General features: G+C 36.7%; 3 protein-coding genes across 5 annotated transcripts; all 3 read right to left on the minus strand.

Annotated features, from left to right (window-relative positions):
• Positions 1-3,480: 3,480 nt before the first annotated feature.
• igsf11 (immunoglobulin superfamily member 11) lies at positions 3,481-83,677 on the minus strand. Of its 2 annotated transcripts, none has more exons than XM_026943329.3 (7): positions 83,136-83,677; positions 21,037-21,200; positions 14,068-14,275; positions 10,074-10,229; positions 8,622-8,744; positions 7,528-7,675; positions 3,481-6,469 (listed from the first exon to the last, which is right to left on the minus strand). In XM_026943329.3, the coding sequence occupies exons 1-7, from the start codon at positions 83,188-83,190 to the stop codon at positions 5,998-6,000; spliced, it is 1,326 nt and encodes a 441-aa protein (XP_026799130.2). In that variant the 5' UTR covers positions 83,191-83,677; the 3' UTR covers positions 3,481-5,997. The 2 variants fall into 2 exon arrangements, with proteins under 2 accessions (XP_026799130.2, XP_053095772.1); XM_053239797.1 differs by lacking the exon at positions 83,136-83,677 and adding an exon at positions 38,749-44,491.
• A 3,618-nt stretch (positions 83,678-87,295) lies between these two features.
• On the minus strand, positions 87,296-92,567 carry LOC113544484 (splicing regulatory glutamine/lysine-rich protein 1). 2 transcript variants are annotated; one of them, XM_026943316.3, is made up of 4 exons: positions 92,395-92,567; positions 91,466-91,548; positions 89,581-89,748; positions 87,296-87,443 (listed from the first exon to the last, which is right to left on the minus strand). In XM_026943316.3, the coding sequence occupies exons 1-3, from the start codon at positions 92,414-92,416 to the stop codon at positions 89,581-89,583; spliced, it is 273 nt and encodes a 90-aa protein (XP_026799117.1). In that variant the 5' UTR covers positions 92,417-92,567; the 3' UTR covers positions 87,296-87,443. The 2 variants fall into 2 exon arrangements, with proteins under 2 accessions (XP_026799117.1, XP_026799118.1); XM_026943317.3 differs by having other exon boundaries at positions 91,466-91,551; positions 92,413-92,563.
• A 996-nt stretch (positions 92,568-93,563) lies between these two features.
• Positions 93,564-112,021, minus strand: LOC113544520 (cylicin-2-like). The gene is made up of 19 exons (XM_053239821.1): positions 111,931-112,021; positions 108,512-108,627; positions 107,394-107,501; positions 106,888-106,947; positions 106,054-106,129; positions 103,478-103,563; positions 101,746-101,832; positions 101,545-101,655; positions 101,366-101,473; positions 101,192-101,263; positions 100,354-100,404; positions 98,635-98,692; positions 97,573-97,691; positions 97,076-97,201; positions 96,895-96,999; positions 96,278-96,379; positions 96,053-96,160; positions 95,550-95,609; positions 93,564-94,981 (listed from the first exon to the last, which is right to left on the minus strand). Exons 1-19 carry the CDS (start codon positions 111,950-111,952, stop codon positions 94,736-94,738), a joined length of 1,821 nt encoding a protein of 606 aa, XP_053095796.1. The 5' UTR covers positions 111,953-112,021; the 3' UTR covers positions 93,564-94,735.
• Positions 112,022-144,179: the final 32,158 nt, after the last annotated feature.

A 144,179-nucleotide genomic window follows, 5' to 3' on the forward strand; every position in this document is an offset into this window, starting at 1 on the left:
TGTTACATATCTCAGCAAAAAATGTGATTAGGTATTATTTTAGCCCGTTTTAATAACGTCCCAGAAGAGCGGACTGGAGAGGTAAAGTTGTTATTAAACATGATACAGAGGGCTAAACGGCTAAAACTTCGCTAATACTCCTGCCCACAATTATTCATTTACAGAGCAAACATCACTAACAAGAAAATCCTAGCAAGCCAAAAGAACAAACAGAATCTTCATGGGAACAATGATGAGGAGTGATTGGTTGTTGGGAACAGTGGTGATTAGTGGTGATCAGTGATTGGTCATTGAGAACAGTGGTGATCAGTGTTTGGTTGTTCAGAACAATGATGATCAGAGGTTATTGGGAACAGTGTTGATCAGTGATTGGTCATTAGTAACTTGTTGAGAAGAGTGGTGATCAGTGATTGGTTGTTGGGAACAGAGGTGATCAGCGATTGGTCATTGAGAACAGTGGTGATCAGTGCATGGCCCTTGGGAACAGTAGTGATCAGTGATTGGTTGTTAGCAACAGTGGTGGTCAGTGGTTGTTGGGAACAGTGGTAATCAGTGATTTTCCATTGAGAACAGTGTTGATCAGTGATTGGCCGTTGGTAACAGTGGTGATCAGTGATTGGTTGTTGGGAACAGTAGTGATCAGTGATTAGTCGTCAGGAACAGTGGTGATCAGTGATCGGTTGTTGGGAACAGTGGTGAACAGTGATTGGTCATTGAGAACAATGGTGATCAGTGTTTGGTTGTTCAGAACAATGATGATCAGTGATTGGCCGTTGGTAACAGTGGTGATCAGTGATTGGCTGTTCAGTAAAATGATGAACAGTGATTGGTTGTTGAGAACAGTGGTGATCAGTGGTTGTTGGGAACAGTGGTGATCAGTGATTGGTTGTTGAGAACAGTGGCGATCAGTGATTGGTTGTTGAGAACAGTGGAGATCAGTGGTTGCTTGTTGAGAACAGTGGTTATCAGTGATTGACTGTTGGGAACAGTGGTGATCAGTGATTGGTTGTTGAGAACAGTGGTGATCAGAGATTGGTTGTTGGGAACAATGGTGATCAGTGATTGGTTGTGGTGATCAGTGATTGGTTGTTGAGAACTGTGGAGATCAGTGATTGGTTGTTGAGAACAGTGGTTATCAGTGATTGGTTGTTGGGAACAGTGGTGATCAGTGGTTGTTGGGAATAGTGGTGATCAGTGGTTGTTGGGAACTGTGGAGATTAGTGATTGGTTGTTGAGAACAGTGGTTATCAGTGATTGGTTGTTGGGAACAGTCGTGATCAGCGATTGGTTGTTAGGAACAGTGTTGATCAGCGATTGGTTGTTGGGAACAATGGTGATCAGTGATTGGGTGTTGAGGACAGTGAGCAGTGATTGGTCCTGCATAGTATTCATGTGGCTCCCCTATCACCATAGCAACAGGACATAATTCATAAGTCCTATGGCTAAATACTATAAATACTGGTGCTCTGCATTTAATGTTCTTTTGCTTTTTTTGTTAAATGTGTAACAATACTCAATTATTTTCAGTATCTGGTTCAATTTCTCTTGTGAATACAACAAAAAATACTTCCTGCAATATTTATATTTAGATTATGCAGAAATCTGGAAGGTGGGAGGGGCTTTAAAGGATGCTTTAATAAGGTCATGAGGGGTTAATTATAAAGGGTCTGTGCATCACTGCTACACGTCCAGCAGCTAAGCATGGAATCGTGGAAGTGTTTCCTGCTTTCTCTCGTTGTTCCTCTCACAATCACCAGAGTTTCACTGCAGGATGCTAATCTGATGCACAGTGGGACTGAATGAGTGCTATTTTGTCATTTCCACCCACTCTGGTTGGTGCCAGTCGGGAAGGGGAGGGGGGCAGACGGATTTTGGTGAGTATCCCGTTTATTTCCTGGAGAGTGGGCGTCTGCCTGCCTTCTGTTTGCTTTGCTTGTTTTATGTTGTGGTTTGATAAGTGGAATAAATGCATCCTGACATACGGTTGGTTACAGTATTATTATAATAATTAGTAATGTGTAAGTACATTGTTATATTAATTAGTGACCAAAAACAGATAGGTCATATTGTTAGCATGTTGACTAGCTTGTTTGATGCTAGTTAGCTAGCTAATATATTATTGTTCTTAAAGTGCTCCTGAAATCAAAATGTCTCACTGTTATGGATACCAATATGCGATAAAAAATACAAAAAAATAGTTTTTGAGATACTGACCTTGTAAGTTTATAGTTTATCACTTCCAGAAAATTGATTAAAATGTTTTTGGCAACTCTTCGCGGACTAGTCTCGACATAGCTAATATTTTATGCTAATATTAGTGTCTTGTCCTTACTATCTCTTAACAAAATGATTGATTTAATGGTTTTAGAACAGCAGTACGATGACATGGGAAAGAGATTTTCATTTAATCTACAGACACGCTACACACCGTGAACCTGAGCACTCCAGCTGTATAGCGATTTCAGAAGTAAGCGAGTCAGTAAGAGACCTTTTAAAGATCAATTTAGCATCAAATTACGGCAGTTAGTGCTAAAAGCATGTTGAACCATGACCCTTAAATTGGATTGTACATTTTGTTCCCTGAACATCGTATTTAATTCAGAAACCTGACTCTGTGGAGCCTTTCAGGAAACCTGCACGAGTGAAACAGACGAGAATCGAGAATCAAATTAGACCCTGAACGAGGAAATCTTTTTTAATATCTAGAAAACTATATAAAATGTAAAAATAAATAAATAATATTCTTTTAAAATCATTTTATATAAGCAGTCAAATATTCAAATATATTTATATAATTCTATTTTATACTTCGTAATATTTTTGTATAAAAAAATCTTTATAAAATGTAAAACTATAAAATATAAAAAAAAAATTATGTATATTATAAAAAAAAAAATTATGTACAGGATATACTAATACTTAAATTATTATTTGTATAAAATGTGTAAAATAAAAAAACTTTTAAAATTATTATTATTATTGTTATTATTATTAGGAATAACAAATAATTTAATATGTAAAAATAAAAATAATTTAAGTAAATAATAGAAATAATAAAAATAAAGTTAAAAACATTGCTTTGTTCTGGTTTGTTTCTCAGACTTTCACTTGTACATGTTCACAAGACCAGAATCACACACACACACACACACACACACACACTTGAGTACATGTATTAGGCAAAAGTGTTTTAATTTCTATTCCATACTACAAGTACTTACAATATTTACAGTAAAAAAAAAAGAAAACAAAGAAAGCAACCAAACAATAAACAATCAATCAAAAAAATCATCAATAAAGATTAACTTTTTAAAAATTTCTTACAGTAGAATCAGTGTACAGTCTCATACGCCTCAATGTAGCACCTAACACTGCACTGGGTTTTGATTTGATTTACACTCTCATTAGTTCATTGTTATTGATGCTTTCTCATATTTTCAGATTCTGTCATGTCACAAAGAAAAAAAGTGATTATTAAAACGATCTAAGCATACGCTATTTTATTTCAAGTTATTTTAGAGGTAGGCTATGGCTAGGCTTATCAGTAGTGTTGAATTAGAGACTCGGCACTCAATAAGACTCAAATTAAAAAAGGATTAAGACGGATCAAGAAAGTGAGGAAAATAATACTGCAGTGCAAAGACAGATTTTTATTATTTTTTTTTTTATAGATGTGGTTACTGAGGAGGCATCTTAAACTGTCATTTTAGTGTTCATATTTTTCTTCAACTTAACCCTTAATCTTCTGTATGGGTTCAAAACAGTAGAATAATACAAAAAATATATATATAAAATCAAAAATTTTAAATAAAAACAAAAAATCCAACAAGAAAATTGCTGAATTTCTTATTTTAAAAATGAATCATTTTTTTTTTTTTTAAATCATATTACCATATTTTTTGGACTATAAGAAGTGACCAATACATTATAAATTGTCTTTTTATTTATTTATTTTTTGTTGAAAAATTGTCCTATTCTCTTGAAAATAATATAAACAGAGTTAAGATGCTAAGGTTGTAACTTCTAACCAATTCACAACAATTTCCTTATTTTTTTCGCTTATCATTATTCTAGCATGCCTGTTTTTCAGTGTTTTTATGATAGCTATGCTACACCATGAATTCTCGGAACATCATGGAATGGAAAAAAATCCAGTAATTTTATTAGCGTCAAATTAATGATCTGACAAATAAAAGCTATGTGTCTATAGCTTTATCGATAAACTGCATGGTGCCCTAACGTAACATTTTTTGCAGTCATACGTCACTTACACGAAGAGGAAAAAAATCATAGTAGTTGACATTCGTAGTTTGCGATATCATCCTTCTACAAATCAGCTGTGTAAGGTAGAAACAGTGTGTCTATATACGGTGTTTTACGGTAACCACAGTAACTGTAAAGCTGCTGCTTGTCTGTTTTAGTTCAAATGTAAATGCTAGCTCTTTCAGTTGGAACCTTTTTTTTTTCGGGCTAAATATTTTCGCAGAATTAATTATATTTAACTGACATTAGCTATATACCTGTATAATGTTAGCTAAGTGGAACACACACTGCTAGATTTTCTTTCATATTAACAAGCTCAAAACATTCTCCATTTGCCGTGACAGAAAGCGAGAACGCCTCGCAAATCCTACTGAAAGCATGTGAGGTGAATGAGAAGAGGGCGGGGCTTCTGGGGCTTAGTTAATATTGACAGTTCAAAACCCTTACGCAGCTGTCAATCATTCCAGATTAATATGGTAATTGATTTATTTGCTATTTTTATTCATTTTTATGATTTTTATTAGAAAAAGGTTACGTTACTTTATATTTGCGGAGTTCGTACGTAAAATGCGTGAAGGTTGTCAGGTCTTGGACGTGGCCTTAAATCCAACTTAAGTAATTTTTTGTGATTTTTGGCTTCACTTGGACTCACTAAATTCATCTTATGATTTTAAACTCGACTTCGTGAAAATCTATGCTACAATTTTAAGTAGCTAAAGTTTGTAAAAAAGGACGTATACTACGCCGATCTGTGTGTCTGGGTTACAGTTTTAAGGGTAGTCAAAAAACATTATTTGAAATAAAGCTCCCTGGTTACAACAATGCCACTTACACAATGAAGCTATCATTTCCAACTTGCAAATTCAGGCATATTTTAACAAGTGAGAGTGAAACGGTTGAGTTTCGTTAAATTTACGAATTTATGATGTTGTGAAATATACGAATGCTAGCCATGCATCCAATGCTAACATCAACCTTGTAATCTTTACACTTAAACTAATGCTAATTATTATAAATCTTTTAACTAGACAAAATTTGGCTGGATGCTTTTTGTATTTTGTCACAACTTATTGTCCAAAAAAACCCTAAAAAGGAAGAAACAAACAAAAAAAACGGAAGAAATGACTGAAAAAATAAACAATTGCAAAATAAATGTATTCAAACTGTTTGTAAATCAAAAGCAACTAAAATCAAACGTTTATTTCATTTACGTCCCATTTTTTCCCATCTCTTATTTACACTCCCAGCTGTACATATGGATTTTTGGAACTCCACTGTGTTTATATTGCTAATAAATTAGATCATTTTAGGTGTTTTACGGTAAAATTTTCTAACTATTGCTTCGATCTGAAAAGATGGCCCGAGTCAACAGCAAAACATAGTGTTGCTAAGCTTAAATGTTCTAAAAATGGCGGCTGAAAATTGACATTATTGTGCAGTCGAGATGCACATGCATGTTGCAGATCGCTTAATTAAGGAAACATTCCAAATGTTCTCCAAAACGTTCCCAAAACCACGTACGCCGTCCTCCTGATTCCCAGATGGCCATTATTATTATTATTATTATTATTATTATTATTATTATTATTATTATTATTATTGTTATTGCAAATTCGCTAATGTAGAAAAAAAACCTCACGCAGTAAAATCAGTAGTTCATTAGTGGAAAAAAAAGAGATGGCATCATTTGTATAAAGATTCGTAAAAATTCAGTTTGTCCATCTCGTGTTGGCGTTAGACGAGAGAACCCGCCCGGCTCTGAGCGGGAACCATGACGGGCACGGCACCCATGCGCTCCAGCGCCGCCTGGCTAACGGCGTACGAGTGTGTGCGGCTCGGCGCGTGTGTGTGGGCGGAGCCAGAAGTAGGTGGGGGCGTGGCTGGTGGAGCTCGCTGACTCAGTGTACCGTTGCTGCGCGTCACAATGGGCGCAGAATTGGCGGTGACCACCAGAGTTTTGGGAGCTGGGAGAGTGTGCCCACCATTTGCGTAGGCCCCACCCCCTCCAGCACCAGTCCCGCCCCCAGTTGTGAAGCTTTGCCCGTCGTAGCGAGTGTAGGAGTTGGCGTCATAGCTGGCTTTGGCGTTGTGCCAGTAGCGGCTGTTGTAGGTGTTGGTGGAGGTGAGTGTGTCGTTCTCCGAGGACGAGGCATCCGCCTGGAACGCCTTCACCGATGATGACCTCTTTGGCGGAAGATCGTCCTCTCTGAAATTTTGTTTTGTAAAAATGTCACTTCTGTGATTTATTTACAATAAATGAAATTGGTTTAAGTTGCTTCATGCATCAACAAATCAATAAGTGGGTATGTGTAATTCTTTTTTTCTTCAACTCGCCTCCGATTCTCATAAAAAGAAAAAAAAACAGATAAATTTTTTAAATCTATCTACATTTTATTGCTCTGTCTATCAACAGTACTGAATGAAGGAGAAGTCAGCGCGCAGTGAGACTTGCTATAGCTCAAATTAAAAAAGGATTAAAATCGAATGCTGCAGTGGAAACAACGAAGCTGTGTTCACAAAGCGAATTCAAAATACAAGGCAGCATTAGTGTCAGCTTTAATATGAGGGGTTTCATTGTTCAGGTAAATCCTGATGGAACAAAAACCCTTTGCATTTAAAAAAAATTGGGCCTCATTTTTAAATAATTTTAAATGTGCGTAAATGTTTTTGTGGCTAAACCGAATGGAAAATATGTACCAGAATTCGTTAAATTTCTTCGTACTCACATGTGTATGTTGAGTGGTTAGTTACCAAGCATGTTTACAGCACAGCTGATTTACATCTAGCCACGCCCACAAAACCTCAGAAAAAGAGCTGAAAACAACAAAAATGCGACTAAATGTTGAAAGAGCACCTCCTAAGCACGACATGCGCTAAATCGTCCAGCAATGCAGCTTCACCACTGCAGTGTGTCAGCTACCATAGACACACACTAACTCTTCCTACTTTCATAGGGCGCCATTACTTTTGTCCTAATTTCTCTCTATGAACTAACCAGATTTTCATGAACACATTTACGCATTTCTTGCGTAAACACTCCTGTGAATGATTTCAAAATAAATTTGTTCGAATCGAGTGTAATGAATGAACTCAAGGCTAATAAGTAGCTAACAGTTGAGGGAAGGTTATAGCTACCAGTTTAGCGTTGTGCAAACTGGACACGCAATCACAATCAAACAAACAAACAAACAATGGAGTTAAATTGTATTTAAAAAATTGTACAGAAAACATTAAGAAGAAGAAGAACCAGTCGTCGGCTCTCACCTGATTTCGTTGGGGATGTCGTCGTCTTCGTAGCGGTTTTTGTTCCTCCAGTAGAAAAGCGTAACAATCACCAGCAGGGCGAAAATCACCACCGCAAGGACGCCAGAGACGATGGTTCCAGCGATGAGACCGACGCTCTGGGGCTGAGCTGCACATCACGGAGACACGAAGATTAACGTGTGGAAGAAGTACAGCGTAATATTTATGATGTAATTACGTAATATTAACGAGAAAACGATAGTGAAATCATATACTATGCCCCTTGTCCTGGAGTTTTCATGTTAGTATTGCGTAATTATTTCGTACGCTATACTTGAACAAGTTTCATTACAAAGCTATGTTATAAAAACTGAATAATAAGCTGTGTGTTACATCACCGCTACATCGCCAATAACGTATAACCTCCAGTGATCACTAATTTATCAGTAGGTTATATTCCTTTTAAAACTTCATTTTAAAGCTTTTAAAGCTGAAATTCCTAATTTCAGTTATTAGCGACAAAAAAATAATAGTTAGCGATAAAAGAAAAAAATTCTTTTGTGTTTTTATTTATTATGCTGTAGAATTTCACACACGTTTGATACCCAGGATCAGAAAAAAGTAGATCGGATATCAGAGGAAAAAAAGAATGAATTCAATCCTGGAACAAATGCGAAAGATTGGGATTGGATTTAAAATATATAATTTTTACATAAAAAGGAAGATACTTGTATTTTTTTTTTTATTTTTATGATATTTATATCATATATACTTTATACATTATTATACTTATTAAATTTGCCAATTTCACTGAATTAAAAAAAAGCAGCCATTTTTTCGTGATGTGTTTTTTAGCTATCCACTTTTTCAGATTTTGTTTTTAAGTGAAGTGATTCTGAAGATTTTTTTAAAATAATTTTAAAGCGTAACAGGTTTGAAAGGAAAACAGTATCAGATGGATATCGATGTCAGTTTCAGTATTGTTATCGGATAATGAAAAAGTGATATCGTGCCATCTCTGCTGTTAATTAATAATCAGGATGTTATATCGTTTTGGTGAAATTAAAAAATTCAGACGTGGTGTTTAAGTGCTAAACAGACGAGACGTGACTCACGTGTCACCACCTGCAGGTTGAGCTGACACGTGCTGGTGCCGATGGCGTTGGAGGCGGTGCACTGATACACACCAGATGTCCCCACGCTGATGTTCTTCAGACTCACCGTGCCCTGCATCTGATCTGAGGATGACATCATCAAACACACACACACACACACACACAATTACACTGAAGAGAAGGAACCATAACCGCTGTAGCAGAGCTATATTTTCTAAAGAAAATTAACACAAAGAAAGTCAAACTCTAAATGCTGATTTAAACATGCAAGTTAAAAGAAAATAAAAGCAAAACAAAACAGGTAAAACAAAACCTAAACAAAAAAATTTTGAAGTCATACAAAATTTTGTTTGTTTGTTTGTTTGCAATAAGGGGTTTTTTTGTTTTGTCTTGTCAGTGTTTTTTATATTGTGTTTATTTACAAAAAATATGTTTGACCAAAGACTTAAACAGACGCAATAAAAACAAACAAACAAACACACAAACAAACAAAAACATAGTCATACATACAGTATATAAAATTATTGGTGCTTTTTTTTCCTTAAACACAAAAAAGCCAAAATTTATGAGAAATGTGAGTAGATTATGTAGTGGCTCAGCACAAGATATAATTTATTTCTGCCAAAATAAATAAATAAATAAATAAATAAATAAATAAATAAATAAATAAATAAATAAATAAGGGAAAATTGGATTAAGCAGGACTGAAATGGATCTAATAGGCATTAATTTAAAATTAAAATGAATTGAATCACAGAAAAGTACTGAGCTTATTTGAATTTTAATAGCATAAGGAAACATGAAAACATGAAAAGGAAATGATTAAAAAAATGATGTAAGAATGAATTTAATGTGGAAGTAGGAGATATTGTCTTTTTTTTGTAAACTAGGTAACAGAAGTTTGAAACAGCAAACATTCATGCATTCACATGAGTTCGCAAATGCCAACCTTTAAAATAATAATAATAATAATAATAATTGTAACAAAGGTCTTTGCATTATTTACTAAGAGCTGTCATTATTTATATATTTATAATAATTAGTAGTAAAAAAAAAAAGTAACAAGAAATGAAGATTTTTATTTTAAACAATGTGAGATGTGTAACAGAAAAGAAGAAGAAAGAATAGAAAGGTCATGAAGGTGAGAAAATGATGAGCTGAGTTTAACTGTGATTCTAACTCTGGCCACTAGATGGTGCTACAGCATTAGTCATGAAAATCCCACCATCCCAATGAAATAAGCTTCAAAGAAAAATAATTACCACAAAATCACTGCAATGTAAAAAAAATTATATAATGTGTATATATATATATATATATATATATATATATATATATATATATATATATATATATATATATATATATAATTTTTTTTACATTTATGACTTCACTTTTTATTTAATATCTGTATCACACAAACACACACACACACACACACACACACAGTACCTAGCATGGCACCGAGAGGGAGTTTGGGAATCGAGTCCAGTTTCTCCCATGAGTACGTTGGTGTCGGAATTCCCTCTTCAGAACCACAGAGCAGTGTGACATCACTGCCGACATCGAGAGAACCCTGAATACGACACACGGGCAAAGATGGAGGGACTAGAGAGAGAGAGAGAGAGAGAGAGAGAGAGAGAGAAAGACAGAAAATAGAAAGACAGACAGACAGACAGACAAAGTTAGACAGAGACAGACAAGTGAAACATTGATTGCAACCTATCACATTCTAAAAACAATTGAAAAATAGTTTCTGAAGCAGGAAAGAAGGGACAAGTATCTTTTACCACTGGATCCAGGTGTGTCCTGTATCTGTTTGTAACTATTATCCCATGTATTATCCACCACTGAACATGGCCAGATCTCTTATCAGTGGGGAATTTATACAGGGTCCTCCAGCTACCTTTCGGGGATGGGTCTAACCCTGCTGGGTCTTGCCACTTAGACTCAGGAACATCCTCCAATGGCTGAAGGTTTCTAACTTTTATACATGTTCCAGCATCTCAAAAAAAATTTCAGCAATCATCCTTCATCCTCTTCCCATTTAGGCACTGCTGCTCTCACCTCCAGTCTTGGAAAGTTGACTGTCTTGCTATTACAGTTTTGTTCTGATAGCTCTTTCTGCAGAAAAGTTGATGGTAAAACAGCTAAAATCTTAGTCCTTAGTCTTTCTGTTGACCTGTGTCACTGGAGGACTAGTGGTTAGTCCTCGGTGCTCTCACCGCCGTGGCCCGGGTTCGATTCCTGGACAGGGAACCGTCCCCAGCCACTGGGGTTGCGTGCAACAGTACACTCTCATTGCTGGTCCCAAGCCTGGATAAAATTGGGGAGGGTTGTGTCAGGAAGGGCATCTGGCGTAAAAACTGTGCCAAATCAAATACGTGGACCAAAGATCTGCTGTGGTGACCCCTAACAGGAACAGCCAAAAGAGGAACAACAGCAGTCTTTCTGTTGCCTGTACTGAGGTAACATCAAGCTTAGCTGTAATTTCCTCGGGAGTCACCGATCCATCCTCCCAGAGATGGGAAACTTTTATAAATCCTGCCTCTACCATAGCAAACCTGCACAGACTCAAGGTCCAAGCTTTTCACAGGGAACACAGGACTATTGAGTAAAGGTTCCTCCTTGACCAGAGATCCACTTTCAAGTCCTTGTTCACGAGAAAACGGTAAATGCCTCCACACTTTAAGGACTGTCTTGTAAAAGGGCATTAGTCCAATGGCGTTAAATCCACTCCATTCAGATCCATTAGATACAGATGAAAATCAAGTCCCAGCTGTCCACCTCTCCTCAAAAGGCCACAGGCCACGTCAGTCCAGCTGATGTCTTCTCCATACAGGAGCCTCTGAGCAGGCTGTAGCTTAAAAGCAGCAATCCTGCATCCTCTGTCTATTAATCCTTGGCCGTCTTCATGGACTGGCGAATACAGCTGAGCCAGTGCTGTCCTGACCGAAAAATCAACCAGATGCTTCAGAATGTCCTTAAAGACACCAGTAGGAGGATCCAGTATGGCCATTTTATACCACTACGCTGAAGCAATAAGATTGTCAGCTGTCAAGGCCCTATCAAGGATAGCTGAGGAAGCAACCATTTCCAGTTAGACAACCGGATACACACCTTCTCCATTAACCCCTCCCACTTTTTTCCTTATATAACTCTTATCCTAAAAATTTAAAACCAGCTCTACTCCACTTAACATTACTAGGCAACAGGTATTTTTATCTTTTCATCTCCCCTTAGACAGAGACAGAGAGAGAGAGAGAGAGAGAGAGATTGAGAGAGAAACAGAGACAGAAAGAAAGACAAAGGAAGAGAGAGAGAGAGCAAGAAAAACAGAAAGAGAGACAGAGAGAGAGAGAGCAAGAGAAACAGCAAGACATCGAGAGATAAAGAAAGACAAAGGAAGAGAGAGAGAGAAAGAGAGAGGGACAGAGGGACAGAAAAAAAGAAAGACAAAGGGAGACAGATGGGGAGACAGAGAGATACAGAAATAGAAAGAGAGACAAAGTTCAACAGAGACAGGCAGAGAGGTAGAGAGAGAGAGAGAGAAAGAGAGAGAGTGAGACAGAAAGACAGAAAGAGAAAAAGACAGTGTATGAAAGGGATAGAGAGAAAGGGTTTGAGAGAGAGATACAGAGACAGAAAGAGAAATGGAGAAAGACAGAGTATGAGAGAGAGATACAGAGACAGAAAGAGAGAAAGACAGTATGAGAGGGATAGAGAGAGAGAGAGAGAGAGAGAGAGTTATTAAGATTGCCAGTAGATGGCAGTATGTTACCACTTATCCCCCTCTTTTACAGTAGTACACTTGAGGAGGTGCTTTAATAGGAAACTAATCACCCTGGGGTGGTAACAGTAACTCATTACTTTCATCACACCACTCAATCGCTGATTATTTTCCTGTTGCAGCACAACATGGAGTGTTTGCTTACGTGTTTCTCAGTCATGAACTTGCGTCAGGAGACAATCACAACCTAGCGCTGTTCTTTTATCCTCTCATCCGAATGCGTTGTTTAATCTCTCTTTTTTTTTTTTTGATGTTATGAAGTAATCCTTGTTTTCTGCAGACACATGACCTCCATTTTGTGCGTTATTTCCCGAGAGCGACTCGCACACAGGGTTTGAGTGATGCTGATTACGCTGAAGTGTACTTAAACTCATTCTATTTATTTATTTATTTAGAAATGCAGGAAATTGTTTAAAACATTGCTGTCGCTGAGCACGGTGACACCAATGACACCAAACTGAAGGACACTTGAGTGTGTAAAAGTGGTCAATTTAGTGTTTCGCATTTTTCTTTGCATGACAGCAGGTTCAAAAATAAACTTGAGAAACTGTAGGTTGATTTTTGGTCATAATAATAATAATAATAATAATAATAATAGTTTTTCATTCCTCAAGACTTTTTGTCTACCAAGAAATAAATTACTTTGCAATCCATTAAGTGGCGTAGCCAGGAAGGAAGTGACGGAGACGCAATAAGTGTTTTCAACAGGAAATAACGCAAGTGCGCACATTAAAAATTGAATTACAATTGCGCAATTTATTTTTCTGTCATTACCGAATATGATGACACAAATGACACAAATGACACAAATGACGCTGAAGTTGCAGGTTTGTTATTTATCTGTGGAACTTTTGAGTCCCTGTTTGAGTATCAGATTGCTCATGTTAGTGTGTCACATTGTTCCTTGCACTACAACTTTTAAGAACTTTGAGAAATTGGATTAAAATTGTCGATTTTTTATTTTATTTTATTTTTTTGTTCTGTCATTCCAGCTGCCAAGTATGGTGGCACAAATGACACCAAAGTTGCAGGTCTGTTATGTATATCTATAAAACTCTGTCTGTATTTGTGTATAAACATGCTCACGTTAGTGTTTACCCCTGACATTGTTCTTTGCATTACAACTTTTTGGACTAAAATTGTAGATTTTTTTTTTATGCCACTTTCCATGAACGATGACACAGATGACACTGAAGATACTGAAGTTGTGGTTTTGTTATTTATCTCTACATCATTTCCATGCTTATTTGTGTATAAATGCGCTCACTGTAGTCTTTCACATTGTTCGTTGTTGTTCACTACAGTGGTTTTAAATAGCTTGAAAAATTGGTGTATAATGGCAGAATTTTTTCCCTGTCATTCCAGTTACCGAGTGATAACACAAATGACACTGAAATTGCGGTTTTGTTATATAAGTCTTCAATGCTTATTTGTGCATAAACATACTCAGGTTAGAGTTTAACATTGTTCTTTGCACTACAGCAGTCCAGTAAATAAAAAAAAAATGAACTTTGTCATGTCATTCCAGTTAAGGATGATGACACAAATGACATAGAGGATGATGACACAAATGACACTTTTTACGCCAATCAAACGGATTTCTCTTGAACTTTTTTGGAGCCTGAAAGTTGTCTTATGTACTTGGGAATTGCGTACCGAGCACGGTGAGGCCGATGACGCCGATGTTTCGCCCCCCGCGGTCGGGCAGGTTGTTCACGAGGCACTGGTATGTCCCCGTGTCCGCCAGCTGTGTGTTGTTGATGAAGATGGAGGCGCTGGTGCTGGGCATCGTGGCCACAAAACCCACACGATTGTTCATACGGTTAGCGAGGCTGAAGACCTGACCACTCTGATAGATAATCACCTACAGAGATAGAGAGAGAGAGAGAGAGAGAGAGAGGGAGAGACAGAGAGAGAGAGAGAGAGAGAGAGAGGGAGGGATATTATTACATATTACAGGGTGGAAATCTTTCGGGATCACATGATTTGATTTCATTTCATTTGATTTGATACTGATCCACTGAGCTACAATGTGATTATAAATATACGCTGATAGTTTAAATTATTTTTATAGCCTACGGGATGATTTTTCTTCTGCTGTGCCTACATTTAAAAATATATTGTAATCATTTTTTACAATATATAATAATATTTGTCGCTTTGGACTGTCAGAATGAATATCTAATGATATTTATGGATTCAAAGACGAAAATTCACAATTCTTTCTTTTTTTTTTTTGTTAAGATAGATCTACGCCTGTTGAAACATGCACTTTATTTTCATATATATTGTATAAAAAGAATTAATACCTTTTTAGAAAGCAAAATAAAACCCCCTCCCCAATAACTAAGCAAACAAACAAACAAACAAACAAATAAATAAGGCAACATTTAATTGGTCAATTCTAAACACTGATCTTAAACGAAAATACACATGGCGAAGGCTGAATCCAAAATGGCTTCCTATTCACTACATATGCTCACTACATAGGGTATAATTGTGTTATAGACCCTACATAGTGCACTACAAACAACCTGTTAGAAATTAACTGCTTACATCTCCATTTTTAGAACACAGCGCTGCTGAATTCTGGATTCTGATTGGTCAGAAGGTGTTGATGAATTTCCTGTAACAGCAGCTCTGGCAGTAGCGCAGGTTTATATGAACGCACTCGCTTTAATACGTGATCGTTTCTATAGTAACAGCTCATTCACAGGTTTGAAAATATTCAAGTTCAGGGTGGTAACAGTACCTCCGCTTCATCACACCACACCATCGTTGATTATTTTCCTGTAACCGCACAACACACACACTGTTTTATTCTTTACATATGTAATTAGAAAGATTTACACATCATTTTGAAAGTGTGAAAATACTCTCTAATGGGTCAGAAAGAGGCAGACTTGTTTTATCTGATTTATTTCAAACTGTCTCTCTCTCTCTCACACACACACACACACACACACACACACCATCATGTATAACATTACATTCTGATTGTTGCAGCTGCATTGAAAAGGCTTTTTGGAAAACACATCAAAGTGTGTGAACCTTCAATGCACTGTGTGTGAGTGTGGGCTTGATCACAGGACGGACACACACACACACACACACACACACACACACAGACAGGCACATACAGGGACCATTAGAGAGGAGGTTGGGTTAAAAAGAAAAAGATGAATATTGAGGAGGTTCTTCAAAGAGGAACACACACACACACACACACATACATACACACACACACACACATGCATACACACACACACACACACAAACAGAGTACAGTTTAGTGCTGCTTTTCAACTACATGCAAATTGCTATGCCATGAAGTGCCTCCTCTCTCTCTCTCTCTCTCTCTCTATTTCATACACACACACACACACACGCGCACACACACACATACATACACACTGTGTCGCTGCTTTTTAAATGTATGCAAATTTGTGCTATTACACACACACACACACACACACACACACTGTGATGTTTAAGGGCTTGCACATTGTGGTGTCATGGTTTCCACAAACAGTGCATGCAAAATTCCAGTGCCACACACACACACACACACACACACACACTGTTAAACCATGTGTGAGTTGTGGTGCATTTTGTTTTTTGTTTGTTTTTTTTTTTCAGAGCACTGGGCTTTTGTCCTCTTATGCACAGATGAATAAGCAGCACTTCAACTGTGATGTGTGTGTGTGTGTGTGTAAGAGGGATGGAGAAAAAGAGAGGAAAGAAAGAAAGAAAGAGTCAGTGCATGAACAAGATGAACAAGAAGCGTACAGGAGGGCCTCCTGTACTCTCTCTCTCTCTCTCACACACACACACACACACACACACACACACACACACACACACACACTGCAGTTCCTCTCAGTAATAAAATTTCTCCAGTGGGATTTTTCACTTGTATCTCCGCACTGATACTGCATTTAAGCGCATTATGTACCACCTCCACTGTGTGTGTGTGTGTGTGTGTGTGTTGTCTGTCTCATGAAGCTGCTTTAAGCCCCGTATTCAGCCCACAGCCCCATTAAGACCACAAACCAGTGATAATCACATCCATCTGAATTTGACAAATTTCTATTTTTATCTAATTATATTTCTATCTAAATATTTCAGTTAAATTCTGTTAAATTCTCTGCTTATTTAAAGGGTTAAACACTTAACATTGATTAAAGTGTTACATTTACAAAGAGTCAGTGTTCACCTGAACGCATGGTAAAAGGGTTAAAACAAAATCATTACAAATAAATAAATAAATGAATGAATGAATAAATAAATGAACAAATGGAAGTATCTCATAAAAAAATAAAATTTTTCACTTAAAAAAAGTAATTTTCACTAATTTCAAGCAACTTAACATACTTTTAATATACTTTTTAACTTTTAACATACTTTATTAAAAGAATTAAAAAAAAAATTCCTACTGCAGATTAAGTTTGGCATAGTGCAGTCTGAATTTGAACAAACAAACAAACAAACAAAAATGAATAAACAAATAAATGCATATTTTTGTCAGGAAATTTTTAGCAAATATTAGGAAAAATTGTTTATTGAAATAAATCAACCACAAAATTTTATACATTTATCTACAGACTTTTAACCACAAATACGCTAAAGTTATTTTTTTGTATTTTAAAAAAAACTGAACATGATTTATACGTAATATACATTTAAAAAAAAAAAAAACATCAACATTTTATCTAGCGTAAGCTGTCTAGTGTTCTTTAAATGTCAACATTTTAATATGTAGTACACAAATAAAAGTTGCTGTTATTAATATTAGAGTAAAACACCATCAGAGAGGTCAAAAGGTCAAGGTCAGAGGTGCGGTACTCAAAAGCTAGCTCGCTGATACGTGCATCTCCTCCTGAGCTAATCCTGAGCTGTTAGAGAAGAGTTTAGCGACGTGCCAGAGGAACCGAACTCCACTCGCACTAATTAGCTTCGCTTCATTGTTAAGAAGGAGCGCTCGTTAGTGACAGCGAGCGAGCCGAAGGCCCGCGGACGTCTCTGTCTATGCCGAGTCGAGTCGAGCCCCCCCTCGGGGACGGTAATGAAGATATTTAGGTAATTATAGAGCTGTTTGGGCAGGGTAATAAGGAGCTTCGACAAGCTCAGCCATTAAAGTTCTGCAATTAGGTTCAGCAGGGTTTTACTGCGCAGCCGAGGAGATTCACACTTTGGGCTAATCTGATAAAAAAAAATTCTAAGCTTTCAAACACGTCCATCTTTCATACTGAGAATTTTATTTACAGAAGATGACAGGAAATACGTTTTGTGTACCAGCGAACGTATGACTGTTTTAAAAAAATGATTCAGCACTTTCAAGCTAGCAACCAAATCTGTTATCAGTTAGCTTAAGCAAAAAAAAAAAAAAAAAAAAATGAATCAATGTTCACCTGAACATTCATTGAAATCAGCACAGGATATTTTTATTTATTTATTTATTTATTTATTTAATTTAAAAATTTTTTAGATTTTAAAAAGATTTTATTTTGTAGATTTTAAAGCTAACTTAGAAAACAGTCATAATTAATTATTATCCTAATTTAAATGTTCCCCTAGACGTTTGGCCTGATGGCAACACCGCTTTTGGTCCAACAATTTGGGATTTTGAAAAAAATTCACATGATTAATGATTCAATTTAAAGAAATACTTTAAAAAAAGGTGAAAGGTGTAACATCAGCTAGCTTAAAAATTGTTTTTAATTAAAATCAATATTTACATGAAAATTCGGCGATATTCAAAGTACTGCTAATAACAAAATGGTAATAAATAATTTGATGATTTATAATTGAATAATAATTAAATATTTCAATAATTACATATTTGAGTGATTACCGCTAACACCTCAAAAGAAAAACAAACAATGTGCTAGCTAGCTTAGAGATGTGAATAAATGCTTTGAAACATATCCGTTTTTCATATTCAGACTTTTATTTACAGAAAATTAGAACACAACTAGAATAGAATTGTTGTACAGGAAATAACTTTTGTGTAGCATGCATGAACTTGTAGTGCTCAAGCTCAGAGTTGAGTTTCGCATGTGTAGTGAGGATTTAATACCGAAATTGCGCTAATCAGTATTCAGAAATCAGACTAAACGTAAACACAAACACTATTTAGAAGTTATGTGAGCATTACGCACATTGGGGGCGGAGTTTGTCTGAAACTTTGTGGGCATACATGCAAAAACACTATGGAATGTCATTTGAGGAAACGTTAAATACATAAATATAACACTATTAATTCATTAATAATATCGTTCCTTTAAAGGACATGAAAAGGAGATTAAAATAGATAAAATGAGGGATGAAGTTAAAGTTTCTTTGTTAGCGTAGCAGAGGAGTGCTTGGTCCGCTTATCCTTCACACCATGAGTATGTTTTCTTTACATCGAATTACACTGACACTATTTATTAATTCAATGAATCATAATAGTGAACTAAAAATGTCACAAAATCACCTTTTATGATTTCAATGATTTATTATCTCGTGACTTCATTAAGTCGTGTGCACGAGTAACTGCCGTAACACAATATACATTTTTTTTAAAAAAATGTAAAATAACAGGCTGTGCTGGATCAAGTGCTATTCTATACATTCGCTGCTGAATAATGTGTGGAAGCCATTTTGTTCAATTAAATCAGTGATTAATGTGATAATTACAACTAGGACTATTCATGTATTAGTATATTGGTGTAACTAATCAGTTTTTATCAGTTTAAAGGCTAGCATTTGTGGTGTAGACAATGTTGTAAGACTCCGTCTCGGATGTTTTTACTCAAGAAAAATCTGGCAACATCGGAGGCGTGAACTACACACAGGTGATTTTAATAATCTGAACATGGAGCCCAGAAAATAAGCTTAAGTGCGTGCGTAACCCGGCTCTGAATACGAGGAACTTTCCCTGCGTAAATATTGACAAAACATTTGGTCACGGAAACTAAAACAAAATAGAACTGAGATGCTGCTTTGAGAGTTTAGCACTTTCAAATTCAATTTGGATCAGAAGTGTTGTATTAAAATTCTAATTCTCAGTGTGTGTGTGTGTGTGTGTGTGTGTGTGTTTGTGTGTGTACAAAGCCTGAAGGCCACAAGGATGTCAGTGAGATTAAACAATGAGCAACCTGGCACAGCCTCGGAGAATAAACACGTCATTAGAGCAGACTGTTCGAATCACACTCGGGAGAAAAGAAATCCGTCTCGTCGTTGCGTCAAATTCATGACGAGATGTTTTGTGGACGTTGGACTGGTGAGATGATTAGATTTTTTTTTTGTCTCATTATATTCCGGTGCTTTTTCATGAATGCCAACATCTCTTAAATCTGATTGTTCACATGCATAAGTGTGTGTGTGTGTGTGTGTGTGTGTGTGTGAGAGAGGAAGTGTGTACGTTGTGTGTGTATTCAGAGGAACAGCTGCGTTAATTAGTGCAGAAGATCGCTATGTTATGTGCTCAAAGTTAAATAGAGACAGAGGGAGGTGTGTGTGTGTGTGTGTGTGTGTAGCCATGTATAAAAGCAAATCAAACAGCAATGGCGGAAAAAATGCAATTTCTCTTCGGCATTTTAAAGCAGCCAGCTGGCAGGACATGGACTCACACCTCAGTAGTGCAGCTGCAAATCACAGGTTTATATTAATGCACCCGTTCGAATACGTTATCGTTTCTATAGCAACAGCTCATTCATGAGGAATTGTACAGAGGATGCTGCATATAATAATAAACTGATTTAAAAAATAGTGTGTAATCGTTGATATAGTGAAGTTTTCGCCAGGGTAAGGAGATGTTTATTTAACATTTATGGAAGGAGTCTCCAGTGTCAGCGCTTTGTTTGAACATTTTGCGGTTTCTCGGTATCATGACAAGCTACATTCTTTTTTTTTTTTGTCTTATTCACTTCAAGAGAGAGAAAAAAGACAGGCTGGTGAGGGAACGACTGTTTATAGCTGCTCTAATGTAAGTGAGAACAGGAACAAACTATTTCGCGGAACAATAAATGTAACTATAAATGGATAAAAAGTATAATGTTGTTCTTTAATATATTTCAGTTTGTAATCATTGACAAATTGTTTTGGTGTAAGAGGAATAAAACACTCGGGAAAATGCTGTTACAGGGAAATAATCAACTTCGGCGTGGTAACTGAGATTTAGTCCAATTAGCAATATCTAATTAACTTCCAGTGGTATCGCAAATTTAATCTAATCATATCATTATATTTTATGTATTTTATACAGTATATCGTCTCATTTGTTCAGATTTCATCTCTGTCCTCTGTGATAAATACAGTTGGTGCAAAAGTATGTGCGCCCCTGTTGAATTTTAATTGAAATCCATAAAATGTACTTTTATTTTATATTTGCTCTACAAAGAAAAATAATTCCAATATGTAAAAAAATGGAATGTGGGCGTGTCCAGGAACAGGACGACAATCGTAAACCATAAATCAACCTCGACAGAAAAAAGTTTGAAAAGAGCAAAAAGTGATCTCAGTGAAAGAAGCCAACACATTAAATGAAAGTTGAAATGTTGTGAATGTTTTGTTTCTTTTGATTATGTATAATATAATATGTTTTAGAATCATACCAGCATATGATGTGTAGTTTGTTACCTGCTCAGGTTGGTTGGCGTTGGACAGCGGCGTAACCATCCAGATGATGTACAGATTGTTGAGGGCGGCGCTGGTGGTGAAGGTGCAGGGCAAGATGGCCGCTTGGCCTCTGGCTACCTGCACACTGCTCTGGCTGACCGTCACCTCCAGCGAGCGCACACACACTGCGGGAGAACACACACACACACAGAGTTAACCACATTAACGGAGGAATCTGGCTAGCGTTACACACGGTCTGTCCTCATCCATCCATCCATTTGCTCAATCTTTCATCCATCACTTGGCTTTGGTTTAATTCCATCTGCGGATTTATTCATCTCATCTTTCTAAGCTTTCTCTAATCGAGGTGTCAAACCACAAAAGATCATCATACACTCTTTTAAAGAACATTTAGAACCCTTAAGTGTTATTTGGTTGAACTCTGTGTAGAACTCTACAACATCATATTTACCAAGTAAAAAGAGTTTTTGGGGGAGGAGTTAAGAACCCTTAAAGAACCCTTAAAGAACCCTTTTCTTCTTAATATCTAGACCCTGTCAGGAGTATAACAGTTAGCTATCTTGGTACTTAGTAAAGAACTAGAGTTCTTTAATGGTTCATGAAGGGTTCTTAGCTATATCATTAAGGGTTCTTCAGTTCTCTGAGAATCTAAGAGAATCCATTTAAGGTTCTAAGCAAAACCCTACAACAGAAACGGTTCCAAGTAGACAAGAACACTCAATTATCCAGAGAACCCTTAAAAAGTACCAAGAGAGCGATATTTTAAATATCTATCAGGTTCCTGTAAGAAGTAGAACCCTTTCTTGGAACCATTATTTATCTGAGGAACTGTTTAAAGAACCCCTTTTTTCTAAGAGTGTGTGTATTATTTGGGTAAGCGCACAGTACAAACTCCAAATTATTGCTAATTGTTTTCGTCTGAATATCTAGAACCTTTCAGGTGTTTAACATTTAGCTTCTTGGTGCACTCTTAGGGTTCTTTAAGTGTTCATGGGTTCTTCTAGAAAAATTTTATATATAAAACTCTTTCTGACAAATACTGGGAAATACTTTGGTGTAGGGTTTAAATGTTTAAGAGTTCCCCCAGAGGAACAACCGAGGAACCATTAAGATTTCTAAATTTAGCTAAATTGTCTTGATACTCTTGGGGTTCCATAAAGGCTCTAAATTTAGATACAGGTTAAAAGTTTAAAACTATTTTTCATGTAGTCCAAGTACTCAATTTTCAGTCTCTTTTAGCAATCCAGCCTTGTTTTTTTTTTCTTTTTTTATGCTTTCGAGAAACCTGGAAGAAAATGTGCACTTTTATAGCTTTTTTTTTTTTTTGGAAAAGAAAAAAAAACATAGCTGATGTTTGGAGAAAGAAGGGTTAGTTGTGATGTTTGTGAGTGTGATGAGTTCAGGTACATCTCATAGAGCAGAAGAGTGAGTAATCATCAGCATGACAAGCACACGTTAGTTATAATGGCGTGATCAGGAACAACGTAATCAACACAGAAAACAAAACGTAAACACAGCCTGTTTCCGTACCGGCTAAACGCATTAGCCTTTAAATCAGGTTACCTGCTCGGACAAGACGCATGTTTGTCAGGGGAAGTAATTATATCTGGATGTGTATTTAAGTCGAACTGATCGTAACTCTTCCCTGCACTAACCACAACATCATCAGCCATTCGGCTCGTTAGCAGGTAGCTGGATTGAATTAACGACAATCACATGATAAGCATCCGCCCAATCATGGAGCAGGAAGCAGATCTCAAGGACCAGATTGCTTGTGATTCAGTCCAGGTTCTGCTTTTGTTGATGCTTTCTTTTTCTTTTTTTCCCCTTTCTTTTTTTTTCCCTTTGAAAACATCACTCAAGCTGTGTGTGCCAAATTCATTATTTCCACAAATTGGCAAAGCGGCCGAAAATATGAGCAACTGTCCTTGAGAAAGCCCTTAGTTGGGGATATGGGAGCATTACTAAACACTTGTGGGGTTTTTTTTTTTTTTGTTTTTTTTTTAAATAATGGTGTGTAAGTGTAGCTTGGACTCAAACCTGTTTATTAATGAGGGAAAATTAGCAATTTTGAAATTCAGTTTCTTCTAACCGTACTGATGGGATATGAGGTTTAACCTTGACTTCATCCTTCACCATGTGTTTTATTGTTAGAGATCTAAACTACTGTAGCATTGGGACACTGGGGACAAAAAAACCACACACATTTAATAATTACACAAAGAGCTTTTTTCCTACATTCAAAAGTCACACACACACACACACACACACAGCCTATTTGTGATGGAAACTGTGATGCTTTTGGTGGAAAATATTTAAAAAGAAATCCCTCCCCCCATCCCCCCACCCACTTATATACCACACACACACACACACACACACACACAAACTGCATCTGAGCTCTTTTACTGACAAAGTGTCTGAGGAATAACTGTGCGCGTGTGTGTGTGTGTGTGTGTGTGTGTGTGTGTGTGGTATATAAGTCTGGTGGAGAAAATTCATCAACACAGACATTTCTTCAGCTCTGATATTAAATGCACCAAGAAATGGAGAAAGTCTATGTGTACCCTATGTGTGTGTGTGTGTGTGTGTGTGTGTGTGTGTGTGTGCGTGAGTGGAATGTTTTTGGATTCTTTTACAGGTATGGTGAAAGATGGCAGGAAAAAAGAAGAAAGCACATTTACAGCCACCTGAATTTGGAACAGAGAGAGTGAGAGTGTGAGAGTGTGTGTGTGAGAGAGAGAGAGAGAGAGAGAGAGAAAGAGAGAGAGAGAGAGTGTGTGTGAGAGTGAGAGAGAGAGTCAAAGGTCGCTGTACCGCAGGCTGTGTCCCATATCACAGCTCCGGTTTTGCTAGTGAGAGAACAACAGAGAGAGAGAGGGAGAGAGAGAGAGAGAGAGAGAATTTGGATCTGCCCCTGTGAGCATTTCAACCCACTGAAACGTACGAGAAAAGACAGAAATAAAGCGAGACAGCGTGTGATCTATACACCAGGGTGCAAAACTCCGAGCCAAATACCAACCACTATTTTTATTTTCTCACTTTTCAGGTCCTGATGCGCCATTTTTTTCCTGAGGTGAGACCATGACGTGCTTTAATCACACGCACATTTTTAAAAATGAGCGTGACACGATATAATTCTCCTAAAACATACTGTAGTATTCTGGAAATCACTTTACACCCCTGTGCATAAGTTTGTATCCCCTAAGTGTAAACCTGTGATTTAGCACATGCTACGCTTAGGAGGCGCTCTTTCACCGTTTAGTCGTCATTTTGTTGTTTTCTGCTCTCTGTGAGCTTTTTTGCCTTCAATGGAGTTTTGTGGGCGTGGCTAAATGTAAATGTCTCACAAAGATGCTTTTTTTTTTCAAAATACGCACGTAAGGGTTAAGAAATCTTTAGTCCATGAAAAAAACATTTCCTAAAAGATTGATAAATGAGGTTCAATATTATTAAAAGAAGATAAAAAAAAAAGATATTATGAAAATGTTACTGTTAAGGTTCCATGCAAGCGAAATGTTCAGGACATGATCACGATTTCGTTTGTAAAGGCTACGATGTAATAAGTTGAGATTTGCAGTAACGAGCTCTCAAATGAAATAAACTGCGCCCGCGTTTTGCTACGTTTCTGCTCTCGTCTAAAGAAAACGCCCCCCTTGCCCCCCCCTCCCCCTATGTGTGAATTCACAAACTGACCAATCAGGTTACAGCTCTGTTAAAGCAGTTTGTGGGTTTTTTCTCCCTCGGGCTCTGTACTTATTCTGTATTAAAGACCTGCCATCCTTTTTTATGCTATTAAGCTATTTATGGGAGATCTTTGGAAATGTGATGCTAGGTTTGTTTGATGCGCCTGAGCGTGTTCTCTCAAATGCTTGCTCTTGGCAGTCTCGCCTCGTTCTCCAGGTGGATTTGGCGTCTAACCATGCCTCGCTTGGCTGAGCAAGCGGATCATCAGGGTAAAAAATAAGCTCGTGCCCAGGGCATCTCCGCCACCCCCCCTCCCCCATCGATACGGAGCCTCCCTCACAGCTTGGTGGATTTTTAGCCAAGACACGGCGTGATGCTAGACTTTCTGGATCTCCCAATACAGGAAGCATCATCATCATCATCATCAAAAAATACTTATAAGGAGATCATTATTAACCAAATGCCACTTTCTTTGTTTTACTGCGCCAACTAAGTGCCAATGCTGGACCACTGATCTTTTGCCACTTGTGTTCTAACGCAGCAACCCAGCAATAAAACTCCCGACGTCCTAGTTCTGTTCAACCGTAATGTGTGTTTAGCATCTCCTCCGGACTCTCGTAAACATCGGCAGTAAACAGGAAGTTGGTCTCTTACTGCCTCATTGCTAGGGAACGTTGTATCTCTACTTGGATACAATGCCTAAGAAAACATCGGAATATTTTATTTTTATAATCCACATCACGGAAAGCATCACAGCTGAGCTAGAATAATGCTAATCACGTCACCTCATGTTGTTTACGGCTAATTACGTAAAGTCTGGCACGCTTAGTCGTGTGCATGGATCATGTTGATAAAATCTATAAATCACTATACATCAAGGCTGTCAATGCGGCGGCCATCTTGGCGGCTTTCCTGGAAAATTATTCCCCATGATACAGAAGGAGGAAAGTGTGTGAATGACATGCGCATGTGACGCACTCGGAGGAAATGCCACAGAACATACCAGAGAAGCCTCCTGACACTTTCAGGGAGCAAAGGTCAAAGGGCGCCGACTTGCACCTAAGCGAGTGAAGGGTTTGATTAATGAGGTTACGAGCCTCCTCTGTCTCACAGCTATTTTAGTCTTTGACCAGCAGACGAGGGAGATGAACAGTTACTGGAGTATGAAGATGAAAGCAAGGTGACATAAACACTCAAATGTAGAAAATTCTAATTTAAATTTTATTTGTCACACGCATAACCGTACACAGTACGACTTGCAGTGAAATGCTTTGTACAACTGTTCCGACATAAAATAAGAAAATATAGAAAAATATTAAATATAAAGAAAAATAATACATATAAAAAAAAAACATATACATAAAAAATATAGGAAGGCCAAAAAAACTATGTTTAAGATCCTATAGATGACTGAACCTTTACTACTTTTTATTTATTACTAATTTTTTTATAGTTCTTCTGTAAATTTTTATAGAAGAAGCTGCTCCTTCTATAAAGACAACAACAACAAAAAAACTCACACACAAGCAGCTAAAACGTTGTATTTTTTTTGTTTTATTTTAATATTTTCTTTGCAACAGTACGTTGTTTATGACAGTTAAATGATTATTATTTGTTATTAGTCAGCAGACTCTACAGTGTACATGTACACAAACAGTCTGTTAGCTCTAAAGCACTGATGATGATGATGATGATGATGAAGATGATACAGTCCGTTATCTCTATAGTGCGGATGATGATGATGATGGTGATGATGATGAAGATGATACCGTATGATATCTCTATCTCTCTGATGATGACGATGATACAGTCTGTTATCTCTATAGAGCTGATGTTGAAGATGATGATAATGATGAAGATGATAGTCGGTTATCTCTATAGAGCTGATGTTGATGATGATGTTGATGATGATGATGATGATACACTCCGTTATCTCTATAGAGCTGATGTTGATGATGATGTTGATGATGATGATGATGATGATACACTCCGTTATCTCTATAGAGCTGATGTTGATGATGATGTTGATGATGATGATGATGATGATGATACACTCAGTTATCTCTATAGAGCTGATGTTGATGATGATGTTGATGATGATGATGATGATACACTCCGTTATCTCTATAGAGCTGATGTTGATGATGATGTTGATGATGATGATGATGATACACTCCGTTATCTCTATAGAGCTGATGTTGATGATGATGTTGATGATGATGATGATGATACACTCCGTTATCTCTATAGAGCTGATGTTGATGATGATGTTGATGATGATGTTGATGATGATGATACACTCTGTTATCTCTATAGAGCTGATGTTGATGATGATGTTGATGATGATGATGATGATACACTCCGTTATCTCTATAGAGCTGCTGCTGCTGATGATGATGATACAGTGTTATTTCTATCTCTCTGATGATGATGATGATGATGATGCAGTCTGTTATCTCTATAGAGCTGATGATGATGATGACGATGATGATACAGTATGTTATCTCTATGTCTCTGATGATGATGATGATGATGATGATGACGATGATGATACAGTATGTTATCTCTATGTCTCTGATGATGATGATGATGATGATGATGACGATGATGATACAGTATGTTATCTCTATGTCTCTGATGATGATGATGATGACGATGATGATACAGTATGTTATCTCTATGTCTCTGATGATGATGATGATGATGATGATGACGATGATGATACAGTATGTTATCTCTATGTCTCTGATGATGATGATGATGATGATGATGATGACGATGATGATACAGTATGTTATCTCTATGTCTCTGATGATGATGATGATGATGATGATGATACAGTATGTTATCTCTATGTCTCTGATGATGATGATGATGATGATGACGATGATGATACAGTATGTTATCTCTATGTCTCTGATGATGATGATGATGATGATGACGATGATGATGCAGTATGTTATCTCTATGTCTCTGATGATGATGACGATGATGATACAGTATGTTATCTCTATAGAGCTGATGTTGATGATGATGATGATGATGATACAGTATGTTATCTCTATAGAGCTGATGTTGATGATGATGATGATGATGATACAGTATGTTATCTCTATAGAGCTGATGATGATGATGATGATGACGATGATACAGTATGTTATCTCTATGTCTCTGATGATGATGATGATGATGATGATGATACAGTATGTTATCTCTATGTCTCTGATGATGATGATGATGATGATGACGATGATGATACAGTATGTTATCTCTATGTCTCTGATGATGATGATGATGATGATGACGATGATGATACAGTATGTTATCTCTATGTCTCTGATGATGATGACGATGATGATACAGTATGTTATCTCTATAGAGCTGATGTTGATGATGATGATGATGATGATACAGTATGTTATCTCTATAGAGCTGATGATGATGATGATGATGATACAGTATGTTATCTCTATAGAGCTGATGATGATGATGATGATACAGTATGTTATCTCTATAGAGCTGATGATGATGATGATGATGACGATGATGATACAATATGTTATCTCTATGTCTCTGTTGATGATGATGATGATGCAGTCTGTTATTTCTATCTCTCTGATGATGATGATGATGATGATACAGTCCATTATATCTATCATGATGATGATGATGATGATGATATAGTCTGTTACCTCTACCTCTCTGATGATGATGATGATGACGATGATACAGTCCGTTATCTCTACCTCTCTGATGATGATGATGATGACGATGATACAGTCTGTTATCTCTACCTCTCTGATGATGATGATGATGATACAGTCTGTTACCTCTACCTCTCTGATGATGATGATGATGATGATACAGTCTGTTATCTCTACCTCTCTGATGATGAACAGCATTAATCTGAGTCTCGTGCTATAGAACTGCACGCTGAGTCGTTCAGGTTCTAACAGTTTACAGAAGCGTCCTCTGTCCGCTCCTGAGTTCCACTGAGCTCAGCACAGGAGACTTTATTTATTAGCTAATGTGTGTTTTATTAAGAAGATCCATCACTACATGAGCTACATGAGCTGTTTAATAAATGTTTATAGATGTGTTGTGGGATTACGGGACGGTTATCTGGCAGATTATTTTATTTACTTTCAAGAAATAATGCAAACAACGTAAGAATAATTGGCTATAGTCACAATGTAGTAAGAAGAAGATGAAGATGAAGAAGAAGATGAAGATTAATAACATTAATAACATCTCATAATTATGAATATTAAATAAATTTGTCTACATATTTTTTGGCACTTAATTTTTTTCTTCAAAGAAATATTGTACAATAAAAAAAAACAAATGTATAACATTTATATACATCAATTTACGTATACATAATATCATAATAATATCAGAATAAATAAATATAATTAAAATTAGATGAATAAAGTTTCATGAATTATTACATAAATGTATTTCAAATAATTTATAAAGAAAAAATATAAACAAGGTTTAATAAATAACTAAATATAAACTATTCTCTTTTTTTGTGTGTGTGTATATATATATATATATATAGACCGATCAGCCATAACATTAAAACCACTGACAGGTGAAGTGAATAACATTGATTACCTCATTACAATGGCACCTGTCAAGGGGTGGGATATATTAGGCAGCAAGTGAACAGTCAGTTCTTGAAGTTGATGTGTTGGAAGCAGGAAAAATGGGCGTCAGGATCTGAGTGACTTTGACTAGGGCCAAATTGTGCTGTCTAGACGACTGGGTCAGAGGATCTCCAAAACAGCAGGTCTTGTTCCCGGTATGCAGTAGTTAATATCTACCAAAAGTGGTCCAAGGAAGGACAACCGGTGAATCGGCAACAGGGTCATGGGCGCCCAAGGCTCAGTGATGCGCATGGGGAGCAATGGTTAGCCTGTCTGGTTCTATCCCACAGAAGAGCTACTGTAGCACAAATTGCTGAAGAAGTTCATGCTGGCTATGATAGAAAGGTGTCAGAACACACAGTGCATCACAGCTTGCTGCGTATGGAGCTGCGGAGCTGCAGACCGGTCAGAGAGCCCATGCTGACCCCTGCCCACCACCTAAAGCACCTACAATGGGCACATGAGCATTAGAACTGGACCATGGAGCAATGGAAGATGGTGGCCTTGGAAGATGATTCTTTTACATCATGTGGACGGCCGGCTGCGTGTGCATCACGTATCTGGGGTAGAGATGGCACCAGGATGCACTATGGGAAGAACGCAAGCCAGCAGAGGCAGTGTGATGCTCTGGGCAATGTTCTGCTGGGAAACCTTTGGGTCCTGGCATTCATGTGGATGTTAATTTGACACATACCACCTCCCTAAACATTGTCACAGACCAAGTACACCACTTCATGGCATCAGTATTCCCTAATGGCAGTGGCCTCTTTCAGCAGGATAATGTGCCCTGCCTCACTACAAAAATTGTTCAGGAATGGTTTGAGGAACATGACAAAGAGTTCAAGGTGTTGACTTGGCCTCCAAATTCCCCAGATCTCAATCTGATCGAGCGTCTGTGGGATGTGCTGGACAAACAAATCCGATCCATGGAGGCCTCAACTCGCAACTTACAGGACTTAAAGGATCTGCTGCTAACGTCTCGTTGCCAGATACCACAGCACACCTTCAGAGGTCTTGTGGAGTCCACGCCTCGACGGGTCAGAGCTGTTTGGCAGCACAAGGGGGACCTACACAATATTAGGCAGGTGGTTTTAATGTTATTGCAGATCGGTGTGTGTGAGTGTATATATATATATATATATATAAGACTTTTCTAGGTTCTTTGTATGGTTAAAGGTTCTTATCATGCTAGAAAAACATTGTTGTAGAGTTCTAAACAGACCCTTTATGGCTTCCCCCCAAGAGACAACCAAAGAACCCTTGTTCTACAACCAACCTTGCCAACCAAAGAACTGTTTCTAAGAGCATACCGTAGCAGAGACAAAAAGAACAAGACAGACAAGACAGTTGCGTAGAGACCTGATGCTAACCCGAACACCAGAGGCAGTCCTGCGCTTCTCTGCAGCAAGCAGATCGATGTCAGCTGATGAGCGACGACACGGCGGATAAAAGAGCGATTGATCGAGGAGAGACAATCCCGGAGGACTTGAAGAGGAGGACGAGCAAGACACGGATACTCAGCAGCGTTAACTGCGCAGCTCGGATTCACTTCCATCACGACTGCAATCGTTTATTTCAACACTCCACACACACACACACACACACACACCAGAAAATACAGCAGCTGTAGATCCTCTTCACACAGCAGTGTGTCATTCACAGAGAAAGTGTTGATTAATTTCCTGTAACAGCAGCACTGACAGTAGTGTAGCTGCACATCACGGGATTACATTAATACGTTATCGTTTCTATAGTAACAGTGCATTCACAGGGACTTGTACGGCAGACGGTCTACGTACAAATATTTTAAAAAAAGTTTTCTGTAAGGAAACTGCATGGAAGGAGTCTCCAGTGTCAACCTTTGCGCCATCTTCAGGACAGAGGAAAGAGAAAAAAGAGACGCTGGTGAAGGAACGACTGTTTATAGGTGCCATAACATATCCAAGTGAGAACTCGTTTCACGGACAAACATTAAAAGCAACTATAAATGGATAAAAAAAAGTATGACACATTGTTCTCGGATAAATAAATGAAAAATAATTGTTGAAAAAAATTGCTGTGAGAAGAATAAACCACTCTGAGGTGTGCTTTTATAGAAAAATAATCAACTTTGCGGTGGTAAAAGTAACAAAAGTGTCATGTCAGTCCACCTCATCCTTGATTATTTTCCTTTAACAGCACAGTCTGTTGTGTGTTATTCCATATATAGTAATATTTAGCTATTATTAACTTTTTTTTCTATTATTCAGAAATCTTCTTAAATATGTTCTCCAAGATTAATTAATTAATATTATATTTATATTAAAGACAACAAGTAATGAGTTAGCATTTCAGCCGTATTAAACAGCGATGATGAAACAGTTTGGAAATGGCTAGAGACCTCATTTGCATAATATTATGACATCACTTTGCGCTATATCAGTTACATAAAGGCTAAAATCATGATGAGGCAAAGCTGCTGGTTTTCACGTACCAGCATGTAACATTCCTTCGAGATCTTGATTTATGTTCTTAATACAGAGATTCACATCTGTATATAAAATGAAGAAATTTTCCTCGGTGAAAATTAATTTTCACTCTTCGCCTCGTCCTTCGCCACAATCGTGACCCTCGTAATAAAGAGTAATTGTGATCAATTCAGCACTTTCTCCCCTCCTGAGATGTTCCTCGTCACAGAGCTGACTTTAATATCCTACCGTTATGGTTATGCCTCATACATATTTATGATCTCGACTTGGATATGAAGTGTGTTTTGGACGTTTGTTCTGAATGAATTATGCTAATTTTCAGTATTCGGTATTGCGTTCTTTGATATATTCTGTCTGAAGGCTGAGGGAGGGTTATTACGACATGTTTTTCTGACATGGACAGATAACGGAGGCGAAGAAAAAAGACAGAATATGATTTTATTGCTGTGTTCACTTTGACACTGTACCTGAGACAAACATTGGAGTGTTTTTTTTTAAAACCATGTTAAATCTTTAAAATAAATACATTTTATTTTTATTTATTTATGCTTTTATCCACCTTGCAGTTGCAAAAATGTTTAAATTTTTTTTTTTTTAAATGACCACAAGTTACTGGCAGGTAAATTATTATTTACAGCATTATTACTGTAATGTGTGTGTGAATATATATATATATATATATACATATATATATATATATATATATATATATATATTGTAAGATAGATAGATTGATAGATAGATTTTTTTTCTCTGAATTATATATCTTAGATAAATGTAAAAATGTCAAAAGAGAAATTAGAGGCCAGAACTTGAGATGATAATGCATGGACTCTGAGATGAACCACTTCATGTCATGTTGTTAGAGGAAAATAATCAACAACTGTGTGGTGTGATGAACCGGAGTTACAGGTACCACCTCAACGTTTATTATTTTCCTCTAAAAGCATATCCTGAAGTGTTTTATTCGTCTTATACCACAGAAGTTTGCCAACGATTACAATTTTTTATTTATTAAAGAACAATATGTCATATTTATTATCCATTTATAGTTACGTTTAATGTTGTGGAACATCCACGAAACAAGTTCTCACTTACCTTACAGCAGCTATAAAGAGTCGTTCTGTCACCAAAAACAATCATGTTACTAAGAAACCTCCTCGGTCCTGAACATGTTGGAAAATTTAAAGTCACAGCTTTACCTCTGACACTGGAGACTCCTTATATAAACCTGCAGTTACCCTGAAAAAACCTTCACCATATCAACGGCCAATCAGAATCCAGGACTGCACTATAACAATAGTGTCTGTATAACAATTTAATATATTCATGAATAATATCAGCTCAGTGAAGTGGGAAATTACTTTGTCCTTCGTTCATCATGTCCAATTAAACTACAGAGACGTGCATTACAGAAATCCGACGTGTGACTCTACTTCTCTCACAGATTCAGGAAAAAAAAAAAACAGAACTCGATATGAACTTGTGTGAACATTTCTGCTTTGCTTCCTGCACCAAATCGGTGACTGAACACTCAAAATTGACATTTCTACGTGCGTCAAAAAACAACGAAACAGCGTCGCGTTGCCGCTTTTATTTTTAGACCCATTCCTTATGGTTCTGAATCACAAAAAAAAAAAAATAAATAAATATTTTAAAAAAACACCCTTTCGATCTGAACTTGTAGCTGAGGAGAAACGTCAAGCGATCCTTTGAGCTTCAGGGATGGAAATAGAATAGCGCATGGAGAACATGAGTCGGGTAATTACGGCATGAATATAGCCATTTTGTGTAGAGTCGTGGCTTGGGGCGAGAGATCAGGATGAAAAGCTGAAAGAGAGAGAGAGAGAGAGCGAGAGAGAGAGAGAGAGAGAGAGTTGGTGGAATGAATAGCTTGTCTGGTTAGGGAGGGCAGGATGGAAGGGTCTGGGAGATGAATAAAAGACAAGAGCTCCCATGTGTAGCATGGAGGGAATTAAGAGATGTCAGATGATGTAAAATATAAACCGTGAATCCGTTTTACATCAGAAGTGTAAAACGTGGAGGTAAAGACGTGAGCGTCAATGCGTTCCTGGACATCACACACAATAGTCGCTGTTAATTCTTTGTTTTTCATAACACCAAAGATCATGTGATGGATGTGATTTGGATGCGATATATTAATGCGCTCGTTCAAATACGTTATCGTTTCTATAGTAACAGCTCATGGAAGGAGTCTCCGGTATCAGAAGTTAAGCTGTAACTTTACGTTTTCCGATGAGTTTACGTTATCGTGGTTTCTTCGCTTCTGCGTCTTTTTTGCCTTTAAGATAGCTTGCTGTATGAGTCAGAAGATTGCTCTCTGTGTTTTACTGGATACATTTTACTCCGATTGTACTTTTTATCTTTCAAGAATATTGAACATCGTAATCTGAAAAAATCGGCAAAAATCCACGGAAACGGTGCAATATAAATATAGTTACTTTATTATATAGTTACTATTAATATAGTTACTATTAATATTGCATTTGCATATTAATATTGCACATATATGACATATTAATATCACAACTAGCAATATTACAACACCTTTACATACACTTTTTTATCTTTGATCAGTATTTAGCCGTGAATGGACCTCTGAATACTATATCGAATAGTATACCGAGTATTATTATGGATTATTAACTACACTAATCTATTAACTAATAAACTGGTGTACAAAACAATACACAGTGCAAAACTAAGGATTAAGGAGTAAATCCAGCATGTGTATTATTTTTAAGCCGGATCATTCCACCTGATCCACAACGCTGTTTTAGACGTGAACAGATTGAGTCTGAATCTCTTCTAATGGAAATCCGGCTAACTATGAGTCTGACATCGATTAGCAAAACTGAGCTGAGCTACGCAAAACAGGCTCGTAACGATAAAACTTTAAAAAATGACGTAGGGATGAGATGGTGGTACGACAGTCTTTCACTATAGCTCATCTCTTGTCTGAAAAAAATATGCCCGTTCTGCTCCCAGATTGCCCGTAGACATTTCAGGAACCATTTCTGGAACCATGCGACTATGCCTTTTGTTTTAAACATCTTGATTATTATTATTATTATTATTATTATCGATGCTCCTTGTTGTATCACGTCTCGTCCGTGAGCAGATATGGGCGTGTGTGTGAGGGAGGAAGTGGACTCGTTAGCATGACTCTCCTCAACGTAGCTGCATGATTAATGTGATTCTAAGCTGCTTAGACTTCTCCCATCTGGCTTTAGTGTTTATGGAATCATGGGCAGAGGTCTGTTGACCACACACACACACACACATATATATATATATATATATATATATATATATATATATATATATACAGACACACAGACACACACAGACACACACACGCATACAATCAGGGGGCGGAGCATGAGCGAGAGAGGGGCAGGGCCACCAACAACGATAATCCTCTGTAATCTGGTTTTATGGACTATTAAGGCCCTATTATGTAATCTCAGAAGCTTTATGGTGGTGAGACAACTTGAAAGAAAAAGAGAGAGAGAGAGAGAGAGAGAGAGAGGCAGCAGGTTATTAAACATTATGAATGCAATCAGATTTTAGTTTGAAATGATAAAGAACCATAGGAGAACTGAATGAGAGCATCTGGTATGTAGAACCTGGAACATTCAGAGCATCTAAGATTCAAAACCACAGGGAATCAGGATTTGCTAGACTCCAGAACCAGAAAAAAAACTAAAACAGAACTGTACACAGCTCAGCTGTGTGAAATTCAGAACCTCCAAAGAACCTGCAAGACTCACCGTCTTCGAAACTTAGAACCTGCATGAATCAGAACCTCAGCAAGAACCTAGAAGGCATCTAAAAGAGAACTGCATGATTCAGAGACTCTGAGATTCAGAAATTCTATAGTTCAGAATATCCGAGTTTCACCACCTGGAAGACTCAGAACTTCTAAAATTCAGAACCTCAGAGATTCAGAACTTTAACAACTCAGAACTTTTAAACTTCAGAATCTCAGAGATTCTGACCATGTTCAATTCAGAAACTCTGAGATTCAGAACTTTAACAACTCAGAACCTCCAAGATTCAGAATCTCAGAGACTCAGAACATCTGAAACTCATAACGTAAGAGATTCAGAGCATCTGAGATTCAGAACCTTCAAGGCAGAAAATATTTAGAACCTGCAAATCTCAGAACATTTGAGACTCAGAATATCTGAGATTCATAAACTTAGTGATTCAGAAGTTCTCAGATTTAGGGCGTGCAAGACTCAGGACCTCTGACGTTCAGAAACTCAGAGCCTCAGAACATGCAAAACCCAGAACTTCCCAGGTTCAGAACTTGAGAGACTTAGAACATCTGAGATTCAGAACCTGCAAGACTTAGGACTTGCAAAACATGGGCAGAACCTAGAAGACATGTAAAAGAGAACTGCTAAAAGACTCTTTGTATTTAAGTGGGCAGCAGTTCCACCTCATGGTCCATCCAGACTTTTGGCCATGTTGGTGTTTTCCCACATTTTGTCGTTCAATACGCAGCTCATAATGTTATTGTTGAGACCTTTTGATGTAACAGATTACGCCATTGTCGACACCTACTGGGCTGGAGTCTTCATGTCAGGGTTCTTGTATCGTTTTTGCATGTTTGTGTGGATTCAGAAATATCTGTAAACATGTGGACGGAGCCCGAGTCCTCCGTAGATTAAAGACACCCATCATCCATCTGTCTGGACCATTGATTTCACCTGATTTCACCTGACCAACCAAACGACTCCCACTTCGGAAGGAAAAGAACATTTGTTCTGGCTCACTACTCCCAAGCAGTGCTCATTTTTCTATGAATTTAGTCAAGTGTTCCTGGAAGCCAGAAGTAAAAAAAAAAAAAAAAAAAACCCTTTTAAATGAGCTGGAACATTTCACTGCAGAGACTTTCAGAGGCGAGCGGGGGCTTTTTGAGATGAACGCTGCAATGAGGGCCAGATGACGGAATACGAAGCATACAATTATCTCCTATTCACTTCTCCTGCTATTACACCAAGTCAAAGGGCCTGCACTTGATCTGAATATAACTTCTTACTAATGCATTCCGTCAGGAGGGGGGGCGGGTTATTCACGGCGCAACGCAAAAAAAAAAAAAAAAAAAAAAGCGACTGAGCCCATCTGGGTGAGCGTCATCCTTTCATACCAGATTTTTTGGTCATGTGACAGTTTCTAACACTAGTATAGTTTTCCAGAAAAACCTGATGAAGGATGCTAACAGGAATATCAGACTAGCAGAAAACACACAGCTTTGCCTCTGACTGTTACAAAGCGCTAACACTGGAGACTCCTTCCATGAATGCTGAAAAGAAAACTTCACCTTATCAATGATTTATATCCAGAATTCAGCAGAAGATCCTACTGTATATGTTCAAGAGGAATAAATATTCCTGTGAAGGTGGAACTATTCTCATGTATTTCTCATACTGAAACCAAAATTAGATCACAGGTTCATGTACTATATTTATATCTACCAAAAGTTTTTGCCCCGCTGAATTCTGTTTCTCGAGCCCAAGGTCGGTCCACTGGGAGAACAGCCCCAGCATTTTTCCGTCCTTTGAGGACACGTAAAAATGCTTCTGGTCTAAAAACGGGATTGCTCCTGCAGTTTCCATGCAAGGACATATGGGAAGGAAAGCGAAGGTGTGTGTGTGTGTATGTGTGTGTTAGTTAAATCCATGCACCACTGCAGTATCAGCCGAACTTACTATTTATATCCAGAACCTAATATTATTGAGATGCCGTTCAGAGTAAAATGTCAACATAGCAGTTTCACGCTCAAATTTACGCAGAATGATTCTGGCCTCGTTTGGGGGCGGGGCTTATAATCACCGAATTCCTTCCGAACTTTGCAATTCTGTACGTCACTTTTGTGATCTTTTCTCTTATAGGTTCATCCGTATATTGATGTTTTTCCTTTAGTCCCACCACTCAAGCGACAAAGATTAGCACACAACGAGCCACACTCGTGTAAGATTTTTAGCTAACAGTGCGTTTTTTGGTTTTTTTGCGATGTTACAGCGCTAGACTGTAGCTCGAAGTTGGAAAATGAGGATTCGATGTAACAAAAAACAATAAGAAAGTTGTGATTGTGTGTGTGTGTGTGAGAGAGTTAATGCTTGATAATATTAACTAAGCAGAGCGAAGATTTACGAAGTCTCACCAGCAGTTCATTATGCTAGCTCCCTAATAACCCTTTTCCCTGATTTGAAACAGGACCAATCATCTTACTTCTGCTTCCACACCTGATAAGAAGGCCAGGGATCAGCTCAGTTTTCACACTTCACCGAACTCTCCCAGAAAAAAAAAAAAAAAAAAAAACGCAAATGTGAAAACGACTTAAGTGCGCACCGTGCTCGTTCGTGCTAGCGGTTATTGTCCAGGGTCTCAGTGGATGAGTATAACGGACTGATTGTTCAGTGAGCTGGATGAAAGAAAAGAGGAATAAATGGCTGTTGGACACCGAGGTCACTAATACACTGTGCTTGTCACAAAGAATATAAAGTCACAACAATGGAGACTGTGACTGCAAAAGAAAACACTTTCTTTTTTCCGGAATCTTCCCTAGTGCTTTCAGCTTTACTTCTCTCTAGAACATTTCCGTTTTTTTTTCCTCTCAGTAAAAAATGTATGTATACATACATATATATAAGATATATAAGATTTCAGATGTCTGAAATTTGGTGAGTAAATTAAGTAAGGAATGAAACGCTTAAGTACCACTAAGCCAAGTGTTTTATTCCTCTTATACCAAGCAATTCGCCAACAATTACAATTACAACTCGTTAAAGAATTATACATCGTATTTTTATCTGTTTATAGGCACATGTTGTGGAATGCAGTGAAACAAGTTAGTTCCTGTTCTCACTTACGTTATAGTTTATCCTTCTGCGAGGCACTGACACTGGAGACTCCTTCCATAAATGTTAAATAAACATCTCCTGTTGCTATAGAAACGATAATCTGTGGAACAATTACAAATTGCTAGATGAATCAGATAAAATTGCATAATTAAATGATTGATACTGAAATAATTGATATGCTGTGTATTGTATTGTGTACTTTAAAAAAAAAATAATATAAATTAAATTAATATCAGTGGTACTCTAGTACTCAGTTGATAAAATACTTACAAGCTACTTGATTAAAAAAGTTAAAAAAAAAAAAAAGAAAACGCTACCACAGTGCTACTAAAAAATATTTATTTATACTAGCTAGTAGCTTTGCTAGTTGACAGACCTTTTGACCAATCAGAGTCCAGTATTCAATATATATAATATGATTACAATTTTATGGCAAAAATGGTGTTTAAGTGCTCCAAAAGTGCTGTAGATGCAAACATATGTTTAGACAATTTAATAAACAAGCAAAATTAAAATGAGATGATAGTTAAATTATTTAGTAATTCATTTAAAAATGAGGAGCGATGTAACTTTTCTGCAGCACATTCTAATATAAGTCTGAACGAGGAAAAAAAAGTTATGTAAAGACGCATTACAGTCTTTGTTCCGTCCCTGAAAATTGTGCTTAGCTCGACAAGAAAGAAAGTTCTGTTGCGGTTCTGGGATTTAATAATGCCAGGCTCGCCCGTGGCATGATGGAGGAACTTGTGAATATCAATGGCCATAATCTGATTCTCCTACAGTCTCATTTTCAACTAGGAACTTTTGTGCATATATAGATAAAACTATTCTGAAGGGGGAAAAAAAAAATAAACGAATCTGCAATAATTTAGAGATCAGATTGATAATGTTACTCCTACAGATACAAATTACGTTGCCTACATTAACGTATATTGATGTTTTGAATTATGGCGTGGTGTGAAATATCAGCCTGTTAGAAGAAATATTCTGTTGTGCCAAGATCCAAGAGGCTCACTTAACAGCCTTGATGAAATTAGACTCATCAAAATGCGGAATGAGCTCAAAATAAACTTCATCAACTGATGGAACTGATGATCCTGCTGAGGAGAAACTGTGAATCGTTTTCACATGACTCGCCTCGTGTATGTGTGTGTGTGTGTGTGTGTGTGTGTATGTATGAGAGAGAAACAAAGTCAAAGTTACTGGGTGTTTTGTCCTCCTTTTTTTGTACAAGTGGTTATGATTCATATGATTCACATGAAAATAATGATGTGTTGTTCACAAATGAGTCGACTCTTTGATTCGACTCTTGTAGGTGAATATTTTTTCCTTTATGAGCCTTTTTTCCTTTTTTTTTCTAGAAATTTTTGTTATTCTTGAAGGGCAATTAAATCAAAATGCTTCCCTGGGAATGTCTTTTCAACATCTTTCAACATCTGAGCCATTTGTTAGTGTGAATCGTGAGTCGTATATTTGACTCTCAGCTGTGCGTATGAGGAAAGTGTATTATAAAAGGCCACCAGTCATAAAATATATAATTTTATATATATATATCTATATATAATATAGCGAAAATCAATCTTCCAAATGAAGCACAGACACAACAACGTCAATGCAGTGATGCTTACTTTTTGTATTTGTTGATGCACGTGCGTATTTTACAATTATTTACACAGATTTTAAAAAGTCAGGTTGTTTTGGTGATTAGAAGTAATGTAAGATTTCATGAAACAATGTCAGCCATAATTAGGCCAAGAAGAAGAAGCACAGGTCAAAATATCTCAAACTTTATTTAATTTTAGGAAAAAATATGGCAATGAGTCATTTAGGAGTTGAAAGTGTCGACTCTTATTGGTCAGTGAGTCAAATGATCTAACACTCTGTTCAGAATGAGTTCAGAATTCTTATCACTAGAGCGTAGCATCTGTGTGTGTGTCTGTGTGTGTGGGGTCCATGCTAACAAATGGACAAAAGCTAAGAAACAGCCGGGAGATACACAAATCACCACATGTAGGTCGTAACCTTCAACAAATGCAGCAACAGAATATTAATAAAACCAGAATGAAGTTTCACACACACACACACACATACACGCAATTTTTTTTTTCATTGTGATTAAAAACCACACCAAACTTAACCTCTTTTGTAACTAAATTTACCTCATGATGGAAAGTTAGCATGCCCAAACCAAGTTAGCAGCTAACTCATGAAACCACGTGGAAAGCTAGCAGGCTAATCTATCAAAAGTCATTAGACATGCAAATTTAACTTGCTCACTCACCAAACTATTTTTTATCAAAGTAAATTATCTTAAGTACCGCTTTAGTAACAGTGACATCTTGCTAACTCAAACTATTTTGTCAGATTAGCAAAGAAATGTTATATGTTAAAATGACTAGTTAGCTTGCTAATCCGTCAAAACTCTTTAGTAATGCAAAGTTACTGGATAATTCAAAGTTATCTTGTTAACCTATTAAATCATATTATTCATACAAAATTACTTCACTAAACATGTAATTTTAGCATGTTTCAGTTTTCACACTTTTCTTCCATAACATAAAAATTAGCTTGTAAATACTTTACACTTTAGTAAAGTAAAGTTACACAGCAAACTCATCAAAGCACTTCAATAAAGAAATGTTAGCTTGCTAATCGGTTACACTAAAAAATTGGCTTGTCAATCTTGCTAACACACCAACACATTTTAATAATGGAACATTAGCTTGCTAATTGATTAAGCCGCTTTAGAAATAAAATGCTGCATTACTAATATAGCTACATAATTTAGTAATAAAATTTTGCCTGGCTAAAGGCTACTTACATACAAAAATATTTACCTTGCTAAATTATTGAAGCATTTTTTGTAACAGAATGATTGCACTTTAATCAATTAAGCCACTTTAGCAATAAAACTTTGCTTTGCTAATCCATCAAACTACTTTAGCTACAAAAAACCTTGCTAACTAGTCAAAGCATTTTAGTAACAGATTGTTAGCTTGCTAATCAGTTTTATTGCTTTAGTAATAAAGGTTTGCCTTGCTAATCTATCAAAACTCTTTCAAAATAAAAAAATGTACTTTGCTAACTCATCAAAGCAACCTTATTTATTGATGGTTAGCTTGCTAATTGATTAAACAACTTAATAAAATGTTGCCTTGCTAATTTATCAAAGCAAATTGTTGCCATGAATGTTAGCTTGCCAATCCATCAAACCTCTTTAGCCCGGCAAATTTGTTCGCTAATGGTTCATTCAGAAGGAAGTACAATGCAATATGTACAATGCAAAAATGATACACTAGAGATAAACGCTAATAAAAACAGGTTTCTTTTAGCATCCTAAAGGGTTCTTCGGTTTGTATTTCGTGTGGAACCCTTTAAAAGTTCATAAGTTTCCTTACTGAGAAGCCTCTAAAGCTAAGAAATATATAGTAAACAATAATAGCTATATAATTATTTATAATTAGCTTAGCATGTCTATTGAGTGATAAACATGCCTTATTGATGGCTTTCACGTTGCTTCCTGAATCTGTTTTCCTCCGATACATTTGCAGATCAGAAGCGAGAGTGTCTCTGAATTTAGATTTGGTGTCATTTTTATCTGCGAGATTTCACGCTCGCTCCCGTGAAAAGTCGCACTTCGGCGCGTTTAATTGGTGCACGTGTGAGACGGCGAATTCGCCGTTGATATGCGGCGTGAAGACGAACATCAGCCGATGAGTCAGATCTCTCACATTCACTGAGGAGAAAAATAAAACCCAGAGACGAGATGTGAAAAGAAGACGATCGAAGGCAAAGCTGTGCAGAATGGTCGTCTGGACGAGGCGCTTGCTCAAGGCTAACGTCTCAAAAGTGACATGTAATCAATTGATGTATCATCCGTGGTGAGTGATGTATCATCGCGCTGATAAACACTGTTCACCATGGCAACCACATGGAGTGTACGATTTCTTTAGGAGCTATTTTTCATTTGTTAATCTTTCAAATTATTTAATAATGCAAAGTTATGTAGATAACCTGTCAAACTAATTAGATAGACAAAAAGCTTTGCTAATACATAAAAACTGCTTAGTCATGCAAAATATTTCAGTAGCAAAATGTCAGCTTGCTACCCATTGAACAACTTGCATGTAGCATGACTAATTAAGCAAAAACAGAAAAGTTAGCTCGCTAATTCTTTGAAGTACTTTAGTAATGAACGTTCGCTAGTTCGTGACACTTTCGCTAGGTTAACACTTTAGTAATGTGAGGTTTTGCTAACCAAACGAACAACAATCCGCCGTTATCTTGCTAACTCAAACCACGTAGGCAGGCAAAGTCAGATTAGCGATGAAAAGTTAGTTTGCTAATCCGTCAAAGCACTTTAGTAACTCGAAGGCACATGGTTAACCACAGAACTTTGCCACAGAACTTTACTCTTACCACCCTGAAGCTGATTATTTTTCTGATTGACCTGAAGCCTATAACAGCATATCTAGAAGTGTTTTTTTCCCTCTTATAACTCAGTGATTTGTAACTTTTATTTAATGAAACATTTTAGCATGGGTACTAAAGTAAGGCACAGTTCACTTAGTGGTGTGGAGGATTATGGGTACTTTGCTAAGCCAAGTCACCATAGTTAAGCTGAATAACTGAATGATAAACAAAGCAAAGTTAACTCACTAACCAACAAAACCATTTTAGCAACACAAAATTAGCTTGCTAAAATTAGTCTAAACACCAAGTTGGGTTCCTAAGCCACTACCCAGAGGAACTTTAGGACTAAAGCTGGGTGAACAGGTGTGAAGAACTTTCTCCTGAAGGAAACCAGAAGCCTGAACATCAAGAATCCAACTCCATTAGCACAAACAATGATTAAACCCAAGCGCTAACACTGATAAATCAGTCTCTGTCCATTATCTGTCTATAAAATTTAAAGAGATTGAGGGAAAATGTAAAAAAAAAAAACGGTTGATTAAACTGTTTAGACAAAAGTAAACGGAGAACCCGAGTATGTAATCTTGTCAAAAATAGCAGCACGACTCGTCACATGTCTTTCAAATCCACACACGTCTGGAGACGTCTAATTTAGCCTGCGTCCTCCTCGGTATGCTAACGTTACAAAGAGGAAACACTATACTGGGGTCTGGAATAAACACACAAAGCTAGCAAGACGATGACATATAGTCTATACATGGACGCTAGCAACACGTAGCACTTAGCAAAAACCTGTTTTATTTTCAGCCCGTCCCTCAGTAAACACCAATCAAGCTAGCAACAAGTAAACTGTGAGCTAGAATATGAGCCTTCATGCTAGCTAGCATGCTAGTCTTTATCAGATGATACACAGTATTTATTAGATAACTAGCTATTAGGCTAGTCATTAATAAATAATACATACTAATTGTTAGATAGCTAGCTAGCTAGCAGGCTAGTCTTTTGCAGATAATACATATTAATTATTAAAGACAATATTAGCCAACATTTTCTGTGTAGCCATGACAACCATGAGGACCACAGTCATCATGGCTAGAGCTAGCTAAATAGCTAGAGATACATTAGCTAGACAGCATCGTAATAAAAAAAAAGAACTATGTATTGCTGGGTAATGTCATCAGATAACTAGCTAGCAAGCTAATCGTTAAGATAATACACACAGATACGGTTAGCAAAATGATGACATACAGTCTAGTATTTACAGTCTAGGCTAATCTATGCTAATAGCCTGCTAGCTAAATATCTCATAACTACTATATATTAATAATTAGCCTGATAGCTAGTTAGTTATCTAATAATTATGACGTATTAATTATTAATGACTGCTTTGTTTTTTTAAAATAAAATAACACGCTGTCTAGCTAGCTAGCTATGTAGCTTAATTATTACATAACTAGCTAGCAGGCTAATCACTAAACACACCATATGATGGTTTAGATTCATGCTAACTTGAGTACCAATAACAAATTTGGAAGATACTGTCTCAAATATGGGTGTCTGAAAATAACCGCAGGCGCTCGCAATACACCTCACACACACACACACACACACACACACACACGTCTGATTTAGCAGGCCCTGGAGACTGTTGCGTCCTCCTTGGTATTCGAACGTTATGAAGATGAAACTCAAAACTGGGCCTGGAATAGCGTATACACACGCATGCACACACACACATTACAGGAGTGAGGAGTTATCTGCCCCCTCCTTGCCCCCTTTAAACCACCATTTTTGTGCGTTAAGCACCGACCCGGCGTCTCAGCCCTGCTTTTGAGATGCTGCAGCTGTTCCAAGCTAAAATAGCGTCGCCGTGAGGTAAAACGTGTAAACAAGTGAAAGTGACTCAATGTCTTCTCTTAGCGAAACCTCAAAGTCGAAACCTTTAAGTTGTTTACGTAAACATGTTAATGAGGTGTGTGGTGATGTTAGCATACTCTTATTATAGCTAACTAAGATAAACAGTGTGACCTTTACACTGTGAAGTGCACACAGGTGGATCTGGTCTCCACACACACACACACACACACAATATCAGCACATTAAATATATTGTTGCTTTATGTGGGAAATGTGGAAAGGGATCATGTGATCAGTCACATGACCTTGTTGATCTCTCTGCAGTCCTGTCACGACTCGGTTGTGGCAGCTGTCACTCGACTGTGAAATGGAGACAGGCGAAGAACAGATTTTCTCTGTCACGTCCTGTCAAACTCACGCGCACACACACACACACACACACACACACGCTGCAACTGGAGTCATACATGATTAAGCTAAAAGAGCTAGCATTAAAGCTGCAGCTGATTTTTTTTGTGGTCTCGGTCTGAACAGATGTTACATATCTATGTTGTGGGGAATAAATAATTTTACACTGACTAGATATCGAAACGGTTGTTTACTAGCTTGCTAAGGCTTTTGCATTGGTTGTGATTTCACTGGCTAGATTAAGTTTAAGTTTGTGCTAACTGGTTTGGTTTGCTCTAATTGGCTTGCTAGCTCTCACTTTTTTGTACTTGTTTAAACAGCATAGCCTGAAGCTAACAGCTCTTTTTCATACGAAAAAAAACCTAGCCTTTTTACCTCACAGTTTTTTTTTAACCTTTCACACAGCTAAATTTCGGCTAGTTGCGGCACAGTGTACGGGGGGCCATGGCAGACATAATGAAATATATTAATGGTTGTCTGTGTGTTATTTATCAACAGGTAACTTCCTAGCTAGGTTGTTCATCTAATAATTACTATTTAGTATCCACTAATGATCAGCCTGCTAGCTTGATATCTAATCATTTATATGTATTATTAAAAAGCGGCTAGTCTGCTAGTTAGCTATCTAATAATTGCTACGTATTATCCAGCATGGACTTGCAAGCTAGTTATCCAATAATTTCTGTGTTATCTATTAAAAACTAGCAATTACACCATGAGAGTCATCAATGCTCGTCCTGTGTTTCCGGTTATGCCTGTGTTTCCCTTATATCTCTTTTCTTTGTCAGAAAAATTCATCTCGCAAAAACTCAAACATAAATATATCACTTAAATTAAATCACACCTCAAACGAGGCAGAAGAAAGCGCTTTAGCACTCCAGGCTAACAGAGAGTGAGAGAGAGAGAGAGAGAGAGATGATAGAGTATGTCCCTGATGGGACGGCTGAGGAGACACTGTCCTACCCATAATGCACTAGTACACATTCTAAAATCACCACAGAGCCACACACTCGTGCCTTGCTCATCTCCTCCACTTTTATTCATTCTTCCTCTCCTCCATCTCTCCTCCTTCATTTCTATTCTTGGCCTAGTTCTCTCTCTCCTGCGTTTAACCCTGTGCCATGGCGCTAACACACACCATCACTCAGCAGTAATGATTAGAGTGTGTGTGTGTGTGTGTCAGAGAGAGACCTCCGTTAGCCATAACTGGAAACAGTGACGCTAATCTAACATGAAATATATAGTATATGAACGAACAAACCTAAATGTAATAAATAAATTAGTGACCTGAAGCATGTGAGATTGCTAATAAATATGTGATAATAACTAGCATTAAAACTAATAACTAGCTAGCTAACTAATAACTAGCTAGCTAATAGCTGCATAAAAAGGTGTTCAGCATACTGGCTGGCTAGCGTTACACTGATGCGCTGTTGGACATAAGTAGCAAGCTAGTTAGCTAGGTTGTTATATAACTATTAAATGAGGTATTAAATGTTATATAGCTAAGTAGCAAGCTAAGCAACAAGCTAGCAATTAAAACCTGCCATTACAGTATGTTATAAATGTTTGTTCAAGTCAGCTATGTTGGATTAGCTTCCTATTAAATATGCTAGCTACCATTATTGCTGATAAATATGTAAATAATAAAGCTAGCTGTCTAGCATTGCACTGAGGAGTAGCTAAGCTAAATAAGCTATATAGCTAACTAGCAAGCTAGGTAACATGCTAGCAACTAAGAGCTGTCATTGGAAAATGTTAGCTAAATATAAATCCTCACGTCCTTGAGTAAAATATATACAGTATATTTTTAACATTAATAATGTACTGAAGGCTAAAGTCAGATAGCTAGTAATAGCTTAGCATTAGTTAGCATTACACCAATAGTTGTCATTGTCAGTAAATAGTTAGCCAGTAGCTATGTAGCTAAAAACAAAGATATTTACTTATCTTTAAAATATGATTACATTTTATGGTTGTTTCTGAGAAGGCTGTTACGGTACTATGAGCTAATTTGTCATTTTGTTAGCCTTTGGTTTGAGACAGTGTTGCAGTAAAAAAAATAATAAAAAAATAAGAAAATAAATGAATAAAAATAAATAGAAAAAAACTCTGGTACTTTATATATTCAACTACATAAAATACATTATGAAGTGTGTTGTGTATTATTTGAGATGCAGCTTGTTCACGATGTCCATGCCATGACTTTAGCAATGCTTATGATGTTATTTGTGTGAAGTTGTGTGTGTGTGAGTGTGTGTGTGTGTGTGAGGGAGAGAATAATTTTTCTGGTTCTGTACTTCCTGGCAAGATGTCCCTTGTGATCCGTGGTTAATGAGCACTCCGCTACACTCACACTGATGTGTATGTATGAGGGGAAAATATGTGTGAAAACCTGTGTGTGTGTTGAAGTGTAAGCTAGCGTCAGAAGCGTTAGCTTGGAATTAGCAGGTGCACCCGAGGTGCAATATTGCTTTTTGCTTGATTTCTCCTTTAAAGATCCCGGGTGGAAAAGTCAGCGGTGCTACTTATACCTGCTTTATACTGCTCTGTTTGTGAGTGAGCTCCAGGCTAATCAAATTTGATTAGCTCCACAGCTAATCAGAGATACTCGCAATGAAAACAGTGATTTCTTTCCAGATCAAATCACTGCTGGGCTACAACTAAACTCCTGGGTTATATCTGTGTAAATTTACATAACACAGACTGGTGTGTATTAAAATAAAGCAAATGCCCATGTGTTTAGGTCCTGATGCAGCACGAGTGTGTATGATGTGAGTGAGTCACCTTGATACTAACTCTGACAGCTGAATGATGAATGACTGAAGCTCCAAAGTGGACTAGCACAAACTTGGCTCGTCACGTTACCTCGCAACAGGGTTAAAGAGGAAATTCACTTAAAAATTCTAATCAGGCTAATGAGGAGGGGAAGCTAGTGTTCAGCCATCTACTAACCGCCAGCTGCTAGCTTTTATTTCTCATTAGTGATGTTACTAATTTGGGTGATGAAGAAATGCAAATTAATATTTTTAGTAAAAATTGTGAAAAAATTTTTTTTTTAAGTCATTTAGTTTATTTTAAAAACAGTCATAATATTTTATTTTATGAACTATAACACTAATGTTGTTTGTATAATATTTGTATATATTTTTATTTTTCTCTTTAAAAAATATAATAATATTTAATTTAATTTAATTTAATTATTTAATTATTATATTTTTATTCTTATATATGTTTCAATTTTTTACAATGTAGCAACAATCTTATAGTTTTTTTTCCCTTTTTTTCATTGTGTAGTATTTAAGAATTAATATTTAATGACTATTATAATTTTTTGTTCAGTATGATACTCGAGTCAAAGTCAAATCTAGACTGTTCTAACAAACTTTTGTTGAGTTAGGTCTTGCTGACCAAGAAGAAAGCAATTGAATCGCTTTATGAGGTCCTTTAAATGGACTTTATTTTACAACATCTTTGAGTCCTTATTTACGTATCTTGCCAGAGGCCTGAGTATATTAACAGGATGAAATAGGATTTCTGTTCATTTGCTGTTTTGATAGCATGTGCACCTTGTTTTCTAACAACCACAATAAAATTTCAGTTTGTAAAGGACTTCTTTTACTGACTGAGCAAAAAAATCTATTTAAGCCAGTTGTGGGGAAACAATTAAAATCCTCTCTTGGTGGAAATGACCAAGATGGCGCCCACCATGGCAGACGTCTTTGTGTACCCCTCTTGAATAATCCCACTTGAACCGGGTTAAATATGGATATAACTTTATCCTATTACACACCTCACAATTGTAAATGTCTGGTGACACTTGAACCACAAGATCCCCAAAAAAAAAACACTCATCAGGTCAGACTGGGTTGAAAGCAAACTGGATCTTCAGTAGGAGGACAGGCAACCACTCTTCCTCCCTGAGGTTTCCCATTTTACCCTCTAAGCCACGGAACATTAAGCTGCAACACTTTTCTCATCCTCTATCCCATTGGAAACCAACCCCTTTCTTCTGGTGATGGACTTGAACTTGAGCCCCTTTGAGGCAAGACATCTTCATTAAAATCTAGCAAGTCAGATTTTGGTTCAAACAAACTTGGCTTTCTGTCACTGAAGTCTTGGGTTAAATTGTTTGATCTTAAGAACAGAACCACCTACCTGACTCTCAAAACCATGGGAGCATAAGCTATAACACTGTTCTACATCCTTGATCTCACTGGACACCAACCCCTTATTCCTATCGAAGGACCTTTCCATGGCCTTGAGCTGCTGCGGGTCAAGGCATTTGCATTGGAAATCAAACAGGTCAGGTCTGGACCTCTATTAGGGGCATTAGTGACCATTGATCATCCCAATACTCTTTGGCTTGATTGTTTTATCTCATTGGATATCAACCACTTTCTCCTGGAGATGGACCGATGTAAGCTGCCACTGGTATATGTAGGTTAAATTGTTCAATCTTGAGAACAAAACCTCATACATGACCTCCAAAGCCATAGAAGCATAAACTATAACATTATACTATGTACTTTATTCCCATTGGACACCAACCCCCTTCTTCTACAGATGGAACTTCCCACAGATTTGAGCTGCCCTGTAAATCAAACAGGTCAGATCTGGGGTGGAAATCTGTGTGGTTTGATTGACATAATTGAGAACTAAACACTGGACACACCAACAACCTTTTCCTAGAGATGTATCTTCCCATGGATTTGAGCTCCAACTCTAACTGGTGACACTGGAGCCACAGCATCTACACAAGATCTCCATCGGGTCAGAATGTGGACCACTGTGAGGAGGACATAACCAGCTTTAACACCATTCAGGTAGTCTTTAACTCTTGACTTGATTTATAGCAACTTCATGAGACCTCCATGTGGGCAGATTTGGTTTGAAACCAAATTAGAGCTCTTTTAAGAGGATTAGTGACTATTTTCATCCCAATCACTTAACATTAATGGTTTTTACTTGAGAACAGAACTTTGACTCTCTAAAACCATAGGACTATCAGCTCTATATCCTTTATACCACTGGATACCAACACCTTCTTCTAGACATAGACCTTGCCATGGATTTAAGCTCCAACCCAAGTTGTGACACTTGAGACAAATGGAAATAGAAAGTTAATAAGAGCTAAACCAAACAAAAAATGGATAGTAGTCCTTCTAATGGAGGTTAAGTTTGGTTTCAACCAAAATCTGACCTGATGGAGGTCATGTGAAGATGCTGTGGTTCAAGGTCCACCAGCCCTTCTCCTGAAGATGGACTGTACCATGGATATGGAGCTTCAGATCTAACTAAAACTTGAGCCACAGCCTCTTTACAAAACCAAACTGGACCTTGAACTTGTGACCATTTTTAATCCCTAAACGTTCAGGTTTAATTGTTTATCTCCTATATGACAATCGTTTACCATGGAGGTAACATCTATAATACCAACCATTTTGCATCTTCTCCAACCAGACCTCCATTAATCCAAATTAGACTTCCATTATAAGGCTTTGCAACCACTTTATGTCCCTAAACTCTTTAGGATAAAGCACAATAAAGCCATATGAGTTGATAACAGAGGCCCTCTCTGTAGAAGCAGCGACTCTGACCATCATGTGTCCTGACCCATGATGAATCCCATTAAGAAGAATGCCAGGCCTAACACAGAATCCTTTCAGACCGACTCTATAAAAAAGAAACAAGTTTCTGAACTTTTTTCTCTGGGACTTCCAACCTATCGTCCAACCTGAAATATGTAGAAGTTGTAAGGATAGAGCAGTGAAATCGTTCTGTGGGTTTGTCGCTAACCAGACAATACACAAACAAAGCATAGTATCTAGTACCTGTGTGTGTGTGTGTGTGGCTCTTTGTTTGTCCATGCGGTACTCTTTGGCTCTGGTCTCTGATGTTCTCCCACAAGGATTCACATCAACGGAGAAAGCATGCAAAGCGATATTTCAAAGTCACGGCCTGCTTTCAGCTCTGCATATCAATAAATTAAATCTGCTAGCTGGTAGCCGCTGCATTCAGGAGAGGATCGCTTAATGATGAGGAGAATTATGGTGCATCTGATACTGAATCTATTACTGAGACAGAAATTCAACACACACACACACACACACACACACACAAATAAATAAATAAATCATTTACCCAAAAAAATGGCATGGTGACTGACTCATATTTTATGAAAATTATGCAAATTCATAAAATGCCTGATAAACATAATTATGAAACATGAACATTAATAAACAGTATCTAAAAATCATTGCTTAGTTCTCACTTATGTGTTAAAGTACCCATGAACGTCTAGTTTTATGTCATTACAAAAGAAAAAACCCTAAAAGTTGCACAGGAACATGTCTACACCTTTACATTCATAAAGAATGAAAGGATTTATGAATATTCATGATATGCAAATTGGACATTCCATAATTCAGTATTGCCATCTCAACCCCCATCCCTTCTCCTCACTACTGTGGTTACACTAAGCTACTATCTATGGTGTAATGCAATATAAAAGAAATAGAACATGATGGGATGTGCTGTTGTAGGAAAAAAAAATAAAATATATATTTATGTATAATTTTTATAATTATTATTGTACAATTTTACATTCCTATACCAGTATGTGTTTTATTTCTCATATACCACAGCAATTACCAACGACTGCAATTTGTCATTTATGAAATAATGACACATCTTACACGTTTATAGTTCTAATGTTGTGGGACGTCCTAGAAACTAGTCACTTGCTGTTATTTTGCAATTAATCAACCCCTTCTGACCAATCAGCATCCAGAATTCTGTCCAGCTATGCTGACGAACTTGACAGTGGTATAAGAGGCATAAGAGGAGTAAAACGTCGGAACATGCTGTTATAGGAAAAGAATCAACTCCGGTGTAGTAGTAGTAACTCAGCTTCATTACACCACTCCATTGTTGATTATATTACTATTACAGCATGACACGGAGTATTTTATTTCACTTGTACCACAGCAATTTGCCAATCAACACCACCTTTTACCTTTGCTAATTTAGTAGCTTTGCTAGTAAACACACCTCCTCCACTTATCTATAGGCGAATCGACTAAACATTGATATGCAGCCAACTTCTACGTATTTACATATCAAGATTTCCAAAATGGTGTCATAATCTATCTTGCTTGGAGATCTTTCATTACAATTATTTACATTTTGTGACAGAAGGCATTTTGCTAACCTCAGGCTAATGCTACAGAGCCACTAATCTGTTGTTGTTAGTGTTGCTTTTTTTTTTTTTTTTTTTTTTGTAGTTGAATTTCCAGCTGCAGAAGAGAAACTTGGATATAACGAAAGAAAAGTTAAGTAAATAAGAGCGTTTATTGTGATTGCGTTTTTTTTTTTTTTTTAACTCTGAGCATGATTACATTAACTAAGCAGAGTGAAGATTTACTTCAATCTCATCAACAGCTAATTACGCTAGCTCGCTAATGACTTGGCTCTATAAAACAGAATGTTTGTTGTTTTATCGCAGCTGTAGATCTGTCCAGAGGAGAAAAAAAAAACACTTCGATGGTGAAAGGAACAGGGAGAAAAACAGTCATTCATTTCCAGTCAGGTTAATTTGTGTTAGCTTAGCCTGAGGTGATTGCTAATGCCTCAGTGTCAGGATAAGAATTTAATTCCTAAACCAATTTCTCTCTGTCTCTCGTTCTCTTTCTGTCTTTATTTCTTTTTTCTCTAGTGTTTGTTGGCGTGAAATTGCATGAAAGTTCAGTCTGGGTCATGGCATTTTTCCTGTCAGTCCTGTCAGGCCATCAATTTGCTCGCTAAGGGATTCAGGGAAAACGGAAGAAAGGTGGAGAGGAGGAAGTGAAGAACACTGCATTCCCACATCTCAACCCCTTTTTCTGTTTTATTCTTCTGTTTCTGAGCTCCCTTGTGATCACAAGACAAGAAAAGATAGAAGAGGGTTAAGAGAAAGTCGTGGATATGATACAGTTTTGGCTACATTGCAGGGATAAACAGAGTAAAGTTTCTTCTCCAGACACTTGACCTCCAGCATCTGAAGACAACTTTTACGCTTCAGCCAGTAAACCACGCTCGCAGCAATACTCCAATCTGCATTTCAAAGAGATAGCGAGAGCGAGAGAGGTAGTGAAATCGTTATAACTTCCCGACACAGATATCAGCTCCATCCTGAAATATGCTGTCAATAATGCATGAGGAGTAAATAAAACATGGCCGCCAGGCTTTAGCCTCAAATGAAATGGCTTGATGTTATGTCGAGTTGAGCTGCTGAACAAACCCTTCTCTTTGAGTTGCTCTGGAAATCCATCCATCCGTCCATCCGTTTTCTGTACCACATATCCTACACAGGGTCGTGGGGAACCTGGAGCCTATCCTGGGGAACTCGGGGTACAAGGCAGGTGGACACTCTGGATAGGGTGCCAACACAATTGCACACACACACACACACACCAAGGACAATTTGGAAATGCCAATCAGACTACAACGCATGTCTTTGGACTGGGGAGGAATCCCCCAAATCACGAGGAGAACATCACAAACTCCACACACACAGAGCGGAGGCGGGATCCGAACCCCCAGCCCCAGAGGTTCAAGGCAACAATGCTAACCACTAAGCCCCACCCCCTGCTCTGGAAATACTTACAGTATGTCAGTTTCTATTTAATTGCAAACAAAACAACAGACAGTACCATTTCTACAAAGGCCAGAACATGAAATTAAAATAAAAAAAAATTCTCTTTGTTTTATCTATCAATTATGTAAACTTAAAATTTTTCACAAAATGGAAGTAAATTGTGATTGGATTAATTAATTAACTTTCAATTTCCACAGAAATGTGCATTCGTGATATATAGTACTAATACCAATATACCAGAAATTCATAGAAATTCATATATATATATATATATATGTATGTGTGTGTGTATTCTTGTATATGTGTGTATGTATATATATATACAGTAGTATAATCATAATCATCAAACTATGATCATATAAAACTACAGCCATATTGAGTTTTTTTTTTTTAAAACAAACAAACAACAAAAAAAAAGATGTATAATTTATTATATAGTATAATTACCCCTAGGTAACTACTTATGTAATTATATGGAATTATAAATTCATACAAAGCATAAATATAATAAATATAAAGTTTAATGTAGGTATATTATAGAATATTTATGTGTGTGGGCTTTTCAAGCTTTTTGAGACAGAAGGAATCTTCTCTTTTTGATAAGACTTACACATTAAACTATTTGTTTCTCTACAAAAACTACAGTCTGATATATCGGTTTGCATTTAGATTTATTTTTCTGAGGCAGAAACGAGAGCGGCGGATGTGCATTTATTACTCTCCACCCTCTAGATCACAGGATATATGAATAATTCATAACGCTGACGTTCTGGACTGAAAACGTCATTAGAAAACAAATCGCTATATAATTAGTGGAGCCATCGTTTGCATTCCACAGAACATAAAAAGCTTCTCTGGATTGTAGTGTGATGCAGAAAATCTGAATATGGAATCATTTTTGAGAAAAAAAATGATTTTACTTCCTAAATATTGCGGTAAATTTGAAAATATAACCTTTTAGGGTATAAAGCTGAGGTATTCCCATTCATCTCATTGTATATCTTTGTAGATTTTTCCTTAAATATCACAATAAATGTTGTTTTTATTTGTAAATTAATTGTACTTTTTAATGATACGTCATTTACACTGCGCCCTTATTCTAATCTTGATTGGGCCTAGAGATCACCCTTGAGGTTTTCCCATTAATCCAATTTCAAATGTATAATTTTGCCTCTTAAATATTGCTGTACTTTTGACAGTGCCATTTCTAGGCTTATTTTTTTTATTGTTAGGACATTTAGATTGGGCCTAGAGCACACCCTTGAGGTACTCCCATTCATCTAATTATAAATATTGATGGTATTTTTTAAAGATTGAAGTAAATTTTACAGTAAAAGCATTACACCATTTTACGTTTAATTTTTAATAATAGGACATTTAGATGGAGCTCTGTTTTAACTTTTAACACTTTTTTTGGGCCTAAACTTCACCCTTGAGCTATTCCCATTCATCTCATTTTAAATATTTCTTTAACATATTTCTGTAAAATTAATTGCAACCTTTCGGTTGACATTTTTAAATGTTTATGGTTATAAAATATGGTTATTTTTAGTCAACGCAGTACTATCACAACAGCCGGTTTCCTGTTTCTATGATTTGCTGTGTGTAAGGAATAAACCACTATGTGTCTTGCTGTTATAGGAAAATAATCAAAGATAATAATCAAAGGGTGGTGTGTTACTGTTGCCAACTCTAAGTTGGATATTTTTCTATAACGGCGCAACCGAAAGTGCTTTATTGCTCTTATACCCCAGCAACTCACCAACAATTAATAATTTTTTTTTAAAGAACATCATATTTCTTTTAATCAGTTACATTTAACGTCTGTGAAACAAGTTACACAAAAACAGGTGGATGAACTCAAAACCACACCCACAGTACACTTTTAAATTCTGTGTGGATGTGCGTGAGTAGCAATTGACCTTTAGGATGAAATGTGTTCATAATTAGCAAGAAGCTATTCTCGCTAAAGAGCCGAACGTTTTTCCGTAAAGACCCTGCTACTTGATAAAGGGCATCAGCTCAGCTAAACACTTAAGAAACCTACAGAGAGAGAGAGAGAAAGAGAGAGAGAGAGAGAGAAGACTGTGTTTACAGATCCTATTACCTCTCTACCACAAAAGCGCTAAATTAGCCACCATCACACCAAGCTTAGTGAAGTGTGTGTACAAGCGTGAGTGTGACTGGAATAGAAAGTGAGTGATAGATACAGAGAGGACATTACCATTCATGTTCACGTGTTTCTGGGCGGGTTTTCGAACAGAGTGTATGAGCACACGCATACGTGCTTGTTAGCATGTCTTAGCACGTATCAGTGTGTGTGTGTGTGTGTGTGTGTGTGTGGGTAGCAGGTGAGAACAGCTAAATTTGTTTGATGCTAGCATTTCCCATGATACCAACAATGAATTTTTTTCCATGTTTAATCAAAAGAAACAGGTTTTTTTTATGAAGACATGAGTGTATGTCATGCAGAAACAAACAACCAAAAAAAACTTAGCGGGTATTACAACCGAAAGTTTTGTTTTGTTTACTGGTTTATAATTTCTTTCTTGGGTGTTTTTATTAGTCCATTTATTATTATGTGTCACCTTCTTATTATTTCTGAACTTGATAAAAATGATGAAAAAAAAGCAAAAAAATAAATAAATAAATAAAAAAAGAGTAAATAAATAAGATACCAAAAATACAAAATAATAATGTAAAAAAAAAAAATATATATATATATACATACATAATAAAAAGTGTGTAAAAGTCGAGTAAAATTATAATAATTAAAATAAAATAAATGTAACTTGCCAATAAAAATAATAAGTAGATAATTAAAACTAGTTTAATCTAGCTAAACTAAAAATAAAATGTTTTAGCTGTCTTATATATATATATATATATATATATATATATATATAAGATAGATATAGATAAGTACAGCTAGCGTGCTCAGCCTCAGAAGCATTGCAAGTATCTGGTACCTTTTGTACACTTTTCTGGTCACGAGCTTCAGAATCTGATCGCTGTGTCCTGGTTTCCAGCAGGGACGCAACGTTTTGAACACTGTGACCAAGCTTTTCATAGTATGATACAAGTTCACAACATCCTGTCTTTAATCGGGCCTAGAACTCACCTTTGGGGTCCTCCTATTTGTCTAATTTTATATTTGAACTGGTTATTTATTAAAATTCGAAAAAATATCACCCCACACTGCTGTAGTTAGTAACAGAACTACAAAGTTCAGGATTATATAACTACATGACTGGATGATTTGTTGTGATGACACAGGAACTGTTCTCTCTCACTCCCTCTCTATTGTCCTCTCTCGCTCTCTCTCTCTCTCCATTCTCCTCATTCTCTCCATTCTCTTCTGTCCATCTCGGACACTCATCCTGCTCGACTCTATTGTGTTTGAACGCTTCATGATTCTGTACTGTAACACAGAAACCAGTCTATTATACGGAACCTGTACTGAAAACACAAATCCACAATACACTCTCTGTCTTAATTGTCCCAGTTCTCTTAATGACACGATTATTATGGTCCTCTAGCTGATGGACGTTATCGTCTCTACTGCTTTCAGTCAAGAACAATACACTCATTTGGAATGAATTAGAAACATATTAAAAAGTGAAACTATTGTGTTATTATTTGTTACGTTTAAACTTTTTTTTTACTTCAGAAGGCAAAATAACAGCAGACTTTTAGTCCAAGTTCATCAGCATCATGTCCACCATTGACAACTCCAGACCTCCAAAGAAAAAAAAATGTAGCTAGCTATAGCTAAGCCATATCTTAAAATTTCGCAAGATATGCATAAATATTTGAAATTGAAACTCATTTTCAGCACTTTTTCCAGCGAAATCATATTTTTACTGCTTGCTGAGGTACTTTATTGTCTCTACTGCTTTCAATCCAGAAGAATACAGTCCTTTGGAATGAATTCATCGAGACAGTTTTAACCATGACTTTAGTACAGCCTGGTTGCAAGTTACCAAAAAAAGTAGAACAATTTTAGTAATTCAAACTAAAAGTTCTACAAAAAAGACAAAATGTGTCAGTTTGATCCCAAAAAAAGAAGCTAGCTAAGGTAGCTAGCTAGCTATATCTTACGAACAACACAATAAACAAATAGTCTTCGTGTATATTTTGCCTCTAGCTGCTTTCAGTCTGCAAGAATACGCTCATTTGGAAAGTACTAATCTAGACGATTTGAATGTGTCATGACTGAAGTACATCTTTATGAAAAACAGTAGAACAATGGTGCTATTATATGCTAGAAAAAATTCCACCAAAATAGTCCCACTTTTATAGTATTGACTACTTCAAATAGTGAAATTATAGACTTTTAGTTAAAATTTTATCAGTTTGAGCCCATCAAATTTTAAGCAGCTACCTAGCTAAGCCATAGCTTTGAATTTATTATATATTAATTTATGTTTGTATAGTTACCTATTCACCTTACGCAAACAATATTTGTACATGTTACAAATTTTTTTCCAAAAAAGTATACTCTGAGAGAGGCCAGTGGTCGAAACTGACCAGTCCAAGCATGATTTGACGCCGGCTTGGCTTAGTGATGCATGCTGGGAAGGCGGAGCACGCGTGGGAAGTGCAGTAGGGGAGATTGGAGCAGATGGCCAGGATTACACCGGCCTAAAATACTCTGCTGATTCAGAGGGGGAACCAGCCAGAAAAGCTGAGAGAGAAAGAATAAGAGAGAGAGATGAAATGAAATCACATAGTCAGCTTCAGTAAACTCAAAACATCCAAAAAGTCAGCAAAAGAAAATGTTAATCTCCTTTATACCCTTTAAAATATTCTAAAACACACAGTTACCTTTAGAGATAAAATTATTCATGACACAACTCATTTGAATCTGTTCAGTTCAATGATTCAGACTGTTCAGAATTGTTTCTAATAGTATCTTATAATCATTTGTTTGTATGGTCACGTTAAGAGAGGAGAGAATCTCAGTCTTCACCAAAAGAGTCCCAGATTCAGATACTGTTCTGCAGAACCAGGGAGGAGAGAATCACATTCTCGACCAAAATGATTCACTGAATCATGAACTGAATCGCTGAATCAGAGAGGAATGAATACCAGTCTTGACTGAAAAGATTTGTTGGTTCAAACACTGATTCATTGAACAACAGAGGAATGAATCTCAGTCTTCATCAAAAATTCACTGATTCAAACTGATTCACTGAACGAGAGAGAGGCAATAAACTCAGTTTTGATCAAAATGATTCACTGATTCAAAGAAACAGGAGTAAATCTCAGTTGATTAGCTGATAGAGGAGCAAATCCTGTTCATGAGTGAAAAGATTTACTGACACATGGAGCACAAATCAGTTTCAGCACACGCACAATTGCACATTTACATCTTACCCAGTTCACAGTTGAGTCAAAAACACAGACAGATAAACAATATCAAGCAAACCTACGGAAAATCTTACGTTTCAGTTGGCAGTTTGCGAAGCCTGGCACCAGCAACTCAACAAAAGCTATGACTCACTGATCGATTCAGATTCGTTTACCTTAGTGACTCTTTCCAAATGCCTTGATCCTTCATGAACTAAACATGACTACATAACTTTAGATTTACATTTAGTCATGTGAAAGAGTCGTCCATTTATAAAACAGAATCGATTACAGTTATTCCGAGAAGGTCGAATACACACTACGTCATTTACACCATCACGCATTATAACATCTTTTTTTTTATCAACAAACACTCAACTGGAGAAGAGAATTCTGGGAATATGCTCTTATATGGGTCTTTCTTTCAAATCTGTCCGAAATTAGCAACGTTAGAAGATGGCTGAATTTAGGCTCACGTCCAAATGGGACAGATCTCAGGAGCACAAAAGCTGCGCAGAAATGCTGCCTACCTAGGCGACCTCCTCCCAAATGCAACGAGATCCTTTCTGTGTCGAATATCGCGATATTTCGTCTAACTGATTATTGCTGGCGAGAAGAAATAATTCAGTCCATGACCTTTTTGATATGTGTGTCTGTGTTTATGAAAGGAAATCTCAGGAGATGTGTGTGTGTGTGCGTGTGTGTGTGTGCGTGTGTGTGTGTGTGTGATCATGCCTTCGAGCACAGTACAAACTCTCAGTAAATAACAGTAATTAGCAGCGATGATTTGGCTAATTGTACACGTCACGCCTGTGAATACGTGTCCGCTGGTATTTAAACACACAAACACACTCGGCTCGGCCAAATAATAATTAAACACAATTACATTCCCTGGAGTGTAGTGAGTCACTGAATAAAGCTCGGCCACAGTTTTCATGCTAATTTAAACAGGGGCCGGTTAACCCTGATGGCATGGTGTGATCGTGTGTGAAGTCGGAGGTGATGGAACGATTTAACAACAATATGCATCACTGTTCATCAATAATTCATTAAAGATATTTTTTTATGTTTGTTTTTGGCTTCAGGCAAATTGCTATGAAATTTTTTAAAAATATACGTAGTTCTGATTATTTATCTTACTCTTGCAATGCTTACTGTATGTTATTTTAATAAAATTTAATATTTTCATTAATTATACTTTATTTTATATTGGTATTATTTGTTGCATTTTTATTATTTGCCTTATGTTTTTACTTTTTTTAATTATTTTTTTTTTTATGCACATTATATCATTGCTATTATTTTTTGCATTTTTATAAATTAATTAATTAATGGTCTTTTTTCCATTATATTATTTTATAATAATATTTTTTGATTATAGAAGCTTATTATATATATTTTTTTTATATTTTATTTTTTTGCTTCCTTTTTTGTGTCACTACTATTATTTTTATTCTTTGTCACTTTTATTTTATTCATATAATATCCCCTTTTCCAATTGCTCATTAAATAATTTATGAAAAAAAGCCTGATTTACTGATTTAACAAGACTTACAGCACGATAAGTGTTGGCGAAGAAACAAATAAACAGCTGATACAAACTACTGGAGGGTTAAACACGGAACAGAACATCTGGATACAATCAGGAAATGCACCAATGAAAGGACAGGGGCGGAGACAAGGGTGGAACTAAAACAAAAGCACATGGAGTGAACTCAAAACAAAACCTGAATACTGAGAGGGAAAGTTCCTGACAATGGGAACTTTCAACTTGCGCTAATTGTATCCTCAGGAAGTGTGTGTTATGTGGGTAAAAAGACGATCGCAGATTAAAACCCCGGCCTCCTGCTGGAGAGCTCCGTGATGACGGATCGTCACAGATTGCGATGTGTACATATACACGAGTGTACCATATGCTGCTGTTAGTAATCTCCTAATGTTCCTCAGCCTGTGCTGTCTATCTTAAATTCATTTGTGTGGAAATAAGCAACATTTAAATCTACAGTATGCCTGGGGGGGTTATTTCTCTGTTAACTTTACGCTTGTGGTGTAAAATTAAAGCAATTAGCGACAATACGTTATGTAAGGAATAACGCACAACAGACCGTGAGGTTATACGGAAATAATCCACGCTGGGGTGATATGATGCAGCATGACGTGAAGTCTGGAGTGTGTTATTCTGCTTATACTACAGCAATTTGCCAAATAGTACGATGTTTAATCTATGAATGAACAAAATGTCGCACATTTTAACGTTAGTTCCTGTTCACACTTATGTTAACGATAAACAGATTAAATATAACTGGCTTAAAAACTGCTCGTTTCCGAAGAAACTTACCGTAAACTCCTCTGTCCTGAAGACTGCTCCATGCTGGGAAACCTTACAAAGTACCACGACTGTTACAAAAGCACTAACACTGGAGACTCCTTCCATATATGTTAAATAAACATCTAACAAAAAAACATCACCATGTGAGCAATTATGTTTTTACGCTTTAAAAAAATTATCTGTTTATTATTAATCTGAGATTACATGAAGCGTAGCCGTACATGTCCCTGTGAATGAGCTGTTACTATAGAAATGATAACATAAACAACACCTTGATCCTGACCAATCAGAATCCAGAATCTCAACAGTGCAGTGGTATAAACTGTAGTTATAGTGTTCTATAGTGTTTACACCATTCAGCCATAACATTAAAACCACTGACAGGTGAAGTGAATAACATTGATTTCCTCATTACAATGGCACCTGTCAAGGGAGGGTATATATTAGGCAGCACGTGAACAGTCAGTTCTTGAAGTTGATGTGTTGGAAGCAGGAAAAATGGGCAAGCGTAAGGATCTGAGTGACTTTGACAAGGGCCAAATTGTGAAGTCTATACAACTGGGTCAGGGCATCTCTAAAACAGCAGGTCTTGTGGGGTGTTCCCAAAATGCAGTGGTTAGTACCTACCAAAAGTGGTCCAAGGAAGGACAACCGGTGAGCCAGCGACAGGGTCATGGGCACCCAAGGCTCATTGATGCACGTGGGGAGCGATGGTTGGCCCATCTGGTCTGATCCCACAGAAGAGCTACTGTAGCACAAATTGCTGAAAAAGTTATAGCTGGCTATGATAGAAAGGTGTCAGAACACACAGTGCATCGCTGTGTATGGAGCTGTGTAGCTGCAGACCGGTCAGTGCCCACCGCTGAGAGTGCCTAAAATGGGCACATGAGCATCAGAACTGGACCATGGAGCAATGGAAGAAGGTGGCCTGGTCTGATGAATCACATTTTCTTTTACATCATGTGGACGGCCGGGTGGGTGTGTGTCACTTACCTGGGGTAGAGATGGCACCAGGATGTGAACCACTATGGGAAGAACACAAGCCAGCAGAGGCAGTGTGATACTCTGTGCAATGTTCTGCTGGGAAACCCTGGGTCCTGGCATTCATGTGGATGTTAATTTGACACGTACCTCCTACCTAAACATTGTCACAGACCAAGTACACCACTTCATGGCAACGGTATTCCCTAATGGCAGTGGCCTCTTTCGGCAGGATAATGCTCCCTGCTACACTGCAAACATTGTTCAGGAATGGTTTGAGGAACATGACAAAGAGTTCAAGGTGTTGACTTGGCCTCCAAATTCCCCAGATCTCAATCCGATCGAGCATCTGTGGGACAAACAAGTCCGATCCATGAAGGCCCCAACTCACAACTTACAGGACTTAAAGAATCTGCTGCTAACGTCTTGGTGCCAGATACCACAGCACACCTTCAGAGGTCTTGTGGAGTCCATGCCTCGATGGGTCTGAGCTGTTTTGGCAGCACAAGGGGGACCTACACAATATTAGGCAGGTGGTTTTAATGTTATGGCAGATCGGTGTATAGTATTCTACAGCATATTATACAGTATATTTGTGTGCGATCAGTCACGGAGTGAGTAAATAATTAAAGAGCTCAGTAAACACATTTACTCAGCAATTTGTGTATTTTTTTCCATTTGATGTCTCTAGAAAAAGATCAGTGTCAGTACAGCGGTCTGTTCACTCCCAAGACTGATATTATTGAACGATTATAATTTCGCTTCCTTGATTTAATAAATGAAGGAATAAAAACACATTTGGATGTGGATCTTTGAAAAGAATTTAATCTCACATCTCCAGAGGAATAAAAATCCTTACACTGAGCACAGGAATAAGATTATAGGTTCATGTATATTTATAATTTCTAAATTTACTACTTTTTTTTTCAGTTTGATCCTGGCTGTATTTCTCCGTCATAAAGTTTGCTGCTTGTCTTGTTGTCGTAGCGCAAGGCCACTTCACTGGAAGAACACACCTACACACATACCTTTTTTTTTTTTTTTTTGAGGGCAAAAAAAATGCTTCTGGTATTAAAAAAAAGGCCACACAGGACATACAGAAAGGGAAAAGATGGTGAAATAAATAAAGTTTTTGGTGGAAAATTTTGGACTGTACCATTCTAATCTATACGTAATCACAGAGATGGTGCAGTAGACTGTATTACACTGCGGTATAACTGACATTCAGTCATGCAGTTAAAGCATAAACACACAATCGAGTCAAGCAGCAAGAGTGAGAGAGAGAGAGAGAGAGAGAGAGAGAGACGGACAGAACGAGGGCGACTTGCTCAATAGCGGACAATAACGACAGGCGTGGAGACAGAGAGTGAAATAAAACACTCTCTATTACGAGCTACAATGCACTGATAGATAACGTTTCAACAAGAAAAATAATAAATACAATAATGTTCAATCATGACTTAAACGAAATCACACACATTGCAGTAAAAAATGTGGGCAAAAATGTAAACCATAACCAGCCTATATATAATAATACCTTAAATATAAATACAAATATATATTACTTACTCGAGTAAATAACTAAATCTTAAATAAAAATAAATTGTGTGCATATATATATTAAATACATTCATATTAATATTCTTCTATATTATTATGAAAGTTATTATACTTTTAAATAAATAAATAAATAAATAAATAAAATATTTATACTATGTAAATAAATAAACCCTTGATATTATTATTATTATTATTATTATTATTATTATTATTGGTGTTTTTACATAATTATTTATTTATTTATTTTATTATTATTTTAATCTATTTAATTATTTTTAATGAGATTAATAGGAGTACTTCAAGGCTGAGTTCTAGGCCCACAAAAGTTGTTGTTGTTGCCGTTGTTGTTTTAACTGAGCGATACTATGAATCGAAAACAAAACACAAATGACTAAGTATTATTCCCCAAACATAATTAAACAGAGAGATGATAATATAAAAGTAAATATGTTGCTATTACATGCAGGTAAATTAATTGACCCAGACTCTTTCGATCCTGTATTAAAAATAAATACATGAATGACATAATCCTGTATAATTCCACTGTATAATACATCATCCTACAGTACATGATTATAACACAATGGGATCAATGTGCAGCCAATCAGGCGGAGGACAGCACTGCTCATTGCATTGGCAGACGGAGGGAAACGATCGATACTGTAACCGTGATGTGGGATCTATCCGTGTCCTCGTTCACGCCAACGAGGCGAAGAAAACGCTCGATCGGCGTCTGAAATCTATGAGTGATAATTACGTTAGAAAGCTGGTGGCAGGACGATTTTAATTAAACACCAGACAGAGGAAATGGAGGAAAAATCAATATTTGTGCTGTCTGTGTGTGTGTGTGTGTGTGTGTGTGTGTGTGTGTGTGTGTGTTGGGGGGGGGATTACTGAGGCATACTGTATATTACTGCCAAAGAGTCAGTATGTATGTATATTAGCTAAGACCTGATTAAGAGTTTTCTTTCTTTCTTTTTAGTTTGATCCGTGCAGGTGAAAAATCCGAGGAATGTGTGAGGAATTAGTGGTGAAGTGAGAAAGCAGATCTCACACTTTGTCCGAATTAGATTTACAGCACGGTTTATAAATAATTAGGCAGCACGTTAACTACATTGACTCTCAGACACAAAAAAGGAGCTCAGATGTACATTTCAGAGTAGAGAACAGTACTCTAGGGTGGAACCTTTAATGTATGCTAACTAATGTAGCTAAAAAGTGATTGTAAATACACAATTGCACATTTTATTACACACCAAAAATGACCGACGGAGGTTTGGTTCCTCTATTACGTTTAAAAAAAAAAAATGGACGCTTTTTTATTGATCAACTCCTAATCATGGATTCTGTGATTGTACACACTGTAAAATGCATGAAAGAATCCGAGATTATTTTTTCTCTAAAATGCCCACGGACACATTTTTCTTCATCCGATTAATCAGCTAGGCTTAACTAGGTAACAACCCAGCACTCAATGTTTCAATGAAAAGCGCTAAATCTGAGATGCGCACAAATCGAAGGTGGACACACCTTTCCCATTTCCAGAGTAAACACTGAATCATCTGTTCTAGTTACTAAACTCCATTCTTTAAGCCGTTAATGTCATTTATAAAATTAGCTTAGCGCCCAGCTGCTTGATTGGCATAGCTATCAACATGCAATGATGGTTAAGTCAGCGAGAACCTTAAAGAAATCATTTACGCCACCTTTAATGACCACGTTATACGTTAACCACCTGATCCAAGGTCAGTCTTATGTCCACCACCCAAAACGTCCCAAAATTACTAGCACAGTCGTGTCATGGTGTAGGACCATGACCCAGAAAGGGCTCGCTGTCCCACACCATCACCTGATCCCAGATCAGCGACACCTCCGCTTCGTAAAATTAGCTTAGCATCCAGCTGCTCACTGCACCCACACTGCTGGTTTTATAAAATAAATCCAAGAACCTGACATAAACATCGCAGCTAACATCGCACCTACCAATGTTCATCTCATTTTTCCCTTCAAACCCTTTAAATTTTCAGCGCTTGCAACTCTCGTAATGGTGGAACCAATTTTTTTTAGCAGAACGTCACCATTCTGTGGCTTTGTTTTCATAAAATATAGCAATAGCTCCGAATTAACTCAAAACTCATCTTCAGCTCAGTGCAGCTAACAGTTTTTCATTTATAAGCTAACCTCACTCATACCGCTTGTGGGCGTGGTCTGTCCACAAACGGTACATAACATCTAAAGCTAATTAGTTAAATGCACTATTAACCAGTGTGAAAATTGCTTGCTTGTTACATGATACCAGCTTCCTTCTCAGATTAGATTAGCAAAACAAGCTAACTGTCCTAGCTATGTGCGCTCAGCAGTGGAGAGGCAATAACGACAGCTCGTATATGACTGGATAAGACTTGAAGAAAAGTCGCACCACACACGCCATAAGATTAATCCAAAGAATCATTTGGATTTGTTGCTTTACAGCGTCATACCTAATTTGCATAGAATTGGGCCAACGAGCAATCTTGCTAGCATGAACATAGGGCGAGATGCTTCCTGATTGCTTAGCCACCCCAGACTATGTTAAAGGTTTTTTAGTTAAACTGTACATTACCTTACATTCCTTCTTCACCAGAAAACATCTATTTCAGTGATAGCTATCAGTAATGCAATGACAATTAAGTCAGCAAGAATCTTTAAAAATTGCTTACCGCACCTTTAATTAATATATTATGGACAACCACCTGATCCAAGGTCAGTCATATTTAATTAATTTCCCAGGATGTTTTAACTCTGTGAATCCAGGCATTTTTTTTGTGTATGTGTGTGTGTGTGTGTGTGTGTGTGTGTGTGGGAGGGTGATAGAGAACACTTATGGTCTATTAGTCCCCACTTTAATGGTACCTGCTGCCTGCTGTACGGTGCGGAATGTCTTTCATTTCAGAGATGGAGATGCAATCGTTTTAGACGTCAAGCTGTGACAGGGAGAGATGGAGAGAGCAGCGGGAGACGGAGAGAGAGACGGAAAGAGAGAGAGAGCAAGAAAGAGAGAGAGCGAGAGAGAGAGAGGGGGGGAATTGTCACACAAGCTGGCAAAAAAAGATCAATTCTTGGCACAAAACAAGGTGGGAACTACCCATAATGCAATCTGTTCTCTCTCTGCACACACATTTATACATTTAAACAGTTCTTCACATTTCCTCACCAGCATCGCTTTTGCCTTATAACTGTAAGAATTCCAGGAAATTATAGTGCTAAACAATGGGCACGAAGCCTCTGAAAAGCACATCTGTTACCATAGATACAGGCGTGCACTGGCGCCGAGCCCGGGGTTCCGACCGAGCGACAGCAAGCGTTCGGCGGTTTCACTGGAAGATTCGGCCGTCTTTCGTCCTTTCTGCCCTTTTTTTTTTAACCTGCTTTTGTATTTTCAGTAACACCTTCTATTGCTATGGAGGCCATATATAGAATGAACTATGAACAAGCATTCATAAGGCATTATACACTTTTTTCGTTATTATCAATTATGGAAATATATTATACATTATAAGAAAGTTAGAATTTTTAACCTAATGCATCATGATGCTAATAGTAAAGAGCAATTAATTCTTGATTAGTGGTGAGAATGCTGTAGGTTTAATTATCATTTACGAATTATCTTATAGTATAATACTTATAAATGAAATTAAAAAGTCATATAAATATCATGTAGAAGGTTAGGAAAAATGTTTTTGGTGCCACAAAAGGGACAGCAACAGAGTTTTTAAACACTCTCAGCTTTGATGACGAGAGCAGTGTAAGAAAAGCCAAAAATGGCAGTGTAAATGCTGCAGTGACACATCGGTCTGTGTGTGTGTGTGTGTGTGTGTGTGTGTGTAGTCAAGGGGTTTTAGAGAATAATCCAGGGCTTCAATCACGCCGTCACACTTTCAGACAATTGCAGACGCTGAGGCTCTCGGGTCGAGGTGAAATCCTTCACTGCTATTGATTTTTGTCTGAAGCAAATGAGAATGAAAAAGAAGCTCATAGGCTACCAAACTACAGGTAACTGGGTTTAGCATTAGCATTTTCCCATCAACAAAAAGTTGAACTCTGAAAGTTCAACTCTGAAAGCTCTGCTCAGAAAAAAATAATCACCTACATCGGACTTGCAACCCGAAGGTGAACCTGAAGGTTGTGGGTTCGAGTCTCGGGTCCGGCAGGGATTGTAGGTGGGGGGAGTGAATGACCAGCGCTCTCTCCCACCCTCAATACCACGACTGAGGTGAGACCCTTGAGCAAGGCACCGAACCCCCAAATGCTCCCCGTGCGCTGCAGCAAAAAAGGCTGCCCACTGCTCCGGGTGTGTGTTCACGGTGTGTGTGTGTGTGTGTGTGTGTGTGTTCACTACTGTGTGTGCACTTGGATGGGTTAAATGCAGAGCACAAATTCCGAGTATGGGTCACCCTACTTGGCCACAAGTCACTTCACTTCACTAAGATTTGTTTCTCTGGTCTGTTTGATGGATGCTTGACATTTATCTAAAAACAACAACAAGGGATCCCTAATTCCAGTCTTCTAGCATTGCTTCAAGTTCCTTAGTTGCAATTCTAATCTAATATGCTTTATTCTGTATATCAAGGCCTTCAGCAGCATATTCACATTCTCACCAGGTACACCAGGCAGTAGATCTTCAGCAATATCACTGGAAAGCCCTGCTCTGTACCATTTTTTTTCCTCCAGGAGATCTACCTTGCCCAAAGATCCTGTGCAAATCTACCCTGGTTGATCTTGATCAGTAACTCCCAAGGTCAGTCAAGTGCTGGTCAGTCAGGTGTGTCAATTCAGGGTTAGTTCAGGGGTTGAAGCTAAGGTAGGAAGGCATTATCAGTTTTGCAGGAGAAAGAGTGATGTCCCTTGAAGTCTGGAGCCTTTTCGCCAATGTCAAGCCTTGGACATGCTCCAGAAATATCAAATATTTTCGAAGGGTTACCAGATTTGTTTTTCGGGAGAGCTACATTATTACAGATATAAGCTTCTGTGCTATCTAACCTGGCTGATCCTCTTGATCAATAACTCCCAAGGTCAGTCAAGTGCTGGTCAGTATCGTAGTTAGGTGCGTTGAATCTAAGGTAGGAAGGCAATATCAAGATTTCTAGAACAACTGATGACCACTAAAGTGTTGAACCTTTTTGTCAGTGTCAAGACTCATATATACTCTATAAATATTATTCAAGTTTATCAATGGGCTACTATTTTTTTCTCCAGGAGACCTACCTTGCTTCAAAGTTAAACTTCTGTGCAAATCTAACCTGGTTGATTTTCTTGATCAATAACTCCCATGGTCATTCAAGCACTAGTCTGTCAGGTGTGTTACTTTGGGGGATGAAGCTGAAGTCTGAAAAAAATTCCAGGAGTGATGACCTTTTGAAATATGGAGCCTTTTTGTCAAGCCTCATATATGCTACATAAACATATCAAAGAAAACATCCAGTAAGATGGAACCTGCTGAACCTTTAGGAAAGTGATAAAAGCACTGATCACAGGCTTTGTTCCTGTCCAGTCCTAACACACTTGATATCGCTACTCAGTGATGTATGAGGCCATTAAAATGCCAGATGAGGTGTGTGAGTTCAGGATTGAATCATTGCAGGAACACAGATCTTTACGAGAAGAATTGGTGACCACCACTGGAGAAGATGGGAGAGTCAAAGTTAATTATGCTCCCCCCCCAGTGCAATTACCTGAAAGCATTTATAACTGTCAACCTTTATTTCAGATGAAACCTATTGTTAGTATACCTGCTGTAATTTGACAGAAGACCATACATTAGTGTGGAATGCTGGAGAAAGGTTAATGGATGCATGTTCTTGGGAGATTAGCTGCATGCAAACGCAGCATATGAAGATACAGGGTTCGTATCCAGGTTTGTGAAGCTGGCACAGTTTGCACATGGCTATGGGACCTGAAGATCCCTTAGCCAATATTCCAATTTCCTTTTCAGTCCCTTCTAACAAGCTTTCTTTCCGACCCATTCCAACTCCTTCCTTGTAAAGGTTGGAAGTTTTTTGAAAGGAGTTTGGAAAATGTTAGTAATGGATTATAACAAGTTCAGCTGAGAGAAAAAAAAGCTTGTAAAGGCTATGATTTTAATATGAAGTTACAAAAAAGGCTCTACCTCCTCTACCTCCAACCTTTACGATTTTCTGTCAGTCTTCTTCTAAAGCTAAACCCACTGTTCCAGGCCATTCCTCCACTTTCTGTTTACGTTTGCTAGAAAATTAGCATCTATACTCGTTATACCATGCTATTTAGCTCCTTCGTTTTTTCTTTTCTTGGTCCACCCCCCTCAGCAAGGTTCTCCTGAGACATATCCCAGATTAAACCATAAAGAACATTAATCATTAATTGACTGACCTGATAATAGTCGTCATGCGTAATTAATTCAAAGGTAAATGAGCTTTGCATGCATATTAAGCGCAAGGGCACTGTTCACACATAGCACATGTGTGTGTTTGTGTGTAAAGAAGTGTTTTGGTATTGTGGAAGTGGAAGTGATTGAACAAACCAGGCATCAAAACCGAGATTACGATGCATGATGGGATGCGTGGACAGTATTGCCAGAATATTAAAATCTAAAACCACGACCTTTGGGGTCAGTCTTTAGGGTAAGCGCAACAATTATATACACAGAATTTATCATGATCATAAAGCGTGGTCATAATATTAAACACATAGTTTGTCGAAGGAGGTTTTTTTTTTTTTTTTTTTTTTTAATGAAGCTGTTTCTGTCATCATATCTTCATCAGGACTTCCTGTATCCGGAAGATAAAGACTTAAAATTACAGCTTTCACTCTGACTGTTACAAAGCACTGACACTGGAGACTCCTTCCATAAATGTTCAATAAACATCCTCGCAAAAAAAAAAAAATCAACATATTTTAATAAGTTTATTATTAGTGGCACGTCCATCGTAGAATTCCCAGTGAATGAGCTGTTACTATAGAAACCATAACATAAAAGAACGAGTGCATTAATATTAATATAATTAATATATACCTGTGATTTGCAGCTGCACTACTGTCAGAGCTGCTGTTATAGAAAATTAATCAACACCTTCAGACCAATCACAATCCAGAATTCAACAGTTTATCTACAATAAACACTGTTTGGAAATGTAATAGCTTTTAAAACATAAAAGCCTAGCAAACATAACCACGTCTGCCAGCTGATATTATACCCATTTGTCCCATTCACGCTCGTTTCCTTCCAGCTTCTACTCTTTTTTTTGTCCTCCATTTTCTTTCTGTTTCCATTTCTCATCAAGCCTCTCTTTGGGTCTCATGTATAAACATGGCTTATGGACGAAATGTGTTTTGAAAAATGTGTACGCCATTTCCCGAGCACACACCTGAGGTGACAGAATGGAAATGTTGTGCCATTTGGCATCAACTGAACAGGATGCTTCAAAACTATCTGGGTTTTTCATTCAATTTTCCAGAGTTGTGATTGAAAATGATGAAAAACATTCAATATTTCAATCTGAGATCAACTTTATTTGACTAAAGCCAAAAGTGGTGTATTGGTCTTGTGGAACAACCGACAATGAATGCATTGGTGCTATTGAACATTTATGGAAGGAGTCTCCAGTGCCAGCGATTTGTAAAAGTCAGAGGGAAAACACTTTACGGTTTCTCGGTAACATAATCTGTGTGTTTTTTTTTTTAATTATTATTATTAACTTTAAGAGAGAGAGAAAAATAGAGGCTGGTGAGGGAACAACCGTTTATAGCTGCTATAACATAAGTTACAACAGAAACTAGCTTGTTTCGTGGATGTTCCATAACATTAAATGTAACTATAAACTGATAAAAAGTATGTTTTGTTCTTTTCTTTAATAAAAATATATATATATATAATCACTGGCAAATTGCTATAATGTTATATTCTTTACTTAACTGCAGATATATTGTATTTTTTCTCCCATACTTGTGCTTGAGTGTGAACAGTGTGTGTATGATACCAAGCCACTGGAGGATGGAGACTGAGGATGAACTCCGGCTTGTGTGTGTGTGTGTGTGTGTGTGTAGAACATGACCTTTTCCAAACCTCGTCTACAAATGGATGTTCTGCAGCAGATCTTTTGCTCACGCTGCATGAAGACTATTTTCGGGTTTGTAATTGGGCCCAGAGAAACCCAGCGACGCGCCCAGTGACAGATCGCCATCCACATCGAACACGTGAACACGAAAGACGTAGTGAGAGACGCCACCGTTCCGTCAGATTGAGTCTGATTTACATTCAAACCCCATTACTGTGCTGCGCTTCATTGATTCGCACACGGCTCTCTTTGTCCTGATGAGGTATTATCCATGATAATCCACAACACGCTGTTGTAATGGATTAGGTCGCGAATTAGCAGCTAGCCTAGATAGATGGCGTAGTGTTTAATAATCGACCATGCGGCACTGAATGTGATTATTCCAGATGTCTTTAAAATAATGTTACAAAGTTTGAATTTCTAGTTTTTTGCAGTTAATGTGAGTACTCTGAGTTAGAAGCTAAGTGTAATAATCCAAAAAAGTGTACCAGGACTGACCGAAGAATGTATTATAAATTAGATAAATGGAATTATTAGTAATAATAATAGCAAAACAATAGCAAAGCTTGCATCATACCTGAGTCACATCAGTGCCAGTTTTAACCACAAACTCCACATTAGTGCCTCACAGCCTCACAACATGGCCGAACCGGACTCCATTTCCCATCAGCCTCTCTCACACACATATAGATAACCCTGACTTCCACATTCTAACTGCAAAGTCTCGCTCTAAATACACTTACGATGATACTAAGCCTTTGTTTCTCATGTACGTTTTCTGTTTTTTCTTTACTTTGTGCTTCGTTATAACTTTGAATTACAACTTTGTGCCTAGTTTCACCCTGTTTGTTGATCGACTAACTGATAGCTAGTGTGTTGTTCAGTAACGTTCACCTGCACGTGTATCCGTCTCTGCCGCCTGACACAGCGTGACGACGGAAATCAATACATCAGTGCAGTAAATGTGGTCGAGCTGGTGGTTTAGCTGGAATCGTTGATTCTGAAACTGAGACTGCGCAGCATGGTAGCTCGTGTCCATTAACAGAGTCTATTAACATTCCTTGGATGGAAGTCGTGATGTCTACAGCGTTGTCTAAACGAGCTGCGTGGAGTTGGATAGTGAAGCGCAACTCGCAGCACTGAATGCGTGCTTTCACACGAAGATAAACTAAGCCATAGTGCAAATTTTATATACAGTATACATTTAAATTTACCGGTAAAGTTACCATAATTGGGCAATTTGCTCATCACATCACACAATCGTTAATTAGATTCCTATAACTGCATGGCATTAAGTGTTTTATTCTTTACATAGAACATCCATATCATTTAATACAGCAGCCCTAATTAATGTAACACTTATTTTAACTGTGAGAGCATTTTAAAATATCGAGATACGGTATATTTTAGCAATACAGTGCCATCATCGCTAGCTAGTGCGCTGTTAGAACCTCGCCGATGATTCCAGACATTTTTTTTTTCTTTGCTCATGCATGTGAAGTAAAATCCTGTGACTCAGCGTCAGAGCCCCGCTGTGTTCCAGCTCCTCGTCTCGGGAACAGGGCTTTCCTTTGTTCCGCTGGAAGATGGACGAGTGCGCTGGCATGCTAATGAGAGACAACAAAGCGACCCGGGATGGCCGTTGCCACGGCAACCGGCCCCGCGCCAGGACGCCGATGCATTCAGGACACATTCGTTATCAGCCCATGGGGGGTTACTTGGCTTCACATCCAGCAAAATGAGAACAGAGGGTCCAAAAAAAATGGACTGCTGGGAGAATGTACACGCTCGGTAAAGTGCTAACCTGAGAACGTTCACTCTGATAACCCTGAGACTTAGCTCACCCGCAACACACATGTACATCGTTACTCGGGTGGAAGTGACAAAAAAAACATACGAAAAAAAAAACAATTAAAAAAAGTAAAAAAAAAAAAAAAAAAAAGTATTAAAGTAATAAAAATGAGTGATAAGCTAATAAATTCAAAGATTTAATTTAAATAGTGGAGATTTTATCGACTATAAGTCATTTATTTTCTGTTTACCATCTAATTTGTTTTGTTCAGCATGGGTAATTTTTGCTATTTCTAACTTTGTTGTGTTTAATCTGTTTTTTTTTTGTTTTTTTTAATTTATAACTTTTGTTTCTTGTAGATTATTTAACTTTTTTTATTTCTAGCTTGTTTTGTTTAGCATGGGTAATTTTATTTATTTTTTTACGTCAAACTTTGTTGTATTTTGATTTTAATTCTCATGTATTTTCTGTATTTTTTAAACTTTTATCTTATTTTGTTTAACAGAGGTATTTATTTAGTTTTTTGTTGCTGTTTAGTGTGTGTTTTTTTTTTACTTCTAGCTTGTTTTGTTTAGTGTGCAAAAGTTTTATTTTTCATTTTTATTTCGTTTCAGTAATTTGTTCCTTCTAACTTTTGTTTAGTGTGGGTTATGTTTGTTTTCTTTAGCTTAGATAATTTTCTTTTTACATCCACCTTGTTTTGTTAGTGTGGGTAATTTTATTTTATCTCTAACTTTTGTTTAGCAAGATTTTTGTTTGTTTGTTTGTTTGTTTATTTGTTTGTTTTACCTCTAACTGGTTTTGTTTAGTTTTGGGCACTAAACTTTTTTTTCTATGTTTTGTTAACTGTGGTTTTTTTTTTTACTTTTTAATTTTGTGAAAGGGAATTTTATTTAATTTTTTTTACTTCTATCTTGTTTTGTTTAGTGCGGGTAATTTTTACCTCTTCATTTTTACCTCTTATTTTGCTTTTAATGTTTGTTTAGCAAGGTTTTTTTTTTATTCTAGCTGGTTTCATTTAGTTTTGATAATTTTTCACTTTTAGCTTTTGTTTAGCAAAGGTGTTTTTTTTTTTTACTTCTATCTTGTAGCAATGTGTAAGAATACATTAGTAAAGTCTGAGATTCTCAGCAGACTGTTGTTCTAAAGATCTGACACTTCAGCTCTTTGTTTCTGGCTTTGTTTAAGACTTTCTCTCGGGAAACTCCCGGGAGACGCGAGTGAGAGACGTGAGATTAAAGTGTACTTTATTATTTTTACCCTCGCTTTGTTTAGAAAAAGTACACTGCAGGACTGTTTCTCAGTCCTGATATCTCAGTCCAGTGACAGAGCGCTCTTCTCCTTTATTTGACTCTTCTTTAATGATTTCTCAGAGAAGTCGCTCAGGACTACGATACGCATGAACGTGTGGGGAGATGATTAAACGAGACACGGGTGAAGAACTGAACGAAAGGCAGGAGAGCTGCTCCTCCTCGTCCTTGTGCACCTGAACGGTGAAACGTGTTATTAACGATCGAGGGGAAGAAAAAAATATTGAGTGATTGCTGCAACATGAGTGCAATTATAATTAATGCAGCTTTAAATAAGACATCAAGAATTAATTATACAGCAGTGTGCTGATGAGACGTGTGAGAGGCTATACTGTAATCTATACGTACAGGAGAGAGAGAGAGAGAGAGAGAGAGAGAGAGAAAGAGAGTTTATGGCTTGTAGCAATGCTACGAGTGTTAGCGTTCAGGTGACACAACGTCTGGTAAATCAGCCTTCAAAAACAGCGACACCTTCTAAAGAAACCTTGTGTATTAGAAAATAAATAAATAAATAAATATTAAATTGCCGTGTCATCTTTATATCAACCATTACAAAAGGAATACAATCACGCACAAACGCACAAACACACACAAACATACACGCACGCAAATTCACCTAAATACACACAAACATAAATGCACATAAACATACACGCAAATACACACAGACATAAATGCACACAAACAAATGCACACACATAAGCACACAAATTCACACAAGCACACACAAAGACAGACAAACGCACTTAATGTGTGCACATACACACACACACACACACACACAAATGCACAGGTACACACTCTCATGTTAATACTGATTTCTGCATAGATCAGAAGCACACAAACACAGTGTTATTTACTCATGCGCTTAAATGGGCGCGCACACACGCGCATACACACACACGCACGCACACACACATGAAAACCCTTCAGCCGCCCTTTCACTGGAGGACTAACGGGACAGACTGTAGCACATGGCTGAACGATACACACATAACACACTCACTGTGTGTGTGTGTTGATGTGTAGGTGTGTAGGTGTGTGTGTGTTTCAATATGCCTGAGTGAGAGAGCAATAGACAGAGATAATAGGGCAATTTGCAGTGTACAGATGGGGTCTGTGGCCTTATACACGTCCCATCCTAAATTACCCTGCAGTTCACACACACACACACACACACACACACGCACACTTAGAAAGTGACACTGCAGGTAAAATCATGTAACTATTGATCCATCACTCTATGTTTACTCATCTCCTTTTTAGGGATATCTGTGGGTGCCAATATTTTTGCCAAAAAAAAAAAGGGAGCGAACCACACTGGAGTTGATTGTGTTCCAATAACAGCACGTCCCGGAGTGTTTTATTCCTCTTGTAGCAAAACAACTTGCCAACGATTACAAATTCTTATGCATTACAGGACGACAAGTGATACTTTTTATCCATTTATAGTTACATTTAATCTTGTTCTTATGTTATAGCAGCTATAAACATTCTCTCTCTCTCTCTCTCTCTCTCTGTCTCTGTCTCTTTGTAGTAATGAACAGATTTGAGACGGATCCGAGAGGACAGACGGTCTTCTTGTGGCTCATGAATTACATATGGCCGCCTGATGGAGGAGAATTACTGACACGTCCTTCTGCAAAATTCGTCTTTTACTCGTGTGACAAATCCTCAGATCCAAACACACACACATCTCTGATATTCTCTCAGATATTACGCTTCTGATTGTTTCCCTCACCCACTTCGTATATTACATCGGAAACGACAGGAGGGATGAATAATATAATTTAAAAAAAAAATGTGAATGTGTGACAATAAAAAACAAGAGCGAAATAAACTGAAATGAAAACAAAAAATGTGTAAAAAAAAATTAAAGAAAAGCTAACTAAATCAAACTGTTATTTACTAAATAAAATAAATAAACAGCACAAAGTTAATAAATAATTAAAATTGAAATACAGTGAAAATAGCATAAATAGTATTATTATAAAAACATTACATTACTTAATACATTACTTAAAATAACTATTACTTTATAATATGCATTTGAATAAAGTTATTTATTAAATGTTTCTTTTTATTTAAATATTAAATTATTAATATTAAATATTTATTAAATCTATACATCAATACATAATCAATACATAAATAAAATTAATAAATCAACAAAAATGAATAAAAAATAAATAAATAAAACATACAACTAAAGTATAATTTACTATAAACATAATATATACTTAATGTAATATATATATTTACTTAATGAATTAAATTAATATGTAAGAACAACATGGTGCAAATAATATTAAATATGTTTTCATGTCATATTTTCATATTTAAAGAGAAATTAATATGAACACGAACATTTTTAAGATTTCTTGCTCTAATTTTTATTATTCACCACTTGATGTCACTTACAGCAAACTTTATTTTTTTACATTCTCTAATTACGTATAAACTTTATTTTTACGTTATTTTAAGTATTTAAAAATTTTACCGCTTTAAAGTTACACAGGAGAGTGAGATCATAGACAAAACGTTTTTTTTTTCTTGAGGAGCAATTCTAATTTTGTATGAATGAAGTGATTAAAAAGGCTTAGCAGCTCTAACCACGCCCTCTTCCTGACCTTTAACCTTTTATCACTCTTTTTTTTTGCACAAATTGGTGAAAATTGTGAAGAAGATATGAATAAGATGAAAGTGTTTGCCTGCTGTTTACACAGAGATCTGGATTTTCTGTCAAAGAAAAACAAGGAAGAGCTGAAAGGAGAGAAAGAGTGTGTGTGTGTGTGTGTGTGTGTGTGAGAGAGAGAGAGAGAGAGCGAGAGAGAGAGCAAGAGAGTAATTTGTTCAGCTCTCGTTCCTCGGCCGGTGCGATGGCGATCGTTTCTGAGCTGTGAGCGATGAAGAAAACGACATTAGCAGCAGTGTGAAATTATTACCTGGTGTATTTTTAGAGCGCTGCAGTCGAACTGCTTTATGAAGAAATTGCCTGGGGTGTGTGTGTGTGTGTGTGTGTGTGTGTGTGTGCGTGTAATGTCCATTTGTGACATTTAACACGTTATATAACCTACATATACTTTACATAAGTGATTATAACTCAGACATTAGGGTATATTACCACTTAAGTTACAGAAAATTATCAAGCGCCAAATATCTGTATCCGTATCTGTACTCGGATTTACACCAAAAGTGGGCGTGGCCTAGACTCAAACTGATTATGGAATATGAAAACCGAATATCGCTCTTCTTGCGCTCCGCATCGAATTGTAAACTTCGATATCAGAAAAAACATACAAATGCATTATTTGTTCCTAACACACACACACACACACACACACACAAACTTCCATTAACTGTTTACACGCTCATAGATTCGATCCTAACTTCAGCATCCTGTCTGGGAGCGTCCTGATCCCCTACTTAGGGCACTTCGAAGTGCTTTTCACAACACATCATCAATTAGTTTAGGACGACACCAAAATCACAGACTTAGCCAGACTTAGCTGCTAACACTATTAGCCGCTAATACTGAAGCGTGTTTCTACCTCTTTTGAATCTCCTCCATCATTTATTCATACGTTTTCTCCCAAAAAAACCACACGAGATGTCTTTGCTGCCTTTTCCTCCCTCCTTCCCTTCTCTTCCTTCCTCTTCCTCTCGCTCCCGCTCATGCCCTTTAGGAGCGTTCCTAATGGTCTTTTAATTTTTTGAAGTGGTTATTTTTAGCTAAAGATAATCGAGGTGGAAACTCCCATCTGTCCCATGTACAGGCCAGCTGCTCTGCTTTTCTTTTTTGGCAGGGTATAAAAAATAAAAACACGAGTGAGTGAAGAAAAAAAGTGTTTTAGCATGATGGTTGGGGGGGCTGTCGCTAAACGCTAGCTCAGAGCAGAGCAAACGTTTTGAGGTTTAGGTGTTTAAAGTGTTGCGTGATATTACACGCTTACAGCCACCAATCTGTTTCCTGGACGTTTCTCTCGTCCCTGTATTTATGTCCAAATCCACGTCTTGATAACGTTTTAGCTGCTACGCAAAAGCAAAGAGCGGTGAAATGAAATGATATGAGGACGTTGATTGGAAGAGAACGGATGAAAGGATTTTAAAACACTCCTGAAGTTATTGCTCCTGTGTGTTCACGATATTAACAAAAAAATTCAATTGTTGTTATGTTGAAAGGCATTGGTGCAGGAGCTAAATGTTACGCAACTAAGCTAAGTCAAAGATCCACGTTATGCTATGCTATTCTATGCTAACACACACACACAGACACACACACGTCTCCGATCCATCATCTCCTCTGTCCCTGAGGATCCCATAGGCTCTTTATGAGAAGCTTCAAACTTTGATTCCTTTCCTGTCTCTGAGTTTACAGTAGAATTTCTCCGCTCGTGTCCTCATGTGTCACTCTGGTCACGTCCTTGTTAAGTCGTCCTTCCTTTGCTCTTCCTGTCCTGTGCCTGTCCGTTAATGGCAGCAGATGCAAAATTAATGGCACCGGCCCAGAGCGAGAGTGACAGCTGAAGAGGAATGGGTCTGAGCTCAGCATATAATATCAGGAAAGATACAGATCAAGAGTTAGCTAGCTAACTGGAAGAAGGTAGAGTTCGCAAATCAGTGATGACTTATTAGCTTTATAACCAGGTGCATAAAATAAAATAAACCAACCAACGTTAATAAATGTTAATAAAACCTACGTTAAAAATGTGAGAGACGCCAGATACGGTATATTCACAGATGTTCAGAAAACTAAAGCGGCGCGCACTTTCGAATCACGCTAACGAATCCAAACCAACCATCCCGACTCTCAGGACATGGGATCTTGCAGAAGTTCTCATGAACAAACATAACTTCAGATCAAAGCAAAATGTTTCGGATGATAATTCAGCTTGGTTCTCATGAGCACCATGAGCTCTTTATGAAGCGCGTACAAATTATTAAAATGTCTAAGCTAGTTTAAAATGCGCAATTTCAGCCCTCTTTTATTACTGATGATTATCTCGTCATGCATCTGTACGAGATCCAGACAAAATCTTGGCTGTGCTATTGCATGTGTTCTCCATGTGATAAAGATCCTCTGACGATAGACTTGCGACTAACGAAAACAACGCTCTTACGTTTTGCTTACGTCATCAATCAGCGTGATCGGGAAAGCATCTCATGCAGAAAATAAACACAACCATTCTTCAAAGCGAGCTTGAGGTAATAATTCTGTTCATTAGCATGTTTCGCTTACGTTTCTTCAGCATCACTGCCATATTTGTAGCTGTATCGTGAGGTTGCCGTCCTCCTATTGGTGGATTATAGACAAGCATCATAGCGGTAGCGCTCACACTCTGCATATTTTCTTTTCTCACACTGACACAACTTCATTGTCAGCCATCTTTGGTCGCCGTTGCGCTAAAGACCAAAGAATTCTTTTACGATGTATGATTTATACAGATCTTCTCGGATCTTATTGGTTAACGGTCTTTCGTGCAAGACGATGTCAAGATCGGGTTTTCACGCTAGACCATCCCTCGTTTTCAACGCAATCTGATATCCAGCTTCATGTGACATTAACGGACAAAAAAGCAAAATGTTTCCATCTACACAACCAATCCATCAGGATAAACTGGAGGAAGCTTGGTGTCCCAGAACTGTCTCAAAGATTGCTAGCATGCTAAGCCACTTCCCCCTCAACACCACCCAAATGTGTTACCATGGCACCCTTTCAAACCCTGGTACTTTATTTTTTTTTTTATCAGGAGATGGTCAAATGCTAGAAAAAAATGGACAGAATGAAAAGTCCCATGCCTTCTTCACACATCTTCTTTCATGTAAATCAAGTGGGAAGAACTTTTGATGCTCATCAACTCCGGTACATACTACCAGCTAGTCCAGAAGCTAGCACTGTTAACCTGCTGATCAGAACACGTCTTCGTTGATTGGTTGGTGGAAACGGTGACGGTGTTAGAATCGCAACGATATCGCTACATGACACCATGTTGATCACTATCTCAAACCAAGTGTTTTGAGATACTGATTTACAGATTCTTTTAAATCTTCACAGAATCTAGCTTAACCTTGAAACCGAATTTATTCAGCGTTAAACTAAAGTCCATGTAAACCTTCAGCGGTGAAGATCATCACTACACTGATCATTCCCTGATTACATCCATAAGCGTAGCACAGCTTTACCTTTATTTGATGCAGGGTGCACTAAAACGCAAAAATACACATCAGATACTTCATGTAGCTTTGGGATTGGAAATTTGCGATATTGACAACATCAGATTAATTAGTAGGAGCACTCCGTAGCGGGTCACAGGCCAGAGAGAAATCGATGAACCAGCAAACAGGACAGTCAACAAAACCCCAGGCATTTTGGTCATGTTCCAGCTTGGGGTTTTGTAGCTTTTCTCCATCTTCCATGCATCGATTCTGGAAAGGAACTTTCAAAAAATGCTAAGAAGCCCAATTTCTCCAGTTTGAGATATAGATCGGTGGAAAAAAAAAGCAGAGCTCCAGGACTTCAGGGGTCTAAGAAGGTCTAAATGCCAAGCTAGATGCTTGCTAGACTGATGTTCTTAAAGGATGGAAAGGTAGGAGTGATACCGGGTGAGATATACTTCTGTTATTCATCAGGAAAACATTAGATAACAGAATTCCATTACATTCCATATTCTCCTCATAGCTCCAGAAGGAAATATCAAGATCCCAAAAGTATCTCAACTTATCAGCTGTACTTAAGGTGTGAGGTAAAATTGTGATTTTTTTTTTTTTTTTGCTAAAATACATGATGCTATTTCACTTTATTCTGAAATAAGGGAGGCAGCTGTCAGTATTCCACGTTCCAAGTGGGACAGATTTTCTCTCAGGAGCACAAACTGTGTTTGGAAAAGTTGAACTCTCTCCAGATGTTTATATTTATTTTAAAAGATCTCATGTACAAATTAAGAAAAGTGCTTTCTTTACTTCAGATTGACTGATGGAGGCGTGTCCTGATAATCAGGTAAACAATATATCAACACACTCCTTACTTACACACTCCTTATCCTAACATTTGGACAAATCTGAGCAAATCCCAAATAAGTCACTGGAGTTACTAGTAAGAGTTAGACAAAGCTCTACTGATCCCATGGTGTTAGATTTTTAAAAAAAATTAATATACAGTAAATGTGTCACGTGACAGGTGCTACAACTTTCTGTCAGTCTTCTGCATCATGCATTAAATCACAGATCTGAAGTAGTTGCATGTTTGTGTGCATTGCACCACCACTTCCTTTAAATCCTGACCCTCAATCTGAAGCGCTGAAGCACGCGCCGCGCTACAAACTTCCCAAGCGCGAGCTCGTCACGTGGCTACAGAGCTCTTCTTAATCGTCTGGAGGATTACAGGACTACAAGCACGCGCCGTCTGGCTCTTCCCGTTCTGTATCCTCCACATCCACAGCATACACACTAGCACTAAAAGCCGGCTTAGACGCGGGAATATACCCTTGCGTCGTGGCCTCGTGCAACTTTCAGATCTGATTGCAGCCCTGACTGCAACTCTTTGCAACCTCTCGCGCTTTATTTGCACCGCGCGCGCGCACGCAGACACACACACACACACACACACACACACACGCAGTCTTAAAGCAGACTCCCTCTCAGGGGGCATGCATGAACTTGGAATGAAACAGAATCCCGGAATTCCTTACCTTCCATGCACAAGAGCGCGAGCCATGCAATCCATAAATTGTGGGTGCTCAGCATCGTCCCAGGATTTGATCTCTTTCTGTATTTCTTTAGAATGTTATTTGATTAATTCTTGCTTCCAGAGTTTCTTGGTTGGAAATGACTCACAATGCATGAATCAAGTCTTTGTCAGATAACACTATTTTTTCATTCTAGGACCAAAAAGAAAATATCAAACCGCTGCATTTCTGCGCCACTTATCTCCACGCGCTCTTCTTTCTTTGCATTCCGTCTCTACCGGATTACTGACATTCTCCTCCTTTTGTCTGCAGCTTCTTTTATTTTTGCTCCGTTTGCTCCGCGCATGTCCGCCGCAGGATGAACTATTTATTATTTATTATAATAATTATTATTATTGTTATTGTTACTGTTATTCACACCACCGCGAGAAACCGGAGGAAACCCCGCGCGCGAGCTCCGGGTGAGAGTGCGAGACAGTGCATGGCCGTGCGTCCTGAGCGCGCGAGCTCCGGGTCTGCTATGCTGAGAGGCGCGCGGCGTCCGAAGACGGACCCCTTTTTTTTTTTCTCTCTCTCCTCTCGCTCCTGCCGCTGTTGCCTTGGAGACGCCGGTGACGCCATCGGGAAGAAGGGTTGGGGTCGAGGAAGGAGTGGAAATGACGCCATCGTGTGGCAAGGGAGAGAAACACACACACACACACACACACACACACACACACACAGAGAGAGAGAGAGAGAGAGAGAGAGAGAGAGAGAGATGATACAGTGTGCTACTCCTTACAAAGCTAGAAGTAGAAGTGCATTGTGGGAATTCTGTACCTGCTTCAGTACTTCAGGTACATTACCATACACTGCTGCAGTGCATTGTGGGGTTTTATATTCAACATTCTATTTGTATATGTTTACAGAAAAGTGAGAATAAATAGTGCACTAGAGAAGTGTAGTTGTGTAGTTTTTTTTTTTTTTTAACTATTTCTATTATTTTGTTTTAGGAAATTTAACAAAATATCCAGCCACAAATCATTAAACATTAAAAGAAGGTTAAAATCTGTGATTTAAACTCAATCAGATAGATAGATAGACAGATCGATAGAGCGATAGATAGACAGACAGACAGACAGACAGACAGATAGATAGACAGACAGACAGACAGACAGACAGATAGATAGACAGATAGATAGATAGACCGACAAAAAAAGCAGAACACCAAAAACACTGATGAGATCACAGCGCTGTTGGATTCTGGATTGTGATTGGTCAGAAGGTGTTGATTAATTCTCTATAACAGCAGCTCTGACAGTGTTGCAGCTTCAAATCACACGTTTATATTAATGCGCTCGTTCTAATAGGTTATCGTTGCTATAGTAACAGCTCATTCACAGCGACTTGTACAGCAGATGCTCCACTAAAATAAACAGATTTTAAAATATGAAGTTTTCTGTAAGGAAATGTTTATTTAACATGGAAGGAGTCTCCAGTGTTAGTGCTTCATAACAGTCAGGGGTAAAGCTGTAACCTTCAGGTTTCTGAGTATGTGTGTGTGAGAGAGAGAGAGAGAGAGAGAGAGAGGAGTGTCACATTCTCTCTATCATCTGTGAGCATACTGCAGCGTAAAATGCTGAAAGTTTCATCGGGAGTTTGTATATTTGAAGAGTTCGCAACTGCATCAGCAGAATTAACACTCAGCTTTTCTGCACGTTGCTGCTGCAGGGACAGATGGATGTGCACCGTGTGTGTGTGTGTGTGTGTGTGTGTGTGTGTGTGCGCCCAATTTTACTGTAGTCAGCTCAATAAAGAGATGTTAAAGCCCAGGTGTGCAGATTAAGATTTTTTTCCCACACTGACTGTTATTATTATTCTCAAATAAATGTTCTGCAGCCCTGGCTTTCTGTCTGTCTCTGTCTGTCTGTCTCTGTCTATCTCCCTGTCTGCCTCCCTGTCTCTGTCTATCTCCCTGTCTGCCTCCCTGTCTCTGTCTATCTCCCTGTCTGCCACCCTGTCTCTGTCTATCTCCCTGTCTGCCTCCCTGTCTCTGTCTATCTCCCTGTCTGCCACCCTGTCTCTGTCTATCTCCCTTTCTCTGTCTATCTCCCTGTCTGCCTCCCTGTCTCTGTCTATCTCCCTGTCTGCCTCCCTGTCTCTGTCTATCTCCCTGTCTGCCACCCTGTCTCTGTCTATCTCCCTGTCTGCCTCCCTGTCTCTGTCTATCTCCCTGTCTGCCACCCTGTCTCTGTCTATCTCCCTGTCTGCCACCCTGTCTCTGTCTATCTCCCTGTCTGCCTCCCTGTCTCTGTCTATCTCCCTGTCTGCCTCCCTGTCTCTCTGTGAGTCTGTCTGTCTGTCTGTCTTTCTGCCTGCCTGTCTGTCTGTCTGACTCTCTGTTGGTCTGTCTGCCTGTCTCTCTGTCTGCATGTGTCTGTTAGTCTGTCTGTCTGTCTGTGTATTTTTGTTGCTCTGTCTCTCTGTCTGTCTCTCTGTGTCTGTCTGCCTGTTGCTCTGTCTGTCTGTGTCTGTGTATTTCTGTCGCTCTGTCTGTCTCTCTGTGTCTGCCTGTTGCTCTGTCTGTCTGTGTATTTCTGTCACTCTGTCTGTCTCTCTGTGTCTGTCTGCCTGTCACTCTGTCTGTCTGTCCGTGTGTCTGTGTATTTCTGTCGCTCTGTCTGTCTGTCTGTGTGTCTGTGTATTTCTGTCGCTCTGTCTGTCTGTGTGTCTGTGTATTTCTGTTGCTCTGTCTGTGTGTCTGGCTGTCTGCCCGCCTGTTGTAGGGTGCCAGCAGTTCTCTCTATCAAAGGCCCATGCACTGTGTTGTTTCTCAGTATTCCCAGATGTATTCCTAGATGGTTTTCCTCACATACTGCCCGATATTCCAGATTTAGTTGCTTCTGTGTTTTACTTTGTGAAAGTACAGTCCATTTTCCCGACTCCTCCCCAGGACACAATCTCTCCCGATACGTTAGTAACGCACGTCTAACAGAAAGTGACAGAAGTGTTGATGCCGACACGCCGCAGTGCACCTGCACTTTCTCCTGTTGGGCTTAGACGTGTTCTGATCACGCTCTTATTTCAGCGACTTACACCAACAACTTTATAAAGAAGAGTGGAGAATCCTGAGAGAGAGAGAGAGAGAGAGAGAGAGAGAGAGAGAGAGAGAGAGAGAGAACAAAGAACTACAGAAAGACAAAACAGATGAACAGATAGAGAGAGACAGAAAAAACAAACAGAGAGAGACAAAAACAGAAAGAGAGCGAGAGAGAGACAAAAACAGATAGACAGAAAAAAAAACAGAGAGACAGGAAAAACAGAGAAAGACAAAACAGAGACAGAAAAAAAAACAGAGACAAAATAACAGAGAGAGAGACAAAAACAGAGAGAAACAGTGACAGAAAACAGAAACAGAGAGAGACAGAGAGAGAGAAAAAAAATGGAGAGAGAGACAGGAAAAACAGAGAGAGACAGAAAAACAGATAGAAGGAGAGAGACAGAAAAAAAACAGACATAAAACAGAAAACTACAGAAAGACAGACAAAACAGATGCACACAGAGAGAGAGAGAGAGAGAGAATGAAAAACAAAAACAGAAACAGAGAAAGACAAATACAGAGAGAGACAGATATAAACAGAGAGACAGTGAGAGAGACAGATAATACAAAGAACTACAAAAAGACAGACAAAACAGATATGGAGAGAGAGACAGAAAGAGAAAGAGAGAGAGAAATGTCAATAAAGTTGAACCTAACCTAACCTATAATGAGACAGTTGAATAAACGAGTGCGCAGATGGACAGTTAACAGACAGACAGGAGGCAAGTTGAAATTTAAAATGTGTTTTAAAAAAAAAGATGACAAAAATAAGGTTTACAGGATTGCACCCTGAAGCACATTTGACCTTTGACCCCGTGTCTGTGAGGGAAACGATGTGTGATATTTAGTCTCAGTGCACATTTCTGATGAGCAGTCTCTGGATGTGTAAAAAATATAAAATGTCTCCACCATATGGACAAACTGAGAAGTGCACACTGACGCAATCACTTTAACACTCATACACCAACAGAGGAAATTTGAAGGGGGCAAATACTTTTTCACAGCACTGCTAATACAAATATTAGAGAAGTCCTGTTGTCTTTCTAGTACTGCAAGCGTAAAAAGAGAGAGACTTTTAAAATAATTACTTTTACATGTATTTATTGTTTTTAATTACATTGCATCATTATAATTAGAAACAGCTTTAAATCATGAATTATTTTATTGGGAGAAAAGAAAGAAAGAAGGAAAGAAAGAAAGAAAGAAATTCCTTCTTCAGTCCAGCGGTGTTCCTAAAACACAGAAAAGGCCAGTTATTAGACATACTTTTTATTATTATTTATCTGTTCACTATATATATATATATATATATATAAACAGGGAAAAATTTATAGTGTGTGATTTGAAAGGAAAGTTTGTTATTTTTATTATTATTATTATTTTTATTATTATTATTTTATTATAATTATAAAGAATTAACTTTATATAATAACGTGAAGAATTACATGTAGAAAATAACAAGGAATAATGGAATAGAACATAAAATGAATCATTTTTAATATTTCAGTGCCAAAGTATTATTATTACTTTAAAAAAAATAAATCAATTCATCTCAGTTTTAGTAAAGGTGAGGGCTGCTCAGCGATAAGAAATTATTACTGCCGTCTAACACTGGCATCTAGTGGCTAAATTCTGACACCGAGTCGAACACTCGAACACCCTCGAACACCCACACACACTTGAACAACCACACACACCCACACACATACCCCTCAGGACTCATTCTTCTAGCCTTAAATTATCAACAGCAAAATGCCAGAATTGGAATGATTGAATTAATAAATAAATCAATAAATACTCCCTTTTTTTTTTTTTTTTTTTATATAAACAAAGCTACTTTGTCATACAATCTGTGTTTTTTTTTTTACAATAAAAACATTTAAAAATATATTTTCAGTATATGCTTATTGTGAATTAAATGGTTTGCCAGGTTTACTATTACTGAAGTTTGTAAAAGAATTTAGAGATTTCAAAGTTCAGGGTTTATAATATCTAATAAAATCAGCAACGGCAATGCATGAGCTCATCCCAAAAAAAAAAAAAAAAAAAAAAAAAAAAAAGAATTTGTCTCCTTTATGAAGCTGTTTACGTCAATTGTCAGTTTTGGCCCAGATTTCTGCTGTTAAAGCTGTTCCTTCCTGCATCACGCCACGTTCCAGTCTGACCTTTACAACATCTTTATCTTTACATCAGGACACACCTACGCTAACTATAGCCACCAAACCCATGACTAGCGTTTTGGACCCTTATAAAGATCTCCTTCCTGTTTTATCTGACAAAGAGAACAAAGGCCTCCTTCACTAAACAATATTTTAAAAAAAAAATGAACAAAAACAATGAAGTTCCTTTTTTTTTTTATTTCATATTGTGTGATACGAGCACGCTAACAAGGCAGCTACATCAGGAAAACCCTGAGGCTGTGTTTCAAACCAGTTCATATTAGAGAACGAGTGCACTAAGCTGTATTCTGAGACTCTTAGCATCAACCAACACGGGTAGTAGCTAGCATACAAGCTAAACTTTGTGCATGACATTTCACTAAAATGCTATCAAACTTGTGAGTAAGTTTGTGTAAGGTCTGTGTGCTAATTACAGCTTTCCTTTATTATGCTAGCTATGCTCCATTACTGACAAAAAATGGCTAGCAAAACACAGCAGATATTGGATTTAGCCATTTATGTTTGTAGCATTTGATTGGTTTACACATAAAACTTACTTACTGAAATACTTATTGAAGTCCATATCGGAGTAACATGAGGTAAACTAGTGATGCTGTTAGCAATTACGATAATCTCTGTGTGTTTACAGCTAATATTTTCACTCAGATATGAAATGTCAAGTGAAATATACTTTCATAACACTGAAATGACTAACAAAGCTAACGAGATGCTAAACTCCTGCAGGGAAAAAGTGTGAAAAACAATCCGTGAGGAAAATGTAATGGTTTCGATCACATTCCTGATTTTTTTCCTGTGTGGTAAATACAGCTAGCTAGCAATAATTTACCTGTGTTTAACACAAAATACAAAAAAAAGAAATGTTATAGTTAGCATTTGCTTTGGGTTTGTCCTGGATAAAAGGTGCATGAAAGGTTTGCCATGGTGTCGGTACCTGTGTTTAGCATCTTTGTGCACTCTGTCAGACTTTATTGAATGTTATCCTGTACAAACAGCTAATTAGCTCTTTAGCTAGCACATCTCTTAATTTATAGCATAGCTAGCTGCTAAATATGATTTTTCCTTGTTCCGCTTCAAACAATGTGTTCATGCTAACAGCTAACACACACTTCTTTCATCAAATGCCTGAAATGCATTTGGAAATAGATGCATCATAGACTCAGTGATGATATCAGAGGTCAAAGGTTGTTACCTAATCATCATCGCTGGAGGATGAGGATGAGGAGCTGTGTCCTCCATGCCCCTTGTGCTCTTTAGGCTTCTTGTGCTCTTTAGGCTTCTTATGCTCTTTAGGCTTCTTGTGCTCCTTGTGTTTTTTATGCTCTTTGCTTTTGTCCTTGTCTTTACATTTTTCCTTGTCCTGTTAAGAGAGATCACAAATATAATGTCAACATAAGCATTTTATTTACCATCTCTAAAGGAATGTGTTGTAGCCATTCTGTGCCGCAGTACAGCATGCGATAATTTGCATGATTTGCATATTGTTCTGTTACATTCAGTGTTATCTCTTAGCATAATGTTGTGTTCTTTTTTAATATTTGGTTATCTCTTTTTATGAAACTAATTTTAATGTTTTCCTCTGTATTTGTCAGTCATGTGGCTAACTGCTATACCTGTTAATGTGCTGTAAGCATGAGCTGCCAGTAAAAGAGCAAGTGGTGTTGTTTTAAAGATGCTACCGCGTCATCCTCAACAATGCCACATTAGTGACTGAAGTGGGATTGGTTAAGTCCACTATGGGGAGATCAACCTGACAGCCGTCGGTTAGGAAGGCATGCCAGGTTGCAAATGGAGGAAGGTAGAGGCTGGCGCGACATGTCCCAATAGGACTAGCTGAGGTTGTGTTGCCAGCCATGATGCCAGCCAGCGAGGGAATGATGGCCGTTGATGGCTGCACAAGCCACTGCTGAGCTGCCACACCCAGGTATGCCTGCTTCACCCCCCCCCCAACCAATCAAGGTGTGCCTGTCCCAATCAAGGTGTGCCTGTCACCAGGGTGCACAGAGAGAAAGGGGAAAGACTGTGCACCCTGGTGACAGGCACACCTTGATTGGTTGGGGGGGGGGGGGGGGGGCATTCCTTGGTGAAGCAGGCATACCTGGGTGCGGCAGGAGCCAACAGCAGCAGGGAAACAAAGACATACCACTCGACAAGAACTAAGTAGTAAAGGCAACTTAGAGTCAGATTTGGAAACTGGCTATTGCTCGCTCCTATTAAGGACCCAGGTGTTTTGGGGTTGAACTTCCTCACCACAATCGGGGCATCACTGGACTTGAGTGATGGTGCAAGATTCCTAAAACCTGGCACTAGGCTAATGCAGCATAAGTGGTTGGCTCAAGCAAGTCCATTCCGGTCCTCCGTAAGGGACTCCCCTAATGCTGGAGGAGCACCAGAGAAGGGTGGGGAAACTTTGGAGGTGGAGAAGAGCACAAGACGGAGTGGACAGTGCCACTCCAGCCCTCTGTGGGGAAACCACAATTCCTGCAAAAGCTAAACACACAGCATCAAGGGGACGTGGAAACTGCAGAGGCTGGAGGTGGCTAACTGAAGTCGAGTCTCCAGTCTCAGAGCAAAGAAGTGACAACAGTGTCACGTGATGCTGCCTGCACAATGAGGGTGGCAGTGAGAGTGCGTGGCTCACTCGGTGAGCGAAAGCTAACCTAGTGAGCTCAGTCTAACCCAGTGTGCAAAAATAACCTACTGAGAACAAGCTAACCTTGACTACAAAAGCTAACTGAGCAAGCCAAAGTTAACCGAATGAGTCAAAGAAAACATGATAAACAAAAGCTCATCTAATGAGAGAACAGCAAAGCTAATGTAAAGAAAGCAAACCTAGCAAGAAAAATCTATTCTAGGGAGTGAACTCTAACATAAAAAAGCAAAGGCTAACCTAACGAGTATAAGCTAACCTAGCAAGTGTAAGCTAACTAAGCAAGACTCTGATTTAAACAATGCTGGCTGTCAATCAGTCATGCACATTAGAATATTAGGCCACACCTCCCAGGACTGTTCTCAGGTCAGTCTGTACAGCTGGTGTTTGAGCATTTTATCAATTTTTAAGAAACAGTCGATCTCACCTTGTCTTTATCCTTCTTTCCAAATCCAAAGATTCCCTCGACTTTATTTGCGTCACTCTTCTTCACTTCGTCCTTATTCACAGCTGAGGGTCAGACAGAAAGTCAGAGTGTTTTAACTTACAACTTGGTCAAAAATTTCTATATAAAAAATAATAATATAATATAATATATAAAATATACGATCATGTGCAAAAGTTTGTATGCCCTCAGGACAAAGTAAAGAAATGAATTTAATTTGCAGTCCTTTCGCACATTTGGTTTGGCATGTTACGTTATTAGCACAAGTAACAAAAATAATGTATGTTAAGACCTTAACCAAACAAACAAACCCAAACAAACAAATAAGTAAAAAAAAAAGTAAACAAGCAAGTAACTAGGTAAATAAATGTGAGTAAATATTTTAGTAACTAAACAAATAAGTTTAAAAAAAAACATTTAAGTAAATAAGTAGGTAAAAAAAGGTAAGTAAATAAGCAATTAAGTAAATAAATACATAAGTAAGTAAATAGGCAAACAAATAAGTAAACAAGGAATAAAAAATAACTAAGCAAATGAAGAAGTAACTTAGAATATTAGGATATTTATATTCTAAGTTGTTTTTGCTTTATGTTTTTGGATTGTTTTCTTGTTTTTCATTTCCAACTAGCTGTTTTTTCTTTTTTCTTATGTTTAGGTGAATTTAGATTAATAAAATTGTGGTAGTTTGTACTTTTTAAGTAGAAGGATACAGACTTTTGCACCTCACCGAGTTTGTAACGATTCACTATATCATATCAGAGTTTTAATCTTTCTCTCTAGGACGCTATAATAAAGCCACTTCATAGGCAGCCTACAATCTCTGCGCCACACTAAAGCGCACAAACTCAGGAAAGATAGATATTTATATTTAGATATATATTTGTTTAGTTATTTTTTTTATTTATTTTTACCTGCAGCCAAATCGAAGTCCATGGTTCCCCCGTGAGCTCAGAGACGCTTCCTCGGTAAAGTGAAGTGCAGAAGTAAAGAGAAGATCCGAACATGGACATGGACATGCGGAAATAAACAGAGACCGCACCCGAGGCTGTGTTCCAAATCACCTGGTGCACGAGTACACCTTTATACTGACACAAAAGCGCTCGAGCTTCATCTCCTCTCTCACTGAACAGCTCGGACAGGTGAGTCGATTCAGGGACTTCAAAGTGACTCCGAAGTGAGCAGTGCTAGGGGCGGTTTTATGTGCCCTTGGTAGGGAGCAAGGAGCCATTTGTGATTCAGCCATTAGGATGGAAAAGATGTGACGTCGTCATACAAAGACATTTACTAATATCACTAAACATTATTATTAGTATTATTATTATTATTATTACTATTATTATTATTTAATTTTATTACTATTATTATTATTAGTAGTAGTAGTAGTAGTTGTAGTAGTAGTAGTTGTAGTAATAGTAGTGTTTTTTTTTTTTTAATTATTATTTCTTTATAACTTTTTTTATCAGAGTATTTCATTTTGTCAATCATGTTAGCACTTGAATGCAGATACAAGCTAATCCTGTGAGAATATAAATCTGCTTATGATACATGGTGATCATGTAACCTGAGGCTCCTGAAAATCTGGAATTTCTTGTTACACATAAAAACTTCTAACCAAATCCAGTTCCGTCAGTGTGGCGGTTTACGCCCTGTGACTAACCTGGAACTGGACCATGACCACAACAACGACAACAACGACAACAACGACAACAACAAGACGTATTACACCTGGATTAAACTCCAAATCTCCAGTGTAACAGATGCTTTGTCTTCACAGTTTATGCAAATGATGCGTCTTGTGCTTGGAACCTATAAAGATTTTATAGGTTTTGACACTGAAACATAAATCAGCCGTTTATGTAAATCTGAAATTCTGATTTACACATGTTTTCAAAGCATATAATCACTGATATGCTGAAGTTTTCCTTCCATTTATTTAACATTCATGGAAGGAGTCTCCAGTGTCAGTCAGAGGTAAAGCTGTGACTTTATGTAAATCTTCAGATCAGGAGTTTATACTTTGTGTTTTTTTTTTTTTTTTTTTTTGTCTAATTAACTTGCAGAGAGAATAAAGAGAGGCTGGTGAGGGAACAACTGTTTATAGCTGCTGTAACATAAGTGAGAACAGGAACTAACTCATTTCGCAGAACATTAAATGTAACTGTAAACTCATAAAAACTATGACGTGTCGTTCTTTAACAAATAAAAAAAAATGCAATTGTTTACGTAATAGTAAACGCTTGCCAAATTGTAATGATAAAAAAGTAAATCTTTTTTGAGCATAATTAAGATCATTACACAAACATCATATTGTTCATTTTTTATTTTGAAAAATTTTGTAAAATTGACATTAAGGTAACTTGTGTCCGTGCATTACTCTTCATCCTGTAAGTGCTGCTGTGTCATCAATCCTAAACAGCCTGAAATCATCTTTCTATTAAAAAGAAAAAAAAAAAGATTCTGAGTTTCATTTTATACCAACTGATTAATACGAGGGTGAGTCAAAAGAAAATGTTATTTTTTGTTGTTTATTGTAAATAATTGTCACAAAAGTGTATCATTTTTCTTCATAATCTCTACTTCAGTCAATGCAAAAGTTTCAGAGTGTAACAAGTGACCGGATTCTTCTAGATAAAAATTTAGATTCATTTTTAAGATGCAGTTTTAAGGTTTTATTTCACTCCCTCTCACTGTTTTATTAACTGAAATGTCATTAAAATGGTATTTGAAATAAAAAAAAAAACATTTATAGCATTTTCTCAAGAAATATCCAGAGTTAGTATCATCACTGATAAAATAACTGAGATAAAATGATTTGTATGATAAAGCGAGTGTCCTTACAACCACCAAGCATTTCCATTTTTTCAGCTCCAATTTGTCCTTATTCAGTCATTTTAGCCCTTTTTGTGCTCATTTGATCAAATCTAAAAATCTGAACTAGTATCTAAAACTAAAACTTAAGCTAAAAAAGTAATAATTTCATGCTCCATAAAGCAAAAAAACAAAAACAAATCACAAAACACAAATCAAAAATCTCTTCAATTATCTCTGAGATAAAGAATCTAACCTTGTTCCTAACAAAAAAGCCCTGATGATGTTCCTGAAAATCTGCACATGACTTCGTGTGCAAAGTAAAACAAGTGCTGAATCTCGTGATTCAAATGTAAACTCGAATCTTTAGAGTGCAAGAAAAAAATCAGAGTGATTTTTACAAAAAGCAAAATGTTTTTTTTTTTTTTTTTTTTTAAAAATCAATCATATTTCGTTCTCGTTAAACATCTGATATTGTGAGCCGTCGCCGTTCCTCCCGGTGTCCAGGTGAGATCTGTAGCCTAAAGCCCCGCCCCCCCAGGTGACACTGGAGCCCTCGCCCTGAGACTCCGCCCCCTCAGTAAAGACGCCACGCGTGGGATCGTCTGGGAATGTGTCGTATCTCTCTCCGTCCTCTCCTCCTCCCACTGCTTCGCTCCCTTCATCCTGAGGTTCTTCCTTCACTTCATCCTGCACAGTCAGAATCAAAATGACTCTGAATCGATTCAGTAAATTCACTCTTTTTAGTGAATTGAATCAAATGTTCCTTTAAAGAGTATTTTTTAAATTTTAATTTCACAAATAATTTCTCAAATGGATTGTGAATTAAAAAATATAATTTTAGCTAGCGAGGCTAGTCAGCAACATGCTAATAACCACTCATCTCAAAACATTTAGCTAGCTAGGTGAGTAGCAGCGCACAAACAGAGGTTTTGCTCATTTTGGACTTGTAGCTGCCACTTTGCCTACAATTAATTAATGCATGGCTAAGAACGATCTCCATTTTATGGTAATAGTAGCATAAGCTAACTTGAACAATAATAATAATAATAATAATAACTGTTTAAACACATTGGGTAGCTGTCGCAAAGAAAAGCTTACAGTTGTCAAAAAGGAAATTAAAATAACACTAGGATAGGTGATAGCAAAAGTATTAGAAGTATTTTTCCTTTCAAACAGATTTTTAAAAAAATATTTGCACACACACACACACACACACAGTTACTGCCTTTAATCTCAGTGTAATTTATTCCTTTACCTTCAAGTCCTCCTTCTTCTTTTTATTTTCGTCATCGATGTGAGTTGGAGAGCTGGAACCCTGGTGCAGAACAGAAATAAAAACATTTGAAATAAGCACCAAAAATCTACAACACAAGTCAATGGCTGGACTCGGTTGCCATGGCAACACGTATCAGCGAGGGGAGTGGACTGAAAATAAAATCCAATATATGCCATGTTTGAAACGTTGGCGCAAATGATTAGACTTTACTTAAATTATTTTAATATTTGATTTTGTTTTCCTTGGCATATAATTTTTTTTTTTTTTGTGATTTGATTAAAATAATAATAAAACCTACTCCAGTAACTGAAAATAAACCATCAACCACATGAGTAAAATATATTAACATAACTGAAAAAACTATAATAAAAAAAAATAATAGTAAGGAAAAAAAAAAGTGAATGAACAATAATTCAGTAATTAAAAGAAATAAAATTTATTTATTTATTTATTTTAAAAATAAACCTGAATTCCAGAATCACCTTCTTCTTCGTCTTCTTGGATTTGCCCTTTTTCTTCTTTCCTCTTTTTTTCATCTTCACCCTCGTCCGTTCCTCCTCACTGTCAGATGAAGATGAAGAGCTGCTGGCCTGTAACACAACAACAACAACAACAACAAAAACAACAAGATCATCATCAACAACAACAACAACAACAACGTTAACAGGTAAAAAGATGTTTTCTCGCAGTGTGGGGACGAAACTCACGTTTTTCTTCTTGTTCTTCTTCTTTCTTTTCTTCTTCTTTTTCTTTTCATCCTCGCTATCTGAAGAGGAAGAGTCCGATGAGGACGAGGACGAGCTCGAGTCCTGAGTGAGAGAAATTTGTACATAAATACAGTATAAAGTTCGAATCAGAATAAACTCTATGCTAATTTTATATTATAAACATAACGTTTTTATACTAATTTGAAATTTGTGTGAATTTGCATGTCGTCTTTATGAACGCCTATAAACCTTATTTATTTATTTATTTATTTGTGTTTTTTGTTTGCATTTTTAAATGTATTTTGTTGTGTTATTTATTTATTTCATTTCTTTAATTCCTTTCATTGTTATTCTTGAAATTTATTTACTTATTTATTTATTGAAGTATATCAAGTATATTTTTGCTTGTGCTACGCCTAATTGAATTAGCATTAGCCTTCCACAACCCAAATGTTAGCATAATTATTTCATACGTTCATGGAATTCAGCCTAGCATTAGCGATAGCATTTCATACACCTGATCCAATATTAGCATTAGCATCATGTACATGTATGCTTCAGTATTAGCACTGTATTGCATTCTGCTGTATATTTCATTTCACATTTTACTTTTTTACCTTCTTTTTCCCCTTCTTCTTTTTCTTCTTCTTCTTTTTCTTCTTCTTCTTCTTTTTCTTCTTGTCATCCTCGCTATCTGATGAAGATGAAGATGAGCTCGAGTCCTGAAAACGACAAGGAGAACACAAGGTCATTTATAATACTTAAGGTAATTTATTTAATTTATGGTGAATAGAGCACCTTCTTCTTCTTCTTTTTCTTCTTCTTTTTCTTCTTTTTCTTCTTCTTCTTCTTTTTGTCATCCTCACTGTCTGACGAGGAACTTTCCAAACAGGAAGAGGATGATTCTGAAGATGAAGCAGGATCCTAATGGAAAGATACTGGATTAGAAATTTTTTTTTTTTTTGAATTCAAGAAAAAAAGCAGGGATACACCGGGATTTTATTTATACACTTTGTAAAATATTTTTTATTTTTTTATTTTATGCATATCTTTATTTTATTTTTTGCTGCTATATTATAGTTTTATGAGTTCTAATTCCACACCTTTTCAGAAACATGAACCTGAGAGGTAAGATGTCTACTTGCAAGCTAGCAATCATTTCTTATCGAGCTAGCTATGATGACTAGCATGAAAATTAGCATCAGTTAGCATGCTAGCTGTGTTTTTAATTAAAGCGGAGAAGCTAACAGCACAGGAACGTGTGATGTCACCCCTTGCTTTTTTTTTCAACTAACTTGGCTAATAAACAGAACCGTTTTCTTTTTCTTCAGCTTCTCTTTCATTTCTTCTTCTCCTCTTTCACCATCGTCACATCTCCTATCAGTCCTCTCAGCCTCACAGACTGCAGGGAATGCTGGGAAAAAATCAGAGTGTATAATCAGCTATATTTAGAGGTGTGTATAGTTTTGGTGTGTGATATATTTTGGTATATAAACATTTGCCTCATGTCCTCTTTTCCAGAAGGAGCTGAAAACCCAAAAGAAAGAAAGAGAAAGGGCATATGAGAAGGAAACTGCAAGAAAGTTAAAAAAAGGAGAAAAGAGGAAGTGACAGAATATAAGAAAGAAAGAAAGGAAGAAAGAAAGAAAAAAGTAGAAGAGGAAAAAACAGGAAATGATAGAATACAAATGGTGAAAGAAAGAAAGAAAGAAAGAAAGGAACAGAAAGGGCATATGAGAAAGAAACTGCAAGAAAGTAAAAATGGAGAAAACAGGAAGTGACAGAATATGAGAAAGAAAGAAAGAAAGAAAGAGAACCAAATTGCAAGAAAAGTAGAAATGGAGACAAGATGGAGTGACAAAATATGAAAGAAAGAAAGAAAGAAAGAAAGAAAGTAGAAGAGGAAATAACAAGAAATGATAGAATACAAATGAGAAGTGGTGAAAGAAAGAAAGAAAGAGAAAAAGAGAACAATCTTGCAAGAAAAGTAGAAATGGAGACAAGAAGGAGTGACAGAATATGAAAGAAAGAAAGAAAGAAAGAAAGAAAGAGAAGTGGAAGAGGAGAAAACAGGAAATGATAAATGAATGTGAAAGAAAAAAAGAAAAGAAAAGAAAACAACCAAAACAGAAAGAACAACAGAATAAAAGAGATGGATGGCAGGCAGAATTAGTGAATGAAAGGGACATTAAATGAACATCACACTGCGTTAGCCTTGTAGCTAAAAGTGTGCAAAAGTAAACACACCTCAGGTGAAGGGCTGAGAGGGGAAAAAAAAAGGTTTGATGGAAAGAATGGAGCGACACATGAGAATGAACTGATCAATAAAAAGTGTGTGAGTTTGAGCTGAAACAAACCTGGTGAACCTGGGGAAGCTGCTGACCAATCATCAGCTGTCACTCCTGACCTTAACCCCTGAGAGAGAGAGAGAGAGAGAGAGAGAGAGAGGGAGAGATTGTCTGAAATGGGCTGATTTGTCCTCAGGGCTAACACGAGCCTGCACACAGCTGTCTAATTTGGACATAATCACATCACTCGCGACTCTTCGCCCCACATTTCATCCCGTATTTCGCTTCTTTCAACACCATCTTCACTTAATGATGTTTGGAGCTGAGGAACAAAACTCTGCTCTCTGAAGTAACTGCTCTTCTCTAGACTCTGAACTGCTTTTAATAATGTAAGACCCTGAATAAAACGCACCACGATACTAAAATCCAGATGATTAAACACATTTAGCAAAGAAATGAGAAGTGTCAGCCATTTTAAATGGAGAACGTTTATATTTCAGATTTTATGTTTTATGTATAGCTAAAAACCCCTTAAAAACGTAGATTTATTCAACAGCAAAAAAAAAAAAAGATAAATAAAATAGAAAGATGGATTAAAGCTATTTAAAACTTTTATACAGACTACCTTGCATAAGTATTAACCCCCTGAAGTTTCTGAAGCAGTCTGGAATTGAAATGGACCTAAAATGGCCGCCTCACGCTTGCAAAAAACAAAGCAGGAGTCTGTAGGGATTTTTTTTCGAAAGCAAGCCAAAACGTTGTTTTCCAAAATGTCGTGTTGTCCTTTTTAGTGTCAAAATTGGAAAAGTGTTTATTGTAGCTCTGCAATGGGCTGGCACCCGCTCCAGGGTCTCCCCTGCCTTGTGCCCCGAGTCCCCTGCGATAGGCTCCAGGTTACCCGTGACCCTGTGTAGGATAAGCGGTACAGAAAATGGATGGATGGCTGGATGGAGGGAGGGATGGATGTTTATCGTATCTATCATTTCTTGTATCGTATCGATTATTGTATCACTGTATCACCTCTCCAAGCCAACAGAAGCCTCCATCTATACAGCGTCCTTTTCATCTCAGCTAAGTAGCTAGGTATCATATTAGTGAAGTTGGCATGCTAACTAAGAATTTAACAGGCTTAGCTTGCTAGTTAGCTAACATGCCTCATTTATATTAGTAACTCTGAAGGAGCTCAGTTGAGAGAACCTGTTCACAGAACAACCACAAAGCTAGACTACATAGAAGTCTAATGAGAAGAAAGCCAAAAAAAAATATAAAATCCCACGTTAGAGACTCAGTAAACATGTCGAAAAAAGTTCTTGGGCCTGATTGACCAGACCCAAGAAATGAAGACCAGAATTTGAACTTTTTGTCAAAGTGCTACATTTGGCAGAATCCCAATATCCTGAAAACACCATTCTCTAGTCTGAAGCATGGTGGTGGGAGCATCATGGTGTAAGGATTGGGAACCTGATCAGGATTGAGAGCAAGATGTGTGGAGTCAAATACACAGAATAAAACAGAATAAGAGAGAGAGAGAGATGTTAAAAGAGAAAAAAAAACAAAAAAAAAACAGGATGAAAAAGAGAAAAGGGAGGAGAAAGGAGTGAAGGATAAAGAATGAGTGATAGATGGGGCCTACAGAGTGCACCTGCACTGTCTGTGTGTGTGTGTGTGTGTGTGTGTGCACTCGTATGCGTGTGTGAGCTGCTGATATTCCAAGAATGTATTTTAAAGGGAAATTTCACAAATCTGAATTTGAAAATTTTAAAAATTAATAATACTAAAAGCTCAAACCTCGTTTCTGGCAGCGTCATCACCCCACGGTGACCATTTTCCTGATTCCTGCTAATAAAAAAAATTCAGAAAATTATTAAAATACTAAAGTGATTAGTTGATAGCACAAATTAGCTAGCTAGCTATCCACCTAAACTAGAATATAAATAACAATAAAAATTTATCAAACAATTACATGTTTATAAGAAACCTATACAAGGCAGGGTTACATTGAGGGCGGAGTTAGAGTGAGGGGAGGGCTTACAGTGAGGATTAGGGATTTCAAAATGAAATACCCTGATTCATATTTTAATTTGTATTATTCAAGATTACATTATAAAAATCTAAGGATTATTTAAAATTTCATATCCTATTCACTGATTTTTTTTTTATTGTTTTTTTTTATTGGTGTACCATATATTTTGATGAGAGAAATGCAGGAGCTGAAAAAAAGAAAGATTTAAATTATTTAAACTTGACTTTTTTTTCTTTTTTTTTTTTTTTTTTTTTAGAAAATTCATTAAATTTAATATCTTGTTCACTTATTGAATTAATTTTATTTTTTATTTTTATTTATATATATATTTTTAAATTTTACTATATTTTTAATTTTAAGGGCAATAAATATTATAACTGTCTCTTCATGCAGTAAATAAGAATATACTTTTTTTTCTTTTACTAATACTAATACTAGCATCTTGATAATAGATACTAATATTAGCATCTTGGGAAATTATTATTATTATTTTTTAATTAATTCTTTTGTATTAAATTCAACAAAAAATGTTTGTACACACAAATCATAAATTAAAAAAAATTCCGCAAATTGAAAAAAATATTATGTTTGAACCCATCCTACTTTCTTTAATCTCTGGCTCGATTTCTCTTCGTCACTCTCGCATGAGGAAGAACTGCAGCTGGAGCTTGAGTACTAAAAAAAAAAAATTTAGACAGGAAATCAAAATATATAAAATTCCACAATACAGACACTATATGCTCATTAATTTTTTTCCCTTATGATTTTCCTCCTCACATTCTTCTTTTTCTTCAGCTTCTTTTTCTTCTTCTTTCTTTTCTTGTCTTTCTTCTTTTTCTTCTTCTTCTTCTTTTCATCATCGCTGGAGCTGTCAGATGATGAGTCCTGCTCGAACATATCACAGTTAAAACAAAATTAAACAAAAAATAACCTTTAAGATTCTGTCCACTTTATACCTTCTTCTTCTTCTTTTTCTTCTTCTTCTTTTTCTTCTTCTTCTTTTTCTTCTTGTCCTCATCTTCACTATCCGATGACGAGCTGTCGGAAGAGGAAGACGAGCTGGAATCCTGAACAAGACAGAAAGAAGAAATTGTCTTTTTTTTTTTTAAATCACAATTATATTAATCAGATGTATAATTAATTTTCATGCTTATCACCTTCTTTTTCTTTTTCTTCTTTTTGTTCTTCTTCTTCTTTTTCTTCTGCTTCCGCTTCTTCTTGTCTTTCTTCTTTCTTTTCTTCTTCTGACCAAAAGATAATGATGCACAGTGAGGTCCAGTCTTTTTTTTTTATCATTAATTACACTAATAAGCAAAATGCACAAAAAATAAAAGAAAAACAAATAAACAAACACAAACAAACGAAAAACAAAATGAAAAAACATCATTATTGAGATATGGAATTATAATTACTTTTTTTCTCACTGAACAATGAAATGACCAACAAATACAAATAAATAAATAAATAAATAAATAAATAAACAGCAACAAAAAAAAAAATCAATTTCATTATAATTTATAATGTAATATTTCATGTCCACTTCATTTTTTTAGTATTTGGTAATTTATTATTAGTAGTTTTATTTATTTTTATTTATTTATATTTAGTAAATATATTTATTTTTTATTTATATTTATTTATATTATTATTATTTATATTTAGTAAATAATAATAATAATTTAAAAGAAGAAGAAGAATTAAAGCTTTTTCGGGGGCCAAGCACCCAGACTCGGTGAGCTGCACATTCACAGATGCACCACAGTTGTTGCCTAAACAATTACAGGAAAGCGGAGCCATAACTTTAGGCAAAGTGATTCAAGAGTGATTTGTAGTTTCACTCATGATGTGTATGTTTTGATCATTGACAGTGCTGGAATTCTCTGACTGTAGGATGAAAGGTCTAGATGAACAAATGGACAGCAGGGTGGCATTGTTCCAGCATTGTTTAGACAGATGTCAAGATGATGTGAGCCAAATGTGGTGAAGATTGGACAAAATTTGGAGGAGGAGAAGCAAAAGTTAGATGTAAGCATTTTTTAGCATGTTCTTGTTACTTTTGACCAGTAGGTGGCGCTATCACGGAATTTGTTGCATAGCCTCAGGTCATGGTCCTGAAAATGCCATGTGTCAGTGCACAAAGTCGTTGCTGAGATACAGCCTCACTTCCTGTTTGGTGGCTTCGCCATCAGATTCTTTGGCCCATTACGGACAAACCCTATGGACTATTAAAAATTCTTTTGATACCTTTTGTGAGGCTTACTCGGAAGATGATTTTTGCCAAATTTGGTGATGATTGGACAAAATTTATAGGAGCAGTAGCGTAAAAACTGTTTTTTGATAAAATCCAAAATGGCGGAATATCTAATTAGGCAGACACTGACGTTATAGTTCAAGCACTGAACTCATCTCAACCCAGGGTATCCAGGGATGCCTGGCTTTTAAATTTTAGACACATGGTTCAAAAGTTATGACCATAAATGTACTTCCAAATTAGGCCCAAATTTGACCCGATGGTGGCGCTAGAGCATTGGCAGCACTTGGCAAAAATTTGGTCAGAATGTTCCTTCGACCCTCCTCAATCACTATGCCAAATTTCATAACTTTTTACCAGATGGTTCTATGGGCTCTCATAGCCACCCTAGCCAGAAGAAGAAGAAGAAGAAGAACAAGAAAACATACAATAAACATAGGGTGCCTAAGAACCTATGGTGCTTGGCCCCCTAGTAATAATAATAATAATAAATATAATAATAATAATAATGATTATTTCGAGTTTACATTTATTATTTGAACATATAAACAATTTATACTATATACAGTATATGGACTTATATATAGTATATTATTCCACACACACACAACACACAAACACACAGTGGTTGTGCTTACTCTAGCGCTGTCTTTTTTTGCTTTCTTCATCTGTCGCTCGTCGTTTTGCTCTTTCAGTGGCGTTAACACAATTTCCAGCACGAGGCCTGTAGGAAACATACACACACACACACACACACACACACACACACTCCTGAGTCATACACACAATCTAGCAGAGGCAAAAACACAAAACAATCCCCAAAGACTATATATATACACACACACACACACACACACATATATATATATATATATATATATATATATATATATATATATATATATATATATATATATGCATACCCTCACACACACACACACACACAATCCTGGGTCTTACACACAGTCTGGCAGATGCAAAAAAACAAAACAATCCCCAAAGGCTGTATACACACACACACACACCTGAGTCACAGACACAGTCTGGCAGATGCAAAAACACAAAACAGTCCCCAAAGGCTGTATCTATATATCTATATATATGTGTACACACACACACACACACACGCACACTGTGTGACAACACTAAAAACAGCTTTATTTATTTTATCAGTTATGTAAAGAATTAAACTGTGTGTGTCGTGCTGTTATAGAAAATTATTCAACAACGGGGTGGTGCGATGTACCAGAGTTACTGTTACACAAGTGGGCGGAGTTACTGTTAAGACCCTGAAGTTGATTATTTTCCTCTAACAGCACATCCCCAAGTGTTTTATTCTTCTTACACCACAGCAATTTACCACCAGTTACAGTTTTATATTTATTAGAGAACAATACGTCATATATTTTATTCATTTATAGCTACATTTAATTCTGTAAAACAGTTAGTTCCTGTTCTCACTGAAGTTATAGCAGCTATAAACAGTTGTTCCTTATTAGATTAATATTAAACTATTAATTAATAATATTTATATACACAAATAACATTAAAATTAATTAACGTTTGTGTTTAGCAAGACAGATTTTTTTTTATATATAATTTACGCAGAAAATCCATCACACGCCCACTGGTCCGGATAATGGCTTTGTTCTAATGTACAGAATAATCGATCGGTGGAAATGTAGTTAGTGCATGTGTGTGTGTGTTTTTGTTTTGTTGTACTATCCATCTTTGGCCTCTATAATTGAAAAATACAGTGCATGAAAGACTCACTTATCATTCGTGGCATCCATGAGGTCCATTTGTACAAGTCGACTGGGTGTGTGTGTGTGTGTGTGTGTGTGTGTGTGTGAGTGTGTGTTGTTCTGCACTGTATATCACCTAACTAGGAGTTGTATATGGACAGTAATGGCCACATCAAACACTCTGCTGAGAGTTAGTGCGTTAACAGCGAGGGTGTGTCGTGGAGTGTGTGTGTACACACAGGGTGGTGTGTTTGTATCTGCAGATAAGATAAAAGGGTGGAGTGTGTTATAATGCGGATGAGAATTTCACTCCAGTGCAGAAGTTACAGCTATTACAAAGACTCGAGTCAAGCTAACGTGAAGAAAAAATAAAAAAGTGTGAGACATTGTAATGATTTCATCCAAAGAAAAGTATATATAAATACGCTTTAGTGTGTAATTAAGGAATAAAACACTCCGTGTTGTGCTTTTGCAGTAAAATAATCAACGACTGGGTGGTGTGATGAGGTGGAGTTACTGCTGCCATGCCAAAGTTGATTATTTTCCAATAACATCCTGAAGAGTTTTTTCCTCTAATTCCAGTTTGACAGTGATTAATTTTTTTTTAAATTTATTATAAAACGACACATCATACTTTTTATCCATTTATAGCTACATTTAATGTTTGCGAAACAAGCTAGTTTGTGTTACGTTTACGTTATAGCAGCTATAAACAGTCGTTCTTTCACCGTCCTCTCTTTTTTCTCTCTTTTGAAGTTAATAAGACAAAAAAAAAAACGGCAAAAAAGAGAGAAACCACAAACTGTCCTGGAAAACATACAGTTGAATTAATGTTAGTTATAGTGCTATTATGTTTTTTTTTTCACATTTTTAAACTTGTGTTCATCCATAACCACATGACGAGCATTTTAGAAAAAAAAAGATAATACTTTTAAGATCGGAAAAATCATTTTTAAAATGTGGTGATATATTTAGTTTTAATAATAAACTAATCATAAGCATAGCTAGCATGATGCGACAGAAACTAACAGCACAATAGCTATGACAAGCTAAGCATTGACTGTTACAAAGCTCTGACACTGGAGACTCCTTCCATAAATGTTAAATAAACTTACCTTACCTTGGAGAAAACATCTCCATATCAACAATTACACACTTTTTAAAATTGGTTTGTTATTATTGTCCGCTGTACAAGTCCCTGTGAATGAAGTGCTACTATAGAAACGATAACGTGTCAGAACGAGTGCATTAAGATAAATCTGCGCTACTGTCAGAGCTGCTGTTACAGAAAATTCATCAATACCTTCTGACCAATCACAATCCAGAATTCATCAGCGCTGTGGTGTAATTCCCAATCACACATGAATATGAACGAACCATCAAACATTACGAATAATTAAATTTAGCACTCAGCGTTCTACTTATGACAAAATTCAACAAAGATTCGTAGCGTGATCGATTTCTCCCACCTGTCTCAGGTATCGCTGTAGTCACAGCATTCTGTTTCCTTTTCTTCCTCCTGCTCTTCTTCTTCTTCTTCTCATCCTGTGGAGAAATTTGTGTCCATTTAATATCGTTAGCAAAAATCTAACAAATAACTTGAAAACTATAAGTAGCACAACATTACAAAAGCTAATCATGAGCATCAGCTAGCCAGAACCACAAAATAGCTACTCATGCTAACCATATTAGCAGTTTTTGGATGAAAGTTTAAAAAAAAAAAACAACAACAAAGGATTGGTGATCTGTTTGGCTAATCATATCACAAACAATGTCATGCTAACACACACCTGTTAGTGTTTATCTTTCCGTTATATCTAGCTACATTTCACACACTTTTAGAGAGGTTTTAGAAATAATTTACAAAACACATAAAAACAACAACGAAATAACTTAGAATGCGTGTAACCAAGTAGATGCTAGCTTTTATTCTTTGCTAGCCATGAATTCTGCTAGATTGTATTTATCAATTTTGTTTTCATGTTGCTAGCATTTAAAAAAGACTAATAACCTGAGAGATGTTTTAAAATATTATGTTTTATAATAAATTAACGATTAGGATAGCTAGCATGATGTGAAAGAATCTAACAGCACAATAGCTAATCATGTGTATTTGCTAGTCATGGTCACGTGATACAATAGAAATCATGCTAGCTGAATAAAACCGAGTCCATTTCTAGCCATATTTTGGGGTAAGATTCATTTGAAAAAGTGTCACTAATCCAAAGTGAAATTTTTTCGTATTATCCAGAAATTACGCAGTACGTTTTACCGTTGTTTTTCCGTTTGTTATATTTACTCACCTCACTGCTGTCACTGTCTGTCGAGGAACTGGAGGAAGACGATGATGATGAGCTCGATCTCTGTGGAAAGTCCCGGAGAAGAAATGATGTTACGATACAAAATAACGAGCCGAACACATTAAATTAACGTAGCAATAGATCGTACCTATTACATCACAGTGCTGTCGAGTTCTGGATTCTGATTGGTCAGAAGGCTTCGGTTAATTTTCTGACAGCAGGTTTACATTAATGAGCTTATTCTATCTAATGCATTATCGTTTCTATGGTAACAGCTCGACTTGTACAGTGGACGCTCCACTGAAAACAAATGGTGTGTAATCGTTGATACATAGAGACGTTTATTAAACATTTAGGGGAGGAGTCTCCAGTCTCTAGATACATTGAATGTAACTATGAATGGATAAAAATTGATGACATATTTTTAATAAATTTGGTAAGTTGCTGTGATATGAGAGATGGAAATGGGACGGAATATGAATATGTAAAGAGAGACTCGACTAAATCACCTTGCTCTTCTTTTTTCTAAGTTTCTTCTTCTTCTTCTTCTTCCTTGAATCATCATCGTCGCTCTCCTCGGAGGAGGAAGCAGAGCTGTCATATGACCACGGCTCATCCTGGGAACAAACGTGTCTGTGGTTTGACGTGTGCGCTAGCAAGTAATAGAAGATTTTAGCATCGTAAAACAAAAAAAAGCGCGTCTAAACCTAAACTACGTAGCTATTACATTTCCAGGCTACGAGTTTGAAAGCGGATAAAATTCGAAAGATTTGGATGATAATACAGTTCCATATTTAATACTTATATATTCCACCAGTTTGTGATCACGGCCAATTTTATATGTACTTAATTTTGCGTTATTAAACAAAATGTAAATCCGTATTTACTGGATTTGCAAACTTTTGTAACTTTTTACAATTTGCATCCATGGCCATTTTACATGTTTATGTACAATTTTATATTTATGTTACAGTGTTACTGATACAAACTGTTAAAAAATGTTAGTGCTAATATAGAAATACAGTTTGTGCTATGCTAAATTGGTAGCTATAATATTTCCTGACATCTTAGCTGCATTAGCCTTGCAAAAATAAAGAAGCACATTTCAGGTGGAACATTGTGTATGTTTAAATTTTTGCAATACTACTACTACTACTACTACTAATAATAATAATAATAATTTAAGTTAAATTAAAATATTAATGTTCATGGAAATTCAAATGTCTGCTACATGTTATGTGGGGAAATTATTATTATTATTATTATTATTATTATTATTATTATTAGTAGTAGTAGTAGTAGTAGTAATTAAGTTTGTAGTACTTAATATGTTTTATTGCTATTATTTTTAGGACAAAAATTAAATGTAGAAAATGTTATATTTACCTAAAAAATTAGCTTTTTTAGTTTTATAAATATTAATATTTTACTGATTAAAGATGCAGATTTATTTGCTAATTGTCATGCTACATGAAGTTAATGCTAAATATTAATTTTTTTTTTTTTAAATCCATTATAGGGAACTAAATTTAGCCCACTTGAAAAGTTTGGGTTAAATAAATAAAGTGAGAAACATGTTTTTAAATAAAATATGATTTTACATATATTTCTAAATTATAAAGCAAACCTTGCCATGTTGTGTCATGGGGATTAAAGGACCGCCTCCCAGGTCTTCAGACACACCCAGTAATGGAAGAGAGGCCCCGCCCACCTCCGCTCCCTCACCGGGTAGAGACCATGCAGCTAGAAACAGAGGAACATTACATCCTGCTGATTAATAAACAGTTTTATTAAGAATAATGAGAAAATGAATAAATTACACATCGTGATGTTGATTATTTAATTATTTTCTTAATCAGATTTATTTAAATCCTCAGTTAAGGGTGTGATGTTTGTTATAAGTGCCATTCTGTTTATAAGTGAAATTTAAATTAGCACATAAAAAAAGAATGAAAATATGAATATATGAATATGAAAATAAATAATTTCCACTTTTTTTAACTAATGTACAGAGCATATTAGCACATTTTTTAAAAACAGTTGATCTGTGGCCTACATAAGAACAACAATAATATTACAAATTCCAACACGAAGTGTGTGCTGTATGTTATCAGAGTACAGTCAGAGAGATCAATATTTACACAAGGTGTTAGCTGACGATTAGAAAACATGCAGGATTTTACCTCGATGAGATTTGTTAAGGTTATGTAAAACACGAAAAAAAAAAAGGTTAACTCGCATTAAAAACACATCTGACCTCCAAAAATACCTATAATTCTGCTTTCTGAAATGAAAATGGAATAGTACTGAATTTTTTGTTTGCAATGTTCTGTCAACAATAAATAACAGTATATAATGAAGCATTTTTTTAAATATAAAATATATTCTATATAAATAATACATAATGAAAACTATAATAGTAAAATATTGTCAGTGAAGAAGCACTGAAATTTTACTTCATAACGTAAGGTTGAACTATTTTTCTAATATTCAATTAAATAAATGCATTCACACGTCGTTCCTTAAATTATAACTTTTAAAATGTAAAAAAATGAATCAATTTTATGTTTTTATATATATATATATTATACCATCCATTGTTATACTATGATTATACAAACTATATACAAATTATGCATTTAAACCTTTTTCTTTTTTTCTAGTTCCTTTTAATTATAGTTTCTAAAATGTTAAAATATAAAAGAATTTATAAAGGTTTACAGATTGGCCTCAAAAAGCACAAAGAATAAAATGCTCAAACTAAATTTGACTGTTTTAAGCAGAATTTAAAACTGTATTTTTAGGAAATACAAAGGTATTTAGGTAACATTTTTACAAAATTTTAAATATTTTTAAAAATTGTAAAGAAAAAAAAATCCACTGCTATACTATACTTTGACAAGTATAAAAAATTTCTTTTTTTTTACTAGTTATTATTATTTTATTCATTTATTAATTTATTTTACTAAATTATAGTTTGTAAAATTGAAAAAATTTGTAAAGAAATTTCTAAGGGTTTACAGACAACCCCGTAAAAAGCAAAGAAATATAAATACTGATTTTTTGTTTTTTATTTGAACGAGAATTTAAATCAGTATTTTCTAAAATTGCATCATTATTTAGTTAACTTTTTAACATTTAAAAAAATAGCAATCTCAACTGTTACACTAAGAAATTCAAATAATATACAGTATATATAGTATATATATATTAATAATATACTGTATGTTATAAAGTAATATAAAGTTACATTAAAAACCAAGAAATTTGCAAAACATGGAAAAGAGCACATACACAAAAAACAAAACACACACACAACATAATGTTGCTATTTTATCATTATTTTGCAATATTTTGCCATCTGCATTTAAATCAGTATTCATAAGAAATCTTAAAGTTACTTTTTTAAACAATTTTTAAAATAGCAACAATTTTTTACAGACAAAACAGTTATGGTTATACTTTTACACTTAAACTGTAAGTATTTAAAACAAAAGTTATACAACTTAAAAAAATACAGTATAAAGCAAAAAGCTTCACAGAACTTGGATAAGTTAAAGATAAACTCTGAAATGGTATAAATGTTTGTTAAAAGTGCTTTTTTTAATGGCCTGCGCTAGGCGTTTTTGATGTGAGGGTGCAGATGTAAGGGTGTAGAAGCGAGGGTTTGGATATTAGTGTGTAGAAGCGAGGGTGTAGATGTTAGTGTGTAGATATGTAGATGTAGATGTGAGGGTGTAGAAGTTAGGGTGTAGAAGTGAGGGTGTAGATGTTAGGGGGTAGATGAGAGGGTGTAGATGTAAGGGTGTAGAAGCGAGGGTGTAGATGTTAGTGTGTAGATGTGGAGATGTAGAAGTGAGGGTGTAGATGTTAGGGTGTAGATGAGAGGGTGTAGATGTGAGGGTGTAGAAGCGAGGGTGTAGATGTTAGTGTGTAGATGTGGAGATGTAGATGTGAGGGTGTAGAAGTTAGGGTGTAGAAGTGAGGGTGTAGATGAGAGCGTGTAGATGTAAGGGTGTAGAAGCAAGGGTGTAAATGTTAGTGTGTAGATGAGAGGGTATAGATGTGAGGGTGTAGATGTTAGGGTGTAGATGTGAGGGTGTAGATGTTAGGGTGTAGATGAGAGGGTGTACATGTGAGGGTGCAGATGCCAGGGTGTAGATGCCAGGGTGTAGATGTTAGGGTGTAGATGTCTAGATGCATGGGTGCAGATGCGAGGTTGTAGATGTGAGGGTGTATATGCGAGGGTGTAGATGTGTAGATGTTAGGGTGTAGATGTATAGATGTTAGGGTGTAGATATGAAGGTGTAAAAAAAACTACACATCTACCCCCTGGCATTTAACCCTCACATCTACACATCTACACCATCGCATCTAATAGTTTACATTATTTAGATGCACGGGTGTAGATGTGTAGATGTGAGTGTGTAAACCTGAGGGTGTAGATGTGAGGGTGTAGATGTGTAGATGTGAGTGTGTAGACATGAGGGTGTAGATGCGAGGGTGTAGATGTGTAGATGTGAGGGTGTAGATGCGAGGGTGTAGATGCGAGGGTGTAGATGTGTAGATGTGAGGGTGTAGATGCGAGGGTGTAGATGCGAGGGTGTAGATGTGTAGATGTGAGGGTGTAGATGCGAGGGTGTAGATGTGAGTGTGTAGATGTGAGGGTGTAGATGCGAGGGTGTAGATGTGTAGATGTGAGGGTGTAGATGCGAGGGTGTAGATGTGTAGATGTGAGGGTGTAGATGTGAGTGTGTAGATGTGAGGGTGTAGATGCGAGGGTGTAGATGTGTAGATGTGAGGGTGTAGATGCGAGGGTGTAGATGTGTAGATGTGAGTGTGTAGACATGAGGGTGTAGATGTGTAGATGTGAGGGTGTAGATGCGAGGGTGTAGATGTATAGATGTGAGGGTGTAGATGCGAGGGTGTAGATGTGAGTGTGTAGATGTGAGGGTGTAGATGCGAGGGTGTAGATGTGTAGATGTGAGGGTGTAGATGTATAGATGTGAGGGTGTAGATGCGAGGGTGTAGATATGATGCTGTTACCTGGAAGCTGCTCAGACTCCATCAGCTCTCTCTGCTCTCTCCTTCTTCCTTCTCCTGGATCTAAAGCCTCTAAAATAAACACACTCAGAGGAAAAACATCTGATTTCTGCCTCTGGCAGCTGGGCGGAGCTTCAACACACAGATGGGCGGAGGTTCAATACACAGCTGGGCGGAGCTTCAACACACAGCTGGGCGGAGCTTCAACAAGCAGTTCCACCTCTTTAACGACACATTACATTTTTACAAACTCTAACAAATGTACTTTGCAACTAATTGTAGCTACAGTTCAGTGCAAAAGTTTGCATTAAAATATAAAATATTTTAAATTAGCATTTAAAAATGATCATTTAAGGAACCAGGAAACCAGGAAAAAAGAAAAAGTTGTACATTTATTTATTTTTGAAGGATAGTTAAACCTTTTTGCTTGTTACATTTCTGCTACATATGAAGTAAATTAGTTTTAACTTATTATTCTTTAATCATTTTACATTATTTATTTATTTATTTATTTTATTCTTAGCATTTATTTTTCTGCAGTTTAATCATGAACTGAATTTTGGTCTAGCAGCCATTTCACGCCTTTCAAACTGAGCACAGCTGCGTGAGTGCTCGCGTTTCAGCTGAACACGCCGAACATCACGGTATAAAAATAAGGGTGTGTGATGATGAGTGCAGCTACACAGGAGGAAAATAAAAGCAGGTCAAGCTGCAAAAAATGTCCAGATCAGCAGCAGAAGTATAAAATGCATATAACAGCATCTGCTAAGAAAGAAACGCACACACACAAACACATACACACACACACACATACACACACACTTACTGTAGAAACACCACTGCTATAGAGAGTGTTTAATACTAATACATTCTTTATGTAGCTGATTCAGAGATAAAGCTTTCCGTGTGTGTGGTGATGTTACAGGAAACTAATCAACAACGACAGGGTGGTGTGATGAAGCAGAGTTACTGTTACACCCTCAAGCTGATTAGTTTCCTATAACAGCACGTCCCCGAGTGTTTTATTCCTCTTATGAGAGACAGAGAGATAGAAAGACAGAGAGATACAGATAGATAGAGAGAGAGAGAAAGAAATAAAGAGAGAAACAGAGACAAACTGATAGAAAGACAAAAAAAGAGAGAGACAGAAAGATACAGATAGAAAGGCAGAAGCATTTAAAAGCGTTTAAAAACAAGTGACCCTGACAAGTACCACTATAAAGCCCTAAATCACCAGGAGCTGAGTGTCACACTGAGTGACACACCCATCCACCCTAACCCCGCCTACCACCATAAACACCCACCCACCCTAACCCTGCCTACCACCTTAAACACCCATCCACTCTAACCCCACCTACCACCATAAACACCCATCCACCCTAACCCCACCTATCACCATAAGCACCCACCCTAACCCCGCCTACCACCATAAACACCCACCCACCCTAACCCCGCCTACCACCTTAAACACGCACCCACTCTAACCCCACCTGTCACCGTAAGCACCCAACCGTAACCCCACCTACCACCATAAACACCCACCCACCCTAACCCCGCCTACCACCTTAAACACCCACCCACTCTAACCTCACCTACAACCATAAACACCCATCCACCCTAACCCCACCTGTCACCGTAAGCACCCAACCGTAACCCCGCCTACCACCATAAGCACCCACCCTAATCCCACCAACCACCATAAACACCCACCCTAACCCCGCCTACCACCATAAACACCCACCCACCCTAACCCCGCCTACCACCTTAAACACGCACCCACTCTAACCCCACCTGTCACCGTAAGCACCCAACCGTAACCCCACCTACCACCATAAACACCCACCCACCCTAACCCCGCCTACCACCTTAAACACGCACCCACTCTAACCCCACCTGTCACCGTAAGCACCCAACCGTAACCCCACCTACCACCATAAACACCCACCCACCCTAACCCCGCCTACCACCTTAAACACCCACCCACTCTAACCTCACCTACAACCATAAACACCCATCCACCCTAACCCCACCTGTCACCGTAAGCACCCAACCGTAACCCCGCCTACCACCATAAGCACCCACCCTAATCCCACCAACCACCATAAACACCCACCCTAACCCCGCCTACCACCATAAACACCCACCCACCCTAACCCCACTTCAACACCTTACTTCTTGTGTTCATGTGTTACTATTAATGTACATGATGTTGCATGTAGTTATTAATTTTGCTACATATTTATTTGGCATTTTTTATTCATTTTTTAATTTTTTTACTATTTTTAATAGAAAGACAGAAAGAGAAGGAGACAGAGAAAGAGAAAGTGACAAATAGAGACAGATAGAAAGTCAAAAAGAAAGAGAGACTTTGACTTTACACAAGTCACATTTTACAAAGTAAAAAAGAGTGACTCAATAAATAAATAAATATTTTAAAAAAGCACTTCAATAAATTAGGCTAAATATAACAGTGAACAGTTTGAGTATGTAGTTGTGATGATTCTATCAGTCTAATGCTGGTAAAAAAAAAAACAAAGTTCTTCCTGCACTACAGAACACAGAGCTTCCTCACAACACCACACTGCCTTGAGCATCTCCAAATCCCTCATAATCTTATAAAAATTCAAATCAATCAGAATTCTTCATTTAATTAGTCTGAAGAGATTTCTTACAGTATCACAGTCTGTGTTTTGTGCCACTTTGTTTTTTTCTGCTCAGATATATTGCCATTTTGGCTTGACCAAAGATAAAATTCATCAGCTGAAACTTGAACCTGTTTCTCCAGACATATTTAAAGCCAAGAATAAAAATCTGAAAAGTAAAATCCACATAAAATGACCTTAAAATGCTTTGTAAAAACACAAACAATGACTGCAACCTGGAGCAATGTATAAAAGCATGAAAAACGGTTTCCCTCTGTGAATAAAATGGACATTCCTGTGTGACCTCAGGGTTTAAAATGGAGACAAAAAGAATTCACAGAGCCAATTCCATGTAAAATCCTCCATTGGATAATTCCATAATGGTGATTTGTACAATGCCCTCCACCCTGGTTTAATATCATCATTAAAAACCAGTACACTTCGCTATGGGGTGTCCACCCTCCCATTCAGTTTTTTCTTGTTTAAAACTTTCACACAAGCCCCTACAGCAGTTTACCCAACACTGTTTCAGTGTTCATTTCCCCCTCACCCCTGCACCCCAAGAGGGGACCCCCACACTCGTCTAGGTCTGGAGCGATGCTCAGCCGGGGAAAGGGTTCTTCCTCTGCAGGACCCGTCTCACTGGTTTTATAGTCCATCAGCTGAACACGTTCCTCTGATGTTAGGGTGGACCTTCAGCGATGTAGGAGCGTATTGACCACACGAAGGGACCGCAGTCCCATACTCAATGCCAAGTCCTCCGCCCGTGACAGGTCTGTCCCTGTAATGTTCATCAGCTGCCAAGTAGGAGACTAGAACCCTAGACAGTGTAGGAGCAGCCACACTAGAGATGTCCAAATTCCCACCGTAAACCAGGAGCTCTTCCAGCAGCCAGTGTAAAGTTCTGCACCCCTTATTTTGTTTTTTAAAAAAAGTCCAAAATTTAAAAAGCCCACGATAATCCAGCAACGTCCATCATGAGACAGAGCAAGAGACAATGAGAGACAGAGAGAGAGAGAGAAAAAGAGAGAGACAGAGAGAGACAGATAGAAAGATAGAAAGAGAAAGAGAGACAAAGAAAGACAGATAGAAAGTTAAAAAGAGGCAGTGACAGAGAGAGAGACAGATAGAAAGACAGAAAGAGACAGAGACAGAGAGAGGCAGATAGAAATACAGAAAGATAGAAATACAGAAAGAGAGAGAGACCACGAGAGACAGATAGAAAGGCAAAAAGAGAGACAGAGAGAGAGAGAGAGAGAAAGAGAGACATAGAGAGACAGATAGAAAGACAGAAAGAGAGAGAGACAAAGAGAGACAGATAGAAAGTCAAAAAGAGAGAAAGAAAGACAGAGAGACAGATAAAAAGACAAAAAGAGAGAGAGACAGATAGAAAATAAAAGAGAGAGAGAGACAGATGGAAATACAGAAAGAGAGAGAGAGACAGAGAGAGAGACAGATAGAAAGACAGAAAAAGAGAGACAGAGAGGGGGGCAAAGAGAGACAGATAGAAAGTCAAAAAGAGAGAGAGATAGAGAAAGAGACAGATATAAAGACAGAAAAAGAGAGAGAGACAGAGAGAGAGAATACTGGCAAATACTTGTAGACAGACTCTAGAACAGTCAGCAAGAAAGTCATGCTCCACATGAGCTCTTAAAATTCTATAGTTTTTTCACCTCTGGAATGAATGAAACCTAACAAAACCTATATCAAATTGATGATAAAAGCAAGAGGAATATTAATATAACACTGATAACTGCGAACTGATTTATTTTCCTTTATTTTCTTTTTTGTTCTTCAACAAGGCACTGACACTGAGAGCAGTTATATCCACATATCCACAAACAATTAAGAGTGCACAGGACAAGAAAGCCTATAAACACAGCCTGCTGAAGACAAATCCAGAGACTTTAATAGCAGACTTTTCACAAAAAGGGGACAGGACCATCATCACAAATCTGCTCCTCTACACGGAAGACTGTAATGCTCCTCACACAGTTATCTGTAAATATTACAAAAGTGTTAGAAAACAAGGCATCTGTAATGGTAGACAAATTCAGATTCTTGAAGAAGATGACAATAACAAGGCATTTCTAACTGTAAATATCTACCATAATGGAACCATAATGTTCCAGGGGGGTGAAGCATGTCTCAGCTCTGTCCAGATGAACTTTAACAGCCTCAAAGCAGTGGCAGAGGCTGAGAAACTGACACAAGGAGCAAACAGTCATGCTGTAAGAGGCTGTGAAGCCCAGAACACAGAAGAGGTGCTAGAGGGGGCGAAACCTAGCCCTAGTAACTGTGACTCACAGCTGGAGTCGCTCAAATCAGAAACAGCCTCTCCCGACAAGAGGTAGAGCTGGTAGAACTCAAAGAATTAATGCTCTCACATGCAACATCCAGTTAGCATGTACAACACCTGGCCAGAATGCAGAAGTTGTCATCTTAATTGATTCAAATGGCAGGTTCATCAGTGAAAAACAGCTCTTTCCTAATCACGAAACATTAAAACTCTGGTGCCCAAAAACAGATCTTGCCCTACAACAAATGAGTAAGGAAAATCTGGGTGAACCCAGCCACATCATCATCCACGTGGGGACAAATGACCTGAGGGCACAACAAGAGCGAGTGGCAGAATCAGTAACACAGGTGGCCATTAAGGCAACACAAACCTTCCCAAATTCAAAAATAGTTATCTCCACTATCCTACCTAGAACAGACTTCCATTCTTCCACCATACAAAGAGTGAACACAGACATCTCACGTGGATGTGCTGGAATGCCAAACATTCACCTGGCACATCATCCCACACTAGATCTTCACCACCTCCATGACCACATCCACCTCTGTAAAGACGGTGTTCACGTGTTTGCTAAAAACCTTAAAAACGTTGCCCTGGGCTAAACCCCTGGCAGACCGCCAAAGAGTGTCAGAGCAACCGCCACCCTTCAGCCAGTGAGACGCTTTCACAAAGCATCGTCTCTCCTCTCTCTGAGCTTTACACTACAGCCCTCACCCAAAGACCTGCATCCTATCGCCAGCTCACTCTGCCCCCACACCCCCGCCCCTGCCATGGGCTTCGCCACCTACATCCTGCCTCCCTGCACCTGCATCCTGGACCTCAACGCCCACAGCCTGGACCTCCACACCCTGCACTCTACCACCATCAGCCTACACTGCAGCACTCAAGACCCCAGCACCAGCACCCTGCACCTCAAGGCTCTTTCTCCTAGCAACAAAAGCAGCAAAAACATAGAAGACCCAGAGCTGCTTTAGCATGGAACAACACCACCTCAGCAGCGCAGCAGCCTGGTTCACACACACCCCCCACTGGCCTGAGCAGCAGGAGCAGTCTAGTTATGCTGCAGCCCTGAAAGGCTCAAACCACACCAACCTTGGAGAGATCAAGGACCTGCTCAGACTTATATGCACATGGCTGGACGAGTAGTCATGAGTAAAAGAGATATAAACTGGAGAGAAAAAAAGTATGTGTTTACATGTATATATACTTGGTTAGAGCTGGGTTTGTATTACTCTATAGGACTGTTAAGATTGTTGAAATTGTTGACCAAAACTTCTTGACCAAATGCGCTCATTAATTATCACAATGTGGGAACATGCAAGGTGTAAATTCATCCAGTTTTGGATATAAAAACCAAACCCTAAAATTAAAAAAGAACATATCAGATATTGCAAGGAACATGGCGCAGAACTGATGAAGTCACTCTTTGTCCCTCAGGTTACCATGAAATATCTATATCCTCCAGAAAACACGAAAGAATTACGTGTGTTGATCTTTGGGGATCTAAATGGTAGAGCAGGACCCCTACCTGACTACAACACAGATAATGGGAATAACTGCATCTTTGGACAGAGCTTCCCACAAAACATAGTAAACTTTCCAAGGAATAACTCTGATGACCATGTGAATAAAAATGGGAAGCTTCTGATTGAGTATTGTCGAAGCCTTGGTATGTACCTTGTCAACGGTAGGGTGAGAGTAGACTCTTATGGAAGGTACACCTATAGTTCATTTCAGGGTTGCTCAACAGTTGATTACATGATCACAGACTTAGATCCATTCTCTTTCAAAGCATTCACAGTCAAACCACTAACACCCCTATCAGATCACAGCCAAATTTCTCTGAATCTCAAAAGGACAGAAAAAACAAACACTGCAGATTTGCACCATCAAAATTGTGAAGAACTTAAACAGTACAAAAATACGCTCGGAAAAAAGAGAGAACAGTACATCCAAAATCAGCTAAAACTATTGAAGGATCTGTAAATTCTAACAATTTCAGGGATATTTGGAATTTTCTGTATAAAAAACAACCTGAACAAACTGTCATACAAAATGGAGACACCTGGAAAAATCACTTTGAACAACTTTGTAGCAAACTAAAAATGAACCCAGAACAAACTCAAATATGAACAAATGATCAATATGGAACATACACTTGGTAAATACCAAAACCCATTAGACTACCCCATTACAGAGAAAGAACTGATTGAAAAAAAACAAAAAAAGCAAGTGGACCAGATGGAATATGAATGAATGAAATGCTCAAGACTACAGATCATAAATTAAGAATGGCCTTACTAAAACTGTTCAACTGCGTTCTGAGTGTTGGTCATTTCCCGGACACCTGGAATAAAGGACTCATAACGCTCATATTCAAAAGTGGAGACAAATTAGATCCAAACAATTACAGCAGCATCTGTGTAAGTAGTACTGTGTAAGTAGCCCATATAAATGCTTTGGCAATACATTGTACAATTTGTCAAGCCAATAAAACTCATTTGAATTAGAATTTGACAGAGAGAGAGAGAGAGACAAAGAGAGACAGATAGAAAGTCAAAAAGACAGAGAGACAGAGCAACAGAAAAAGACAGATAGAAAGACAAAGAGAGAGAGAGAGGGAGAGAGAAGGAGATACCATGAGAGACAGATAGAAAGTCAAAAAGAGAGACATAGAGCATGACAGAGAGAGACAGAAAGAAAGACAGAAAGAGAGAGAGAGACCGACAGAGAAGGACACAGATAGAAAGAGAAGGAGAGATAGAGAGAGAGAGAGAGAGAGAGAGGAAGAGAGGGAGGGAGAGACACATTTAAAGATAGAAAGAGAGAGGGAGAGAGGGAGAGACCACGAGAGACAGATAGAAAGTCAAAAAGACAGAGACAGAGCAACAGAAAAAGACAGATAGAAAGACAAAGAGAGAGAGAGAGGGAGAGAGAAGGAGATACCATGAGAGACAGATAGAAAGTCAAAAAGAGAGACATAGAGCATGACAGAGAGAGACAGATAGAAAGACAGAAAGAGAGAGAGAGACCGACAGAGAAGGACACAGATAGAAAGAGAAGGAGAGATAGAGAGAGAGAGAGAGAGAGAGAGAGAGAGGAAGAGAGGGAGGGAGAGACACATTTAAAGATAGAAAGAGAGAGGGAGAGAGGGAGAGACCACGAGAGACAGATAGAAAGTCAAAAAGAGAGTCAGAGAGTGTGACAGAGAGAGACAGATAGAAAGACAGAAAGAGAGAGAGCCAGAGAGAGAGAGACCGACAGAGAAGGACACAGATAGAAAGACAAAGAGAAGGAGAGATAGACAGAGGGAGAGAGGGAGGGAGAGACATATAAAGAGAGAGAGAGAGAGAGAGAGAGGGAGAGAAGGAGAGACCACGAGAGACAGATAGAAAGTCAAAAAGAGAGACAGAGAGCATGACAGAGAGAGACAGACAGAAAGACAGAAAGAGAGAGAGAGACAGAGAGAGAGTGACAGAGAAGGACACAGATAGAAAGACAAAGAGAAGGAGAGATAGACAGAGAGAGAGAGAAGGAGAGAGGGAGGGAGAGACACATTTAAAGAGAGAGAGAGAGAGAGGGAGAGAGGGAGAGACCACGAGAGACAGAGAGCGTGACAGAGAAAGACAGATAGAAAGACAGAAAGAGAGCGAGACAGAGAGAGAGAGTGACATCTGATCACATGACCCTGTCACATGACACTCAGTTTCACTCGTAATTAGTGTTTCTGTATAAGTTCTGAGTTTCTCTCTCTTTAGTTGCTAAGCTGTTGTTGTGCAAGCAACTTCTCAATTTATCATCTTAGCTTGGCACTTTTATAAATTTGTTTTATTTTTTCCCTTTTATATAATTTTTATATGTGTGTTGTTCGCACGCTGTGAGACGCACTTTCAGTTTGGATGGTAAAATTGATTTTTATTAGCTCGATGCCTAGAAAAGGCATTTTCGCTCACTGACTGACTGAATCCCATTGTTGAAACGCACATGCGTGAGGAATCTAGCTAGCCGAATTTAAGTCTAGCTATCCTTAGCTAGCAAGCAGTGAGTAAAGCTGAGTTCAGGCCATGTCATAATTACCGTAATTACAAGATTCTGACTTGGAAAAAGCGTTCATGTCCTCGTAGAACTCATAATTACAACTTGTAAACTAGGAATTTTACAATTGAGCTCCAACTTGTACCACCTGACCGCTGCATCGTCATGCAGAAACACTCAAAATGGCGGCAACTTCAACAGTAAAATGTAGTAAACTATTATTACCTCATAATGTATCTGCGTAATAATTTGTATAATTGACTATTATTAATGGCTTAATAATGCAAGATTAATCTGAAATAAATGAAAGACATGCAATACAGTTTAATGTAGCTAGCGCAGACTGTTACTTGTATTGTGGTTTTGTCTATTGATTACGCATAATTCCAAGTCTGAGGACGTGAGCAGCTCCAAGTAGAATGTCCAGGTTATCATCTAGTAATTACGGTAATTCCGACATGGTGTGAACACAGTTAATACCAGACTTTCTGATGTAGACGCATCTGCTGCATTTGTTCGTAAGCTAGCTCACCTCCATGTTGTTTTGGGATAGTTGCAGAGAGAGAGAGAGAGATAGGTTAGCTAAAGTTGTGTCCTTTCTTCAAATATTACTGAAGCTAATAACATACGCTAAATGAAGGTGTGTGAGGATGTACTGTGGTATGAACGCTTGTGTAGCTATACAATGTGTATTTATCTATTATTTATCATTGTGTTGTTTACTTACATGTATGCATGCCCTGTGCTTAGCTAGCTAGCTAACGTTAGTCATGTTTCAATGTAGATAACATTAGCTAGCAAGCAGCGAATGATTCGTATGTATCTGCTGAGTTTGTTTAAGAATTTGATTACGATCTTTAAAATATGTCTGGAAAAATGCCTAATCGTTAATTGTTTAAACCAATAAAGTCTTCTTTGTCTCCTTTTTCTTCTTCTTCGAAACATCTTTACGGCTTTTTATTTTAATTCAGATGAAGAAGGAACCAGCTGAGGCTACAAAAATACAAAGTTTGCTTTGAATTAGTTACATACACGATCCATAACCTCGAGTGTTTAAAAAGAAATTGTCTTATTAATATTACAAACAGTAAAACAAGCGCACAATGACCTTTTATGGCTACAACTTTGTGATTATTATTTTTTTTTACATTTCTACTCCTATTTAGTCTGCCTTACTTTTTTTTCTGTGACATAGTTTCACCTAACAGAAGGCACATTTAAAAAAAAAAAAAAAAAAAAAAAGACTTTAAAAAATAAGAAAATATACCTTATTTGCATGCTAATTTAAATCTGTGCTCTTTGTTTTCAGGCTCTGAGGAAAAGCCTTGTGTGTTTTATCAGGCAGGGTCACATGAAATCATGAATGAAACATAATAAATGCCACCTTTTTTTGCCACAGCATCTCTTTTGAAACACAGGGAATTGCCCCAAACTCTAAATTGCCCAAACTCTCAGGGACTCTCAGGCTAGTCTTCTTTTTTTTTTTTTCATTCATCTTTTTTAACACACCATTTGTTTATTTTTAATTTGAAAAAATTATTAATTAGTATTTTTCCCACATTATATTATTATTATTTTTTTAAATTATTATTATTTACACAAATGTAATAACATTTATTGTGTTTTTGGAAAATATGTTTATTTTGTCTTTGCACATGCTATGAAGCTAGAGTAGCTAGTTTTTACTAAAAAGATTGTTTAATATCCACACTTATTCAAAATGCAATACAAAATTTTAAATGTTTTTAAAAATTCAATTAAAAAAATTACATTATTGATTAATTCATTTATTTATGTATCAGCTCACTAGCTAGTATCAATGAGACACAGGCTCCAGTAGCTTCAGTAGCAAATTTATTTGATTGATTGATTGATTGACTAATTGATTGATTGATTTAATGACTGTTTCATTGATTGACTCATTAATTGCATCACTGATTGCTTGATTGTTTCATTCATTTATTTATTCATGAACTGTTTGAATGTTTGATTCATTGATTGATTCATTAATTGTTTCATTGATCAATTAGTTGATCCATTGATTGACTCATACATTGATTCTTTCATTCAAAGGCAGTGAGTCACTGAGCAGAAGGTTGGGGGTTCGAGCCCCAGCACCAACAAACTGCCAGTGTTGGGCCTCTTTAGCAACGCCCTTAATCCTCTCTGCTCCAGGGGTGCTGTATCATTGGCTACCCCTGACCTCTGACCCTGACATTTATCATCGAGCAATCATTTATTGATTGAGTCATTAATTGCTTCATTGTTCGATTGATTCATTCATTATTTTATTGATCGATTGATGATTGAGTCATTGATTAACTGATTGATTGATGATTGAGTCATTTATGAATTAATTGATTGATTATTTAAATCAATTAATTCACCAAAGACTCAATCATCAATCAATTTGATTGCTTCATTCATTGATTGGTTCACTAACTGATTCATTGTTCTATTAATTGTTTCACTGATTGATTCATAGGTTGATTGACTGCTTGATTCATTGGTTGATTCCCTGATTGATTCATTGGTTTATTCACTGATTGAATCATTGGTTGATTCCCTGATTGATTCACTGGTTGTTTCACTGATTGATTCATTAACTCATTGATTAATACATCAGTTCTCACATCATGACTGTTTACTTCTCCTCATTTGACCCTGAAGGTGTGCAGATGGAGGAATGTTTTTTTATCATAACAGTGTGTTAAACGCATGTGTGTGTGTGTGTGTGTGTGTATGTGTGTGTGTGTGTGTGAGAAGGATATTTTTTCCACAGATTTGGAATTTAGATGAAAAAGTGTAAAATCACCCAGTTATCTTGTGTGACTCCAGAGTGTGACTGTTTCTATTGCAGACATATTTATTTCATTTTATTTGTTTTTATCTAGATAATTATAATTAAAATACAGTACATTATTATTATATTATATTATATTATATTATATTATATTATATTATATTATATTATATTATATTATATTATATTATATTATATAATATATCAGTTCTTGTATGTATTTTAATAACTTTTATTTATATTTTAACACATTACCTTGGTAACTCTCATATTAACATGCATGTGTGTGTGTGTTTGTGTGTGTGTACATTTGTGTATATGTGTCAGACATAGTGCAGGACCAGACAAACCCAGAACTTCCTTGACCTGTGGACGTGTGTGTGTGTGTGTGTGTGTGTGTAGAACAGCAGGCTTGCCCCAGGCTATTAGCCATGACACCATAGGAACAGCTACTGAAAACAATGTCAGGACAGCTGGTCCAAACAAGCTTCATGCCGAGGAAAACAGACATGTATACACGTGTGTGTGTGTGTGTGTGTGTGTGTGTGTGTGTGTGTCTTCAAGAGTTTCTTCCTAGATTCCATGCATCTGTGTTTGTCACGTATCATTATTTACTTTTTTGTCGAAAAGGTCCTAAGCCACACCCACTGAGGTACACCACATCATCACATTACACATGTGAAAATAACAGAAAAATATCAAATGAAGCTAATCAACATCCCTGACTGTTCATTCCCTTTGTTGGATCAATAAAAAGAAAAAACTTTACTATGGAAATTCAAGAAAATGACAAAAAACAATGCATCATCTGAGATATAAATGTTTTGGGGTTTAATAACACATCCAATATGTGTTCAAATTTATTAAAAAATCCTCTGTGTGTGTGTGTTTTTCTTATGAGTTTGTGTTTCTACAAAATATTTATTTTATGTTTGTTTTTATTGCACATGCTGAAATGCAATTTAAGTTGGACTAAAAATAAAAGATTCTTTTCTATATATATATATATATATATATATATATATATATATATATATATATATATATATATACATATATATATATAATGTATGTGTGTGTGTGTGTGTATATGTATATATGTATTAAGACCAAAACAGAATCACGGTCATATGCGTGTGTGGGTATGAGTTTCCATCACAATCTGAAATGAGATGAGATGAAGCTCAAACAGTATTTTTATGCCACGCACATCCCCTACACTGTATACATCCAATTTATTTCAACACAAGCATTCCATCTGCTGCGTCCCATCAGCCCGCGAGACAAAAATTACACGTTATCAATTTCACTACAACTGCATTCTCACAGGAAAACACGGAGACACGGAATACCGAATTATTTAAAGATTAACGATAGCGGCCTTAAACTCCACCCCTGTACCATTCCTCATACTGCTACACCATCCTGAATCTCTTCTATAAATCTACATTTCTCATGCTGGATATGACCGGAATTATATGTAAATCATTCTCAGGAGCATTTACGCAACAAATTCAGTTAGTTCTGGAAAAAAACAAAAAAAACAAAATGTTCGTATCCTACGATTCGCTCCAGAATTCGTGAAAATTTACATATAACGTGAACCTCAATTGATCGGCAAAATCATTTAATTGTTGTTAACTTACTGCGATTTTATACATGGATTACACTGTCGAGGTCAAAACGGTTATTTAAGACTAGCCGTTCAATCAAGGCAAAAGTAATAGCACCCTACAAAAGGAGGAAGTGTTAGGCCTGTTACAGTACATAATCTACGCATGTACGCAAATGCGATCACAAGTGCGCGAGTTGATGCGAGTCTTTTACGTACATTCTATACTCACATTTTGTCGTAAATACGTAATCCACAAGGGGCAGCAGAACAGAGATTTTAAACTGCTACTATTTACAGAAATGCATTCTTCTTCGATTTTGACATGTTTAGCACCTCTATCGGTAACACGTAGAACAGTTACACATTTTGAACCCACAAATTCACCAGGAACACCCCTTGCGTCTTTATACACTTTTGCTTGTGTAGAGTATGTAACAACATGTGTCTATGGGAGCTGATGTGCTCCAGTGGCTGAGCTTCGTTCCTGTCAGATTCAGGACATGCCACCTTTAGTCGCCATTCTATTGTTTACAGTTCACTTTTCCTTTTATGGAGTTTTGTGGGTGTGACTAAATAGAAATCAGCTATTCCGTGATCATGCTTAATTATTAAATTAAGCATAATTTAGTGCTGATTCAAATGTATTAACATACATAGGTGAGTACAAAGATAATTTTGGAAATTTTGGTAATCTGTCAGGAATTTTTTGTTTGTCTTTTTAGGCTAGACGCAATATCAGCCGTGTCAACATGACATTTTGCTAACATGAAAATCCTAGCATGCAAAAATAAAAATAAAACCAAAAATTTTACCACAAAACAGTGGACCAGACGAGAATTTTTTTCCACTATTTTTTTTTTTAAAACAAAGACATCACAGTCCCAAATGCCTGATTTCTATTGGCTGACGAGACCAAGATTCATGAATTCCTATATCAAAGTTCACAGAGTAGATAAAGTCTAGAAGAGAAAGTAGCCGCTAACAGAAACAAGTGTGTCTTTAATGTCCTGCGTCCTTTCCCCTTCAGTGAATTTAGCTGAAAAATCAGAAAAGCCTAGTTTTATCACTGTAGTTTAAAGCATAGTTTTGTGTCTGTAGCAAGAGGTTAAACATCGTAAAAAAAATGCTATGGCTAAACCATAAATATTGGCACTGCAGAGCATCCTAGGTAATTTGAAATTGAGTGGAAATTTTATTTTATTTTTTATTTTTTTTTATTTTTACATTGTCTTTCAGCTGTCGGAGTAAACAGACCCGAAAGTAAGACCTCATGTGATATCATTTCTCAGTTGAATAATATTAGTCAGCTCAGCTATATGGATTATAATACAGCGCACCGTGTCTTATCTCTAACAAGCAGATACGTGTTAATCAGCCCAGGATGTCGCTGTCCTTTTCATGCAGCTCATTTCCATCAGAAACCACATTGTGAGATTTATTTAAAAGACGGAAATGCACATAAAAAAGCTCCTACTCAGGCATTAAAAGTGTTTCAAGTGCTATTTATGGGATTGCAAGGATAAGGACATGTTAGAGATGAGCTGATTCATGTAACGATCGTGCATTTTTTTTCTAAAACAAACCTGAAAACCTTCTGCATAGAGAACTTGTGTTTAATTCTTAGATTATTCCCTTATCTTAGAATCCCATATTTCTAAAATCATTTAGATAAAGAAAGAGAAATCTGCTGACGCAATATGGATCCGAGTGCAGTAAAAGGCTTTATTGAAAGGCAGGCAGACGAATACAAAATTGAAGAGAAAATACGTAGTCAAACAAACAGGCATAACTAAGCATAGACGAGAATCACAAAACACGAGAAGACTTATACAATACTTCACAACGTTACAATGAAATACGAGGGTATAAATAGACAAACTAATCAACGGCAAATCAGGAACAGGTGATAACGATGATGACACATTAGGAACACAACCAATAACAAGACATGGGAGGAGACAAGTCAGAAACCAAAACAAAAACACACATGGCTATGTAAACAAAGTTACGTCAACCCGGAAGCACAATGTCGCACTACAGGTAGCTTAAGCTACCCCTAATCCCTGACATCTGCAACAATTCTGTTTAAAATAATAGACATTTTTGGCTGTTATTTATTTATTTATTTATTTATTTATTTATTTAAATTAATGCACATTTGACCCCTTTCCAACAGCGGCTATATGATGTAAACTGTTAAGCCGCATGATCGGTATAAATTGTTATTATTTTGTTTAAAGATCTTCTTTTTTCATTTAGAACTGCCCTTCAGAAGCTACATAAGATACTTACATGTTTCCCAGAAGAGGAAATAATAGCAATTTACACCGATCATCCTGTTCAAAAGTTTACATCCCCCTGGCTCTTAGTGTAGTGTGTTGCCTTCTTGAGCATCAGTGAATGTTTGCACCTTTTGTAATAGTTGTGTACGAGTCCCTCAGTTGTCCTCAGTGTGAAAAGATGGATCTCAACATCATATAGCCGCTGTTGGAAAGGGGTCAATTATGCAGAAGATTCTGGAAAAGTGAAGAATATGCAGGACCTGGAGGATTTTTCTGAAGAACAGTGGGCAGTTTAACTGCTCAGGACAAACAAGGGACTTAGGAACAACTATCACAAAACATAAAAACAGTCACTGATCATCCAAGTAACACACACAGTATTAAGAATCAAGCATATGTGAACTTTTCAACTGGTTAATTTGTGTAAATTCAGTTATTATTTTGTCTTGTGGATTATATGTAAACATCTGTTATGTGAAATAGCTTATTTAGGGCAGTACTAAATAAAAAACAAAATGCAAATTTTTATGATCTCTCTTATTTTTTTAAAAATTATTAACATTTTTCCAATTCTGCAAGGTATATAAGCTTATGACCCCAAATGTGTGTATATATATATATATATATATATATATATATACATTTTTGGATAATATATTTATGTATTTTTCTCTAGCTGCTGAGCCAAAAAGGATGCACAGCTCTACAATCAATCCTACAACCGTGTGATCCTCCTTATTTCTTCCTTCCCATCCCAGCACACCAACATTCCCACTTTTTCCCAGCAGTGGGCACTGGTGGTGCACGGCTACACGGGGGGAAGAGAGCGGCGCGTGGGAAGACGCCACGTGCCCAATACAGATGACCTTGATAAAGCCGAGTGTGAAAGAGAAGCAGGCTGCAGGAGCCTGAGAGAGCAATGCGGCAACCGTATAAGCTATTGATTCAGGAGATAGAGAGAGAGAGAAAAGGAGAGGGAAAGAGAGAGTTGTAGTCATGGCACTACCACACCCTGAGCCTGCATTTGGTAGATTGTGCTTGCGATACGTTCCTGTGTGTCCTGTACATCATGTTACTTTCATATTCTTTCTCTCTTTCTCTTTTAGTAACTCATTATTTCAGTATATTATCTTGCTATTTTGACTTAAATCATTTTCTAAGTTTAAATAATGAGTTACTAAGTCATTAGTAATGGGTTACTAAGTCACTAACGAGATACTAAGTCATTAATAACAAGATACTAAATCACAACAATGGGATAATATCTTAAAATAATGAGTTATGAAGGCAATAATGAGTTATGAAGTCATTAATAATGAGTTATGAAGTCATTAATAATGAGATACTAAGTCACAACAATGGATAATATCTTAAAATAATGAGTTAGTGAGTTGAAATAATGAGTTATGAAGTCAATAATGAGTTATGAAGTCAATAATGAGTTATGAAGTCATTAATAATGAGATACTAAGTCAAAACAATGGATAATATCTTGAAATAATGAGTTAGTAAGTCAAAATAATGTGTTATGAAGTCAATAATGAGTTACTAAGTCAATAATGAGATACTAAGTCAATAACGAGATACTAAGTCATTAATAACAAGATACTAAATCAAAACAATGGGATAATATCTTAAAATAATTAGTAAGTTGATATAATGAGTTATGAAGTCAATAATGAGTTACTAAGTCAAAACAATGGGATACTATCTTAAAATAATGAGTTAGTAAGTCAAAATAATGAGTTATGATGTCATTAATAATGAGTTACTAATTCATTAATAATGAGGTCAAAACAGTGGGGTACTATCTTAAAATAATGAGTCAGTAAGTCAAAATAATGAGTTATTTAGTCAAAATAACAAGGCAATATTTTGAAATAATGAGTCAAAATAAGTCTCTAAATTAAAATAATGTTTTACTAAGTCAAAATAAATTACGAAGTTGAAATAACGAGACACTATCTCGAAATAATGAGTTAGGAAGTCAACACAATGAGTTACTACTTCAAAAAAACAAAATATTCAGAAGTCAAAATAATGAGATGCAAAGTTACAACATAGCACTTCAAAAATCTTGTGGTTCAGGGCTTCAGGGCGTAATTAGGGTTTACACAACTACAGATTTTGATTTGCAATTCATAAAGTCATCACGTCCATAGTTAAAGCAAAAACTGTTTCAGGACATCACTATTTTTCTACTATTTCATTTGTGCAGCAAATAATGCATCAAACCACATTTCATTTAACACACACACACACACACACCTCCAAATGTTTTCTACACTGTTAGCAATGAAAATAATTCATAAGTACAAAAAATGTGAAAAATATTAAATCTGTGTATCACATGACACGATTTAATGATGATTCTTAAACTCGGGTGGAAGAGTTGAAATTGGTGATTAACAGAGAGCGCAGCGCAGTGAGGATATTCTGTATGGCTTCATGATGGATGGAGGATGTGATGTCTACAGCAGCGTCTGGGAGATTTGAACCTCGAATCGGTCTCTTTGATTCGGCATGCAGCGCTGATCTGACTCTAAACGAGCTGAGTGGGACTGGATAGCGATGCACAAACCCTCCCCCGGCTCTGAATTCACTCTGCTACAGTGCACGGATTTTAGTCTGCTTTAAAGGATAAAAAAAAAATAACTGCAGCAGGAATTATTTCAGGAGTGGGATTAAGAACAGTCTCGCACACACCTCAATGCTTCCTGCAAAGTGATATCACAGTGTTATATCAAAGAAGAAAAAAAAGATGTGTGGTTTTGTGGAGTTAACTGTAAAATTGGCATCTTATTTAGAGTGAAATATATTCAGACTAACAATTAGGTAAAATCCTCACAGCAGTGACTAATGAATTTAAATTAAAGAACAACACCTTGTACTTTTTATCCATTTCTATTTACATTTAATGTGCTTAAGACAAGTTAGTTTCTGTTCTCACTTACGTTATAGCAGCTATAAACAATCGTTCCCTTACTAGCCTCTCTTTTTCTCTCTCTCTCTTCATATGTTAAAGTTAATTAAAAAAAAAAAAACGCAGGAACCAAGAAATCGCAAAGAAGCTTAAACTCCTCTGTCCTGAAGATGTTGGAAACCTTCAAGTTTGACCAGCTTGACCTCTGACACTGGAGACTCCTTCCATAAATCTCTCTGCATAATTTTTTTTTTTTAGTTTATTATTGCAGCCGCGCCACTATTATAGAAAATGAATCAACACCTTCTGACCAATCAGAATCCAGAATTCAGTAGGACTGTGGGATAATTCATGTCTGTTAATGCAGATGTAAAGGAAAGCTAGACTTTTTAGGCTACGCATTTTTTTCTTGTTTCTGCGAGTCACTTTAGCGTTAGGATTCGCCACACGGCTCAGTTTTATACGTCTTGTATTTACTTTTCTTCTTCCTTCTTCTGCATCGCCTCATTCATATTCTTCGTGTGGAACGCAGGATGGCGTATGGCCTAGTTCTCTGCTTACAGATTAAGGCTAGAATTGGACTGTCAATGCTAATCAACAGTCATTTGTAGTCTAGTGTTTTTCTTAATGCGCCCCTTCACCTTGGTACAAAAGCAGCTGTTAGCAAAAAAACATGTGAGTTGAATTGTTATTAGCGAAGTGAATGAATGTGGGATGGACTGACAGCTGTCCCACCAGTGGATGCTCATCAATCAATCGTATTATTATTATTATTTTTTGGAAAACTAATCGTGTCATTTTTGGGTCCCTGGAGGACTAGTGGTTAGGTCTCAGCGCTCATCGCAGCCTGGGTTCCATTCCCGGCCAGAGAACCGACCCCAGCCATTGGTTTTGCACAAGACAGTGCACTCCAGTGCCGGTCCCAAGCCCGGATAAAATTGTGGAGGGTTGCATCAGGAAGGGCATCCGGTGTATATAATAATAATAATAATAATAATAATAATACTGTGCCAAATCAAATACGCGGACTAATGATCTGCTGTGGTGACCCCTAAAGGGAGCAGCTGAAAGAACAACAACAATCGTGTCATTTTTACAAAATGGCGTCTTGATAATGAAAACAAACAGCAAATTCTGGTACAATAACAATCGCAGGATGACGACATGGGGCAAATTCACAAACCTCGGGCTTGTGAGCCAATCAAAAAGGAGAAGGCGGGGCTTTGGTCTGTTTGGTTGTTTAAAAAATGGAGCTGCTAGTTATTTAGTAGAGACATGACCATTTTTTCCCTTGCTAATTGTTTTACTATTGCTTGATGAACATCTGGGGAAAAAAACACAACAGAGTTACTGCTACATTCTCTGCAAAATCACAAAATGAATTTGGTGAACTGTATGCAAAATGGTGGAATGTGCTTTTGTTGTTGTTGTTGTTGCTGTTGTTGTCGTTGTTGTTGTTGTTCTGCTACGATGTTCATGTTAGCAAAGTTATTTACTTCAGGTACATCTGAAAGAGGAAAAAGTGAAAAACAGGAACCATTATTTTGCGAGACTCTGTAGTGAGTAATTAAAGGATCTAATTTTATCCTCATTTTATCCTCATTTTTCTGTTCTGTGTTTTGCCATAATTTTGATGAGCAAAGTTAGCGACTCATTAAAAAAAACAAACAAAAAAAAACAGACTGACAAACAAATGCCTGACTGACAAACTGGAAGAGCGGGAAAATGAGAACATTATGGAAATAGCGTTTCTTGTCATCCTGTTTGTGCTAAACACGCCGTGGCTATAAACACCTCGCGCTAACAAAAATAAATAAATGAAATGAATAAATCATGCCATGGGTGCGGCCATGAGAATTACTTAATCCTTCTGTCCTTCAAGATGAGTGGATTAACAAGAATTCTCACAAAGATCATGTGTTACTTGGTTTTAAAGAATTGTAATTGATTTATTATTAGCAGCTCTTTAGCATTAGCATTAGTAGCGTGTGTTGTATTTTTGCAGCAATGCTAGTTAGCAATATGTAGCTTTATACAGACTTTTTTCTCAACATTTTTAATTGTTTACTGTTTAAAAAACAATCACTTCTACATTTGTTATTAAAAGTCATGTGACCTTAGCGTGAGGCTTATGAAAGTTTTTTTTTTTGTTTCTTTAGCTTTATGCTAATCACTATGTTTGCCTCAGAACCAAAAGCTAATCCTGATTTTGTCTTTTTTGCGTGTGTGTGTTTTCAATACTCCTACACAGAATAATAAAGGTCATGTTTCACATTTTATCAGGATTCCTAAACCCCTTAGCATCATGATAATAAGCAGTTTAGCTAAAAAAAAACCAAAGAAGTAAACAAAAAAGGGTAAAAATGATACCTCAAAGTGTTTTCTGTTATTAAAGTGGCTATTTTTTATGGTTTTTATGGAAATTAGCTTATTTTTTAACATGTCCTAGCAATGTTTGCCTCATGTCCACGTCCAAACATCACACTATTAGCAATTGCTATGATGCTAACATGCTATAAAACACAATGCTCTAAAGCTCTTCCTTTGGCATCAAAGGTCATGTGACCATTTCTGTCAGAATTCCTGAAACAATTTACAAGAAACGTCAGTTATTAGCTTTTATTTTTAGCATGTGCTAGCAATGTCTACGTCACAGAATCCTTAGATTATTAAAGAACCAACTCTTGACACTCGTACATGCAACGATAAAAACATTATTTTGGTATTTATGAGAAAATTCCAAATAATTTAGCATCATTGCAACTGATTGATTATTAGCATATAAGTACATTATTAGCCTACGCTAGCAGGGTTTGCCTCATAGCCGTCATGCAATAATAAAGGACAAAAATGTAAACACTATAATGTTGTGAAATTAATTTAAAGATTCCAGAAAGCAGTTTGTGTCATGTTAATCTTTGGAAATTGTTCTATGTGCTTAGCAATAACAGCCTTGATGCTAATTTGTGGAGATTTTCAGCATGTACTAGCACTGCAGTCATCATTTCATTACTAAACAACTAAAAGTTACGTTGTAAATGTCGTTCTGGTGTTGAAATAGATATTACATTGCGTTTGTGTGAGGATTTCAAATATGCTGTGTCATGCTAATTAATGGATATTAGCATTTTATCTCGTGCTACGTTCGTCTCATGAAGAACTACATGGGAATAAATGTTACATTAGCATTACTGTACGTTCACACTAACTAGTTTGTGGCTTGTGGGCGGGGCCTGGCTAGCATTTTTATTAGTTCTGATAACAAGGCAATAATTGCTAAGCATGTAGAACAGTTTTTAGTTCTGATAGCGGTATATATCTTCTGAAGCTAACTAGCTAAACACAGCTTAATATAGTGGACAAATTGGTGTGAAAATTGATTAATATTTGATTCGTACATGTGCTTCGTACTAGCTTCATTCTCAGATTAGCTTAGCAAAGCGAGCTAACTGTACTAGCTACGTAGGCTCAGTTCTTCCTTCCTTCTGTCCGAGCCTTTTTTTTTGTAACGTCTCTATACACATTTATGAAGTCGTATACATCAGGCGAAGATGAAACTACAGTTCTAAGTAAAGTTCGTAGTAAGTGGAGAACTGAAGAAACGTCACACCGCACACACCACGGGAGCGCCAATTGTTTTTATTTGTCACTTTACTGATTTGCATATTATTGAGAAAATCTCGATTTCAAATGTTGCTTGTCACATTAAATTGCTTGCTAGTTTTACAGGTCATGTGACTATTTCTCTGAGGATTTCTGAAGAACTTAGTGATTAGCATGTGCTAGCAATGTTTGCCTCAAAATACAAACTCGTTGCCCTCAAAGAGGAAAAACAAAGTAAAAATGACGCACAGTTCGACTCACTAGAACATCCCCACTGCTTTAGCTTTCCATTTCTTCTCCTTTTTATCACTCCAGGTTCAGACTCTCGCAGGAACAGAATAAAGACTTTAATTGTAGCAGGAAAGGAAGCGGCGAGTCGATCGCTCGGTCTCCCACATCCGTCAAACCCACCGCTAAGACATTAGAGCTAATTAACTCTCCAGACGCCGAGCCGATAGTGCCTTCCGAAATTATACCAATCAGCAGGAGCGAAAAAATTTAAATAATCACTTTCCCAGTCAAAAAAAAAGAGGCCCGGTGAAATGATTTCGTTTTTTTTTTTCAGAGAGCGCATGAGGACATATCCATTATTCACGATGGTTAAAATTCTCTGAATCTGAAAAATCAAGCCTTTAAACACAAAAGTTCTTTCATTCCTGAACATTACGGTACCAACATGTCGTTTCTTCTCGGGCCTTATTCCCGTACCTAATCCAAAATCAATTTAATAAAGCGTTTCTTTTCAGCAGCGTCTCAGTTAAAGGTGAACTTTGTATATTTATATAAAAGTGTAACCTTTCACCAAGCCGTCTTTATTACGAGCCGGGAAATGAAATATCACTTTAATTTTCATATCAAAGAGTCAGATAAATGCATAACGGCTCTGACGCTGTGTGAGACATGCCGGGGTGTGATGAGGTCCTTCATCGCTATTAATGTGCGATTTCCAGCTGGAGAAGAACTCTAATAATAATAGATTTATGTATTAATCCATATTAAGTACATCTGATTAAAAAAAACAATAATAAATAAATAAACAAACAAACAAATAAATAAATAAACAAACATTTCATCATTAAATATTATTCATTATAAAAACATAATTAAAATAATGAAAAAAATATTTTTATTTATTGGAATTAAATAAAAAAAACGTAAACATTTCGCTATTAATTATCATTAACTATTTAAACCTAATTAAAATAGTTAAAAATATTTTTATTTACTGGAATTAAATAAATAAATTAATAAATATTTAATAAACACTTAATCATTAATTATTATAAATTATAAAAACATAATTAAAATATGTTTTTTAATATTTTCATTTATTGGAATTAATTAAATAAGTAAGTAAGTAAATAAATAAATAAATAAAGGTTTATGGTTTTGTATCATAATCTGGTATTTAGGTAAGAAAGGGAATATTTAGTTCTCTAAACAAAAATGGTTTCTAAATTATTGCTTATATATTAGCAAGAATTAGTAAATAAATAAATGAATGAATGAATGAATGAATAACATAGTCCTGTCCATTAGCATGAGCTAGTCCAGATTCAAGTTTTCCCTGTTTTAGTAGACTTATTTTTTTAAAAAACTACCTTAAATGTAAGCTTTCTTATAAAATGTTCAACTTTATATCTAAACATTAATGCATTATATACATTTTTTTTAATTCATGCAATAATTATTCAGTCATGAATAAAATGTTTAAGAACTTAAAATGAAACAATTATTTTGAAATATTTATGTACTACATAGTTGACCAGTGAAAAGAGTTGTATTGAAATGTATTAGTAGAAACTATTAAATATATTAATGAGCAATTAAAAAATATATATATATAACATCATCAGGAGTTCAGAAGATCATATACACACTGCTTACAAACACTAACATATGTATATATAAGTGTTTGTAAGCAGATATTGTTTTATCTCAGAGCACACGGGTCAGACTGAAGCTTTATTGACTCCAAGTGTAATCAAATCAAAAAGTCCCATTAAACCACCTAGGACTTCGCCAAAAACAAATATTCCTTTTTCCATATACTAAAAATAAATAAATAAATAAATAAAATGAAATACAAGTCCACTAGCCGCTCTGAGTTTAGTTTACTTTAAACCTGGTCTTTATTATTATCTTATAATAACATTATCTTGCAAGTTTAATTTCACCACCTCTGCACCAAATTAAAGCTAAATGATCGCCACTTTTCCCCATTTCAGCCGTCTGCATGCGTTCAGTTGGTTAGCATAAGCACTGAGAACGAGAGAAACAACCAAATTAGCACTGTTTTTATTCAATCAGCATGGGTTAACTCCATTTTTGATGTTACACGGACATGTAAACAAGAGGGTCTCATTATACGATGTTCTCCATTTCCTTCCCAAACGCACTCATTTTATGCTAATGTCCTGGCGCAATATTACCAAAGATTTGGTTATTAGCTGTCGCAAGCTTAGCGCTGTCATACATCTCCCATCTGAGGTCGAGGAAGATGCCATGTGCTATCCTGTTGACTGTTTTATAAAGACCTTGCTGGGTTCTGCGAGTGTGTTTCCTGCTCATGAAAACCCAGGAAGTACAGATGCTAAGCTCTACATTGGTGCAATGATATAATAATATCTATGCCAGCTGTTTTTCTTTAATCAGTGGTTATATGTTTATTAAACACAGACTCAATGTGCAAAAATTACCAAGAAACGTCTGGGATGTAAAGTTATGAGTTTAAAGTTAGCGTGATGTGCTGCGCTAGCTTGTCTTATGACTTAGATTTCTCTTTTCTTTATAATTTCTACAAATATGCCGTAAGAACGCTTTTATCCAGAGATATCAAAAAAAGGAAGTATGGATGCTAAGCTTGGGATGAGCGTAATAATAATAATAATAATAATAATAATAAAATTATGCTAGCTGTTTTCTTTATTTAGTGGTTATTTGTTTATTTTACAAAGAATCAAGGTTGCCAATTAGCTAGAATTAGCTAGAATTAACAAGACGCAACTAGTATATAAAGTTACAAGTTTAATGTTATGATGTGATGTGCTGTGATATCTTATATTACAACTTAGATTTCTCTTATTCAGTAAAATTCCTACGAATATTGCATGAAAACGCTTTTATCCAGAGATATCAAAAACAGGCAGGTCTTACAGATGCAAATTCGGGATTCGCATAACGATGTAGCTGTTGATGCTAGCTGTTTTTGATTAGCTAATGTATATGTTTATTTAACAAAGAAGCAAGGTGGCCATTTAGCTAGAATTAGCTAGAATTAGTCAGAATTAGCAAGACGCAACTTGTATATGAAGTTACAGGTTTCAAAGTTATAATGTGATGTGCTGTGATATCCTATATTACAACTTATATTTCTCTTATTCAGTAAAATTCCTACGAATTATTGCATGAAAACGCTTTTATCCAGAGATATCAAAAACAGGAAGGTCTTACGGATGCAAATTAGCAAATTAGGATTAGCGTAATGATATAATAATATTGATGCTAGCTGTTTTTGATTAGCTAATGTATATGTTTATTTAACAAAGTAATCAAGGTTGCCAATTAGCTAGACTTAGCTAGAATTAGCTAGAATTGGCTAGAATTAGCAAGACGCAACTTGTATATAAAGTTCGGAAATTCAGGTTAGCAGGATGTGCTGTGCTAACTTCTCTTACAACTTCTCTTACAGATTTCTCTTGAAAATTCCTACGAAATGTGTACAGAATCAGGTGGAAGTGTTGAGACAGAGCAATACGTGACATCTGAGAGCTGTTCATTTGGCATCATGTTATTTTTTTTTTTCTGCCGAAGATTTCCAACACCAAAATTTTAGCATGTGCTAGCAAGAGCCACCTGTCATGCAGTAGTAAAGGTTAGATAAAAATTATTACAATAAAATGAAAGCTTCATTAAATTTTTTAACCTTATACCTAAATATTAATGTTATATAAAATGTATTTTAAACTTTTTATACAATAATTATTCACTAATTAATCATTAATTAATTAATAAATTTCTGAATTCTGATTGGTCAGAATGGTGGGGCTTCATTTCGTATAACATTTCACTCTCTCTCTACTTTGTAATGCAACTTCTGTTCAAGTGTACCTATTTATGCATGTGTGTGTGTGTGTGTGTGTGTGTGTGTGTGTGTGTGTATGTGTGTGTGTGTGAGACGAGCCTGGTCCTCTCTGATAAAACACACGTAGAGCAGCCGTGAGCATTCAAGAGCCTATGAATCTGCCCCTGCGAATCGACTCTGTGTTGCCATGGAGACCAAAGTCTCTCCCATCACTGTGGTGTGTGTGGCATGTTGAGGAGTGTGTGATGCTTTAGGAGACACCGAGCACCGCTGTGACCTCACGTGGTTGTAGGAAGAAGTGTGTGTGTGCGTGTGCGTGTGTCTGTGAGAGTGTGAGTGCATCATGGTCATGTGAATCTTTTAACCAATGATTGGTCATCGATTAAAAATCGGTAAGGTGTTTAAAACTAAAAACACCCATGTGATATGATGTATATTATATTGTACAGTTTATTAGCAAATGATTGTCCAGACTACTCTCTGAATGATAAGTGATTTAATTAGACGGCTATAAATATGTATACATGTGAAATATGCAAATGAGGTAGCAGATCATTAAATATGCATTAATTTACATATGACAAAATAACATTTTTCAACAGATGGCATTCACTCTGAATTTTTTTCCTTTTATTTATTTGGAATGTTTAAGGAAAAAAATGTATATTTTTCCTAACTTTTTTATTAAATTTTTAATCCATATATACAGTTGAGGTCAAAAGTTTACACCCCCCTTTCAGAATCTGCAAAATGTTAATTATTTTACCAAAATAAGAGAGATCATACAAAATGCAGGTTATTGTTTATTTAGTGCTGACCTGAATAAGATGTTTCACATCAAAGATGTTTACATATAGTCCACAAGAGAAAATAATAGTTGAATTTATAAAAATGACCCCGTTCAAAAGTTTACATCCCCTTGATTCTTAATACTGTGTTGTTACCTGAATGATCCACAGCTGTGTTTTTTTGTTTAGTGAGAGTTGTTCATGAGTCCCTTGTTTCCTTCAGGTCCCACAAATCCTTCAGGTCCCACAAATTCTTTGGTTTTCCAGCATTTTTGTGTATTTGAACCCTTTCCAACAATGACTGTATGATTTTGAGATCCATCTTTTCACGCTGAGGACAACTGAGGGACTCATATGCAACTATTACAGAAGGTTCAAACGCTCACTGATGCTCCAGAAGGAAAAAACATGCATTAAGAGCCGGGGGGGTGAAAACTTTTGAACAGAATGGAGATGTGTACATTTTTCTTATTTTGCCTAAATATCATATATTTTCATTTAGTACTGCCCTTCAGAGGCTACAGAAGATAGTTACATGTTTCCCAGAAGACAAAATAAGTTAAATTTACCCTGATCTTCAAATTCAAAAAGTTAAAAACACTCTTAATGCATGGTTTTTCCTCCTGGAGCATCCGTGAGCATTTAAACCTTCAGGTAACAACACAGTATTAAGAATCAAGGGGATGTAAACTTTTGAACGGGGTCATTTTTATAAATTCAACTATTATTTTCTCTTGTGGACTATATGTAAACATCTTTTATGTGAAATATCTTATTCAGGTCAGCACTAAATACACAATAACATGCATTTTGTATGATCTCTCTTATTTTGGTAAAATAATTAACATTTTGCAGATTCTGAAAAACCTCAACTATATATATATATATATATATATATATATATATATATATGGATAAAATGTTAGTCAAAAGTGTTATTTACTTAATAATTAATTAATAATTATTAGTTAAATATTTACTTATTTAAATTAAATATACAAGACAATGCACAATGCACAAGCAAGTATATAAATATAAAACTAAATGTCTAACTTAATGTTAATGAATTGACAGTTGGATGATTTTTCCCCCAATTTTTTATTTTATTTATTTATATATTTATTTATTTATTTTTAACAGTACACCTGGTTAGACTTCTACACAACAGTTTATTTTATTTTATTTTAAAATACATATTTGGTGAAAATATCCCTTAAACTTACTCTTATTCAGTTATTCATTTGTTTATTTAAATTTAGTTACTCACCAAGGGAAAGACTTGAAAAAGATTAAAAAATTTAACATACAGCAGAATTCATGATCAATTTTGTTAACCCAGCTGGGATAAAAGAATAAAAATACAGCATATATTTTTCTTTCTTTCTTTCTTTTTCTTTTTTCTTTTTTTTTTTACAAATTAAAGAATTGACAGTTGGAAGTTTTTCTTTAGTCAGATTTTGAACTAACAGTTGATTTTTTTGGAACAGTAAAAAGGTTAATAAAATGATACTCACACTCAGAACTACTAAGATATTTTAAAAATCTGAATATCAAGTGTGAATTTTGTGTATCTACATAAATATATGTATTAAAAAAATCACAAAATCATATTTTTCTTTCCTTTGCTCAGGACACTGCCTATAAAGATATGTAAAGAGAGACTTAAAGTTATAAAAGTTTCTAAATAAAAAAAAATGCAATTTAGAATTCACATCTATGGACAAAATGACATAAATCTCAAACATACTCATGTTACTAATATATTTAAAAAATATATATCTTAATGTCAGGTGCGATTTATTTATTTATTTATTTATTTATTTATTGATTGATTGATTGATTGATTGATTGCTGTATTTTTAACCTGTGACTCCTGGTGATCTAAGAAAAAAGAAAAATGCCCGTTAAGAGTTGAAGAACATGACTTGATTCTTTGTAGACGTGTTTGTCCGACAGAGTGATAGCTTCATGTCCTGAGTCTGGACACATCCTTTAAAATGATAAAACAGTGAACGTTAAACACGATGCCTGTCCTTCTGTCCTTGTGGTGTCTTTATTTCGGGAGCGTAAATGGGTGGTGTGTTTGGGAGGAGGCGGTGTGTGTGGTGAGCAGAGTTCACACTCCTGAGATGAGGACAGCTGCAGGGAAATAAATGTTCTAGACAGAGAGAGAGAGAGAGAGAGACAGACAGACAGACAGACAGAAAGACGTACACATGAAAGTGTAAATCTCCAGACGACGGCGAGTCTCACAGACTGTGTGTGTTTCTCCCAGGAGAGGGTCAGTGATGGAGAGATCTGTCAGCCAAAGCCAGTGCTGATGACCAGTGCAACACACACACATACACACATACACACACACACAAAGATAATATTGTATATAAATTGAGAAGGAAAGTGGCTTTTCATGCACATTTTTACAACAACAATCATATCATTAATCAGTAATGTGATGTAAATAAGATACATTAAGTTTTTTAAACTGTTTTGGTTTAACTCTTAAGTGTGTGTGTGTGTGTGTGTGTGTGTGTGTGTGTGTGTGTGTGTGTATGTGTGTAGGGGTATTTAATTTATTACACAATATCACTTCATCTTTTCCAATAGCGATTCCAATATCAAAGCCAATATCAATATCAATATCAATACCAATCCAATTTTTTTTTCTTTAAAATCTTCTGCTTGAAAATGATAGATTTTTAAAAATATTTTTGGAAATATTTCACTTAAAAAAAAACAAGAAAAACTACATAGTGAAAAACTACACTTAAACAAAAGCAGATAAAAAAAAAATTCAGTTAAACTATTTTACTTTCACTGCAAATATAATAAGTATAATAAAGTATGAAGTATAATAAAGTATGTAAATATAATAAAAAAAAAAACAGAAAATCAGAATTGAAAAATTATTGTCGTTATTTAAAACTACAAACATGCATAACAGAGCCTACTGAGGACTTATTAATGTACGCAAACAAGAAGGTAAAATAAAGAAAATGATGTACAATTATTTACAAAACCTTCGATAACATATTAGAATAAGCGCATTAATATAAAGCTGTGATTTACAAAATTAATCAATATTTTCTGACCAATCAGAATCCAGAATTTCTTATATACAGTATATAGTATGTATTGCAGACTAGACGAAAATTGGAAAGTATGGAAAAAGAAAAAGACATTTATGTATGATGATGCCATAAAAACTCAACACTTAGTATTGGACATTTAGGAGGAAAAAAAAAATCTTTCGTTCTGGTTCTTTAAAAGATGCTCAGATGATGTCAAATGAACTCATATCACATGTTTCTTTATAAAATCCTGTTCTGAAATTGAGATTCCTTTTCAACAGATTTCCTTTGCGCTGTTATTATATTAGAGATTGTACATTTTGCTAGTACAGCTCGTTCTGCGAGCGCATGTTCACAGCTCAGCACCTCATCCTGCTGCGATGGCAGCCACATTTGCATGTGTTTAACACACAACCCTATAATCTCGCCAACATGTTTCTAAACATCTGTCGTCCTGCTGGGTTTTGCCACGTTGTACGTTTAGACTGTCGGCCACCTGTTACATGCAAATGAATCACCTCAAAGCCGCTGCTGTCACACCCGATCACTGCTGTGTACATGTGCTGCTGGTGCTAGCAGTTCAATTACCATGAGCCTGAAAGCCTGAAAGCATTGTCTCAAAAGAAAAACAAATGATCATAACCCTTTCAATGAGCTGAATGAGATTTATGGGTAAGAGTGTGCTGATAATCAGTTAAACAATATATCACGATACCCGCCTCTCCCTGTAATGTTAATGTCATTTTTTGTCATTACACATTTCTAGGCAAAGTTGGTCTCGTATACATGAAATCTGTCCTTAATTTTATCTTTGAATTTTCTTCTTTCATGAGTCGAATAGTCAAAAACTCCCTTTTCAAGGGAGATGGATGGGTGGATTCAAGCAACAAACAAATTACAGAAGAAAAACCCATGCATATCGGTTAGCTGATGTAACTGTTTTTTTTATTGCAAAGAGTAACATAAGGTACCATAGAGTAACAGAGTAGTATAACGTACAGTAGCATAACAGAGTAGTGTAACACAGAGTAGTGTAACACATTAGTGTAACATAGAGTAATTTGACACAGAGTACTGTAACTTAAAGTAATGTAACAGAGTAGTGTAACATGGATGAGTGTAACTTACAGAAGTGTAACATAGAGTAGTTTAACATAGAGAAGGGTAACACAGTAGTGTATACCGAGTAGTGTAACACAGAGTAACATAATGTTCAGTAGAGTAACAGAGAAGGATAACTGATTTTAGTATTGCAACATAGAGGAGTGTAACACGGAGTAGTGTAACACAGAGTAACATAAGGTACCATAGAGTAACGGAGTAGTATAACGTACAGTAGCATAACAGAGTAGTGTAACACAGAGTAGTGTAACACATTAGTGTAACATAGAGTAATTTGACACAGAGTACTGTATCTTAAAGTAATGTAACAGAGTAGTGTAACATGGATGAGTGTAACTTACAGAAGTGTAACATAGAGTAGTTTAACATAGAGAAGGGTAACACAGTAGTGTATACCGAGTAGTGTAACACAGAGTAACATAATGTTCAGTAGAGTAACAGAGAAGGACAACTGATTTTAGTATTGCAACATAGAGGAGTGTAACACGGAGTAGTGTAACACAGAGTAACATAAGGTACCATAGAGTAACGGAGTAGTATAACGTACAGTAGCATAACAGAGTAGTGTAACACATTAGTGTAACATAGAGTGATTTGACACAGAGTACTCTAACTTAAAGTAATGTAACAGAGTAGTGTAACATGGATGAGTGTAACTTAGAGAAGTGTAACATAGAGTAGTTTAATGTAGAGAAGTGTAACACAGTAGTGTATACCGAGTAGTGTAACAAAGCATAGTGTAACACAGAGTAACATAATGTTCAGTAGAGTAACAGAGTAGGCTAAAACAGAGTAGCGTAACACAGTAGTGTAACATAGATTAACATAATGTACAGTAGAGTAACACAGTAGTGTTAGAGTATAGAGTAGCATAATGTACAGTAGTGTAATACAGTAGTGTAACACTTAGTAGTGTAACAGAGATCAGTGTAACACAGTAGTGTAAAATAGACTAGTGTAACAGAGTAGTGTAACACAGAGTAATGTA

This window comes from Pangasianodon hypophthalmus, chromosome 14 (genome assembly GCF_027358585.1).
Source record: "Pangasianodon hypophthalmus isolate fPanHyp1 chromosome 14, fPanHyp1.pri, whole genome shotgun sequence".
NCBI lineage: Eukaryota > Metazoa > Chordata > Actinopteri > Siluriformes > Pangasiidae > Pangasianodon > Pangasianodon hypophthalmus.

Excerpts from the sequence above, each read along its gene's own strand:
- igsf11 (XM_026943329.3), bottom strand. The coding sequence starts at position 83,190 with ATGCTGAGCACCCACAATTTATGGATTGCATGGCTCGCGCTCTTGTGC. Across the intron at positions 21,201-83,135 it reads CGCGCTCTTGTGCATGGAAG|TGTGTGTGCGCTCGCTGGAG; the intron begins GTAAGGAATTCC and ends GTTCTCCCGCAG. Across the intron at positions 14,276-21,036 it reads ACGCCAACCAACCTGAGCAG|GTGATTATCTATCAGAGTGG; the intron begins GTAACAAACTAC and ends CTATCTCTGTAG.
- LOC113544484 (XM_026943316.3), bottom strand. The coding sequence starts at position 92,416 with ATGGACTTCGATTTGGCTGCAG. Across the intron at positions 91,549-92,394 it reads GGACTTCGATTTGGCTGCAG|CTGTGAATAAGGACGAAGTG; the intron begins GTAAAAATAAAT and ends TCTGACCCTCAG. Across the intron at positions 89,749-91,465 it reads GAAAGAAGGATAAAGACAAG|GACAAGGAAAAATGTAAAGA; the intron begins GTGAGATCGACT and ends CTCTCTTAACAG.
- LOC113544520 (XM_053239821.1), bottom strand. The coding sequence starts at position 111,952 with ATGGAGTCTGAGCAGCTTCCAG. Across the intron at positions 108,628-111,930 it reads GGAGTCTGAGCAGCTTCCAG|CTGCATGGTCTCTACCCGGT; the intron begins GTAACAGCATCA and ends CTCTGTTTCTAG. Across the intron at positions 97,692-98,634 it reads AGCTTCCCCAGGTTCACCAG|CATTCCCTGCAGTCTGTGAG; the intron begins GTTTGTTTCAGC and ends ATTTTTTCCCAG.